This window comes from Camelus ferus, chromosome 5 (assembly GCF_009834535.1).
Source record: "Camelus ferus isolate YT-003-E chromosome 5, BCGSAC_Cfer_1.0, whole genome shotgun sequence".
NCBI classification, from domain to species: Eukaryota; Metazoa; Chordata; class Mammalia; order Artiodactyla; family Camelidae; genus Camelus; species Camelus ferus.
Window position 1 is genome coordinate 20,067,023 of NC_045700.1, and position 144,179 is coordinate 20,211,201.

Genomic DNA, 144,179 nt, shown 5'->3' on the forward strand with positions numbered 1-144,179 from the left:
CACCTTGTTTAACACAGATGCGTGCTTGCTGTATCAGGTGAGCTGAGGTTGTGACTCGTGGAATATGGTTCAAAATCATGGGAGCAGTTCACTTTACCACTTCCTGCCTGGAAAGGAGCATGAGTGTCTCCTTATGCACCACGGAAGCTGTGACTTAACATAGCATAACAATGGTTACTCTTACTCGTAGGTTTAACCACACCAAGACACTGTCCGTTGGCTTCAAGCAACTATGATTCATTTTTTGACAGCCAGGTTCTTATTTATTTAAACATGGCATCCTGAAATACGTGTGGCTTTTGAATGGTGCTCCCTAGCAGGATGGTAAGTAAACAACAGCGTTTTGCCTTTTGAGTCTTTTTGTGAAATGCAACTGGCCGGTTCCACTTGGGGTCCCTCTGGACCTCAGCATTTCTATGCAAGTGCTACTGTCATGTTTTACATCAGTCTGTGTCAAATGGGTGATAGTTTCCTTGTCTTCCAATGGAAATTGTGTTAGGAAACAAGTGGGCTAGTTCTCCTACCCTGATGAAATACAGATTTACATTAAGCGGCTGCTGGGGTTTGGTACAAAAAAATCCCAATTTCTAGGCATTTGGGGCATCTACTTTCCCCCTCTGCTGATCTAAAATGAACTTACCTAATGCTTCTCTGGCAGAGTAATAATCACACCAAGATTCCTCCGCTCCATTTATTGGAATATCTTGAGCGCTATCTACTGGCCAAATGTGGCATTGCAGCTTAAAGCGTGAGCCCCAGGCAAATGGTCACTGGACTCTTAAGGGTAACTTCTGTCTATTGGCTGAGTATATGCGATATGTTTTAGCACATTCTGATACATACTAACTAAGGACCTGCATTCTTAAATGATATCACTGCCAGGGATCACTCATTGCTTTCTAGATCAGAAGAGCCCTTGGTTAAGAGTTGTGCAAATTGTAGTGTAAGTGAAATGTAGCCAGTGGGCAGGTGCCTGCTTGTCCTTCCTTGAAATGGGTAACTAGGAATAGCTTAAATCTGATTCTCACTTTGCTGAGTAATGTGAATGGATAAAAATAAGCCTTTAACTTAAAATGAGCTTTAAAGAGTCATTCAATAATTCTGTATCTTCATGTGTATACAAAGGAAGAATAGAGCAGTTTAAAAAAAATCCTTTCCAGTTAATTTGCACTCAATCCTAGGTAAAAAGCACACGCCAAAACTAATAGTATTGATCAGAATGCCTAAAAGGTAACAAAAAGCCAATATTTAGTGTGAATTAAAATTCATCAAGTTTATGCTAACCAAACTATTTTCTGCCCAGGGTCTTATGTTTTAAGCACCTTGTAAATTACCCAGAGAAGTTTATTATGCTTTCATCAAGATTGCAGAAAAGAGCATATGAGGAAGGCGTGCATAGTGTTGAACAACTGAGAATCAATGCCAGGTGACTTGGGAGTCGTGGTCAAAGAGCCAAGGGATCTTATTATTGTAGCAAAATGAATGATTGTCCCACTTAGGGCAAATAACTATAAAGGGAGGACCAAGGAAGGAGATCACTCTGGATTATCAGGAAATAATGAAGAGAAGGGCCTCATATGTTGACATTAACTTAGGCAAAGATTCAGATTATGAAGCTGTAGTTAACAGGAACTTTATGCAGACATACTGATTCAACAATATACAGGGAAATAGACTGTCCTATCTTAATTTTTGAGTTACTAAAATGCAACTTAAGCTGCCTTTCACTCAATTATTTTAAATTGTTTATTCAGTAATTTGGAATGATTTATGTCAGTTCATACCTATGTATTCTAATTCAAATTATAATTTAAAAAATTGAATATCCTAGGTTTTGAGACTGTGTGATATATGTAACATATTCAGTTATCTGTATGCTATTGAATAATACAGTTATAAACATTTTGATTGATAATGAGAAAAGAGAATGTAAATTAAAAATACATAACTACAACTTAAAACTGTTCTGTTTCAGCAATAGAATATTTTTAAAATGGTATTTGTAGGCACAAGCAGGAATCTCACTAATACTTATTTTCAATAATTCCTAAATTAAGCTTTCTATTTTTAATCCCAGGTGCTGTACATATATTATCACATATAATCATTACAACAACCCTGTAAGGTAGATACTATCTGAAATTTGCAATGGCAAAGCTGAGGAATAGAGGAATTAAGTATTTTGCCCAAGATCACTTAGTTCTCATGGGACAGGACCCAGGATTTGGACCTGGAAGCTCTGGAGCTTTCTCTCCTAATCCTGATACAACATTGTCTCTAGCCATATTGCTCTTTACCTCTTGTCAGTAAAGTCACAGTTCTGCCCAAATTCTTCTTCCTTTTTCTCTCATTGTGACCGACGGAAATGGGGAAAAGGGGCATATCCTGTGATGCTACTAAAGAAGTTGTGTGTATACAGGTGTTTGTGTGTATGTGAACTATTTGGCACAGTGCCTGGCACTGATTGGCAATCCCCCAAAGCTTGTTAAATCACAATCATGTGAACGCTGTTTTCAAACTGAAAGGAGGTATGTCTTGTTTTTTTTTTTCATTTCACGAGGAATTCCTGTAACGGATTGCCTTGTGTAACTCCATCAGGCTGGGAACCACGTTTCCCAGTGTTAGTTCCCCTTGTATAGTTGTGTTAGAGTTGGCCAAAGAGATCTACATCTGCTCGAGAGCTGGGAGGCTGGAAGCTCCTGGCAGCCCTTCCTCCCTGCAAGGTCTTCACCTTCCCGATTGGCTTCTCAGAATGTCGTGACCGACCGTTGGCAGACATCATGTCTAAGTTTTATCCTTGCTGTCTTAATTTGCCCAGCTGAAAATTGACCACAGCAGTCACAACTGGTCAGTGAGCACCAAGGCTCTCAGCTCTCTTAGTGTCTGGCAATTGCCTGATCATTTGCCGCAGAGATGCCTTCCTGGGGCGGGGTAGGGGGACGACTGAGCCCCACTTCTAGTCCATAATGGGCTAAATATCACCACGGAGTTTTTCCTGGCTTTCCCTTCCTCTGCCTACAGAGGATTCTGCCTGCGTCCGCTGATGGGAACTTCCCCTCTTTTCCTCTCTAAGGAAAGTCCTATGTGGCCAGACTTCTTAGACCTCAGCGGTGGCAATTCTAGAGTAAATGAGCTGCTGTGTGCGGTGGGCGGGACTGCGGCGCTTCTGCTGGGAGGGGAGCCGCTGAGTAGGCTCCCTGGTTTTTTAGGAGACGATTTTTTATATTTTTAATTTTTAATGGAAATTTAGTCGATTTACACTGTTGTGTTAAGCAGAACCAAGGACATGTGAGGTAGTGAGGGTTGGAGGATCCCTTTGAGGAGTGGTTGGGAAGGCAGGTGGAGTAGTTTTAGTATATAAATGCAGTGGAAAGGGAAAAGGGATTCTAAAAAATATTTCAAGGACTGTATAGCCCTTTCATTGTATGAAAAACATTAAGAACTTGCATTATTTTTAAATTGGTTTCAGGTGCATGGATTGGGTTCTTTAAATTGTGACCCCTCCCCACTCTTTGGGATTGGACCGTGTGGACTGTGGCTTTGTAAGCGTTATATGTTTATATAAATAGGCTTCATGAATATCACTGTCTCCAAATCAGCAATAAAAACAATTCACCCAAATCTGTCAAATTTCTCAAGACTTTCACACTTTTTCTGAATCTAAAATTAATCTTGTAAGTATTATCCAAAGTGTAAAAGTGTATTCCAACATCTGTGTTTCTCAAAGTGTATTTTACTAAACCACCCCCAAGGGAAGTTACTAGATATTTACATGAAGAAAAAATTCTGTATTCAACCAAGTTTGGGAAAAACTACATGAAACAAAGTTAATTGATTTATTCAAGGATTATTCAAAGCCCTTAGTTTTTTTCTTGGAACTTTTTGAGTACCTCTTTTGAGGCTAGTGTGATGAAAAATATACTTTGGGAGACACAAAGAGAACCATATAGTAGCCATGTCTTCCTTTACACAGGAGAGATCCAGTGGGATCAGAGACAAAGGCAAATGTGTCTGGATCTTTGTCTCTGCATTGATCATGGGAAAGGAAAAAGTGAGAGCAAAGCTTGTGAAGACCAGCTTTTATGATATTCAATTTTATCCCTTAATTATAGTTAGCTTATTTCTGCTTTGAGAACATTAAAGTCAGCATGGGATAGAAGTGGGTGTTTTTTGTTTTGTTTGCATACAGTAAAACTCCCTCTTGGTTGTGTATATTTCCTGTGTTTTGGCAAAAGCACACAGCCTCAATTCCCTCGCAGTTTTCTTATACTGTCCTTTGTAGTCAATCCATCCCCACAATCCCAAGCCCTGGCAACGACCTGATTTGTTTTCCATACCAACACGTTTTCCCTTTCCTGGACGTCAAAAAATATGTAGCCTTTGGGAATCTGGCTCCTTTCACTTAGCAAAATGCCTTTGTTTCATCCAGGCTTTTGCACAAATCAATAGTTAGTTTCTGTATTGTGCTGTACAGAGATTTTGGAATTTGTTTATTCATTCTCCTCTTGAAGGACATCTAGGTTCTTTCTAGTTTCAGGCAATTATGAATAAAGCTGGGTGAACATTCATTTTTCAGCTCACTTGAGTAAATACCTTGTAGTGGGAATGCTGGGTCATACGTTAAGTTCGTGTTTAACTGCAAAAGAAATCAACAAACTATTTTCCAAAGTGTCTGTACCATTTTGAATTCCCACAAGTGGTGTATGAGAGTTACAGTTGCTCTTCATCCTCACGCGCATCGGATGTTGTCAGATTTTAAAAGCTTAAACCGTTTCAACAGGTGTGTGTTGACATCTCGTTGTGTTTTTAATTTGCATTTCCTTAAAGTCTCATGATGTTGAGCACACTTTCATGTGTTTATTTGCCATCCATATGTCTTCTTCAATGAAGTGTTCAAATGTTTTGCCTGATTTCTATTGTGGTGTCTTACTGTTTTTTTTTTAAATACTATTGTGCTTGGGAAGTGTTTATATATTCTTGATACAAGCCTTTTATCAGATATGTGATTTACAAACGTTTTCGTCTATTCTGTGGGTTGTCTTTTCATCCTTTTAACAGTGTCTTTCGCAGAGCAAAAGTTAAACATTTTGAGAATCCAGTTAATCAATATTTTCTTTTATGGATTGTGCGTTTGATGTTATATCTAAAAACTCTTTAATAAACCCAGTGTAATGCAGATTGCTCCCAGAAGAGTTTTTGTACTTATGCATATTACCTTTAGGTCTATGACCATTTTAAAATTAAAATATATATATATAGTGTGAGATATGGAGCAAAGTTGTTGTTGCTCTCCTTTTTTTCCATTTTTTTCTTTTTCTGCATAGGTGTCCAATTGTTCTACCACCGTTTGTTGAAAAAGCTTTCTCCGTTGAATTGCCTTTGTCAAGGAATCACTTGACTATATTTGTGTCATCTATTTCTGGGCTCTTTATTCTGTCTGATTGATCTAGGTGTCTGTCCTTTTTCCAGTACAACACTGTCTCGATGACTATAGCCTTAGGGTAAATCTTGCAATTGAGTAATGTGACTTTGTTCTTTTCTTTTTCAGAATTTCAGAATTGGCTATTCTTGTTCCCTTACCTTTCCGTGTACATTTTAGAATCAGCATGTCAATGTCTACCCCCCAAAAAGCCTTCTGGGAGTTATATTGGGATTGCATTATGAATCTATAGATCAAATTGTGGGGAAGAGATGAGGAATGGAGTTTTGATCGTTGTTTCTTTACTAAGACAACAAACAAACAAAATGTAAACCTTTTCTTCCTATTAGAAACTAAAGCCCAAACACCATAGCCTGACACTCGAAGTTCTCTACCATTCAGCAGTAATCATTTTTCCAAGCCTTCTATTTTATAACTTTTCAGCCTAGATTCTCTTCTCCAGCCAAAAGTAAAGTGCTGCCTCTCCAACATACAAGGGCACCTGCATGCCTGTTAATTCACCCTTTTACCTCCTCCAAAATCCTGCCTCCCCCTTTATTTCAAATTCATTTTGAAGGTTTAACTCAAGTGAAACTTTCCGTGGTTTATCCAACTGATGATTATCTCTTGGTTTCTGGGTTCCCTTCCACAGAGTTATGTGAACACCACTCATTAGACGCTTCCCAAACATTGTGGTGTATCGTGACTGTCATTTTTATCTGAGAATGCCTTATCAGAAGCACCACCTGGTAAACTCCCTGAACGTATAGATTGTATTTATGCTTTTTTCTGCCTCTACAGAACGTGAGGCTATGCAGCATACATGACTGATATCTGTAACTGTTAATTAATTAGAACAAACTAACTTTCAGTGTTTTGATATACCTGATATCCCTAACTGTTAATTAATTAGAACAAACTAACTTTCAATGTTTGATGCACTAATAATAAGGCATTAAGACTTCTGATATGACTTCAAATTTTAAATATTTGGCCTGGGAAGTGCTTGGCTTCAGATAAGGCTGCTTATGTAAACCATCTTAGTAGTTCTAGATTGAATCTTATTTTCTCCTCATACCTCTCCATCCACCCACCCCCCTTGGCATCTGGGTGAGTTACTTGGTATTTGGGGGTTCCCTGTTTTAGATCTTCTATATAGGGCCGTGTTTTCTGGGGCTTTGCTTACTTCAGTCTTCTGATAAAACATTTTCTCTCACCTGTACCATATCCTCAAAGGTCTGTTCCTTTCTAAGTGATATGCTGGAGATCAGAAAGAGAGAGGGGGATTTTGATCTGATGGATTAATCTTTGATGATACACTAACAGAATTCAGGTTGGAAATTCTAGTGAAAAGTGTATGGCCTTTGAAGTCAGAGAGTCCTATATTCAAGTCCAAGCTCTGCCAGTGACCATCTTTGTGACCTTGTGAATTGTGAAGTTCAGATGAAAGCACACACAATATTTCTAGAGCATAAGGAGCGCAATACACATTCATTTCTTTGTCCCTGTTTTTCTATAATCCTTCCCTGAGAATACGGCAATAGCTGTTAGTAATGATGTAACATTTTCTGTATGCCAGGCACTGTGCTAGGTGATTTACACACGTTTTCTCATAATCCATAAAGCAACCTTACTTTTTAGTATTACTATGCCATTTTTCACAAGAACAAGCGAAGACTTAGTTTAAAGAACACTTTGTAAGGTCATAAAATTGGGAACTAGTGAGACTGGCGTTTGAACCTCTGTCTGATGACTTTGGAGACCTGGGTTCTTAGTTACTATACCACATCTCACTCATTAGATGCACTGTGTCTCCTTAGGAATTTCATGGGTGAGGTTAAGAATGGAGAACATTCAACATCTAGCAAACTTATGGGAAATATATTTTTAGTTGTCTGGATTTTTCATCCGTCCTTTGGACCATACTACAAATGTAACGCTCATTGGTAGTTTATAAAATATGTTTCAGTTGGGCTAAATATATTTACATATTCATAGCACTCTTCTGGACTCTTTCTACCCTGATTCCTTATAGTCGGTTAATCAGGAAGTCTTTCATAACGTTGTCGCTGGTGTTTTTTTGCACTGATGCTTTAAATATGATCCAGCTCCATGAGCAAGAAGCCCTCCTCTCTTATGGTTATGGTGGAGGTGGCGGGGGTAGGAAGGCGCCTGGCTGATTCACGATCAGAGCTGCGTCTGCACTTCTGCAGCTGTCCTTCTCTGGGTTCTGTTCCTTCCGTCGACACCAGGGGCTTCCCAGGCCCCCTGTGAGCTGCTGAGCCACCAGCCGTCCCAGAAGGGTCAGCCTCTAGGACCTGGGTCCTTCTCTTGCCAGCAGGGAAGCGATATTTGCTCCTACTGACCAACTTTTACCCGAGATTTTTAGAGATGTGCAGTGGAGGGTTCTTATGGCATGGTTCTCTCCTCCTCGTCTTTCTTCATCTCCTCCTTTTACTTCTTTTTAAATTTACTTTTATTTTTCTCAAGGAGGCACATACTTCAAAAAGCTTACTTGTTATTTAAGGCTTGTCACGAAAAACAGGTGTCTCCTACTTACCTGTCACATACCCAGATCCTCACAACCACTTCAGCCTATTTTATCTGATTCATTTGGTATTTATTTCTATTTTCTACTTTACCATTTTCTCTATTTCTGTTTTTTTCTCATCTTATTTTTCTTACATAAAATGATTGTACTGCCGGTCTTTAATTTTTCTGTGGTAGGCAATTTCTGTTGACTTCCAACTGTGGGAGATAAAAGTTCTGTAGCTCTCAGTTGCTGTATTGCATCCGCTTAGCCCTTTAATATGGCTACATCAAAGCACCATGTACATATGCTGTTTTTACACTATTCTGATGATTCCAGTTGATTTTCATGGGTAAGCTATGTGGAAGGCCGTGATTACTTTTCCTATCCTGCACATGTTGTTTTTCCTAGAATTAATAATAATCTCATATTTTTGTTTAAATTTCTTTGTATTTAAATGGCAGCCCAACCACAGAAATTTCCTCAATGGCTTAATCTCCTCTCTGTACAAAGACCATTCATTACTGGTAATTCAGTTTCATTTCCTTGAGGATGTCTCTCCAGGAGACTTCGGAGCTGTTCCGGTCTGCTGCCACTCCCCCCTCCTCTCCTGTGGCACAGAGTGCACCCTGGGCTCTCCCTTCCCGTCAGACTGGGACCCCGTCACCTCTTCTTTATGGGAGTCCCCGGTTGCTTGTATGCCGTGCCTTCCTCTTTCTTGGTTTACTCTCCTTGGAGCCTGTCTTCCAGTGACTTCCTGAGAAAATGTGTCTGGAAGGGGAAATATTGGTGTGTTGAAAATCTGAAACTCCTCTTTTTTCTTTTTTTAATCATCACGATGCATCGATAGTGTATCAGAGTGTAGACATCTAAGGCGAAGTCAATCCCCGTCAGCATTTTGAAGGCACTGGCCTGCTGCCTTCTAGCTGTCTGTGTTGTGGCTGACAATTCTCAAGTCACTTTGAGTTTTAATTTTTACTTGTGACTTCTGATTTTGATTGCATTCTCTGGATGCTTAAAGTTTTTCTCTTTGTCTCCAGCATTTCATGATGGTGTGCCTTTAATGTGGACTTACATTTGCCTGCTATACTGAGCACACACTAGGCTCTCTCACGCTGGAAACACACCTTTTAGGGCTGGAAATTTTTCTTGAATTATTTATTTTATTATGCTCTCCTCGTTTTTTTAAAAAAAAGAGTTTCATTTTTCCTCTTTGTCTGAAAGGCTTATTATTCAGATGTTGGTCCTCTTAGGCTCTTATTTTCTCATCTTTTCAATTCTATATTTCATCTCCTTGTCTTTTTTCCTTTAGTCTTTCAAAGAGTTTCTTAATTTTGTCTTCCAAACCTTATACTGAATTTTCAGTTTATGTTACTCTGCTGTATTAAAAGGGCTCTCATCTTGTTCTAGTTTATGGATGAAATACCTTCTACCTCTCTGAGAAAATGGTTTTATTTTTGAAATTTTCCTCTGCTTGCAGCATCTCTGATTTTTCTCAGATTGCTTTCATCTCAGCCTGCCGTGCTAAGGGCTTCCCCAGTGGCAGGGTGGTCCTTGGCTATTTGCTCACATTGAGGAACAAGTCACTGAAAGGCTAATTGGAACCACTGTACGTACGAGTGTGTCAACTCTCAGCTTCACTGAAAATTAATTTGCCTTGACCATGCCCTTGGAGAACCCAAAAGTCAATACCATTAGCTGTTATCATTTTACTCTTGGCCTGATCAGAGTGCTCAGGAAGACCCTTCCCTTCTTCTTCTTGGAGACTCCAGGTCTTGCTTCCATTGTTCTAGCAGCTGAGTGGTGATACGAGCCTGCAGGGAGTGGGGTCAAAATTTAGTAGGAGAACTTTCACTTAATTTCTGTGTGTTGATTATGCATCTCCAACCTTCCAGGGTGTCTGAGAGGCTCTGGTCCAGAGACTCTCTGTCTTATGGTTTTCAGAGATGAGGAAGGGGAGTAGGGAGTTGGGGAGAGGGTTTGGATAATATCTGTTTCTCAAACATACTTTCAACCAACCTTCCTGTTTTTGGCTACATTTCCCAGGCATGTTTGAAGTCATCGATTCCTGAGCCTTTATTTTTTTGAGAACAGAATTTTTTTTTTTAAACTCAGCTTTAACAGTTCAGTTTTCTCAAATCTGGGAGAATAGTTATTAAGTCCTGCTTTTCCCAATTTGTGCTTTTAAGTTTCTCTCCCACCCCCTTTTTTTTTGACCCTTGAAATTAACCTTTGAAATTTTGAAAAAATTATTAAAGTTTCCACTTGTGGTTATTTTAACAGGGTTTTGGGAGGGAGAATTAAACGTATGTGTTCCGTTTGCCATTTTTTAAGTAGAATTCACTTTCATTCTTTCCTGCCTCATACCCTTTTCTCCGCTGAACCTGAACATCCTGTTCCCTTCAAATCCCAGACCAGCTGCTCTGTCTGGCTCAAGCTGCCAGGCCCCTTCATCATCTGACTGTCTATGGGGCCCTGTTGCTTCTCCTGCAGGTGCCGTTTCTTCTAACTCTGTCTGTGTCCCAACACCAGTGAAGCACTGGGTTCTTTCCCCCTCCTCAAGGTCCCTGGGTCCACGCTGATCTGTTTTGAGATCTCTCAGCACTCTATGATCTGCTGAGTGTTCTCAGTTCCACGTCTGGAGTCTCCCAGAACAGTGAGTGAAGTCTGCCAGGGCACACGGAAGACAAACCAGCCCCAAAGGATCACCTCTCCTCCCAGGCACATGTTGTTAGTTAAGTGATTTTCGTGTGTGGTGTCTTCATGATGGCTAGGGTCACCACTTGCAGTTCTAGAAATGCGTTTTCCATTTGGCCACATTTCTTTCTTTATATTTTTTTGTCCTGTTTTTTGGGGGGAGAAAAAAGTTTCTAATGCTCCCCTTATATTTCTGGTCAACATTTCATTTGTCAAATGATCATACCTTTTGTAATTCCAGCATCTTACTGCATTTATATGTTCTTTTAGTGACAGATAACCAACTCTTTACATAAAGCACAATTTTTACTGTAAAATTCTAATACTGTTTTTCTGATTATGGACCTAAGGTATATTCGTTGTGAAACGCGAAGTTCAGTGAGGTTAAGTAATTTGCTTAAAGTCATCCATCTAACTGGTGTCATCATTCACATCCAAACTGTTGGCTGCTCTGCTATACTACGTGTCATTAACCTAAGCTGAGTTTTGCAACAGAAGAGCCATATAAATGGTCATTATGTATAAATGATTATAAAATTCCATCGAAATTATATTCTTTTGGTCTTATTGATAGTCACATTCAAAGTTTATAATAGTATCAGCGAGCATTTTCTCAGAAGTACTTAATCTATTAATGAATCATTTCAGCATTCAACAAATATTACATAAGCACCTGTCATGTTCTGAACTGTGCTAGGGGTTGGGCAGTCATTGGTAAACAAATAAGAATTTTAGGGTGAGAAATTTTTTATTTTCTCATTTTGGATTTGGATGTAGGGTTGTCTCTACCTTGTCTGCTCAAGAGAGAGATTCTTTTTTTTTAAAATTGAAGTATAGTCAGTTTACAGTGTGTTGATTTCTGGTGTACAACATAATGTTTCAGTCATACATGTACATACATATATTCGTTTTCCTATTCTTTTTCATTATAGGTTACTGCAAGGTATTGAATATAGTTCCCCGTGCTACGCAGTGGGACCTTGTTTATCTATTTTACACGTAGCAATTAGTATCTGCAAATCTCAACTCCAGATTTATCCCTCCCCCCCTGCCTTCCCTCCTGGTAACCACAAGTTTGTTTTTTATGTCTGTAAGTCTGTTTCTGTTTTGTAAATAAGTTCATTTGTGTCTTTTTTAGATTCCACATATAAGTGATTTCATATGGTATTTTTCTTAAGAGAGAGATTCTTAAATGCCTGGAGTTTCTCTAGCTGTGCCATTGGGAGGCAACTCGTTTTTCAGTCTCCCCAGTCCTGCAAGCTCATGATAGGCATTCTACCAGCAGGCATGGCTATAAATGACCTGTAAATTATTATAGGTCTGGCTTAGGAAATCAAACAGATATCTTAAATCAACAAGTTTTTGGCTGATTTCCAGCTCTAATAGGACTCGTTCCAAATCATCCTCTGTAGTCACTAGTGAAAAAATCAATGAGCAGCTCACTGGGATATGTAATGAGGGAAAAGACATGAGTTGAAAGGAAAACAAACAGTAAAAAAATTCAATATTTAGTATGAAAGAAAATCAACCACTTGCAGTGTTATCAGCTATTTATATTCCTAAAGTTATGCACCATCTTGGTGTTTAAATTATTGCCTTCCCCTGAAAACCTAAAATGGCAAGGTACTTCTGAGTCCAGTGAACTTTGGCCTGCAGACCTAAGGAAGTATGCTTAGCTCGTGTTGTGGTCTTTATTGTTTTGCCTCCATGGGGTGTGGGCTTCTCCAGTGGTAAACACGTTCTTTCTTTCTTCCATTATTTGCGAAGAAGTAACACAGAAATGGCTAACTGATCATTATATATTTTTTTACCGAACAACTGTGTGTCAGTTACATTTTGCTCAGACATCAACCTTTGGGGAACTTGGACTTGAAGCAATAATTTGTAACCAGCCATACCTCACAATCATCTGTAGAGGGTTTAAGAACTTCAGGTGCCTGGGCACTGTCCCTGGCTGTTCTGAAAAGCCCCACGTGTAAATGACTCTGCTGGGCCATCAGGAGCGGGAGGCCCTGGGCAGCAGCATGAGTCCAACTAGAGGGAGCTATGTTGGGGACCCCTGGGGGCCCTGAGAGTTGGGTGAAGACTGAATTAGGCACATCCAGATTAAGAGGACAAAAATAGAGAGCTCAGTTCATGGTGGGAATGGAGAGAAAGGATACAAATGCCTTTAGTAAATGACTCAAGCAAAGTGCTGATTTAGTACGTCTTCAAGGAAGGGTCTAGGCCGGTGCTGTGCAACAGAAGCATAATGTGAGGCACCCATGCATTTCAACATTTTCTAGTTGGTGCATTAAAGAAAGCAGGAAGACATAGGCCAAATTAATTTTCATAATATATTTTATATGAGTCAATATATCACAGATATTATCACTTTAACAGCTAACAATATGAAACCTTATTCATGAGATATTTTAATCCTTCTTTCATGCTGAGTCTTTGAAATCCAGTGTGTATTTTATACTGACAGCCCATCTCAGTTTGGACTCCTCCCATTTCGAGTGCTCAGTACGAGGGTCACTTGTGGCTTCCATATTAGACATTGTGGATCTAGGTGGGTGATTGATCTGAATCCAGTGGCAGGCAGTGTCAGCTCCCGCAGAGAAGATAATCTGAGCTAGGAATTAGACTTTTCTGTGGGAAGTTTTCAGTGATCTAGGCCTTAGGGAAGAAGTTTTGGAGGATTATGGTTTCGGTAGCAAATGGAATTGTTGAGAAAACTGGTGGATGGAAGGGGAAGCTGGTCATTCTGCAACCAAGCAGTAGAGAAGAAACAATTGAGGGGATAAAATAACCAATAGTTGCTTGAACGTTAACCATGTGCCAGACACTGTTCTCTACACTAAACATATTTTCTTATTTAATTCATTGCAGGAACTCTGTGAAGTAGATTGGAGCCACAGCGTATGGCCAGTCCTGATGAGAATGGTGAGTACCCTCTGGAGTTTTGCAGTGTGGAGGTTGGTACTATTATCAGCACCCCCATCTTACAGATGAGGAAAACGAGGCTTTCCCTCTCCTCTCCTTCATTTCCATATACCTGCTCTTCTCTTTGTCTGGTCTCTGTTCTGCAGTGACCTGCCTTTGCCATCATTTCTCTCTGATTTAAATTATTGTTTTTCCACTTAGAGAAAAAGGGAGAAAAATACTGTAGTGTCCATCCTCAGACTCTGCTTCCTGCCTCTCAAAGTGCTCACACTTCCTCCTTTGACTTACAGCTGGCGAGGTTCCATCTGGCTGCACTGCCTGAGGGTAGGGCTTATGAATAAAACCAGCTAGTTATCGATAACTCCTCAGGCCTGAAAACCCCAAACACACAAACGGCAAGAAAATACCCAAACAAGTAAAAATTAGTATCTCGACTTTACATTGTAAAGAGAATTGGTGTTTTTTTTCTTCTGTAGCAGTTATGCCTGAAGCCCAGCGGTCTTCAGGAATCTCCTTTTCAGCATTGTAGGTGGTTAAGACCAGCTCAAACTCCAGCTTAAAGGGAAGGACAGACACCAGGCTTCAAAGTAGGATTTCTGCTAATTCCTAACTAATCTTTAAATTCTAACTTAAAGATGAAAGAATAGGTTCTTTTACACAACCTCGCACTATCAGATGACACGCTGTGCGTGTTTTGAAGGGCATGTCACTACTGTCTCCGCTACACACGGTCTCTTGGATCCAAGGGCTCTCTCGGGATACATTGTATGTTCCTCAGTTACTGCAATCAGTGACTTCAGACCAGCTGGGAAAAATACATGGAGAAGGAATAAAAGTGTATATTTGCATGTTAAAGAATGGAGAACTTAGTGCAATGAAGAGAAAGTTAAGCTTCTAAAAACATTGGGGGAAAAAAGAAACAAGAATTTATTCTGAATGTTGTTTGCTGTTGTAGTTACTTTGAAAGATTTTCAACCAATATGTATTTTTTAATGCTAATTATTTTTTGAATTTATTTATTTATTTATTTATTTATTTCTTGTCAGTGGGGGTACTGGTGATTGAACCCAGGACCTTGAGCATGCTAAGTACATGCTCTACCACTGAGCTATATACCCTACACCCCTCTAAACCAATGTGCATTTTTGAATTTCCATTGGTGTGACAGTATTATGAGTTGCAGGAATGTTACAACACCTGGTTTTTCAACCAATCTCAATTGTTTATTCAATAAATTCCCAAGTGGTGCATGTTCTGAGCTGGCACCATGGGCCAGTTGTTGGTTCTCCTGGGCCTTGGATCTCTCACGTACCAAGTAGGTAAATAATGCCAGAATTAAGGGTTGCATGAGGGTTAGAAATAACATGTACAAGGGGCCTGCCGTAGTCTCTGGAAGGCAGCAGCGGTAAATGGGAGTTTCTTTTTTCTTTTAAAGAAAGATTTTACATCGAGTTGGTGAAGTAGATTTATGTACAAACAATAAAAATACAAAATGCATGGAGTATATGAAATAAGAGGTAAAGTTAAGACATCAGAGGGGAGGGGAGGCTACGGCTTGATCCAGTTGGTGTGTTTCTCCCAGGCTGGTCTGTGAGCCCATGAGGGTGGAGTCCTGCCCTGCTTTGTTCATCCTTGCCTCTCCAGCACCGGGTGCAGAAACTGGTTTGTGGTAGATATTCAGACAATACATCTGGACAATAATACAAACTGGGAATTCATAAAAGCACCAGTTATGTGTTATCTGCTTTCAGTCAGTGCCTTGGGCATGCAGGCAGGGCACACAGGCTCAGGAAACCCAGGGGGACTTCATGCAGGAGGCAACATGAAGATCAGGTAGAATTTAAAGACCCAGAGTGGGTGGCCAAAGGGCATTTCCTGCATGAACAAGGGTGCAGAAGCTAGAATAGTACCAATTATTGAGGTGGTATTAAAAACCAATTTGACCGGAAGAGGTTTATGTTAATATTTATGAAGCAGTAAGACTGGTGGATATTTCAGGTAAGATTCAGAGAGCCTTGAGCACCAGGGCTGTTTTCCCAGCTAAGTGCAGTGGGTAACAAAAATTACCCTTTGAAACTGCCCTAATCAACAACCTCGTCAAATTCTCAAAGCCCCTGAACAGATAGGAGAAGCCTCCCCCTAGGAGTTCCCCTGCCCTCATTTACACTGTAACACAATTGCTGAAGGTCTGTGAGCTGAGATGTGGAGATGCTGCCTGTTTTGCATGGCCTGGTGCCAGGAAATCTTCCAGCCCAGCTGGGAGCCCTAGTCTGAACAGATCGCCTTTAAATGCACAATCAAAGCCAGGTCAAATGTGTTCCAGAACAGACTGAAAAACGTGAAGCCAAATATGATAAATTGTGGCGAGCAAGTTGGCTGTGAAAGATTTTGGCTCTCTGTGCTATTTTCCACACATCGTTCAGGGAGCGGTTTGCTTGCTGATTGTTGGGTGCATTTTAAAAGCAGAACCCTGTGCCTTCCGACAGTGATGGCCAATAACTCTTCCCCGTATGCTGCGTTATTACCTGGCTGCAATGAGGGGCCAAGTAACATGAGCATTTGGTATGGTCTGGATTGGTCACAATTAGGCACAATCCAATTTCTGTGATATTAGCTGGAAATAACTCAATTATCTTCTCACCTCCTTTAATCCACTTTTCCAGTTTCCCTTTTTTTATTTCTTTGCTGTGATTTGATGTCCTGAGTCTTCTTCTAGGTACCACGTGCTTCCAGATTCTCTCCATCCTATACCCTTTCTTTTTTCTGTTTTTATTTTTAAATCGTAACTTTATTTGTGTGTGTTAAGAGCTTGGAGTGGCTCTTTATGTGAGAGTTGCAGAAAATGACGATTACGTAGAACATTCTGACTTCCTATTGTATCTAGACCTTGGTGGGTTGTCTCGTAAAACTCAATATAAGGGACATAATAAGTTTAAAATACAGGATGCTCAGCCCCAGTGACACATTTCAGAGTGTCCTGAAGGATATTTTATTTTATTGAAAAAAATTATTTTACTTTAAGAATAAGTTGATCTGGGAAAGGTGAATTCATAAACCTGGCATCTACCTTTCTTAACAGCTGGAAAACTCTGGCAGGCCTACTTTTGGATCATTAGAAGTATTTAAACACACAGTGATGCCAGATCCTGGCTGTGCTTCTCAGCCCCCGTGCTAATAAACTGATATTTTGGACAGCTGCTACTCTTTTGATAGTGAGATTAAAAAATTTACACAACATTGTAAATGCAGAGAGAGAGAATCATCTATAATTTAAGAAAAAAGGGAAAAAGACTGAAGAAACCAATGTCACAGAAAAAGAAGGGAATAAACCTCAAAACGTTATTTAGAATATTTAGTTATTTTTAACAAGTGTGATATTTTTGTAGTTTTTTAAATATTCTTCCATCGTTCTCAGCAGTGACTTTTACTTTTCTTCTATGCGTATTCGTAGATTTTTTCACATTCTCTATAATAATGCTATGTATTATAATCAGAAAAATGCAATATTAAGTGAATCATTAGCTTCGTAAAACTTCTGTTAGGGTTGGCGAGCGACATTGGCCCTGTTCCTTACCCATGATGTTTCTCTGCATCTTCGTCAGTTTCTTTTATCAGTGTTTTATAGTTTTTAGCCTATAGGTCTTTCACTTCCTTGGTTAAGTTTATTCATAGGTTTGTTTTTTTTTTTTTTGGTGCAATTTAAATGTGTAGTGTTTCTTGTCTGATTGCTGTGGCTGGGACTTTCAATAGTATGTTAAATAGAAGTGGTGAGAGTGGGCATCCTTGTCTTGTTCCCGAATTTAATGGGAAGGCTTTCAGCGTTACACCACTGAGCGTTATGTAGCCTGTGGGTTTGTCATAAATGGCTTCTATTATGTTGAGATATGTTCCCTCTATACCCACTTTGATGAGAGTTTTTACCATGGATGGAGGTTGAATTTTATCAAATGCTTTTTCTGCGTCTATTGAGATGATCGTGTGGTTTTTGTCCTTTCTCTTGTTGATGTGGTGTACCATGTTGATTGATTTGTGTATGCTGAACCATCTTTGAGACTCTGGAATGAATCCAACTTGATCATGATGTGTGATCCTTTTTATGTATTGTTGGATTCAGTTTGCTAATATTTCATTGAGGAACTTTTGCATCTTTGTTCATCAACGATAGTGGCCTGTCATTTTCTTTTTTGGTGGTGTCTTTGTCTGGTTTTGGTATCAGAGTAGTGATGGCTTCATAGAATGTGTTTTGGAGTATTCCCTCCTCTTCAGTTTTGGGGAATACTTTGATCAGGATAATAATGCATCTATTTAATTTTATACATAGCGAGACAAATGCTCAATGCATATATGTATCACGTTATGTAATTTTCTGCTATGACCACTTTTAAAATGTGACTCTGTAGTGCTGCGGATCATGTTGAATAAGATGTTTCCTAAAGGAGTCTTGAATTACTCTTCATCCCTCTTGACTCTCTATAAATGATTACTCCCCACCCCCAATCCTCTTATCCTCCCAGGCCTAAACCCGGGGTGTTCTCCATGGTCCTGTCTTGCGACAGATGGAACTTCTGATTCTGGAGCCTGAATCCAGCCTAAGCATGATCCAGTCTCAGGCTAACCCTGCAGACTAGTCCGTCTCCAGGTTCTCTGTGTTCCCAGGAAATGGAACCAGTTGCCATTGGTGTGCAGGTGCTGCAGTCTGGTCTGCCCTCCTCTTACCATGCCCCCTTCTGCTAGAATATTCTCATCCCTTCTTCATTAACCAGGATTCTACTAGTTCTCACCTGTGTAAATTTGCAAACATTACCTACCCTGGCTGGTAGCCTTGTGAAGGGAAAGAATGAGGAAACAGTGTGGGACCCATCCAGCACAGTCCCTGATAGGTATGGTGTTCCCAAGTGTACCTTCCGTTCCCCCAGGATGAGGCTTTTCCCCTGGAAGGATTAATCCTTCACTGTCTTAGCATTTTATCTGGACTTCTCAGCCTTTAGGCTGCATGTTAAATAGACTTAATGTACAACTAGTGTCTCACTTAAAGTGGCAGGGATGACTGGTTTTGTATTCCATCATTTATCCCCACTCCTTCTTAGTAATAGAACCCTGCCTGACTGAAAACCTCTCTTTGCTGTAACTGGTCATTTGACTAAATTCTGTCCAGAGACACGTATGCAGACACATTGTATGCGACATCTGGAAATCTACATAAAATCCAGGAGGCAAGTCATTCTTTGTCCCTTCTTCATTTGTGCTGCTTGAAATGTAGATGGCTGAAATGCACCAGCCATTTTGGGCCAGGAAATGACTTTGAGACCTCTTTTGGTCAAAACACAATTATTGTTGTTATTATTATTTTCATATTCAAATAAACTTTAATTGATAGGTCCATTAGACGACTGCAGGACAATTCTTGGTCTAATTTACCTTTGTGTATGTGATAGCAGTGTTTCTCTAATTGTCTGTGGTGAGGCACAGCTCCCCTGCCCAAACCATTAGGGGTGGGCACTCTAGCAAAACAAACAAACAAAAAAACAGAAACAACTAAAAATAAATGATTCAGAATAATGAAATAAAAAAAACATATAATATGCAAGTCCCAATTCTTTATTATTAGATTTAACACACAAAAATTATAGTTTAATAAGTATAATCAGAAGATGCAACATAGGAAGAAAGAGAGAAAATTGAAGAACTATACACATTGTTCTTTAGTAGTGTGAATAGAAGGTGATTTATACAGAGCATCACTATATACTCCTATCTTTCGGTCATTCTGCAGTGTAATTAAACAAAAGGTTATGAGTAAAATACTGACTTCATATATTATGAACTCCAGTTTGTTCATTTTGAATGGATACCATATATATCAATACTTTAGGTTTTATATAATGAATAATCTTGTTAATTTATTAAATCTAGATTGGATTGGTAACAGTGCTATTTTCAAGGGATGACATACAGGTTATTGATGGGAATGGAAGAAGGGGTTTTAGAGCACACATTTGACTTCAGTTCTCACTGTTTGTAAGGGCAGCTTTGCTGTTGCGGTCTCCTTGGTGTAAGGCCATGGGTTCTGAAATCAGTCTCTCTGGGTCATACCTTTATATGCTTTTGCTAAGTATCACGCATTGGGTTTGTTGGGGTGGAAGAAATTCTCCTCTTCCCTTCTAGGTTCTTCTGGCTGGTCTTGGAATTAAAATGGCATAAGACAGATTAACAGGAGAAAAAGCAAATAGCAGTTTAATAATATGGGCATATGAAAGGGACCCAGGAAAACCGAGTAACTCACCAAAATGGCCCGGAAACCCTCCCCTTAAAGACAACCTTCACCTAAGACGAAAGAGGATGCTGGGGATAGTGCTTTGGAATTTCAAAGGGGAGAAAGGCAATTCATGTGGAGATGGAGAAGCAGATGTTGGATAAACAAATATTTGGCCCCTACACAGACAATAGGACACAGAGTGGACTCTGATTTCTGGGCTTTGCCTGAGTTTCCTCCACCACACCAGCCCATACTCTGCGGATATCTGTGGTGGTAGCTGTGTTCTGGGAACCTTCCTTCCTCCATCTTCTCCGTGCACTTGTTGACCATGGGAGGACCTTGCTGAGGTCAGATGTCCTTCAGTAAAGGACAGTGGGGGACCTAGGTGTGTCAGCAGACCCTGGCCAAGGTGGTTCCCAGCATTGTCCTGGGAACCATCTCCAGATGCCTTTCCAGCTCCCATCTACACTCACTGAGAAGCCTTCTGGTTTTCCTTTGGTTTGCCTGGGACATCTTAAAATATGATGTGCTCTTGTCTGAGGCTTAACCACTGTGATCCATTTTATCAGGACTTTACATCTTCTGTTTAGCTCATCACTGAGTTCTCGGCCAGCTGGTGCTGAGAGACTGAGCGCTGACAAGTGCTGATGAATTTCTCTTCTAACCTTGGTGATCGCTCCCCCTGTTTGCCAGGTGTCTGTGTCCTTCTTGTCTCCTGGGCTCCTCACTGGAGCGTTCACTCCACCAGTCTAATCTGAGCCTAAACTTTCCACCATGGTCTCATCTCCCCACTCTCTTAACGATGTGCATGGTATTTCCTCAGGACATCAGAAGCATCCAGCTAAATAGAAAGTCCTTTCACATTTACCATGTCTGCATGAGAACAAGCCCATTTCCTCCTGGGACTACTTGGATTTTGGAAACTGGAAGACTTACGGGGTTGGTTCTTGTGGGAAGGGTGGATGCTCCAAACCTGTATCCTTAGACTGCTCAGGTGGCCCATGGATTACCCAGGGCTTGACACTCGAGAAGTTGTGGTAACTGTTCTGTAGAGTTGTCTCTGATACAGGTGGTGAGGTGGTGGCTGAATTGGAGATCCTTCCACTCAGGGAGCATCTGCAGCTCCTCGCGGCCTGAGCGGTCCAGCCTGGGCCAGTGTGCCAGGCCCCATTGCTTTTGGCGTTGCCTCTGGCCTCTGTTAGATGTTTGACATGATTGACATGTTTAACATGATTATATTCTGATTACCTCCCGCTGTATTTATAGACCCTGGGTACACCCCTCTGATTAATTCAGTCCCCAAGGCCTGGCCACTTCTGTGAAAACACCTGTCAGCTGAATTCATCTAGTTCCTCCAGGTTTCCTCTCAGTAAAAATGCCTCTCACTTACATGGGTCCTTTCAGTTTAGAAGTATATAATATATATTTGGATCAAATGTGGTTGAAATCCTCCTTTATATTTTGGAGATGAGGGAGCTGAGACTTTGAAAGGCTGTATGATTGACCCATACAGATGGTTAATGGCAAGGTCGAGGCAACATTTGTGTTTCTTAATAAGAATAGCCAAAATGTATTGAGCCGGGAAGACAGGCTAAATATATTCTAGACCCAAGAGTGAGTTCTTACCATTAGATCTGTGTGACAGTGGAGATCGTTGAGTAATTTGTTTGCAGTTGAACGGTTAATGGTGCAGAGGAGAGTTCAAGACTTCATGGTGACTGCAGAGCCCAGCAGCACTGTGTTACCAGATTCTGCTGCCTCAGTTTGCCTCCCGACACCTGGAACTGTGCTCTTTGCATCCTCCAGTCTCCCCAGGGCAGCTCTGTAAAGGAAGCAGAAAAGAACCCATTACTGCTGTTTTACGAGTGAGAAGATTGAGGGTCAAAAAACATGGCCATCGGGGAAGAATTTGTACATCAGCCCAGGTCTCCTGGCAGCCAGACTCCAGAGCTCTTGTTACTTCCAGGGAGAGGGGTGAGAGTCAGCCCTCGAGCACGAGAAAGGGATCAGTCTCTGTATCCTGTGCTGGCTGGCCAGGCAGCTTTCTGATGGCTGGGGGCCTTGTGTCCTACCAGCGTTTAACAGTCCTGGTAACAAACTAATCAGCATGAAGCACTTAGGCTTCTAGTTTCTTCCCCCTAACTGACCAATAAAGAATGGTCAAATTCATAAATGTCCTTTTTTAATGCTTTCTAAATGATGCTGGTGTACTCGCCAGTGGGTGAGAAGGATATTTGTTTTTTTTTTTAATTTTCTATTTGCAATATCATTTTTCACTCTGAACGTTCACTGGCTGATGCATAAGACATTTGGAAATATTATATTTGCCAGTTGGGTTGGACTTGGCTTACACACCCAGCTCAGATTCTGTATCAGGGACTCACTACAGTTTATCAGTGTTGACTGTTCAGCAGAAGAGAAGGTACTTCTCTGCGAGAATGGTAGCTCTATGCTGCCATCTACTGGAATTCTAGAGAAATGCTTTCCTTGAGTGTTTATTGGATAAATGCTGAAAAACTCAGTTAATTTAACAGAGAACTAGAAAAATAGAAAGAAAGAAAAAAAAAAAACAGATGTTTATAGGCTGGAGAAGGAAGCCTCAGAAGATTATTTCAAAACCAAAATGACTGTAAATAAAAGTAATGAAGTTATGCTATACTTTCATTTTCTTTTCAACATTTGCTGCTCTTGCTGTTAGAAGTTTTGGATTGAAATCAAATACCTGCTGTAGCACCGAATCAGACTGAGGTTGAGCATTACCTCCTGCAGATGTGCAATTTTCTTCTTGGCTAAAATCGATTTAGAAATAAGAAAGGCAATAGGAAAAAAAAAATCTCCCAAGATTCAGCAGACAAAGATCACAGTAAAAGGGAATTTCTGAGATAAAATGGTGTTTGCAATCATTAAGAATGGCTCAGAAAACATTGTACTTGCTATAAGTAATAGTTTTACTAGAAGTTTCATCTCTTGATTCTCTGTAGACACTGCAGAACAGGGGACTTAAATCTTTTTCAAGTCCAAGGTGCTAAGAATATCAAGCACTTTGGGAGCCCTGTGTTTTGAGGCTTAAACCTCAGATAACTGAAAGCCAAGCTAATTGGAACTTAAATTTTTTAGTATTTCTTTTTTAAAGAATCATTGTAAATGCTATTTTTTCCACTTGGGTATAGGTTAAGCATCAGTTCCCCAGGTAAGTGTCCCCAACTGCCAGCAGAGGAGGGGACCCTGTTGTCCTCCATCCATTGCTCACTGCTTGTATAGCATTGAACATAGCTGTCTGTAATTAAATATTTATTTGTATAACAGTTTGTCAATTCCTCCCCCCTGCCTTTAGGCGTATTTGTTCCTCATGCCTGGCAGAGAACAGCTATCCAGTAATTACTTGTTTAATGAGTTAATGGCCTTTTGGTATATGTCCTGGGGTCAGTTTTACTCAGCTCCAGTCCCTCTTAAGTTTCTCATCTGTATCGATTGACAGTTCAAGTGTCTGTACCCAATCTCCATCCGCTAGTTGTGTTTTGGTTGGTGTCCTCCTGAAATCTGTGCTAAGATGGGAAGTTGATTCTTCCAAGTTCAAAGAATTCCAATAAAGGTTGAAATATCAAAGGCTTTCAGATAATCAAATGTCCAGTAAACCAAAGCATCCTGTTACCTGGATAATTTGGTTTTCAGGGTCGTTCAGCAGATCCTCTCCCCCATGCTCAGTAAAACGGTGTCTCAGCCTCAGTTGCTACGTCAGTGTCAGGTTGTTGTCAGCTTCCAGCAAGAATGACTGGTTCCTTCGCTTGTGTGTGGTGCCATTCTCCCCCGGATCCATCATCTGTCATGGAGAATCTTCACCATTTGAGGACGAGCTGCTGTGTGAAGCAGTATTCAGAGGCTTTCTGAGAATCCATCCACAGCGCACCAAAAAGACACAATTTCAGGTTAAAACCTGTGCTGTTAGCCATCTTTATCAGACTCAGGTTGACCCACTGCCAAAAGCTTTATCCTTCTTCTAGAAGACTTGTGTCTTGCTAGTCAGGGCAGCAGGGCTCTGCCTGGGGACCTCCCCAGGTCTTAGTTTCAAGGATGCTGATCAGGATCAGTCTGCGTGCCTTCTCATTCTGCTTCTGAGTGTACCGCCATCCCAGAACTGGAAGTACGTTGATTCTTGCAGAGCAATGTTTACTTCTGCTTCTGAATAGCGTGATGTGGACATTTGAAACCTTGTGTACGGCAAGGCCCGGAAAGCCTGCGGCTTTTTTCAAAATCCCGCCCTGATACTTGTCTGGTTTTCCATTAGATTATAGGTACTTATTGAAGTGAGCTGGCTGGGTGGTCGTCTGACTCTCTGGCAGGAAAAGTAAAATGGAGTTACTCTCTAAATAAACTTGCCACTTGAACAGCCATCACATTTTAACCCTTGAAATCCCCTGCAGGTAACACACTTGATCTTAGTGACGTGGTGTTAGTCTCTGGGTATCCAGAGCTTCAGGGACACCAGATAGCTTGACTGCTTCGAAGTTCAAAGTCAAGAGTGGGTTAGGCTATGATTTTTATGAATTTGTGCTGAAGACGTTGCCTAAGAGAACAAGAAAAACAAAAATGGTGCAGGAGGAGTAGAATAGTGTTTCAGAGCATTTTTTGTTTGTTCACTCATTTTGATTTTTTTTTTTTAAGGAAGAAAATAATGCCATTTACCCTAAATGTTACAAGATGGCTGTCTATGAAGTCCCAGTTCACTGGGTACTCGATTCCCCAATGCAGTTTAAGCGATCGGGGTTTGGTCTCTTCCAACGGCTTAGCCAACGCTAACGGTTCCCTCATCAAGACCTCTACTTTTAGCTTTTGTCCCTGAGCTCTCTCCAGTCCTGTCAGCTTGGCGGGGCCGTTATTCTGGGTGTCTGTGAGGGTGTGTCTGGAGGAGGTTAACGTTTGAACTTGTAGACTGGCTAAAGGTGATTGCCTTCCCCCAGGAGGGGGAGCCTCATCCAGTCCTTTGGAGGCCTGGATAGAGCAAAAGGCCAAGTTAGGGAGAACTCTCTCCCTGCCAGTTTTTGAGTTGAAACACTCGTCTTCTGCACTCAGACTGGAACTTAAGCCATCGGCAATCCTGGTTCTCAGGCCTTTGGGCTTGGACGGGATGTGCACATCCATTCTCCTGGGTCTTCAGTGGAAAGCAGATCATGGGACTTGTCAGCCTCCTTTGTTCACGGGCCACTTCTGTATAATAAATCCCAGTCTCTCTCTCCCTCTCACCACACACACACAGAGGCATACAGAATGTGCAGAAATGCAGGCGTGACAGTGTGAGCTGGATCTGCCATCTTGTACTATTACCTGGAAGGAACACGTAGGGGAAGGTGTAGTGCTTTTACATAAAAAATGTACGTGTAGCAACAAAGGAGAAGGGGCCCGCCTCCCTGATGGCCATGGGACTGACTTATCAGCCCTGGGCCACCTCCCTGGAATTTACATGACTGAGAAGTAAAATAACTTTGAAGACCCACCATAATTTTGAGTCTCTCTGCTTTCTGTTATGGTTTATCTTCACACTCGTACATGTGGAGAATATTTTTATCAGGGTATCTTATCTACTGGAAATAGATCCTAGGGTCTAGGAAGGTAGAATTGTATAAAGGTCAGTGGTGGAAGGAAGACTTACATTCAATTCTGGTTCCATCACTTGCTTGATCTGTGCACTTGAGCAAGACACTGAATCTCTCTGTGCCTCAGTTTATCTCATCTGTGAAATGGAGGTAATGGTGGTACCTAGTTCACAGGGTTTATATTGGATCAAATGAGACTATATGAGAAAACTGCTCTACACCTAAGTAAACACCCAATTGACATTTGCTCTTATTACTATTTTTCATCTCCTTTTGTACTGGCCATCACACAGGCCTTGATATATAATTTGGTCTCTTAAGTATAGTGGTGCCGTCTCTATATAGCCAATTTCCATTTTAAATTAAAATAATCGTTTTTTAATATTTAAATAAATCACTTGTTCGTTTGGATAGTATCAAACAATTAAGCTTTAGTATCTCCTGCAAAGCTGAGGCTCAGGCCCTGAGCGAGGTGATTTTTCTGGGGAATCAATAGTATCGTGGTTAACAATGATACCACAAAGACGATAATAATAAAAGTAACGGTGATACGTAAAGTTGATTGAGGACCTTTACATGCCAGACTCTGTACTGCCCTCTTAAATGTGTTAATCTCTTGCAACCGCATAACAGTGACATTATTATACTCATTTTAAGGATGAGAGAAACTGAGGTCAGGTTAGTCATGTTCGTTGCTTGGTGTCACCACCATTAGGGATTAGGTGAGGCATCTAAATTCAGTTATTATTATTATTTAAAAAAATTCCAAAGCCTATTTATTTTCCATTATTTCACCCTGAACTCCTCGAGTTCCTGCATGAGGAAGCATTCAGCCTGTATACGGGGTTTCCATTTAACTTATTTGGATAAATATACCAGTTTCCCACTTTTAGGCTCATTAGCGGTCTAGAGATTGAGTGTAGGCTCATTATTTTGCCTTATTTATTAAATATACCCAGGTTTTTTGTCTTTTTTTCACAAGAATGGAAGTATCTTAACTTGGAATTCTGGTCAGATGAAGATTCTCCTTTTGCTTTAAAGCTAGTAGATAACAGGTTGATTGTTTCTTAGGTTGTTGTAACATATACTTAATAAGACAGGTGGCATTCTAATAGGAAACAGAAACATAAGGAAAGTGTCAAGCTACTTCTAAATTCTTGGCCTCAGGTTCCCCATCTGAAGAAGTTAGTTTTGTTGAACTGGATTATCACCAGCTATTCTAATGCTGTGATTTAAATGGAACCTCTCTCCTCCTCAAATTTCGACCTTCCCGCCTTCCTTCTTTCCCTAAATTAGTCATATTAAAATACTTTACTTAGCTTTAATCACCCTGAATGGGCCATCTGCTTCTGTATTTCATCGAAAAGTAGAATTTGATCACGGCGGTTTATAGAAGAATATTTGCATTATTTATGTTATAAGCAAGTGAATCTGACATTTATACCACTGTGGCCTAAATTCTCCTAAAGCTTGTCTTATATGTGAAATGTGTGTGATATGTGGAGTCTTAGAAATCTCTTAAGAAGGTTTCCACAGTTGAACACATTTCTTTGATCTTCTCAGGACTTGAAAGCTTCAAGTGTAGAATACATGAATATTTTTGAAGTTCTCAAAATTACAGGTAATTCAGATTTAGTCTCAGGATTTTAATGTGATCAATGAGTGATGTGTGTATCAAGGGGTTGTCATTTAACTGGTAATGCAGTACACTGAATCTCCTAAATTAATCCTGTGAATATTTAGTTATTAGACAGGATTAGAAAAAGGCTCTCCTTGTGGAGCCAACTTTAGAAGATACGATAAATGTATATCTATGTTTAGACAATTCAGTGTCATTTGAAAAATGATTGTTTCTTTTTAATGCAATCTTTGAAATACATTCACACAACTTCATATGATAAGTTTAATTCTGCTTGGCTTATTTAATACCATTCACTTAAAGAATAATAATTTACTGAGAACCAGCCCTGAGCAGAATCGTTTGCAATATTCTACATATATTTGTTAAATGGACTGTGAAGCAGGTGGAAAAGGGAAGAGATTGACAAAAAGTTTATCGACTCTTTCCTTCAAGTACTTGTAAGAGATGGAGAGGAAATCCAGAAGGCAAGTGAAATGGCAGAGAAACATTAGAAAGGAATATATAGATAAGTGCAAAATAAACATAAGTGTCTTACACATGTGAATAAATTGACATTTATGTGTGATTTAAATTTTCAAAAGATGACAGAAAAAAGAGCGGAGAGGGAGGACGGAAGGAAGTGAGACAGGCAGGAAGGAAAGATCCTTCAAAGTCTGTGTTCTGTGGTCAGTGACGCTCTCCAGGGACACATTTCCGAAAGAGCTCCTTGCCTAAATGTTACCCAACGCCTGAGCTCGGGAAGTGGACAGTGCCTACCTTTTGATATATTTTCTTTTTTTCCTTTCCTCCTCTTCTCTCGTTTCTTCATCCTTACAGTAGATTTTATATTCATGCTGAAATTCGTAACTCCATACATTTTAAACATCCTGGGACATTGCATAACCAAGGGCTAAAAGCATTCTTGAGGTGCTGAAAAATATTTGGACACGAGGCCAGTAAAGAATCTAACAGATCCTTGAAAATATGTTAAATAAATGAATATATTGGTGATTCATTTGGGGGTTAATTTCCTGTAGGAAACATTCAGTGGCTTCTGAATGTACTTCTGCAGGTTGCTGCTTTTGGTCTTTAGGTTAGTGAGGGAATAAGGGCAAAAACATCGCCTGGTGTGTGTGTGTGTGTGTGTGTGTGTGTGTGTGTGTGTGTGTGTGTGTGTGTGTGTGTGTGTGTGTGTGTGTGTGTGTGGTGCGTATACATGCGTGGAGGATCAGTAATGTCAACAGGCCCGCAACATTGCTCAAAGGGGAGAGGGCAGGGCAATCTTGAATTGGTACCCAAATCGGAGCAAGGGGCTCATTTTTGAAAGCCTGGTCATACTACCACCATATATACTTTCTCCTTATTTGCAGCCAGTGTTGTAGATCCTTCTTGGTCTCCAATTTTTTCTATTTTTGTGACCCTTAACCACTCCAACAACAGCATTTTTCATATGCTAGCAAATTAGGGCTAGGGAGTGAAAGCTGATTGGAAAAGAATATTTGAACCATAATTTTCTAGATTAAACATACTTCTGCAAAAAGCAAGAGGAGAGCTAGCATTTTAAAGTTATTTTTTCATGTTTGCTACTTCTTCCAATTTATTGGATGTAAAATTTTATCTCCCAGACAGTGGGAACCCCAACAGTGGTCCTTACATCCTGTCCTAGCAAACATTTCCACCGACCTTCTTCCCAGTGTCTGTGCCTTGATGTACAATCTGAGCCCTAGGCTGGGAATCAGAAGAAATAGCTGCAAACTGTGCTCAGGGTTTTTTGGTTTTATTTTGTTTTAAATTTCAAGTAAGGTTTGGTTGCATCACTCTGAACTGCTGATGCTGCTTTGAAAGCATAAAAAAGTCCTAAGGGGTCACACTTGGTATGTAAGTTGCGGGCGAGGGTGGGCAAGGTGATAGGGACCTTTGCTTTCCTCTTTGTAGTGCCTGAATTCCTGAGAGGCATGAGAATCATATGGCTGAGCTCATGTTAGTCCACCAGGCTGTCCAGTCCTTCTGTATATTTATTCCCAGCATTTATGATATAAGACTATCTTTGAAAGCACTCAGGCATTTGATTTTTTTAAAATAAAAATTAAACATCTATTTACTGCTTATATCATGCCCTTTTATTTTTTGGTTGCTTTGCATCATTTTGTGTATGGAGAAGCTCTGAAGAGGTGTTTCCACAACTGAATAAAGAGAAAGAAATTACAGTTAAATTAAGTGAATGTTTAAATAATGCTTATGGTAATCAACTCACATCCAAAAATTTAAATTATTTTCATGATAGACTGATTTTTTCCTCTCTTTATGATGTTTAGTTTTTGTATACAGCCCTCATTGGCTCCAACAGCAAGATGCCAGTGCATTCTTAGTTATAGGTGTTGTGGACAGGCCGCCTGGAAGAAGGGAAATGGCATGGGAGAGAAGGTAGAAACATCTTGAGGGCTCAGTTTTGACATGTATGTTTCAGTGGAGTTTATTATTACTGACTATTGAGGTAAAATTTACATAAAGTCCAGTTCACTCTATTAAAGTGTATAGTTTAATGAGTTCTGATACAGGTTTATACCCATATAAACACCACTGTGATCAAAATAACAGACTTTTTTGATTACCACGATTCTTTTGCCCCATCCCAGGCAACTCCCTTCACATTGTGGCTCCTAAGCAACTATTGACCTGCCTTCCATCACAAATTAGATTTGTCTCTTCTAGAGTTTGAAGTAAATATAACAGTAAATGCTCTTTTGAGCCTGGTTTCTTTCACTCTACATGGGGATTTTGAGATTTAGTCCTGTTGCAGGTATTTGTGGTCCTTCTTGTTGCTGAATATTACACCATTGAATGTGCATATGACACCTTTTATTTATCCACTCACTTGCTGATAGACATTTGGGTTGCATTCAGTTTGGGGGTGTTGTGAATAAAGCTGCTAGAAACATTTTTGTGCAAGTCTCTGTGGGACACATACTTTCATTTCTCTTGGGTGAATACTAAAAGTAGAATGGCTAGATCATATGGGAGATATATGTGTCACTGTTAAAGAAACTGCCAAGCTGTTTCTCATACTGGTTGGACCATTTCACATCCCTACCAGCAAAGCTTAAGAGTTCCAGCTGCTTCATATCTTTGTCAACATTTGGTATGGTCAGTCTTTCTAATTTCAGCTGTTCTTATAAAGTGAGAGCTTATTATAGTTAAGTTTTGCATTTTCCTGATGAATGATGAGCGTCTTTTCAGGTCCTTATTGGCTACTCAGATTTCTTTCTTTGTGAAACACCAGTTGGAGTCTTTTTGTGTGTTTATGTAAGTTGTCTGCTAATAGAGATGGCAGATTTTTTCATGTATGTTAGACACAAGTTCTTTCTCAGATATGTGCTATGAAAATTTTCTTACTGTCTATGATTTGGCTTTTTTTAATGGTATCTTTACAAGAGTAAATGTTTCTGATTTTGATCAAATCCAATATGTAATTTTTCTAATATACTTTGTTATTTGTATCTACCCCAAGATTATGACATTTCCATCTAGAAATTTTATAATCTTAATTGTTGTATGTAGATCTGTCATAAATTATCAAGTGGAATTAATTTTGTGTAGAGTGAGGTAAAAATTGAGGTTATTTTTTTCTAGTTGTTCCAACATCATTTATCGAAGACATTCCTTTTTCCATTGGTGGTTTGTGAAAAATAAAAGGGTAGATCTGTTTCTGGATTCTAGATTCTTTTCTGTATGTCTACTCTTACATCAGTACAACACTGTCTTGATTACTGTAGCATTAAAGTAGGACTTGAAATTAGAAGTGTAAGTCCTTCAACTTTGTACTTCCTTTTAAAAAATTGTTTTGACTATTCCAGGTCCTTTGCATTTTCAATTAATTTTGGAATTGGCTTATCAATGTGTGCAGAAATATCTGATAAGCTTTTGATTGGGACTAAATTGATATTTTAGCAATACAGACTCTTACAATCCATGAAAACAGTATATCTCTCTGTTTATTTAGATCTTTAAACTTTTTAAACCTATGTCATTTCAGTAGTTTTCACATACTTGTTAAATTTATCCCTAAAATGTTCATGTCTTTGGACGCCACTATAAATTGAATTATTGATTTAATTTTAAGTTCAAGGGTTTCATATATTGTAGTATATACGAATTGCACTTTGTATATACCTTGTATATGTATATCTTTGCTTTTTGACCTTTTCGCCTGCAACCTTGTTAAAGGTTATTAGGTCTAGTAGCTTTTGAAGATTTCTTAGAATATTTTTCATGCATTATCATGTCTGAGAGTAAAGGTAGTTTTACTTTTTCCTTTCCAATCTTATATCTTTTCCTTCTTTTAACTCTTTTATTCTGCTGACCAGACCCTCTAGTGCAATGCTGAATAAAAGTAAGAACAAGCATTGTTTTTATTCCTGATACTAGAGGGGAAAGCATTTAGCATTTCTCCATTAAATATGTTAGGCAAAGTTTTTTCTCAGAAAACTTTCTATTTGTCTTCTATTTCTAGTTAGAAAGGATAATTTTTATATTTCATTTTGTGTGCTCATGAATTAATTGCAGTATTATTTTAAACGAAAACACACATGTAAAAAGCTACTTCATACAATAGATGTTATGTTTTTTAAATGCTTTAAGAGATAAACATGGAAAATAAAGGAGAAAAATATTTTTTCTTTTTCCTTTTTTGCATACATATGAGATGATGGAAGTTAACTAAACTTATTGTGGTAATCATTTCCTAATGTTTGTAAGTCAAATCACTATGCTGTACACCTTAACCTTAGATAGTGCTGTATGTCAATTCTATCTCTATGAACAGGAAAAGAATGTGAAGTGAGATATGGTTCCAGTTTAACAGTTGATTAACAGTTCTGCATGTTTAAAAATGTAAAACCAAAACAAACAAACAAAATGCCTGTAAAATTGAACTCAGAGAGATCCCCTTGGGGAGGGGGGAGGACTCATGAACCACCTCATCACATTCTTTTCTCCCGAGATGGTTTCCTTTATTTTAAATAAAACCATCACCACCATTAGCACCACTGCTGTCCACACAACCACCTTCACCACAGATTTTTGGATCCCAGGACACATTGACCCTTCTTTGACACAAGGTAAAACGTTTGTCCCTTTATCTTGCCTTTGAAAGTTGAGTGTGGCTGAAACTTTTTAGCAAGTCTCATGAAATACCACTGAAAAACTATAATGACCTGAACACAGGGTCTCTAAAGAGGGACAGGACACTTTCCGGGATACCTTTCCTTGGTTTATGCTTTCTCACCTTCAGAATACTGCTTCATGAAGATTGCCATCTTAACATCCTGCAGCTGAGATCTGCCTCTAAGACGTCTTCCCTCTTTACGTACAGGTCCAGAAGGAGAGGTTCCTTTTCTGTGGTTTCTCCCCCTAAGGCCAAGTTCAGGCTGAAGGATGAGTCTCCTCTCAGGAAGGTGAGGAAATAGCGAATGACCTTCCCCTGCACTGAGATGTTGTCAACAGTTTTTCATAGCTGGACTTGACCCTGGCGGGCCCAGAATCTTTGTTGCTACCAATAGCAATAGTTTTCAAATAGTAATTCGTACACATCACAAATAGCAGAGAGGCAGCTCATGTTCAGCGTGCCATGAGCAACTCTAGAACGGAATCTTTTTTTCAAATCTTTTCTCTTCTACGTGGCAAAACTTGAACTTATTCATATGCTGGCGAACAGAAGACATGACCTAGAAAAGAACGATAAATTATTAGGTTAATTTTTTTCCACTCAGTGAAGAATGAAGATAGGGAACAGAAGAGTGTCTTGGAAATCCAACAAAGCAGAAAAAGCAAATACAAGTGTTACCTCCCACCGGAGCTTGGTTCTGGCAGGGGGAGGCCTTTTGAAAACTGTGGTAACTCAGTTCTCTCAGGTGGTACGAATCAAGCCCACTCTATTGTCTTTTATTTGCATTATCACACAGGTATGTAGTGTTTCATTTTCAAATAGGCACCACAAGTTTAAACTGGAGAAAAATAAGTGTTTAGTAACAACTGAAATATTAATACAAGTTATCACAACAGGAAAGATTTCTATAGTTGTAAAAAGCTCAATAAAGAAAGTATGAAGCAATGACTCAGACCAGCTTTGAAAAATCAATTTATACAACATATCCAGCTGAAACTGGCTCCTGTTTGGTCAGGAGTTTATTTATCTGACTTATTTGAAGTTGAAGCCAGCAGTACTCTGGATTTGCATGACCCCTACTGAAGCAAAGCCTGCAGCTGTGCGCATGTGGACCAGGTTCTGTAGAGCAGCCATCACAAAATAGTTCACAAGGGTTTTGTTTTGTTTTGTTTTGTTTGCATGGAATGCTAGGCAGATCTTTGTTTTCATTTCACAGTCACTACATGCAGGGTTCCTACCTCTAGCTTATTGTCTGTCCAAAGCTTTGCTCAAAGACTATTGATTTACATGAACACTCTGGGGATAATAATAATTCTAATAATGAATATCCTTTATTGAGCATTTCTAAGTCCTAAGCGCTTCAAATGAGTTGCTTTGTCTCGTCCTTACAGCAATCCTGTGAAGCATGTATTTTATTATTCCTTCCTCTGAAAACAGGAAACTGAGGCTTAGCGAAGCTAAGTAACTTATCTGTAGAGATCCAGTAAGTGGCAGACTCAGGATTCAAACCCAGTGGTCCAACACCAGAGCCTGTGCTCCTAACTGCGACACCACACTGTGTGTGCTGAACAGATTGGTCCCAGAGTTCCCAGGGCATCCAGAATCAGGATGATCATTAAATATACATATATAACCCCATAGAACTAGTTATGAAATAATACTACTGTAGTAGCCCCCTGCCTCTGTCACTTCCCTGGGCTTTACAGGCCATGCCTTTGCATGGACCAGTGTCTGTATCTTGACTTCTGTTCTTTCCATGTCAGTTGGTTCACTTCTGTACACATTTTGGGTTCAGAGTCCTTCATAAAGTTTGGTATAGGTAAGATAAAGAAAGACTGTTTTCCTCTCTCTAATATATAAAAGATTTAAAATTAGGGATTTTTGAGGTTTGGGCGTGAACCGCAAGGTCTCTGTGTCAGGCTTATTAAAGGACAAGCCCCCGCCCCCCACCGTCCGCACCCCCCACCACTTCCTGTTTCTTACAGATGTAGCCAGTAATGAGGGTGGGGCACCAACCATCCCACCTGAGCAAAATTTCTGAAAATAGTGGGTTCTTTTGTTTTGTTTTTTAAGGACCATAAGTCACATAGAGAAGCTAGACAAAGGACAGTCTATTTGTAAAACTGCTTTCCTCCTCCAGTGGTAAAGCTTGGCAATGTTTCTGGGTGTTTTTACAAAAAATTTTGTGAAAATCTTACAGAGTCGATCTTGACAGGAGACTGGATCCCCTTGAAGTAGACGTTATGTGTTTAATGAACTCATCAATTTGTACATAGCAGTAGGTGCAAAATAGATATTATGACAGGACTTAGGGGTCATACCTTGCAGGAAGTAGAGAAATTAGGTATAAAAGTTATTTTAAAATATTACATGTGACTGCTCTTTTGGGTGCATGGTAGGGCCAGTTTCATCCTGGTTGCTCATAAGGCATCTCCTCATCCTCTGTAAACATCCTTTCTCTATTAGGGTTCTCCAGAGGAACAGAACCAATAGGACGTGTATATATAGACAGATGTACTGTAAGAAATTTGCTCACTCCTGTATTCAGTTATGGAAGCTGGCAAGTCTGGAATCTGCAGGGCAGGCTGGCAGGCTAGAGACCCAGGAAAACTGATGTTGCGGTGTGAGCCTGGAGGCAGTCTGCAGTGGAGCCCATGATATGGGTGAGGTCTAAAGGCCACCTACTGGAGAATTCTCTCTTGCTGCAGGGAGGCTGGTCTTTTTGTTCTGTTCAAGCCTTCAACTGATAGGATGAGACCCACCCACAGTATGGCAGGCAATCGCCTTTCCTCAGAGCCCACTGATTTAAATGTTAATCTCCTCCAAAAATGCCCTCAGAGAAATGCCCAGAATAACTTTGGCCCAAACATCTGGGCACCCAGTGGCTCAGCCAGGTTGACACATAAAGTTAACCATCACAGAGGCAGAGGAGTACACTTGTCATCTGATCGTACCTAGAACGCTGGCCAGACACGTAACAACCACAGAACGGTGTGTTTGTACTTTTTCCCAAAAGGAAACCTTTCAGCCAACACTACCTGCTTTCTTCCGTCTGGGCTTCTATGGTGTCCACCCGCCTTCCCTGCCGCCTTGCAGGATGATACACCAGCTCATGATGGGTTGCTCTGTTCTGGGCCCTGCCCCTAATGCCCTTTAATGACACCAATCCTCTCTTCCACTTTGTTGTTCTAAAGGGCTCTGAGCCTTGGAGCCAGAGCTTCATTCCAGTCCCCCTGACCGGGGCAGGGATATAGAACGGGGAGAGAGCTGTCAGTGCAGAGGGATTTATTTGATAAGGGATGACTTATCAAACAGCTCCCCAGGACCCAAATTTCTTCTCATGAGGAGATAAGCTGAAGGAGGTTTGTATATAGCTTCCCGAGACCTCTGCCCTTCTCACCATTTCCTCTCCTGCCCTTACTCAGCCAGTGCTACACAGGCAGTTGGCTGGAGGATGGTTACACAATCGAGGTGCAGCTGAAAGTAGAAACGGTTTTTCTCTCAAGTTCCTGTTTCCAAATTCTGTACAGTCATGGATGGCTGCTCCATCCTGCTTCCTAACGCCTCCCACTCTGGCAGTCCGTGGCTTTCTAGGCTCCCACACTGTGGTACCCTAACAGGCCATGAGGTCCACAGGCTTCAGACATAGCCCTTACTCTGCCCCCATTAGTGCATCTCTGTGCTGTGTGTCATTCCTCCAGGGTTCTGTCCCCAGCTGGGCCACAGACATATTGATTCAAAACGAGGTGTTAATGGCAGGGAGCAGCTCTGACACCCTTCCTAGACACATATAAGGACTGTCTCCAGCCTGGCTTTGCCTGTTTGCATCTCTCTATATTTCTAATATTAGAAAGTATATTACTTTTGGTTTTGGATGAAATCTCTACTAGTTTCCCTTTCGTTCAGTATAATTTAACGTAAGTCTTTTGAGCGCTGAAAGCATATTAGCCATCCTCATACTGAGGGCTGTTTGGGCTCAGAAGGCGAGAACACAAACCCACGCCGTCAAGAAGCTTTCACTCGAAAGGGAAAGGCAGACGTGTGTACACAGATCTACAACCCGGGGAAAGGTTTGGTGCCATTTTAGAGTTACAAATTGCCTTGAGAGCCCTGAGGCAGGAGTAATTAATTCCAGCTGGGATGAAAGCTCCCGTTTTACGTGTTCAATTTCCTAGAGCTTAACGTGTGGGAAATATCTGCCCGGTGAAGATCTGCCTGTTGCAGAGCTGCTCCCTCTTCAGACACTTCATATGCAGTCGTGCTGCACGCTGCTGAGAAGACGCAGTCTTCAGCTCCTGGGGACTGGCAGTGGTTCTCCCAGCTTCCTGGAGAATTCCGACTAGGTTATTCAGGTCAAAACTCCTGTTTAAACACTAAAAACAAAAATGTTGAGTTAAAGCCACTACCATCACCAACACAAACAAAACCCCTTTCTCTAGACAACATGGACAAGCTAGGAAGATAGTGGGTAGCTGCCACAGTGGTTTTGGAAAGATAACCTGAATCAAATATGTAAGCCCCAAAGCCGTTTGTCTTGGGGGCATCTGTCCATGCTGCACGTGAAGGTTTTATCTGCAGCCTTGTGGGGCAAGAGGGAGGATAGCCAAGGCCTGAGGATTGCCCAAGGGCAGCTAGGATTGTCAGATAGAATACAGTGCATCCAGTTAAATTTTAATTTTGGCTAAATAGTGCAAAGTTTTTCTTTAGTATAATTATGCTCCATGTAATATTTGAGGTTTACATCTGTGTAAGAAATGATTGATTATTAATGTGAAGTTCAAACTTGACTGTATCTTTTATTTATGAATGCTAAATCTGGGAAGTGTCACCATTACCTGATCCCAAACTTTGAACTTCAAATTAAAATACCCTGCTTTGAGTTGAGCAGAATAAAAACAAAGGAAAAATCACCTCTAGGATTCTGTAGCCGTAGGTTATGTTGCTGGAGTTGGTCAAGGAACTTCTGCCCATGAACGTGGATTGAGAAAGCAACTTCTAGTAGAGATCTTAGGCACCTGGCAGAAGCAGGCACGATATCTTTTGGCCAAAGGACAAAGTAAATGCTGGTCCCAGAAGACCTTCACAAATAATTGTCTAAGAGAAGTAATCAGCAAGCCATCAGATAACCAAGAGTATAAGAAAACAAGGCAATGTGAACAAGAACCAACAGAAACAGGAGTGACATCACCAAGATGGTAAAAGCAAACCCCAGCCTCCAGCCCCGCACGAAGATAAAAAATTAGACAGCTCAGTGAGAGCTCTGGCTTCCACTTCATAAACTTCAGCAGTACAGTAGTACAACAAACCTAAGTATAACCACATAAAGAGGGAAGGAAGAGCAGCTTCATTTTGCCTGCATCGTCCCATACCCCAGACTGGCACCAAGGGGGAACCCTCCAACTAGAAGGAGTTCCGTTTGACTGGAAAGGGAGAGTAGGTGAGTGACCAGCTTCCCCAGCCTTTTAGGGAACCTTATGAAAGACCTGTTTCAGACTGCCCAGAAACCAGCAAAGATGAGACATACAGAGACAGCTGGGGGCAAGAAAGAGGAGTGAGGACTACCAGTATTAGGCACACAGCAGAAGCAACTCTGGTTTTGGGTGACTTGCTCTGCAGAGGACCCTGGCAGCTTTTGCTACTGAAGATACCAATGTCTGGCACAACCACTGTGGACTCCCTGTGGATTTCATCAGTTTTCACCCCACAAGTATTTGCATTCACAGATACCAGCTACCTGATTCTCTCCCCACTCCACTTCTCTACCTCCATCCGCGCTGGGATCTGCATAGGCAGCCAGCTTAGGCCTCTGCAGCTGCATGAGTGCTAGAAGCCAGCTTAGACCCCCGTGGCTGATGTTCACCGCTGTGTGTGGGTTTGGGGCTAAACCTTCCAGCTATGCACCTGTGCGCTGCTGGCCTGATTCCCATCACTGGCCTCTACTGCTGTGTGCCTGCTAGTGTTGAGACTGTGAGGCCATGGAAGTGCATGATGACAGCTGCTTGTGGGTGCAGCCTTGGCCCCATCTCCAGTCATTGGCCTGTACCATTGGGCTACCCTGCAGCTAGTGCCTCCAGTTATGCACCTGCACACCCCTGGCCTGACTCCCTTTACTGTCTCCACAGCCAGGCATTACACCTGTGAGGAGACCCCGAAGATATAGATATAGATATGGATATAGATATAGATATAGATATAGATATAGATAAATGATGTTTTAAGGAAGCCTGGGATAACTGCAAAATAAAAACCTATAGTAGATACAGACAAGATACAGAGAAAGAAATCAAAATATGTCACTATGGAAAATCATCAATTCACAGAGAAGGACAGCAAGAGAGAAAGAGGGAACAAAGGAATTACAAAACAGCCAGAAAACAATTAACAAGATGACAGTGGTAAGTCCATACCTATCAATAACTATTTTAAATGTAAATGAACCAGATTTTCCAATCCAAAGGTATAGAATGGCTGAATAGATGAAAAAGCAAGACTCAATGAGTGTATGCTGCCTACAGGAGACTCACTTCAGCTTCAGAGACTCAAAAAAAAAAAAAAAAAAAGAAAAGGCAGAAAATTAGAATTAGGGCTTTAGGAAAGCATTGCTGTGTCTTGTGTGTATGAAACGAGTTACTGAAATGAAAAATAATGTACTAACAAGAAATATTTCAAGTAAATATCAGGTTAACAACTCCCCAAATATTTCCTGACTTTTTTCTTAGGAGATTCACTTTAATTAAAGACCTCCTAAAACCCTTTGCATTTTTGTTTCCTAAAGTATGTGTAACTGTCTGGTTTGTATCAAGGTTCATTGTGCTTGTGGCTTTCTATCCTATTGAAATAGCACCTCTTCCTCTAGTGAATGAATAAATAATGCAATATATAATACAGCTCCCCACTGTATTCTATCTTCAGGCATTTGCCTTGAAGCTGAAATGTATTGTCAAGGGAAGTGGAAGGCGGATTCCACCCAGAACAAAGCAGTCTCCTCAGTCTTTGAGTTTCAGAGGAGAGTTTTTCAAGTTTTAAAGTCCATAGCTAGATAACAGTCTAAAATTCATGCTTTTGATCTTTAATAGCCAAGTTTTGTTGGGAGCTGGAGTTTATACACTAAAAACCAAGCCAGAGGGAATGGAACTTAGATATTTTCTATACATCATAGTGTAGGCAGAGCAATATTAGGTACAAAAATTTTTTTCTTACTGCTTAAGAAGGACTAAAGCCACTTCTGGGATTGAGGAGGAAAGGAAAACTCATTAGACACCAAGTCTTGGTTCATTTCTTTAGCTAAGTTATGAATATGTGCCATGACATTCTCTCCTCTTCTTTGAATGGGGTATGGATAAGCTAGGGTCTCGATTTCCTCATCCTTTGGTGGGCTGGTCAGAGACTGCGGTGTCAAGACACCCCAGATCTTTTGCCTTTGGCTGTGAACATCTCACTCACTTACCCAGTGTGCTTTATAAATATGATTATTTTCACTGAGTGTTGTGACCCAAGAAAGCTTGGGAAACACTGCCCTGTAGAAAAATAAATGTGAACCAGGAGGGTCATGTGGTTTACTTTTTAAAATGTTACTCTGTCAGTCCAGTGGTGGCACTGACTAACATTTGACTCATGTTGGGAACTTACTAAAAATGACAGATTCTTGGTTCCATTTAGGGATGAAAGGAGTGAGGTGGCCTTTTGCTTTGAAAAATTCTTGTGTGATTGGATGCGCTGTCAAGCTGAGTACACTTGGCTTCAGCTACCTAGAAGTGAATTTCCACCTGATCCCACCCAAGCATGAGATCATTCCCATTTTTAATACAAAAGGAACCACAGAGCTATCCAGAAAGTATTTTCCAGCGCCCTCAAAGAAGCATTTTACCTGGAAAGAGTCATTAAATCAAGTCCCTCTGCTTTGTCTTGTTCAGGAGGGGATTAAAAGATATATATATATATTTTTCAAATAAAAAAATATATATTTTTTCAAATAAAAGCCCTGGCTTGGGTGTCTCAGGCAGGAGTCCTGCAGACTCAACGTGGCGGTGCTGATGCTCACAGCTGCACGTGGGGTATCACAGGCCGCGTGGTCACTGCTCCGCTTCCCCTGCCTAGGTTCATTCCCCTGCAAATGTGTGATTCTCGAGACCATAAAGAGCTCTTCTGAAATGCAGTTTACTGTCACTCTATGAGTGAATTCTTTCATGGCCTGGAAGATTAGACATCTGTGGGTTTCTAATAGCAAGATTAAAAAGTTCTTTACCTTCGCAGACTTCTCAAGATGCAGGGATCCAGGTTAGAGGCATCGCTTACTGTTTTCTGTGGGTAGATACTCTGGTAAAACGATGAAAACGTAATCTGAAATCTGTAAGACGCAGAAGCTAACTCTTCCTCTGTTTTGCCTCACGATTGTGTTGAGGACTCCATTCAAAACCGTTCCTGTCTGTGACATCTCTGGCTTCTTGAGCCCACGGTGATTTCTCCTTATTCCAGGGTGGGCAGATCCCTGTGCAGGCTGTGCACTGCATACCTCTCAGGGTGCTAGTTACACCACATATTTCATACATTTATGTGATATATATTGAACAGCAGTAAGATGGTCTGTGTGAGGGCACAGTTTTTTAATTTGTTCAAAGGCAGAATATAGGCTAGCAGTGCGCTACTTTATTCTGGCCTTTTATAGTACTTAGAGTGTGGCTAACAGGATGCTACAATACACTATTTTAAATCAGAACATTTGTATGTTTCTCTCTCCAATGAAAATGTGAGTGTCTCATATTGGAAGCTTACATTGCACATCTATTCTTTCTTCCAGCACACATAAAAGGTGGGGATGTAGTGTGTCCTCAGTAAGAGAGTGTTAAACTGAGTCACAGGCACATAGACTATTAATGGTAGAAGAGATGTCTGTAATGCCCAAGCATTTGATTAAAGACTTTCTAACTGAGATCAAGCAAAGTGAGAAATTTTGAGGATAACATTTTTGCTTTAGTTGTCTCTGATTAATACTTACAAAACAACATAGGTTTAATTTTTAGACCTTGAATTTTTCCCTGGGAATTTATTAATAAAGGTCATAATTTTCACATTTTGGACATACCATAGCCTGATACGTCAGCTGGGGATTTCTTTTTGCTCTATAGAGAAGAAATCTCATGGCAGAGGCTTAATAAAATAGGGATCTCATATCGTAAGGACAATGAGGGACGGCACTTCGAGGCTGGTCAGATGTTTAATGAACAAGGCTCCTTTTCTGTTCCTGCTCTGTCATCTTTACATGTGGCTTTTGTTCCCCTGGTTACAATACAGCAGTTGCAACCCTAGGTGTCATTATTGGTCTGCAGTCCATAGAGGAAAACTAGAAAGGAAAGAATGAAATGAGTGTGTCGTTTTTGAAAGAGTATTGCCAGAATCTCCTTTCCAAATCTTTCATTTAACTTTCACTGGCCAGGACTATGTCATATGACGAACCCTCTTATGAGAGAGTCTGGAAAGCTGAGGATTTTAAATTATGCACATTGAAATCCTGTTGGGAAGGAAGAAAGAAAAATAGATATTGGGAAGCATGTTCAGTTGTACCTACTTTTGAAGCTTTTAAGTGTACTTTTATGGTGTCCTTTAGGCTTATCTTCCTCACCAAATTTAAACATTGATTGGGCTAGAAAACTGTCCACAGAGAATTTGAATGACTAGAGGGTGACAGCTTGAACAAGGGAGAAAAGTGAGCTAAATCCTAGAATGAGTCTGGGGATGCTGACGAAGATAGTGGGTCCCCTTGGCAGCCCAGTTCAGAGGACTCTCAGGAAGCTTGTGTGTCTATCTGTAACATACCTTCGACTTCACTGACGGGAAGATCCAGATCTGGTGACAGTTTTCCGTGTCCCATTTTTACATGTCACAGAATTCGAAGCTGACGCACAGCTGACCAGTGAAATCCAGACAGTAAGACTGGTTCCACTGTTTATAAGGCATGCGAAACCTGCTGCTGCATGCAAATTTCAGTCACTTTAGTTTTACATATTTTTGTTATTTGATTTTTTATTTTTAACTTTTGACATGGGAAGCTTCAAATAAACAGAAAAGTAAAGAGTTAACATAAGAAACCCCTATGTACTCATCACTCAGTGTCAACAATTGTTAACTCTTGACCAATCTCGTTTCATGTGTAGCAATATGCATTATTTTCCCAAGATTATTTTGAAGCAAATTTATGAAATCTTATCAATTTTGTAAGTATTTTAGTATGTATCTCTAAAATTTAAGGATCTTTAAGCAATCTGTGTTTAGATTTTCCCATTGTCTAAATTTCGCCCAGGTTTTCTGAATGAGGATCCAAATAAGAAATGTACATTGTAATTCATTGCTCTGTTTCATAAATCTCTTTTAATCTACAGGGTCCCCTCCCGCTTTGTTTTTCCTTGCAGTTTATTTGGTGAAAAATTCGGGTTCAACAACATTCCCCATAGTGTGCATTTCGCTCCTGCACCTCGCTAGTATCATTGCATATGTTTCTCTCTGGCTTGTTTATTCTGCCAGGTCATTTGTTATGATCAGATTTAGGTTCACATTTAAGGAATTGCTTTTAAGGAGTTGAAATCATCCTATAAGAATAAATTTAAGTGTGATTTTTCCTACACAAAATGTTCTTTGCAGGTGACACCTTCTTAACTCAATGTTAAAGAAAACTGCTTTGAAGGAAAGGGTAACCATTTCCATCCTCAAGCAGTCTGAAACCTTAAGTCCATATAGTTTAACTTCGTTGCTGTTTTTTTTTTAATTATTATTTTTTATTTATTTATTTTGTAGGGGAAGTAATTGGGTTTATTCATTTCAATGGAGGTACTGGGGATTGAATCCAGGACCTTGTGCATGCTAAGCACGCACTCTACCACTGAGCTATACCCTTCCTCCAATTTTTTTTAATGGAAATGGATGCCAAGATGGTCAGTCAGTCACATTTGTTGATTGAAGACTAATTTGGGGGGAATCTTGGTAATCAGTTAACTCTTTCATCCCTTCCTTCTGAGATCTAAGTGAGGCTGTTTTGGTAACCTCTTGTTGGGTTTAATTTTACTCTCAATCCTACTCAACAGATATTTTCCAAATAAAACAAATATTTTTATGATAAAGTATTCTCTTTCCCATCCCTCAATTTAGGGCTTCTTGACACATTATGGCCACTAGTTTCAGGTAGTTTTGATTTTGCCTGTATGATTATGTTATAGTTAGCTATATATTTTTTCTAGTATCTAATTTAGCTCATACTTGGGTATAACTAATTCAGATTAAATTGAAAGACTACTCTCAGCAATTTAAGAAATTATCCTATATTAGACATATTGAAACATCATTTAATTTATGCAAACCAACTATCGAAAAATGACTCTTTACTAACAATAAATAAGAGCTCATCTCACTTGCTTTAATCAGAATCACTTGAAAGTACTAAACGGAATGCAGAGTTAGGCTGAAATTGGGTTCCTCTCTTAAACCTTCCCTCTTGAGCCCTGTTTTTTTCCTTGCTGACCTATTTTTTCCTCACACGTGGTGAAAAGATCAGTGTGATCATGATTTAGGTCTAAACTACCATGCATTATCAATTTATGAATTCTCAATTCATCCAACTTACTTATTTTCAGGTGTCTTAAAATGACACATACTTGTAATCTTTTCCAGCTATAATCGGGGCCGTTTTATAGTAGTCGTCTGCAAACTTTTTTTTTTTAAACTATAGAAATCTATTTTATTTCACTTAAATATTTTGTAAAACGTTTTTATATATATAAAAAAATTAATACAGGGAGAGCAGGGCTACGTGCAGTAGGGGCTGGGGCCTGGAGCCCTCTCCCGTGGGCACCTCTGGTCCCTCTGCAAGCACCCTGAGTATCTCACACTTCCTAACGCTCACTGGAGCACCACTTGGAAACAACGCCTTAGGGTGTCTCAGGCTCCATATTTCTCCATATTTGTGGAGGGCCTCTGTGTTGGGTATGAGAATGAGTGACTAGTGCAGTTGGAGGTGACAGGGTTGGGGTCAGCCAGTGAGACAGCAAAGTATTTAAGGCTTTTTGTTCTGGGATCACCTGAGGCCTGAACTTCTTTCTAAATGTTTATGTCACAGGAATGAGGCCTCCTAGTGATATCTGCTTTCCAACCTCTGCTCTAGCGTTAATTATGAAATGTAAATTTGAGCTTGCAAATCTTCTGAGATATTTTATGTAAATTCTGAAATTAGTTGTGATTCAGAAATTCTTGTTTACTGACATGTTTTGAGTCCTTTCTAATGAATTCATCCTGTAATGCTCTAGAGAAAATCCCCATAACCTAGTTGTCACTGTGCATTGTGAGTCTAAACACCCGTCAGGAGTCTTTTGGTCAGCAGGCCCAAATTAAATTAAGCAGCCTTTCTAATTAAGACAGAAAGGCAGAGCACTTCATGTAATCAATGAATTGTAACTGAGAGAGGATAATTAAATTTGGAGTTCATCTCTAAAATTGAGCTGGTAAACTTCGATTCCCCACAATCTGAGTGTAACATATTTTGGATTCAGGTCTTTTTTATTTCCAGAGCTACTCAGCTCCCTCCTTATTTTATATTTCTCACTTGTCTCTAAGAGTCTCTTCTCTAATACCAATTGCAAAGAAAATTTACCTTTAGTTAATAGTATTTTTACGTAGGATTCCTTTCAGCTCTGTCTAGGCAGTCATACCACATTTACGCTCCCTTAAGGCTGTATCAGCTGACCCTACATACAGATCTTAGCTTTCCTTATCACAGCCCTACCCTTCCATCTTGGCTGTTATTCTTATTGGTCCAGAAATTATATTCAAAATATTTAACAGTAAGCATGGGATGGGCATTGATTGATGAAAACAGACACTAGTTGTAAGATTAGATCATTTTTGGAGATCCGAAGGTGATGGCGTGCTAGGCAGAAGAGCCATGGCTGATTATATTAGACACAGTAAGAGTATATCAGTATTTTCTGCCTGTCTGTTGAGGTCCTTGTTTGTATTTGCAGCAGAAGACCATTTAAGATTAAACAAAAACAACAAAAAACAGAAAAACAAGAACAGTGGCATGTTTAGATGTGGTTATATATATATGTGTATATATATATCACGTCTATATGATATATATATTATATAGACGTGATATATAATCCGGAACATAATCTTGTAATGAGTAGTGTGAAAAATAGGTGCTGGACCATTTACACAATTCAGTTCTCTTGGAATAAATCATCTTTAAAATAAGGTGGTTCATCATTTTATTATATGGTGACAGTGAAAGTGCTTTCTCTGTTGAGGTCCTTGTTTGTACCTGCAGGAGAAGGCCATTTAAGATTAAAAAACAACAACGGAAAAAAAAAAAACCAAAAACAAACCAGAAAAACAAGAACAGTGGCATGGTTAGATGTGGTTATTCATGGCTATAGACAGGGGGTGCTATTTGCTGTAATCGAACTCTTTATTCCCAAGAATCTTCTCAGTTGACCTTTGGGAGAACTGGCAATTCTGCCATCTTGGTCAACTCACAGTAAGTTTTGTACATTCTGGGATCTTGGGTAAATGCATATATTCCGGGAGACACCTCCATTGGCATTGTCAACTTTATTTTTTCTAATGTGAATAAATGGAATTCAGTCTGGCCAAGTTTTAGAGACAAAAGGTTATACTATCTAAGTAGGGATCTTCTCTAAAAAGTCTGGCCTGTGTGGGATGTCACGACGAAAGACTCTGAGCAATCTCGTAATAGTAGAGAATAGCCGACTTCTGGGAGTCATGGGAAGGTGGGCAAAAGTAGACAGCAGGGAAACAGAAGGCACTTGTTACAAACGTGCCCAGGACCAGCCTAGGGTGTGGTTATAGATGGAGAGTCTTATTAGAGGATTCAGAGAAGGAGAATTATGGGATGCAAGCCTGAAGGATAGTTGTCATCAAGGCCAACTTCATGGGTATGTGGCCTGTGCAGTCACACAGGACCCTGATCCAAATAGGCCTCACCCTGAGAAGGGCTCCATGCTTGGTTCAATGCTTTTCTTGCCATCTTGAAATTCTTATAGCTGTTTAAACAAGGAGCCCCACATTTTTATTTTGTTCTGGCCCCACATATTCTATAGGGTCTTGAGTGTAAGATGTATAGCATCAGCTCTGCTCTGCGAGAAGGAATGAGACTCTGTCACTATGGACAGCGGCCGCTGGAGCCACAGTTAACCCCAGCACACACTCAGACATTGATAGGGGTAGCAATTACATGCCTACTTAAGACCTGGAGCATTGCCTGCCAAGAGCCTGTGTGTTATAACTTAACCCATAATTTTTCATCAGAAAAATGAGATGGCGAATTGCAAAAAGTGTAAATTTACTTCATTTTCAGATGCCTGAGAAGACAAGTAAAGCTTTAATCCTTGTTGTCAAAACATGGGACTCAATTTCTTCTCTTATTTAAGCAGAGAATATCACTTTCTTTTGGGATATGGCCAAATGAATTGCCTTTTACAACTAACGTCACAATGTGTTAAGCTTAGGCTGTTTCTACTCCCCCTTCACAGAGGGAAGAAAACACCTCACTGCCATCTCTTGGTTGCACTGGGTTATGGGGACACGATGCCATCAGGGACACTCCTGTCTCTCTGGCCGACCCCTGCCTGCCTTGGTGGCTTGGGCAGAACTGCACCCACAGGGCGGATTTATAATACATTCTTCACCTCTCTCTAGCATGTCAGGTTTACAAAATGTTTTCATGCTATCTAATAAATGCTTCTCGAATTGAATTGGAGCATGTTCATAAACAGTTTAGAGTCTGAACTTTCAGAAGAAACTCATCTAAGTTCTGCTCAAATTACAGCCAAGGTCTATAAAGCAGCAAAAAATTCAGACTTCACAATCATTTATGATTTGCTATCAGCCTATGAAATAGTGTTTTGATGATTTAAAGCTCATCTGTCTCCTACTCCTCAGGGCCTTTGAACTTTTAACAAATGCCTGGAGTTTCTGAAGTATGAAGAATGACTTCATACTTCAGTATTAAAAGGCCACTTTTCAGTTTAGACCCAATATGGAGGGAGAGACTCTATTTCCCATTGGGTTAAGTGCCCTGATATCTTCATTTGGGTTTTTTTTTTTTCCCTCCTGATGAAATGATTAGAGAAAATGATCTCTTTCCATTTGCCGAAATGATGTCTTCTTGGAGGCTGTGCGATTTTATAATAATCAAGGAGGTAAGGTGAGAAATGCTGCACTCATTCTTTAAAGAATATGAATGCTGTTTGTCATAGAAATTTGGGAAGAAAAGTTAGAAAAAGAAAATGACATACTGATTGTTTGATCAATTAGCTATCTAAATGTTGATCTTTTGGTGATTTTTTTCCCCTAGTCCTTTTATTCCTGGCATAGCTTTTCATATTGCATATTTGTGATTATGCTTTCTCCCTATGATTTTGTATCCTGTTTTTTTTCATTTGTCATTGAAGCAAAAATATTTACATATTATAAATTATTGAGAAATATATTTTTACAAGATCCCATAACATCCAATGGATTGGTGTACCAAGGTTATTATCCATATTTCCACTGCTGGGCATCTAAGTTATTCCAAAATGTTGCCATTATAAATAATTATGCAACAATATACTTTTTTTTTAAACATTTTTTTTTCTTTTCCACATGTGTCAAGTAACTAGCTAAGGACAGACATCCCAAAATGGGAGTTACTGTGACAAAGAATCTCGGCACTTTCATTTGTATTTTTAATACTTACTCTTACACTGCTATATTGCTGATATTATATTGCCAGTTGTAAAATATGAAAATATAGCCTTCTTATCACACTTTTAATTCTGAACATGCTTTTTAATTTTTGCTAAGTCGGTAGGTGAAAACTCAATAAGCAAACAAAAACCAAAAATCTCATCCAAAATTGCGTTATTTAAAAATTTGCAGCAAATGCAGCTTTATATAGCATTATTCAATTCAGGCTTTTGGCTTTGAAAACTTACATTTATTTCTGAAGTAGAGAGAAAGTGAAAGGAAGCACTGAAGAATGGGCAAAAAGTGAACCCTCAGTGGCCTTTTGTACCTTTAGGGTTTGTACAAAGTAAGTTTCTAATTGCTGTTTCCAGAAAATCTCCCAGCACATGGTAGTTACAGTAGCTTGTCTGCAAAACAGTTGTCCTCATTTCCTCCCATCCCTGTATATGTTTACCATCCTCACATCAAGGGGCAGAATCTATTCCTTAATCACTTTAAATATAACTGGCCTGTGACTGCTTTGCCTTTTTTTTTTTTTCATTCATAGCTAAGCAGAACAGAAATGAAAGCAATATAGTAGAATACTTAAAGTCTTCACTTCGAGTAATTTCACGTAGTGTCTCATTTGCTCTGGAATTTGACCATGGAAGATATAAAACTTGCTCTCAGCACTTTGATTGGAAAAGAGGGTTTGTAGGAATAATATCTTAAACTTGTTCCTGTCTTGATGACATTTATATTTTAAAAGAGATAAAAACCTTAAAAAATGCTTAGTTCTAATGATGTGATGATAGGCATTTACCAGGGAAGTGTGAGTGACAGGACTGGGGGTGCGTTTAAGTCCCTTCCTTTAAAGAAATACTCTCCTTCCATTCCATGTGATTTTGGTGGGACTGCTTGTCATGGTAGATTCGTGGGAATGGACATATGACCGTGGACATTTAATCTAAGTTGCCTTCAGAAGCTTGTGTTCATCTGTGTGCGCATGCATGGGTGTATGTTCATGTGTGTATGGTTAGTTGAGTCTTTTAACTTAGTTTTAATTTTCATCCAAGTCATACATGAACATGGTTTATTCTGCAGAACATTTTTTAATGGCAAACTTCCAAAGCATCTTCTATATTTCCCACTCTGTAAACACATAAATTTTTTATCTATATATCTAAATATCTTTCTCTCTAAATATTAATCAGCTTTTTAATTTTCCCGTTGTGGGCATTAGTTGTTGACTTCCCACTACTACAGAAGAGAATGTAACACATTTTCTTATACTCCTGACACAACCACACACACACACACACACACACACACACACCTGTCTTCTATTATTGCCAATAAATTCCCATTGTAATTCTAATCACACTAAAATGTAAGATACATTATTATGACTATAGAAATACAATTACTAGCTGAGCTCTGGGTTCACTATGATGACTTTTCTTGTCTTGATCAACTTTTGTATCTCTGAAGTATTAGTTTTCTTGTGTTATTTTTTGTTTCGTTTTTTATTTATGAAGAGTAATTTACTCCCAAATTCCTTCCCAGATGTATAGGAGCAACTTAGTACATTCAATCACAATAAATATTCGGTCATTTTTATTTTACATATGAAGACCAATCTCATAAAATATGTGTATTTTCTGAAACTGAAGATAGTAGAATAAATGCCTTATATGATCTCAATAGTTACAAAATAGATTTGCACAAGTCAGGGCCAGGACGAATTTACTTTTGGCCAAAATTAGGATTAGAAAAGCTTTAAGGCACAATTTTAACTGTCCTGAAAGATGAGTAGGAAGAAAGGCAAGAAAAGGGCAGGAAAAAGATCACCAAAACCGTTAAAATCCTCGTGTTTTTGATAGACTGTGAACACAACACTTAGAGTAGGAAAGTTAAAAACATGGCTCCTTGATGCTAGATCTAGTTAGTTGTTTTCAAATGCTAGGTTAGAGATGCCACTGAATGTTTTTCAGCAGGAAATCTCATGATAAAATACATATTTTAGGGAGATTCATCTGTTAGTAAAAAGCAGTATAGATGGAACTGTGGAGAGGTGGGTAAACCAACATGCATGCTGTTTCCTCACCCAGAATTAAGTGACAAGGGCCTCGAGCAGAGTGATGACAGCGGGAAAGAGATGTTGTGAATGGGAGAGTTATAACAAAGGAAGAATTGACAGGATTTGGTGAGTGATTTTTTATGGGGTGACATAACCCATCCTGCCTCCTTGCAGAGGGGGGCGTCATTCCAGGGAGCTGCCACCTTGAGTTATTGTGTGCTGGAAGCTGGGTAAATTCCAGCTAGAGGTTAGTTTGTCCTCCACTGGTCTGAGGCAGATTACTGCAAATTAAATTTCATGCTAACCTGCTCTAAGCCAGGGACACGTCATTAAGTTTCAGGGTTATCTAGTTGATCACACTGAAAAATCTATTTCCACTGTTCCCTTGATGACAGTTGTGAAAATATTTTAATCGCAGTGTGAAATCATTTGCAATATTTCACCAAAACAATTATGCACCCTCTGAAATGCAATACTGAAAGAGGCACGCGGGAGGAAGCCTCTTGGTTAGCAAGTGCTCCAATTTCTAGGAATGGCCTTGACAGGGCTGCTAAAAATCCAAGTCTACCTTCTAAGACAGGTCTGCACCAGCTAAGTGAGGTGGAGAATTGAATTACTTTGGTAGGAAATTAATACTCTCCTCCCTCTCCTCTCTCCTATGTCTATCTTGAACTTTCAACTTCTGATAAAATTTACACTCCTCTGCAGGGTCAGTAATATTGGGGTCAATATGAGCTCAAATTGTGACATGAGGGAGACAGAAGAATCGAAGCAAATTGTGTGTATGTGTGTGTGTGTGTGTGTGTGTGTGTGTTTATCTGGAGATAACTGAAAAAATGCAATAGACAAGCAATATTCTTGACATTTAATCAGGGATTTATAAGTCTACCAAGGGTTTGTCTTGATGTGCAGAGCCCAGTGTTGAGACTTTGTCTGAAACCTATCTGAAAGAATGCAATGGGAAAAATGTACGATGTTCTTGTGAAACTGTACCCTGTGAAGAAAAAGGCAAATGATTATCAAATTGAGGATCGAGAATTCTTTTTTTTTCATGCAGCTTGTGTGATTTTTCACTACTCTGCCTTCCAGTTCAGTAATCCATTTCTCTGTATTATCTTTTTATTCTTTCTAGTATATTTTTTATTTCAGTTATTGTTATTCTTCAGTTCTGTTGACTCTTCTTTGTATTTTGTAACTCGATGTTAAAATTCTCACTGTGTTCATCCACTCTTTTCCTAAGTCAGCGAGCATCTTTATGATCATTACCTTGAGCTCTCTATCAGATAGATTGCTTGTCTCCATTTTGCTTAGTTCTACTTCTGTGGTTTTATCCTGTTCCTTCATTTATAATAAATTCCTCTGTTGCCTCATTGTGCCTAATTCTCTGTTTTTTTATTTCTGTGTGTTAGGTACAATGGTTATGTTTCCCAATCTTGGAGAAGTGACCTTATGTCCTTTGGAGCCTAGGAACACACTCTCCTCTGAGCTATGCTCTAGGGTTGCCCCCTAAGTGGGCTGCATGGGCCCCTCTGTTGTGGCAAGGCCGACTCCTGTGGGCCTCCGGTAGGAAGGGCTGGCCCCTGTCCTAGTGGTCTGCCAGGCCTTGTGTTGTGTGGGGGCTTCTGGCCTGCTTGTGGGTGGGGCCATTTCTCAGGGTTGCTAGTTTTGGGGACTTGGGGAACCCAGGGCCAGTGGCAGCCCTCTGTGGGTGGATAAACCCTTGGTTCTAACAGGCTGGAGAGAGGATTCCACAGTGATGCTCTGGTGTCATTGTGGGTGCATGAGCTCCCCAAAATTCCTGCCACCAGTGTCTGTGTTTACAGGAGGATTCCCAGTTGCCTCCTGCCCCTCTGGCGTTTCAAGAGGAGCAAGCGGGTCTGACACAGGCTTCTTTCACATTACTACCTCAGTGCTCGGATTTGGAGCGTGCGAGGTTTTGTGTGCACCCTTTAAGTGTTGACTCTTTGTTTCTAGAGCCCTCTAGCTCTCCTGTACACAAGCCTTACTAACTTCAAAGGACTTGTCTTCCCAGTGCATGACCCACAGGCTGGGGAACCCAGTGTGGGACTTGGACCACTCACTCTTCAGGGAGAACCTCTGCTGTTGTGATTGTGATTATCCCCCTGTTTGTGGGCCATCCACCCAGAGCTGTGGGCCTGGACTGTACCATGCCCCTGCTCTCCTACTCCTCTTGTAGTGGCTCCGTCTTTATGTCTTTAGCTGTGGAATATCTTTTATGTAGGCTTCAGGTCACATTCATTGATAGTTGCTCTGTAAATAGTTGTAATTTTGCTGTGATCATAGGAAGAGGTGAACTCAGGGTCTTCCTACTCCATCGTCTTGGCCACACCTCTCAACAACAGAATTCTTTATTTTCCCCCCCAAACAAGCTCCTTTCCGAAGCTGCAATAAGTGGAATTCTATCCTTCTAGTTGCTCTGCCCCAAAATCTTAAGGTCACTTCTCTTTTATTCTCAGATCCCAAATCCAATAAGAAAAGCCTGTTGGATTTATCCTCAATATAAATGCAGAATATGATCCCTTCTCACCACCTCCCATGCTCTAGTCTGATCCGTCTCACTGGATGATAGCCTCCTGAGGTGGTCACCTTTTAAGTGGTCTTCCGTCCCCTCTTCTTGTCCCTTTCAGTCTAGTCTCCATGTGCCCCATATAAAAAGCAGCCATTGACAATACTTTATCTCACTGTAGACCTCTCCTTGCACTTATCAGACTTGAAATGTATGCGTGTGTGCACGCAGGTGCACGTGTGAGTGTGTACGTAAATATGTATGTGTGTTTTATAGTCACTGTCTCCCCACTCAAATGTAAACTCACAGGAGTGAGACTTCGTTGTGTTGTTCCCTGATATATTTCCAATGCCTTGAACAATGTCTGGCACACTAAAAAATCCACGCTCAGTAAGGATCACCTGAATGAGTAAATGAGCTTGTGCTTGTGTCAGCTCTGCTTTGCCTTACCTCTCCCACTTCTATCTCAGCTGTTGCCTCCTGGAATAAAAGGACCATTAGGAAGCACATCAAATACCTACTGTGTGCCAGAGGCTATGAAGAATAAATGCAAGATGCTGGTCTAGTAAGGGGAAAAGATATAAAGAAATGAAAGTAAAGGTACAAAAATACTTAAATGTCAAGGAGGTGGACAAAAGATTAAATATGTGGTCTTTAAGTGAAGACTGTTCTTATGGGTCAAAGAATACTTCTCAAAAATAGAACCTGGGCTGAAGAAGGAAGTCAGATGGGAGAGAGATATTAAAGTAATAAAGATGCCATGCTTTTATGTCCTGGCCTAGGCTACTAGAACAATGGTTGCTAGTCATAGGTATTTAGAGGGAATTCCTAGGCTCAAGACTGATTTCCCAAGTTGCAAGAGGCAAACACCACAAAGTCTATATTGTTTGTAAAAAAATCTCTGGAAAAATACACTTCAGCTGGCTGGAGTCATATTGTTTTCTGTGAGAGCATGACATTTTATACTCCTGTTGATTTCAAAGTAAACCCAAGGAAAGGAGTATACCTTCCCACAGTCTATAAGGAAAACAAAATCTGGATAAGTGGAAGTAAACTTTTATTGTGGTTAACACAAACTTAAAAAGTTATTTAAGTTTACAGAATACATTCACATATATCTAATATAAAGAAAGAAATCAGTAGACTGAGTTTTGTCAGAAAAAAGTATACACACTGGTTTTGATATGCAAATATTCCTTTTTTTTAAGCTACAAGTTAAAAAATACCTGAATTAGTACAACTGTGCAGAATTAAAGTTTTAAATCAGTTACAATTGATTATAAATGCTTATGTCTATAAATATGTATAATGATTTTCTTTACAAAATTTGAAGATATCGAAGGCATTTATATCATAAAAGAGCTAGTAAAATTTTTCACTAAGAGATTAAATTATATTGAAGGTGGTATTTTGTCCTTTTCATCTTTGAATTTCTGTCTGTTAACACTATTTGGCCTAAGGTAGATTCTCAAGAGATGTGGGTGCAGTTGAAATTGAGTGACAGTAGATGTGCTTCTTCAAGTCCCATATGAAAGAGGCATTTTAGTATTTGACGCATCGTTATGCTGCATACATCACTGAGAGGGTAGTATTACAGTCTCTGATTTGTGGAAGACATAGCAAAATTCATATAGACCACCAATCAACAAATCAACAACAATAATAATGTAATATTTGGGGGGGGGCTTTCCCCCCAGAATATCTAGTAATACCTCCACTTGATTCTATGGGATAATAAACTTAACCCCATTTTCCAGGTCAGAAGAATGAGATCCAAGACAGTAGTCATTGCCTGCGGACAAAATGATAATTAATAGAAGGAGATGAGGAAGTGTAGAAAGTAGCATTGATACTGATATGATCAGTGTCTTCTGATATGAATTTTATTCCTCCTTCTATTGGAGCACATCACGTCTTTTGACAAATTACATTTATCCCACTATTCCATTCTTTCTTTTATACTTCCTAGCTATATGTGTTCTGTGTTCTTGAGGATGTGGGCTCTAGCTAACCAGGGACATATTTACTTTTTTTATTGTTAGCCATAAACTAAGCAAAAGTATTGTAGCTACCTGAGTATTTTCCTAAAGTTAGGAGTCATTTAAAAGTATATGACTTCATGGATTTTTCACAAAGGTGCCATGACCATTCAATGAGGAAAGTCTTTTCAACAAATGGTGTTAGGAAAACTGAATATCCACATGCAAAAGAGTGAAATTATACTCTTACTTTACACTGTATGCAGCCATTAACTCAAAATGTATCAAAGACCTAAATGTCAGAGCTAAAACTATAACACTTGTAGAGGAAAACATACAAATAAGCTTCATGAGTTTACAGTTGGCAGTGATTTCTTGACTATGACATAAAACCACAAGCAACAAAAGAAAAATAGAGAAATTGAATTTCATCAAAATTAAAAACTTCTGTGCATCAAAGGAGATTATCAACAGAGTGAAAGGCATGGGAGAAAATATTTGCAATTGATAAGGGTTAACATTCAGAATGTTTAAAGAACGCTTACAACTCAGCAACAACCGAAAAAACCACAAATAAGTGGATTTAAAAATGGACAAAGTACTTGAATAGACTTGTCTCCAAAGAAGATATACAGGTGGCCAATAAGCACACAGAACGATCTGGAACATCACTAATCATTAGGGAAATGCAAATCAAAACCACGATGAGATAATACTTCACACCTATCAGGATGGCTATTAAAAAAAAACAGAAAAAAGAAAAACAAGTATTGATGAGGATGTGGAGAAATTTGAACCTTTGTGCATTGCTGGTCGGAATGTAAAATGGTACAGCCATTGTGGAAAACAGTATGGTGGTTCCTCAAAAAATTAAACATAGAATTACCATGTGATTTAGAAATTTCACTTCAATGAATTAGGAAGCATTGAAGAATAGAAAGTAGAGACTCAAATAGTTATTTGCACCAATGTTTATAGCATCACTACTCAGCGTAGCCCAAAGTGTCCATTAACTGATGGATGAGTAACCAAATGTGGCTATAATGGGACCACACTTAATGGAAAGTTCTAACGTGTGCCACAACATAGATGCATCTTGAAGACATTATGCTAAGTGAAGAAGCCAGGCACAAGAGGACAATTATTATATGATTCTACTTATAGGAGATACCTACAGTGGTCAAATTGAAAGAGACAGGAAATAGAATGCTGGTTGCCAGGGCTTGGGGAGAGGGAAAATGGGGACTTAATGCTTAATCAGTAGAGTTTCATGTGAGAAGATGAAAAATTTTGGGAGATGGAGGGCTGTGATGATTGCACAAAAAACATGAATACCCTTAATACCGATGAACTATATAATTAAAATGGTTAAAATGGGAAATTTTATATTATGTGTATTTTACTACAATAAAAGGCTGATGCCATTATAAAAAGAGGACCTGTTTGTACACTCAGAACTCTGTACTACAGACACCAAAGGCTAAATCTTCAAATACAGGAAAAGTTTATAGTCAAACATTAAGACTGTATGTACCATGATGGAGACTGAAAATATTATAGAGATTGTGGCCAATGTCATTTAGCTGTTAGTTACAAGGCCTGTTTCCACTCTTCAGTGGCCAGTGGGAGGAATTAAAATAGCCTTTCTTCTGTGCATGCTCCGGAGGAGGACCGCAGGGCAGTTGCAGTGAGTGTGCACATGAGAGCGATGTTTACAGAGTGCGCCCTTCTTAACTGGTTGCTTCTTGTTCTCTTTATTTCTCAATATCAGTTCTAAGTGTCCAGATGCATCCTGCCCCCTTGCTTCCTCCTTCTTACATTGGGCCTGTGACAAATGCCACAGTCATGAAACCCCCAGGCCATCCTTTCTAATGAAGAGCCCAGAAAGGATTCGTACAGGGGTAAAATTAATAGTAACCAGGGGAAAAGAAAAATACTGTTTATCACTCCCATGTGGAATCTAAAAAAAGAAAAAAGGAGACACTAATGAACTCATCTACAAAACAGAAACAGACTCAGACTTATGGTAACTGGGGGGAATGCGGGTGGGAAGGAATAAATTGGGAGTTCGAGATTTGCAAATATTAACTACTATTTATAAAACAGATAAACAGCAGATTTCTTCTGTATAGCACAGGGAACTATATTCAATATCTTGTAGTAACCTATAATGAAAAAAATATGGAAACAAACATATGTATGTATATGTATGACTGGGACATTATGCTGTACACTGGAAATTGACATTATAAACTGACTATACTTCAATTAAAAAATATTAGTAACCCATGGGCTTCAACCAGTCCTGTGTCTGTAATTTTTTATTCAGGCATAACTGAGTGAAAGAGAATGTTCCTTCCACAGTCATTTTGTGACTGGAAGAATAATCAGTTTCTTTGGGTTTTATAAACATGACATAAAGTAAAGCAACACCTTGAAGCCGCCTCTCTTGCAATCTGTTTTCTGTATCTTCCCTCCATGTTCTTCCTAAACTGCATATTGGATTATGTAATCTCTTCCCTTCTACATTCTTTAGCCCAGGCTCTTAAGCCTTTCTTGACTAGGGCCGCCCTACCCAGGCTAATTTCCCACGATTGCCACCGCAGCGTCCCAGTTTGCCAGCGATGCTAAATGCAGCACAGCTCTCTGAATATGCCTTACTTACTATGGCTCCCACTTTGCCTCAGGAAATGCTGTTCCCTCTGTGTTGAGTACTTGACCTCCTCTAACACCACATCACCTCCTCTGTGAAGCCCGCCTGCCTCACACCAGGAAGAATCAAATGCATTGGCCTTAGTGATTTCCCAGAATCTTATTTATCTTTATTACAGCACCATTGACATTGCTGCCATTTGAATGATATGCCTGTGTCTCCTGCTGGAAATTAGAGACTTTTTTTACTTGTCTTACCAGAAGGCTAGCACACTTCAGGAATATTGGTTTTGAATGGATGAATGAAGAAATGAATGTATTTTCCATTACCTGATTCTATGACAACAGCAAAACCAACACTGGAGTTCATGGGCATCTTGTAGCCAAACAGTAAGAATGAAAACTAAAAGATGCTAATCAAAGTTTTGATAATTGTAGCAAAAATTCTAAAGGAATGGCGTCAGTCACCCCATCAGCAGGTATGAACAGAGTGTCTGCTCTTTATTTACTGGTTTGACCAATCACCACTTGTGTGACTGCTGTGCTTCATAACTCTACGCTGAGTGGACAAGGGAGAGAATATAGGCTCTGACTTAAGAATGTACCTAGATTCTTAAGATTATAATAGAAAGGCAGGTGATCATGTCACTAAAATAACTTCCTGATTTCTGAAATAGAAGCTCTGAGTAAAAGTGATTTCCCTTCTCTGTTACGCAGTTTCGGTATTGAATTGGCTACTTGTTCCCCACAACCCCTAGACTATTGCCCAATTATACTAACCAACTCAGCAGGCTGAAATTGAATTCCACTAGCCTGAAACAAATTTCATTACCTTTTCAGACTCTTTGGTGTCATTTCAGCAGTCCTGGGAATATTAGCAACAGGCACTGCCCAGGTTTTGTCTTGGTGTGGTCGAATTTCTTTCAGGGCAAAGACTTTTGGATAATTTTCAAATTCATATGATTTTAGTACTGAGAAGAGTCCTCTGTGGTCATCTTTGCTCAATGTTCTCATTTTACAGATGGGGACCTGGAGTCCAAGGTGAGTCAAGTGATTGCTGCAGGTCCCAAAGCCAGCTGGTAGCAGGCATGCTTTAGAGTTCTGCTTTCCTGTCCGTGAAGCCAATGTTATGTTCGCCACCCTGCGCTGCCTCTCACAAAGGAGTGATGGCTTTATGCATTTAGCCCGGGCCAGTGCAAGTATATGCAGCCATATGTACATTGAAGGCTTTCAGATTATATCGTCAAAATTGAAGTTAGTTTAAGCACAGGCTTTGAATTTATTCACCACTTAGGAAAATAGATGTCTGTGATATTCTCAACTCACTGAACCGTAATCTTTCTACAAAATACTAACGAAATACACAGTGTGATCCAGCTTCTCATTTCTCTCCTCCCCCGTGGACCCCCCTTCCATCTACAGCAGTCTGTGTGAAGGCAGTGCTGTGCATAGAGCCCCTTCAGATAACCTTTATTAGAAAATGGGCAAGACAAAGGCCCCCTTGGCCATGGGAGCACCAACCAAAGGACGGGAGAATGAGAATCCATTTCATAGAAGAGCTGAAACCAGATGGGAAAAAATAATGCATGGCAGTTTAGAAGTCTCCTTCTGGAAAGAGAGCGGAAAGAAAATAAATCCAAGAATATGGATAATTTCAGTTGACTCATAAAATATGAAGCCCAATGTGTCTCCAAAGGAAGAAGATTATAGCTGAGTTTCTGAAAAACCTGTGAAGACCAAGGCTTATTGGATTTTGGAGCCGTCTGAGTTTCATGAGCTGGGGAAGGGAAAACCAGTGGTGGAAGGAGAGAGTGGGATGGCAGGATGGCGTGTTCCATGCTGGAGCTTAGAGCTCCTGTTGCTCCTTGTGCGCTGAACAATCTAAGCCATCCTGATGGCTGGACCACAGGCAGCAGGGAGAGCAGGGAGCCTTGAGTCCAGAGACCTGCGGTTGAGCTAGAACTTTTTCTTTGGTGATAGATACTCACCTGGAAAATACTGGGGCAGGATCAAACAACCTTCTAGCTTTGGCATTCTGATCTTGTGGAGATTTTATCTCCACTGAGTTCATGCATCAAAGGAACATGATAAAAGAAAATAAGCTGGAAGTGCTGCTTTGATTAATTCCTGGTCTTGTTTGCTCTATTTAGGCCTTGGCTTGATGGACAGGAAGTGTCTGGGAATCACAGAGGAGGTGCCTAGGGTAGCTCCTCTCCTCTGTCCTGTCGATGAACTACTATGGTCCTTCCTCAAATATGCTGTGGAGCTTAGTCCAGTTCAGCCTTGTCGGAAGTACTGGTCCTCCACTTGGTAACTGTGGACCTTGGACGAGTCCTTTTTGGATCTTTAGAGGCCACTGATTCATAATTCTAAAGACTTCTGCTTTCATAGGTGACTAATAGTCACCTACCAGTGACCAGTCCAGCATGCTAATAAGGGCTACCAACATTTCCTCTTAATTTAAAACTACAGCACTACTAGCATTTACTGAGGCTCAGAATTCAGGACTTTGCTCAGAGCCTTGCTGCAAAGCTTCTGGGCGCAGATCTGTGTGTGGAAAGCGGGACGGCCTCATAGATATGAGCGGGGCCATGTCAGGATCCTCTTGCCTCAGTGATGGTTTCTAATGGCTGTTTGGCTTTGTGGTGGTAAAGTACCATTATATGTCGCCATTTAGTTCATGTGTAGTTAATCCTTCAACATATAATGTGCATCCATATTTTTCTAAGTCAAGTTACAAGGCGTATTTGCACTGCTGTCCCACCCATATCCAACTTTCTAAAGCAGACATGTTCACAATGCTTCTCTACTTGGCTTCTGTGACAGCATTTTACTGGCAGTTGGCTGACTGTGATACCTTATGGTCAAGGTAAGCCTTGTAAAATCAGTGTCAAGTTCGTAGAGCATTATTATTCATGTAATATCAGAATATACACTACTATACTTGTTTTAAACCAGGGGTAGACACACTTTTTTTTTTTCTGTAAAGGGCTTGATAGTCATTTTTTTTTTTTTTTAACGTGAAAAGCCTCATTTATTAAAGAGCTTGGAGCAAGAGTTCAATGAAGAATTCTGAGTCTGTCTCTCTGTCTCGAATTCCCAGTTGCCCTCAATCTGGTCCATTCTATCCAGTTATGATACAATCATCTTGAAAATCCAGCAGCGATCTTCTCGTCAATAGTAAATAGTTTCGAATTTGCAGGCCACGTGGAGTCTGTCACCACTACTCAACTTTGATGTTGTAGCACAGAAGCCACCCCAGGCAATATGTAAACAAATGGATATGGCAGTGTTACATTAAAACCTTTATTTACAAAAGCAGTTGGTGAGGCAATTTGGCCTACAGATCATAGTTTTCGGACCCCTGTTTTAAAAAGCAAATGATCAGTAATTAGTGCATAGTCCTCTCAAATTTGTTTTCATGCTGTTCTTTTGCTGCTGAAATGTGACAATGAATTCAGAATCAGATCATTTTTGCCCAATTTAAATCTGCTGCACTAGAAAATATTGAGACCCACTAGTATGCAAAAGATGGGCTACAATTATTAGCATTCTACAAAAAGCTACCTTCATTTTTTAACCTGAGTGTTGGAGACTGGCATTTGTAAAGCCCTCCAAACCCCTTTCCTTTGTTTTTCTTAGGAGCTATGAACAGAAGGAATGCGAAGGCAGCCGACTAGGCTAAATAATACTCAGAACTTAAATATCTGTTTATCAGAATACAGCAGAGCACTCAAAAATAATGATAGAATTTCTTAAGGAAACTGCTTATTAAATAAAAATAAAACTACATCAATTCTGTGGGCAAGAGACTGGATTATAAACTAATGTGCATCTTTAAACTAAGAATAAGACAGAAATATTCATTTTATTAATATAACATGATATTCAAGAGAGAGCATTTGTAGTTTATAACCCATGCTTAAGCCTTAAGTATATAAAATTGCAGGTTTTCTACTATACATATGAAAATATAAATCATATGATATTACTAGTCACTTAGTGTTGCTTTAAATAGAAATAAATGCAAGCTGTTACACTGGATAATGTTGGGCTCTGTATTAAACAACGCATAGCATCTGATTCCTGTCAGCATAAAATTGTTTTAACCTTGAGCATCACTTATTTATAATTGATATACTAAATTAGAAAAGGCACTTTTTAAAACTTCCAACCAAGGTTAAAATTAAAAGGATGCTAAGAATCATATTTCTGGTTAAAATGAGAAAAAGAAAGTTAGAATGAATGTATTTGAAAGTGTTTCGTAAGAATAAAAAATTGTTCTACAGATAAGTTTATTAAAACCATGATATATTTGCAGGCACCTTCCATGAGTCCTTACCATCTTCAGCAATCAGGTAGATATCTAGTTAAGGGTAAAATGTAGCCCTTCTGGTGATTTTTCACAATTGCCATCTTTAAAGCAGTATTATAGTTTTGCTTGGTTAGCAGATTACCTTTACAAGCCTTGCACATTATTTACATCCCAGTGGAATTTCCAGACTACCTATCACTGAAGAGAACAGCAGCTTTGCACACAGATCAGTAACAGTTTGGCCCTCCGCAACTTCAGAGACGAGAGACAAACGACCTGGCCTGGGAGCAGCCCTAACAATCCTGTGCTTCCGCCAGCGAGTGAGATGTCATAGAGAAAACACCCACCAAGTTCCGACCAGTGTGATAAATTCTTACAGGAAGACTTTATCTTATTTTCTATGCAACAAAAATATACCAATTGCCCAGCCTTTGCTTATGTCAGGTATTGCAAAGAACTAGAGTTTGTTTGTTTGTTTTAAAGTCAAAATTAGTGATTTGACTAAGATACTACAAATTTTTGATGTCTGCATAATTTCTACAATCTTCTTGAGGTTTTTTTTTTTTTTAATCCTTGATTCTCTGTTTCTTTGAACATCGCTTTATCTTGCATTAATAGGTGTTTTGAAAGGTTCAAGTCTCTCAGTAGAAACAGTCTAAACAAAGAGAATGTTTAACAAGTGTTTGTTTTTGCATTTCTCATAAACAACTCCAAAATAAAGTGCTAAATAGTATGAAGTCAGAATTTAGTAATTTAGCCTTTCTTCTTCATTTAGTCTTCCCTGATGGGGTCCGTGTGTGCAGAGAGTAGTAGATCCCTCATGCTTCCGTTAGAACAAGCTTTTCCTCTGCCCTGCGTTTCCATAGGACTGGGTCTGCAGCAGACACATTCAGCCCTATGTTTTCCCGTTGCTCAGTATTGTCCAATTTTGTTTCATTCATTTTATTTCTCCAGTTTAATAGTGAGCCTCTTAAAGGTAAGGATCGTGCCTGTGACATTTTTAGCATCTCCTAGAGCATCTAGCACGGGGCCAGCCCGGCGGCAAACCTTAAGGACCTTTCTGCTGGCTGACAGTAATCCAAGCCCCGTCAGCAACCGGAGTCCATGACTGCTAAGTGCTACTGGACAAGGATAGCTCATCAACTTAGCAAAGTATCGAAGAGAAACCAGGTCGAGCGACACAACTGGGCTGAAGCTCACATTTTGGATTTGACAGTTTTAAATATCTTTTCTTCTTCTACTCATCATGTTCCTCAGGATACATTTAGATTGAAAAGAGGACCTCTTCCCCCCACCCCTATTTTTCCTTTCATTCCTCATTCAGAATTAAATCTAAGCTTAATGATTGAGGGAAGAACATCCTTTCTCAAACTTTCACTGATAAAAAAACTCTCTCTCCCTCAAAAACACTGTCTAAAAAGAATTGAAGAATTTAGGCTTGTGATAATATCATAAACAATTTGGGTTATAAGAAAGAGGGCTTGACTTTTTATTTTGGCTTACCATTTGCTTATTTCCCAGTTGTAGTGCGCATCTGATTACTGGGTGTGTCCAGTATCCTTAACTCTGCTAACAGGGTCCCCCTGATTATTTGGGGGAAATGTGACTTCTACATTCTCAAGACTGATTTTTCCTTCCCTTTACTCCTGAGTCAGTCTCATAATCTCAGCCCAGTTAATGTGCATCCCAGTGATGTGTTAGGACAAGGACATGGGTTCTTGGCCCAGGGAGAGTCTGGCCTGAGACTTTGGGAAACGGATGATGCCTTGCTGGTAGGGTTGCTGAGGTGGTAGACTATATGCCTGGATATGCTTGTCACTTTCGTTGTATACACATGGAGAGAGAATTTCTGAAGACTAAGTTAACACCAAAACAAGAAGAACAGAGAGATAACAAGAAACAGGTTTTATATGACTTCATCTGAATACTTTTTTATTGTAAGTAATAGACTCCCCTGTTTGATTTGCGTTTTTGTTGTTCGCCACTGAGAGTTCTGCCTAATTCAATGAAGTCAAGAGAAAATCTTACAGTTCTCATAAAAATAACCTAGTTTGTGTGTATGTGTTTTTCCTATCACGTTCAAAGTAACAGATTTATCCTGCCCAGCACTACAGTGGGTAGGACAGGCTCTTTTTGGAAGATCAAGTTTCATCATGTGGTATAGTTTTGTCAAGGCTGCATGTGAGGTTTAATATTTCTAGCACCATGATGCCTGCCTGCCACACCGTGTGTAACAATTGCTTGATGCTCAGTTTTATTTTCAAGATACCATGAATAAATTTCTTACACTGTAAAAGAATATGAAACCAGCAGATTGTTTTTTCACTGAAAGAGGAGACGCTGACTTGAGCATCACCTGTGAGAGCGGCAGGGCTGCCTGGATCTGTTCACCGTTCAGTACGAGTCCTGTGCCAACACCTCTCACTTTGGATGGCTGCGCTCACTTTAGATGGATTAGCATTTCCCACCTTCTCAGCGCTACCAGAGCCTATGAAAGATGTAAATTAGAAGCCGAGCATGTGTTTGAAACAGCCGTGATTATACACTGAGTGCCATCACACTTCTGGCTGTCTCCGTTTTCAGTGTACCATGTACTTTGCATCAAAGCAGTGAGGCTGAATGAAAATTGGTGACACAAGTGACTGGCTGGAGAACTTTCTAGAAGGAGGCTCTGTGGCATGGTGACTAGGTAGAAGGGAACTGAGGGAGTTCCGGGCATTATGAAGAGCAGCCAAATGCAAGGGACTAAAGTTCATGCAGTTCTAAAGAGAGACAAACGTAACAAGGTGGCAACAGTAAAGCAGTATTGTCGGCTAGAAATACAATGTACGCCACGTGTGGCCTTTCAGTTATTCTAGTAGCCACATTTAAAGGAGTAAAAATAAATAAGCAAAATTAATTTTAATAATACGTTTTATTTTATCGAAGATATCTGAAATGTCATTCTTTCAACATGAGATCAATGTAAAAATTATGGTGATATTTTACTTTTTTTTTTTTAACATTTTGGTTATCAACATCTGATGTGTATTTTTCAGTCTCAGCAAATCACCAGCCATGTGATAAGTGCTCGATAGTCATGTGGAGCTAGTAGCTGCTGTATCAGAGAGAGCTGATTAGAGAAAGGGAGAAGACAGAATTCATCCTCCCTGGGGTCTAAACTTCAAATTTCTAGCTCAAAATCAAAATGGAGAGCTAGCAGGGGCACATCCTTACAGCTACCATCTTTCCAACTCTAATCTTAATCATAGCTCTAATCCAGTCTTTACCCTGCTTCCAGCCTCACAGATGAAAAGTAGTCAGTGTATTTTGGTGAATTATTATGCATCAATTCAAGTGGTATTAAATAGCTGGCACTCAAATTGAGTACATTAAGGTGAATAGTAATAAAAGGGCTATAATGCAAAGCTGTGTTAGCAGTAGAGAATCCACAGGGGATAGTGTGGTACCCCAGGAATTTAAAATGAGTGAGCCTTTACCACCTTAAGCCTGAAGGGACCAGGGAAGGAGCAGTCTCCAAAATCCAGAGCAAGACGGTCCTGTGAAGGAGGCTGCATGTTAGGAGCTGTGACCTTCAGATGGAGAAGGTCGGAGGACCCTGAGGGAAGAAGCAGGGAAAGGAGACTTCAGAGCTTACTTTCCCTGCCCCCTCAAATCTCCTGGTGGTTATTCCCATTGGCCAAATGGGATGAAGCCCAGAGGGCAAGATAGCCCGTTGATGCAGACCACAGAGTCAGTTACTGGAGCACAGAGAAGGCGAGGAAGGGCGATTTGAAGGGTAAATCAAATCCATCCAGCACAGTTGCCTCCATGGGGAAATTTAGAAAAAAGCAAAGCAAAATAGGAGATAGAGTGCAAAATTAATGAAGGCTTGAGAAGAGTAAAAAACATTGTGTGTTTTCTCGATTCCTTCTGGCATCTTGGTGTCTTTTACTTTGTTCCTTGTCTTAAAGTGTGTGTCAAAGTCAATGGTTTTGAAACTGAGGTCCCCCAGTAGGTTTTGGAGAGTTCAGGAACCTTATGAAGTGATGGGAAATAGTTTGTGTATGTGTTTTTCTTTTTTCTTTTTCTAGGCAGAATCCATAGCTTTCTATAAACTCTTGTTTATGGTTACTTAAGAAATCCCTGTGGCAGAGGGCAAAAAACAAAAGCTGTCCAAATTGCTGAACATTCCCCCAGGGTCAGCAATTTTCTGAGGTTGAATTCTCCAAAGCAGACCTCGATTCATGAAGGCAGGAAGCCCAGAAGAATCTGGGAGTGCGGGGAAGGAGAGGAAACTGGACAAGAAAGACACAGGAGCCAAACAAGAGCAAGGGTGTGACTTCAGGCACACTCTTGACGAGGGTGGCTGCAGCCTGACTCTGCAGGGGACTCTGGAGGGCTGTTACAGCTGTCATTCATCATTGTCTAAAGATTTCCCTGGAAGGTGTGAATTCCTGGGCAGTGTCTGTTCTCTGACTGAGGGGACAAAGTGGCCTTGAGATGGCCAAGGGCAGTATTCTGAAGACACAGAGTTGCTGGCAGTGGGAAGAAAAAGGTCCTCCAAACTGGAAGGGGCCCATTGAATAGGTAGAGGGTATCTAACAGTGACACAAAATTTAGTGCCAGTGATGGTAGGTAGGTAGAGGTGAATGTCAGGTAATTAATTTGTTAAGACATACGGAACTCAGCTCCTTATGAGTGAGGCAAAATGTGCAGACTGTGGAGTGGGAAAGTGGACAATTGGGCCAGGGTACCACCCTGTAACAGCATCCACCAAACCACATGCTTCTGTCTTTTGGCCCCATGGCAAGGTCCTGGAGCCTTTTCTGGTGTAGCCCCTTGTGCTGGGAGCATCTCAATGGTTCTCTAAGTTACCCAAGTGCAAAATACGCAGTGGGTTAGTGTCCCCTAATCCCAACACAAATTCTAGTCCCAGTCTCAGTCCATTACCTCTTACACCAAATCTAACAGAAAATGTCAAGCCTATCCTAAACCCTGACCCTTTTTTTTCTGATTCCCCTTCGCTGCCTATGGTCTCTTCCTCATCATTAAAATCATGACCATAGTAATGATAACTACAGTGATGATGATGATAGAAGCTTATTGAGCACTTATCCTGTGTGGGCTGTGAGCCGTTTTATGTGAATTACCTAATTTAAATGTCAAACCACCCTATAATTCACATAGGATTATTATCTTCACTTTACAGAGGAGAAAACCGAAGCTGCGAGTTGATACACCATTCGTAATGTCACAGCCCTGGCAGTATGAATCCAGCCTTGCTGATGCCAGGTCTCATGTACGCTGTGTTCTGATTTTTCCCCATAATGCTGTGTTACCACCTTATATCACTCGTACTCCATGTGGCTCCACGTGTGAAGACCCTGTCCTGCCTTGGTCTGTCTCTTCTTCTTCTAGCAGTGGAACCACTCTTCTTCAGGGACTCCTCCTCGCCACGCAGGGCAGGGGAAGCAGTCTCTCCCAAGCCCCTTCCCCTTAGTGGAAGGTGGTCAGGGCATGTGAACTAAGCTGGTCAGTGACAGCTCCTTTCCTGAGATACTTGCTGCAGTCATTTGTAAAGAAGCATTTTCTCCCGGAAAGGCTGAGGGTATTAAGACTCATATAACCTGGAGCTGTGGTGGTGCAATTACTAATATCTTGGGAGTCTGAGAATAAAGGCAAAACAGGAAAGGGATCCAGGACATTGCTAGCATCCCAATGATACTGATTAACCACCTGTATTCGACCATCTGTGGCAGAAACTAGTTGCATCTAGTTCTGTTGCCAATAAATTCTGCTCCTCTTCCAACACAAAGCTTTTTTTTTTTTTTTGGCTTAAGCTAATTTGCTGATTTTATTTCCTTATCTTTTCAGTGCTACAAGACTGAATTTCCTGAGTACAAGGATCCTGTCATTTATTTTTATACTCAAAGTGCTTAGTGTAGACTCTAGCATGCAGCAGTTACTCATATTGTTTGCACAGATTTGGATACTTTGAGATCAAGAATGAAATGATACAGATAAGATGTGGGCAAGACTACCAGCAAAACCAATGAAAACTTACATTAGGTGTCATCGTCTCAGTAGGCTAAGTTTCCTTGACAGACGTACTCAAATGTTTTCTGAGCATCTGGGACATGCCAATTGGATGACACCTTGAACACATGGATTTGTGGTTTGGCTTCCTGATAGGCAAGACCTCCTTCACTGAGTGGTTTGAGGAGCACCTCGCTTTCCTGGTAATGTGAACAAGCAGTGCCAGCCCCGCCCGCAGGTGGCCAGGGGAGTGCAGGGGAACTGAGATGGATGGAGGTGCTGTTCTCCATGGTAACTTGGATTTATGGAATTGGCCGGGTTTCTCTGGAAGGACGGAGATCAATGGCAACCATATGGTAGAGAATATCATCCCACTGTGTCTCCTCAGTGGGACCTGAAGATTGGTAGGCTCAGCACTCCCGGTTTTGTGTGGGAATCTATTGTCAGCATCTCTGTTCCTCAGCAAACCTAGCCTTCCGGCAATTACAGCCGAGCCACGGGTGTGTGCCTCTTCCATCTGCATCTGGGGACCCTTTCCCTCCAAATTTCCACTCAGTCGTTTAAGTCAGAGGCACTTAGTTCCTCTTGAGTGCCGTTCCCATGTCAGATAGAAACAAGCATACTGCTCAAACTCCAGGCAGCACATGGTGAAACCAGGGTCTGGTCCAGGCTCAAAGCAGAGAGGACTAAGCCAGAGAGGGAGGTCCAGAGTGGGAGGTAAAAATGCTCTGACTGACAGTATTTTTCTGGCCTTACTATTCATATTATTGTCATTATGAACTATAGAATTATATTCCGAGTCACACAGTGGCTGTGTTATAGCCTTGGAGTGTTGTTCATTTGTACGTGTCTGTATATTTATAGCTAGTCTGCGTTTTGGGAGAATAAATGACTGTGTGGCATAGCTTATGGTAAAATGCAAAGACAGAGTCAGTGCATCCCAATTTTACAGGAATGCTTCGGGATTAATGCCATTGTTTCCATAAAGACTAGTTAATTGCTAGTCAGTGTGCTTATCAACTAAGAAAAGTGATCATTTCAGTCACTTCCTTCGATCTGGTATAACACCTGCAGTATCATGTTCCATCTTGAGATCCCTGCCTTAAGAGGAATTTGCAAAGGGAGGTGAATCCAGAACACATGAATGCAGGCTATTTCCGATGAAGTCTGGTAGAACAAATACAGCAGAACAGAATAACAAGGACTGAGTACTGTCTGTTCTCATCAGTGCCATAGGGCGGAGCTAGTGATGAGACAGAAACATCATGAGGTCAGATTTTGGTAGACATAGGACAAGTCACCCTGCTATTAAAGCGGTCTGCTTTTGGTTGTGGTGGATTCCCCTGCTAGTGGAGACGATCCGCCAAAAACTGGAGGGCAAATTCATAGAGGTGTGGTATGGCAGACAGCTTGAGGCTTCACCAGGATCCATTCTCTTCTCTCTTACTAACAGGATCTGGGATTACTGTTGCAGATGAAAAGTCACATTTCCCTGCTTCCCTTGGAGGTAAGTGTGGGTGATGAGGTATGAGGAGCCATCATGGGACAGAACTTCTGGCAAAGTCTTTTTGCCTTTCCCCTCTCTCTTCTGGCTTCCTGCCTAGAATGCAGATGTGTTGGCTGCAGCTCAAGCTGTATTTAGGATGAGGACATGACCTTGAGGATGAAAGAGACACATTTGGTATGGTAGAGCAGGAAGATAGAGGCAGCCTTGGCATGGCCTTATCAGCCTGGGTCGCCTACCTTCTTTTGTTTGTAACCTTGAAAGAAAAATAAACTTCCATCTTTTTATAAGACATTCACATTTGTGATGTCTCACATGAACAGATAAATGCAATTCCTATAGGAAACATGGGTAGTCAACCACCCAACCTTAGGGTCTTTTTCAATTCTAAGTATCCATGGATATCAAAATTTATTACTTCATGTCTACTTACTGTCTTTATAACTGACTGCATTTAACAATTAAAAGATTGGAAAGTATAATGCAAGAATAATATTGAGTTATTACACTGATATATTTTTATTCTGAGTTGTCCCCAGTACCTAAATGACATTGACTCAGGGGCAATTTTTATTTAATTGCTTCAAGGAAGCCTAGAACAAAGAGTTATTATTCAATTCTAGTTTCAAATTGGCATTTTATACATCCCAATGAGACAGTGTCTTCAGAGAAAGGCTTTATGGAGAGAGAAGAGGGTTTTCTAAATTTCAAAAGCATTCTTCTTCTAACAAGAACCAAGCCTGGATGACTCAGATAATAGAGGTTTTAGAGAAGTCACAGAATTTGGAGGAGGAAGTAGAAGAGAGTAGGAGGAAATACCAGTGTTCTTTCCTCTACTAATAAAGGGACAGTCATAAGCTTCCTGCGCTGTTAGCAGGATCTGTTGAGATGGGAGAGAAGAGAGTGAACTGTATTCACCCAGGGTCTGTTTTTAACCTGGAAGAAATTGAGATACTTTTGATGGTCAAATCTCAGTGTGTCTCAGTGTAGTGGTCAGCGTTTGGATCAAGCCTTATGAAATTGTGGGAGTAGTCTGAGTAAGGATGTTCCCTTCAAGCTAGCTGTTGGGCCCAAAGTGACTATGCATCCACTGGGCTGGCAGGGGAGAAGTAGATCAGAACATGAAGCTGGGCAGAGCCAGGACAAAGTGCAGTCTTCAAGGACCAGCTAGAACCCATGACGACAAAGTGGAAAGCACATCTGATGATCACCACTCTGATCTCCATGATGTGGGTGATCTGCTAGAGAAGCGGGTCCTTTCACCAGTGGAAGTGCACACACATCCAGCCTAGAGCTTGGGGAAGTCAGGGGGCTACATGGCAGGAGATGGAGGAACTGAGACCTCCCTTGTCCCCCATCAGCAGGTGACCTACAGATCAGCAATGGCACATGCAAGTTCCTGCTGTAGGAGCTGACTTCCCAAGTGTGAAAATTGTGGCTCCTACATCTCTAACCTCCCAACTTTCATCAGTATTTCTCTTGTGACCAACCACATCCCAGAATCTGCAGGCAAACATTTCAACAACACCATGACAAACAGTTACACAGTACCGAGCCACCAAAATTCATACAAAAGTGTTGTTCCAGAATAAGGGTTAGGGTTAGGGTTAGGGTTAGGGTTAGTTAGTTTTTGGAGAAAAAAAATAAGATATTTACAAACCTGAGTTGAAATCTATACATTTCAACAAGATTTTTTTATCAGATTGTTTATTGCAGAGTAAATCTCTTGGAGAGTGGTGCGCTCGTCAGAAAGGTTTCGGTAATTTGGGGAAATGGTTGGAACGTGGTGTGGTCCTGGATAAGTCATGGATGGGAGAACTTTACGCAGGTTCCTAGTGGGAGGTATAAACAGGGAAAACAAGGAGCATGGAGGACAGGGTGATGAAAACAAGTCCCTTCCAGGGTTCTCCAGGACTGGCAGAAAGTCTGCGTGTGAAATCTTGACCCCATTCTACCACTACCCAATAAGAGGGAGAGTTGGGGAGGCAAGGAGAGCAGTCTCTGTTAATTTTCTTTAACAGAGTGCAGAACCAGAAACTTCTCCCCGTCCTTTTCCCTGCCCCTGGGAAGAAGCAGGGGGAATGTACACAGCTTCTTCTTCTTTTTTTTTTTTTAATTGAAGTATAGTCAGTTTACAATGTTGTATCAATTTTTGGTGTACAGCATAATGTTTCAGTTATACATATACATACATAGATTCCTTTTCATATTTTTTCATTATAGGTTGCTACAAGATATTTAATATAGTTCTCATTTACAGAGCTGTAAGGCATTACTTTCTCGGTTCATGGAATGGCGCTTATATTTGGGAGAATTCTCATAAGGACTCTTCATACTGACAGACCCATCTGTTTAATGTTATATCAGCCTTTTGCTTCCTTAAACAGATGGGCAAGCTTTGGGATTGTATATCCTTTAAAGAATAGGAAAAACTCCAAGTAACGAACAAGACACGTTTCTAGGTTGCCTACAGCCCTCTATAATTAAAATGCCCTTTCTTACTTCTGTGGATATGATCTTGTGATTTATAAAGAGAAATGCATATTTGGTCTTCATCCTGCTTCTGGCACAAAGCTCCTAAAACTCTTGAATCTATCTTTTGTGATGTTAATGAGGTGGCTTTTGGAAGGCACCTAAAGATGGGGGCTGGTTGCCAGGGGAACAAACCACTTGATTAGAGGATTGGAATTTTTAGTCCCACCCTCCCTCCTGCCCTCTGGGGAGGGGAGAGGGGCTGGAGGTTGAATCAGTCACCAGTGGCCAGTGATTTAATCAATCATGCCTAGGTAATAAAGCCTCCATACAAACCCAAAGGGAGAGGATTTGGAGAACTTCCAGGTTTGTGAACACATGGAAATTTGGGGAGAGTGATCCTCTCCAAGAGAGTGTGGAAACTGCATACCTTGCCCTGTGCCTCTCTCCCATCCGGCTGTTCCTGAGTTATATTCTTATGTAACGAACTGGTAATCTAGCAGCTAAAGTATTTGTCTAGCAAATTAATAGAACCCAAGGTAGAGATCACTGGAACCTTTCATCTACAGCCAGTCGTTCAGAAGCACAGGTGATAACCTGGACTTGTGACTGGTCTCTGAGATGGGGATTAGGCAGCCATGTAGGACTGGCCCTTCACCTGGGGGATTTAATGCTGTCTCCGGGGAGATGGTGTCAGAATTGAGTTGAATTGTAGGATACCCTGTTGGTGTCTGAGAATTGCTTGGTGGCCTGGAAAAAAAACACCCACACATTGGAATTGGGGACCAGAATTGTAGTGAACTATTGGTAAAGGCTCCTTAAATATTTCTCAGGCTGTGTCATGCCAGAAAAACACAAAGAGCCCTGGTGGACTTGGTTGTTCTGTCATTCACACTCTATCTGGTGGTATTCAGGTTCGGCTAAAATGTAACTTTTTTTTAATGCTTGGATCAGGTGTGTGTGCCTGGGGACATTCGTAATTCTATGGATGTGTGTTGGGTGAGGGTGGGGATAGAGCAGGTGTAGCCTGGGCTTTCAACAGAGAGCTGCATTAGCTGTGACATATCCTTTCAATTGGAGGCATTTCTGCCTAAGATGGGCAGAGGCTTCGGCATACGAGCCGAGCGCCTCGCCCTCTCTCAATATGACTTGGCCTCCTGATGTTCTGCCCTCCCCTCCATCTGTCAGGATGGCCCTGGTTCACTCCCCAGCCACTTGGCTCTTTCTTTCTCGACATAGGTGCTAAGCAGCAGTGAACTTACAGAAACAGCTCACAGAACCCTACCTATCACATCCTTTCTGATTCTCTGCAGCAGGCACTATGGTGGGAGTTCTTCACCTCTTAAATTTTTTTCCTTTGCTGTCATGGGCTCAGACTTTGGTTCATTAACTCAGACAACTTTCTCTGGGTTTCCTCCTCCCTCTTTCTCAGGTTTTTTTTTTTTTTTTTTTTTTTTTTTGTCTGCTTGGCAAATTGCTACTTGCTCACTGAGAATTATTTCTCCAAGTTGTACCTTTCCAACTCTCATCTCCAAGCTCCTGAAAAGGCTAATGAGCACTGGTGCTTGGATTGTAACACTAGACATTTGCCACGCGCTAATGCAAAATGCATGGCATGTGTCCAATCTCAGAAAGCAAAGGGTTGCAGTGTGACAGGAAAAAAGGAAATGCTTTCTTTATTCTGTGTGACATGATTACCTAGAGATTTGCTTTTAAAGACACAGTTAAACCTTAGGAAAAGCCAGCTGTCATTAGGATGAACTTGGAACAGAATTGAGTCATGAGCATGTGGTAGATGTCTTGGAAATCACGTGGAACTTCATCATGATCAAGGGGAAATTTTAAAATTAGGTTTACATATAATAGACATTGTCAGCTTAATTGCTTGGCAGGGAGAAAATCTGTGCTGTTACCCAATTTATAGGTTTTAATTTGTCTTTTGTGAAAGGCACACATTTCAGATCCTAGGGGAGAAGATGGTGACGGGCACGTGAGCTGCCCCACGCCTCTTACTTGGTAACATTTCACAGTGAGCCTGTGTCAGAATATTTCTACATGCCCCTAATCCTCTCACGCTTCTCCATCCTGCTCTCTGATTCTGTCAGGCTGATCTGCATGGGCCGCATCAGTGGATACCTGCCACCCATGTGATTTTCTGTTGGGTTTCTCCAATTGCGAAGCCTCGAGAGGAGGTTGCAGAGGGAAGAGAGGTCATAGTACGTCTTTCCCTGGCTCTTTCCCTCAGGGTCACCTTGAGATGGTTGTGACCCCTGAACTCTCACAGTGGCTCACTTTGTCATTCTTTCTCCCTCCAGAAACTGGCCTCCCCTAGTCCCTACAGATCCAGGGGGTGATAATGACTCCGCTGCTGTGAAGGTACCATGTAGGCATCGTTCTTGCAGTTTCCCTATACCTTCGGTTTTGTAAACAGTCTCTTTGTAAATCTATCCTCTGTAATTATCCTATTCTTAGTGTGCCATCTGTTTCCTGTTAGGGCCCTGACTGACACGTATGTTGCTCAAAAAGATGGCTCTTACAAAGAAAGAAGTTTTATTCACTGGAAATGTTGGTTAGCTTAGTTTTAGAGTGTATGATCTATATGTAACAAACCACGGCATTGGAAGGCAGGCGAATGAAGTGGTTAAGAACACAAACTTGAGATGGCCTGGCTGCTTGTGACTTCCAGAGTGTTGTTGTGAAGGTTCAGTTAGGTAATATATGTAAGTGCCCAGCATCCAAATACAAGCTATTGTTATTATTATGATTACTCTAATTACTGTGTTTCAAAAGATGGAACTTTCCATTTTATTGGGGGTTGCTGCACGTAAATAAAAATGTATCAAGAATAAGCATCAATAGGGAGCATTGATTCAGAATTTACTGTATGCCAGCACAATGTTAGTACGTAGTCTAGATATTCAGCAATAGTCCATACAGCCTTCTGCTCTTACGAAGCTAAGTTGAATTTGATAAATAACAGACAAAATGAAAAGACATGAAAGGAGTTAGAATTTGATGAGGGAAGGGGAAAGCAGAACCACTAGGATTTCTCTCTCTCTCTCTCTCTCTATTTAATCTGTCTGTCTACCTACCTACCTACCTATCCATCTGTCATCTCTGTCTCTTTCACTCCGTCTGTCTATCTACCTATCTTCTATATCTGGCTTTGACCTTGTGGAACCGTAGGGACTGCCTGACAGTCACGGGGAGCAGTTTCTTCTGTGTCAGGATCCTGAAGCCTAAGGGCAGGCAGTCAGGAAGGGACGATGGATGAGAAGTGAGGGAATCAAGATCATCAGCATGAACTATTGGTGGTCATTTTGGAGAAGGAAAAAAAAATGCTGTGAAAAGAGCCTATTAAATGGAAACAAAATATGGAGGTTAAAAACACTTAGATGCCTCTATGTGGGTTGACCTGTGTCTACAACACATGGCATTAAATGACAAAAGTGAGGCACAGAATATGCATTATTCCAGGAAGTACTTACTGTTAGTTGACTTGTTTAATACTCACAACACTCTGTAAAGTGGGCATGATTATTAGGCACATTTTAGAAATGAGGAAACTGGACTCTACCTTGAGTGAGATACCTAAGTAGTAAACGGTAGGACTGGAGTGTTTATCCAGGCAGGCTGGTTCCAGAATTCACGTTTTTCATGCTGTTTGTTACCTTTTTAGGCAAGTATATTTATAGAGATATAGACTATTTCTGAAACTTTATATATGAAAACAGTAACAGATTTTTGCTTCTAGATAGAGAAGGACTAAGGGCTGGGGGCCAAAGGTGGGAGGGGTACTTACTTGTCTCCATAATAGTCTTCTGTATTGCTGATTTATTTTTGTGATTTTCATTATGATGTATATATACCTTTTCCAGTAACAATGTAAAGATAATTAAAAAGAAAGACACATTATAAAAAAAAAGGCTAAGAAGGAAAATTCCACTTTTACTTATGCTGACGTTCTTTCTCACATCTTCCCTTTGCCCACGCCTCTTCAATCTTGACTAAGTGTTTACTGATCTATGACTTCCCTTTATACCTGCAGCCCTGACAGACTCCTTCTTGTCTTCCGCTGGACACTTCAGGTCATAATAGAACCATTTGTTTGCACGTGCCCCCTTGTACATTATCAACTCCTTGAGAATGGGGACCATGTCTTATTCATCTTGGGCTTTTAGTGCTACGTCTGACCCCTATCAGGCACTTGATAAGTTCTTAATGAGAGGACCAAGACAGAAAAAGAACACACGCTGAAAAGAATGCCTGTGGCCTGAGAACAGCCGGCTCTTTCTAGGAGTGTGTTACGAGAGGGGGGCACTGGGCATCTATATTTTCTTCCACAGCTGGAGGTGGGATGATGGGGTGAATCTTAATTCACTGAATGTTAAGCAATAACGTTCGTACAGCACATGCTGCTCAGTTTCCTTAGAAAGGAGGCAGGAATCATTAGTGTTCTGGGCAGAGTGTCGCACATGAAGCTGAGAGTGGAATCGCCTTCTCCCCGTGGTCTCCCTGCCTTGCTCTGTTCCTTGTCCCCCAGTCGGCACAGAATGTGGACAAAACATCCTGGTCAAGGGCTTGGTTGCTTGACCCAGTTAGAAATCCATGGGGTTCTTGCTAGGGTGGTTGTAGTGGCAGAGCTTCCTCATGCTAACTTCCATCAGAGTGAGTCCTCAAGTGTTAAAAAAACAAGATCTAAAGTAGCTTTTTTTAATGATTCCAGTGGAGCCCAGGTAAACAGGGTTAAAAAAGAAATAAAAGAAATGCTTTTTTTTTAGAAATGATGATGGAGCTGTTCACTTTAAGGATAGAATTTTTGTTTTCAGAATTTTTTTTTCCATAATCAATATTATGGAATATCAATTCAGGAGTTCTCCCAGCTTGGCTGCTCATATAATCAGCTGAGAGGCTTTTAAGCCACACTCACGGACCTGGGCCCCACACACAGATGCAAATTCGTCTGGTCAGGGCTGGGGCTGTGGCAAGCTAAGGGGATGCTGATGTGCAGCCACCACAGGGAAAAATGATAAACCCACAGATTTTCAGGTCACACCAGTGGGAACATTCACTTTATATATAATGATGAAGGGCCTATGATGAAGATGGCTCAGTTCAAGGTGCAAGGGGACAAGCAAAACAGGTATTTCTCTTTTTATGGAGTTTGTGTTTCAGAGGCACAAGACGAGGTTAAGGACCAAAAGAAGAGTCAAGCAGGGAAGGAATTCGGAAGACAATGGGTGGTTATGAGGTTTGTCACAGGGAGACTGTCACACTAAGATGACACTTGAACAAAGACCGAAGGCAGTGAGTGATCAGATCTTGTGACCCTCTGGAGAAAGCATTCCATTTGGCAGGAGACGTGCTTGGAATGTTTGAGAAATCCCAAGAGGGCCGTGGTAGGGCAGGATGTGAAATGAGAGCACAATGGCAGATGAGATCCAAAGATCAGCAACTCCAAACTGAGAATAAAGGTCTTCTTTCTGGGTGTGCTTCCCCTAAATCTTAGGATGACAGCTCCCATCTCTCCCCATGATATGTGACTTGTGAAGGTAACATGAGAAGAACTAGTTGGAGCGGGGTTTGTGAATGATGTTGAAATATGTTTTAGGTGTGCATCCTTTTGTGATGGTGACCTCCTGGGAGCCGGGCTTGACCCGCTGCCCCACCTATTCCTGTGATGCCTACGTGCATGGTGAAATCAAGACTCACACCGTTTGGCCTCCATTACATCCCCAGTGTGAACCCGGGTCTCTCCTACATTTGGGCAAAAGGGTGAGGAATGGCACTAGTTACTTATAAAATCATGATTCAATATTCAAGTTGAAATTTCCCCCATTTTTGCAGCCAGCTTTGTTCTCATTCGTCTGATGTCCCCTAGATTTCTGATGTCAGTTTCATGTTTGATGCTATCCTTTGTTTTTACTCAGAAAATAAAGCAGCAACAAAATTAAACATTTTTAGTAAAGTTCTTATTCCCCATGACTTTTCCCACATTCACCAGTCTCAAATAGATCTATCAAAACTTGGTTACATAGAGAATTGAAATGCATCATTTTGTCCATTGGGTAGTATTTCTGTTCTGTCTTTTTAAAATCCTCTACTTGTGTGAGCCATGCCAACATTATGCATTGTTAGGTTATAAATCCTTTCTAACCAGAGAGTAAGACCACGCTTGTCTAAATCTCTCTGTAGCAGCGCTGGTTAGTGATCATAGCTATCAAAAAGTTATCTCTTTGGGTACAGAAAACCACATCATTTTTATCAGCTCAGCAGACCACAGAGCCATACGCAAATCACTCTGAGCCCCAAGGCCAGCCTGACTATTGGTTAATGCAAATAAGCATAGAAAACGTTTCTGCTCTGCCTCAGTGACCACAGGCTCATTTGAATCAGAGTTATGTATTATGGCATTGCCGGGCAGACCCCTTCAAGCAAGGCAGGATCTGCATGCAGTTATCGAATGTTCAAATTGGTTTCTCTTCAAAGAGAGGCAGGTTTGGGTTTGTTGATCAAATCAATTAAAGTGGTTTCCCCCAGCTCACTCTCAGAGTGGGAAATTGCCTCCCCAACGCGCTGGAGGCTTATGAGGAGCCTTGTAAGGTTCTTTCTTATAAGAAAGAACCAAAGAGCTTAGATATGCACATGTGGAAATCAACCTGGGGTCTATTTGTGTGAAGAACAGCTACTTGTATTTCTCCCTCTCAGTTTCTCTCTAATTTTCAATCACTTTGTTGAAGTTTAATTTACACGTTAGAAGATGCACACACTGTAAGAGAACAGTTGGATGACTTCTGACAAATGAATACACCCATGTTACTGACACTCTATGCAAGATACACAGGTTTCCCATCATTCTAAGAGGTCTCTTTTACACTCCTTTGTAGGCAGTTCCCATATTCTCATTGCTCAGAGCTGATCTGATTACTGTTAGCTTAGCTTAGCTGCCTACTCTACATCTTTATAAAATTAAGTCATATGATACGTACTCTCGTGTCAAGCTTTATTTACTCTATATAATGCTTTGGAGATACCCATCCTTGCTCTTGTGTGTATCAGTAGGTTATTCCTTTTTATTTTTTGGTTAGTTTTGTTTTGCCATTCACTGGCTGATAGGCATTTGGATTGTTCCTAATTTGGGGCTATTATGAGTAAAGCTGCTATGAATATTCATGTACAAGCCTTTGTGTGAACATGCATTTTCCTTTCTCTTGAGTAAATTCCTAGGAGTAAGATTGCTGGGTCATGTGACAAATGTATGTTTTAATTTTCTAAGAAAATTTCAAAATTAGTTAAACAAGGAGGTTTAGACTGAGGTGGCTCTAATGCTTTGGTAGCCCATTTGGCAAACCCAAATCTAAGCCTGTAAACGCCTTAAGGGTATAAAATAAAAATGCCAAGGATGATCAGCTACAAACAGGGAGGCTTTAAGCTCTAGCCAGTCTTTGCTTCTGCCTTTTCTCTATGGAAATCTCTCCCTGTCCCTGGAGCATGCCTGACTACTTCTCGTTTGGTGCCACCTGATTTGAATCAATTTTGGCTCAGATAAACTCTTATTTATTTTTACTAATTTTTAATGGGGTACTGGGGATTAAACCCAGGATCTCGCACATACTAAGCATGCCGTCTACCACTGAACTGTACCCACTGTCCCCTACTGTTGGGATTTTTAATATGCCTCACTTAATCTTTTAACTCCAATTTCCAAAGGGATTACCATTTCGCATGCTTACCAGAAACACTTGAGAATTCTAGTTATTCCACATCTGCCCCAGCACTTGGCATCGTCAATCTTTTTAAATTTTATCCGTTTCAGTATGTGTGGAGCTTTGTCCCTTTGTTTTTTGAGTTTGCATTATCTCCAATGACTAATGATTTTGAGCACCTTTTAATAAGTTTATTGGCCATTTGATTATTTTTGGTGCACTATCTGTTCAAGGCTTTTGCTCATTTTTTAATGGGCTGTTTAGTTTTCATTACTGAATTCTAAGAAGTTTTTAAAAATATATTTTAGTTATAAGTTCCTTGTCGTACATATGTATTGAGAATGTTTTATCCCAATATGTGGTTTATCTTTTGAAGAGTAAAAGTTTTACATTTTGATGAAGTTTATCAGTGTGTTTAGTTTTTTTCTGAGAAGTATTGTCCAATACTTTTTCTGCATCAATTGAATAACTGACTTTTTCTACTCTGTTGTTAATGTAGAGAATCCCAACGTTTGATTTTTGAATGTTAAAACAACATTGCATCTTGGGATAAAACCCACTTGATTATTGTGAATTATCCTCTTACTATATTGCTGGATTTGATTACTTTATATTTTGTTTAAGGATTTTTGCATCATAGGTGTTGCTGGTCTATAATTTTTTCTTATAATATGCTTTTCACGTTTTGGTATCAGGGTTAGTCTTATGAAATGAATTGGGAAGTATTCCTTCCCCCTCTTCTTTATTATGGAGTTAGTATATGATTGGCATTATTTATTCTCTAAACATTTGGCACAATTTATCACTGAAGTCATCTGGACCTTGAGGGTCTTTTGTATGTGGGAAGATTTTAGTATGATTTCTTTAACAGAAATCTGAGTTTTTCCTTTTTGTGTCAGTTTCACAAAGTGTGTTTTATGACAAATTTACCCATTGTGTATAAATTTCACATTTATTGGCATAAAGTTTCTTTTCATAGTCTCATTGTTTTTTTTTTTAATACTTGTATAATATATATAGCACTGTATCATCTTTTATTCCTTGTGTAGGTAATTTGTGCTTTCTTTTTTTTATCTTGTTCTGTCTAGCTAGCTTTTGTCAATTTTTAAATTAAAAGTCAAATTTTTGTCTTTTTATTTTCTGTTATTTGTCTTTTTTCTGTTATTATCAATTTCTGCTCTTCCATTTATTTCTTTTTTTCTTCTTTTTCTCAGGTTATTCTTTTGCTGGCTTCTTAAGGTGGACATTTTATACCGTTAATTCTAGCTCTTTCTGTGTTTCTTCATTTAAAGCTATAGCATTTACTCTTAGGACTGTTTTAGCTACATCCCATACATTTTGTCTTTTGTGTTTTCATTAGCTTCAGTTAGGGATAATTCTAAAGTCACTTCTGGTGTCTTCTTTGATCCATGGACTATTTAAAAGATTAGTTATTTTCTATACACTTGTTATTTTTTATATATCTTAATGTTATTGATTTAAATTTAATTTCATTGTAGTAGGAGAGTATCCTTTAGATAATCTCAAACCTTTGGATTTTATAGAGGGTTATGATATATGTGTTTAATATATACATATACAGTATATGATATGTATATATAGTGAATGTTCCATGTAATTTGAAAAAAATGGTTATTTATTTTTGTTTGTGTGTAGTTTTCTATAAATGTAAATTGTGTCAGTTTGATTTAAATATTCTTGCTAATTCATACTAGTTGTGTGTATATGTGTACTTGTTCTGCCAAGTATTGAAAGAGAGAGATGAGAATGTTCCTTTATTGCTGTCAGTTTTCACTTCATGTATTTTGAAGCTTTGCTATTAGATGTATATACATTTAAGGTTGTTTGTCTAGACCTTTTGTCCTTTTGAAGTGACCCACTTCTTGGCTTCAGGTCTAATTTGTCTGGTATTACTATAGCTTCACAGGTATTCTTACAGTTAGAGTCTGTGTAGTATATTTTGTCCATCATTTTATTTGTCTTTCTTTCCCTTCCTTTTCCCTTTCCTCCCCCTACTCCTTTTCCTTTCCTTTCCTTTCCCTCCAGAATTATGTCAATGTCTGTAAGTCATTAGTAAAATTTTTCATGTATCTGAATGTGTCATATGTCTTCATTTTTGAATGATATTTTTCTTGTATTTAGAATTCTGATTTGATAATTTCCTCTTTTGGTTCAAAGATGTTGTTTCATTGATTTCTGATCTCCCTTGTTTATGATGAGAAATGATCTCTCAGTTTTAACATTTATCCTCTGTTTTAATGCATCTTTTATTTGATTTTTTAATGATTTTTTCTTTATTTTGGTTTTAAGCCATTTGAATATGATATTCTTAGGTGTAGCGTTCTTTGTAGTTATTCTATTTGGTCTTTACTAGCCTTCTTGGATCTTTGACTTAATGTTTGTGGTTAATTTTGGAAAGTTTTTAGACATACTTTGCCTAATGTTTTTTCTGGGTCATTTCCCTCTTCTTTCTTCCTGGGATGTCAACAGTGTATATTTGACTACTTAATACTATTATATTACAATAATTTAAAAAAATTTTTTTCTTTCTAACTGTGGTTTAGTTTGAGTGATTTTTAATGTTCTGTCTTCATGTTGATTGATCCTTTCTTCTGTTGTGTTCAATATGCTCTTAAACATAATCTAGTGAATATTTTATTTCGGATACGTATTTCTTAGTTTCAGGATTTCTGTTTTGGTTTTTTTTTTTTAATAGTTTTAAAATATCTCCTGAAATTTCATGTTTCTTTGCTCATTATATTTATAATATTATATAGAGTCTTAGACAAATTTATCAGGAATTTTTATGTTCTTATTTTGTGATTCCAGCATCTGAGCCATCTATTTTTATTAACTGATTTTTCTCTCAATTATAGGTCACCATCACATTTTTCTACCTCTTTATATATCTTGTAATTTTTTTTCTTGAAATCTGGGATTACATACCAAAAAAAGTAGAGGCTGAAGTGGACTGTGATCTTGTGAGACAGGAAGTCCTTTAGACTTTGAAGCTGTGAGGTGGTGAGAGTACAAAAGCATGAGCCCTTCCACACCCTTCCTGCAAATAGATTTCAATTAAAAAAAAATCAGAGTATTGAGGCTTATTTAGACCCAGCAGAATGGCCCCTAAAGTTTCTATTGGAGGGCATAATTTTTCTGTGCACAGTCACCTATAGCATTGTCTGCTGAAGAAGGAACTTGTCTCAAGGGAAGAAAGAGTTTATTTTAAAAGGCATAGATAGTAGTCATCTAATAGGGAACACAGTAACAGAACAGAAAAGGCACTAGAATGGTTTTCTAGGCAAACCCTAGGATGTGAAACCCGAGGGATGGGATGGGGAGTGATTAGATAGGAGTGATTAAAAGTATGTCCAGTATAACGGAATCTTACAATAAAACCAGAGCACAAGGGAGTTGATTCTGTTGTTTATAGAGTGTATTGAAACTGTGAGCCAAGGGCATTTATCCATTCTGCAGAGCAATTATTGCAGCATAATAAAGAAAGATGAGTTATTAAGTATTTTGGGGAACCACAAAAGAAGATATAGTTGATGTTATGTAGCATATAATGTATTTTACTACAGCTGATCAGCATGCATGCGAGACACCTGGTGAGCACCTCCCTCTGAGTTTGATTTTTCAAACAAATTGCCTGTTTGTCCATGTACATAAAATAGAAGAACTGTGTGCTATTGTTACTGTACTTCTGGTGAGAGGTGAACCAGAGATTTTTGGTTTGGAAAATATCACTATGAATTTATTGTATTCCCTGGCTGCTCTGACCTGGGAAAAGAAGGCTTATAAACCCTGGAGAGAAGGAACTAGATTGTCTTCTGACCACACAGACAAAACAGCTCTTTGTAATTTGCTTATTGTTTTTGACTACAAAACTCTTAGAGCAAATAATCAGAACTGTCTAGAGGCATCTCTTATTTGATGCAGGAAAAAAAATTACATTGTGGTTCTTGGAGAGGAGGTCAGGAAAGGAATGGGCAATGGCAGTAGTAGAGAGCCAAAGTAAGGTGTCCAAAGCCAGTGCACAAAATTAACTATCTTGAAGTGAGGAAGCAAATGGAAAATAAACAACTTGGGAATATAAGAAACAGGCCATGAGGGCCTAGGAAACATTGGGCAAAGAAATTCCATCATTTATTTGTTCTTACACTGGCCTTAAACTTTAATTGTAAATTTCTGGGACAGGCTGTTTATCCTTGGGCCACAGAATGTGTCTGATGATGTGTCAATCATTATCCTCTGGGGACGTGGCAAAGTTAAGGGATTGACAACTGCAGATGAGTTACTTCTTTGTCCTGTATCATATAATAAAGGAATCTTCTTCTTTGCCTGCTGGTGGGGTGTTTGAAGCAGAGCTGAGAAGGGTAGCAGGAATTGATTCCCCTTTGATGACATATATTAGCTTTTCTGTCATTTCCTCTGAGGTGAATACAAAAGAATTACAAATAAATTCAAGCAGACGTTTGCCTAAGTCTTTTAGTGATACATCTAATTTGTAATGAGACAGAGGTGACGGAAACCCATGTGTTGTGAGTATATATGTAGTTTTCTTATCCCATTTGCACCGTGCAGGAGCACAAGGCTTCCTGGCTCTGACTACGATTTCCCCCATAGCCATTGCATAGAGTAGAGGAGTAGGGTCCTTATAATCACCTTTTCTCCAACCGTCTTTTTCTAATCCCTGACCTCCAGACCATAGTTGATAGAACAGAGATCTCCTTTTATTAACTTGACACCAAATGGCATGATCAATTGGGTTTCTTCCCCTGATAGGAAAGATAAGTCTGGGAAGGAAGTTCATTCCTTCTGTACCTGCCAGTTTCTTCCCATGGCCTATAATCTCCTTTAGTGCCACCTTATCCTTCACTGTATTTCTCTGGGGCCCTGCCTTACCAAACTCTTGTCAATTGAGTTATATTTGCTTATAATTTAGGCCATTCCTCGAGTAGCTGAGGATGACCTTGCGCAAAAGACACGCTCTTTGAGTTGTTTTTCTGTTACCAGTGAGAACAAATTTGAGCTTATCCTTCCATACTTTCTTGTGTAGGGACCAAGGTGTGTATTTATGGGAAAATTTACCCAAGATTTAGAGAGCAATTTTTGGTTTTGTTAGAATGGGTCTGGGTCCTTTGCAAGATGAATTCATGAACTACCTTTAATAGGGATTTATTCAACCTGCTAGTCTAATACCTTTTGCGCTGAGCTTGGATCCCTTAGACCAGTCTGTCAGGATGCCCCTTGTAGACTCATACAGCCTTTATTTAAAGCAGTATTGAGTATTTAAAAAGCCTTCTGTATTCTGAGTATCTGAGTAAGTGAACGCTTAACCCATTTTAGCAGGAAAGGTTCAAGTTCACGAGTGAAGCTCAATACATTCGAGATGAAGTCAACCACAGAGCCCACGTTGAGGCTGGAAATAGGGCTAGTGTTAAAACGAGAGGTGGAGCTGAAAGAATATTGAGGTTTTTTGTTTTTACTTACAACGTAACAGAAAAGACACAGAGAAATAACCAGTGTGATCATCTGCTGAGAGGATGGACTACTTTATAATTATCTCAGAAAGAAAATCATGTGCCATTTTCTTTGGACTCATTATATGAGAAAACCTGCCACCTCAGCTAGAAATTTCCTAAGGGTCTACAAGTCCCCTTTCATTGCCAATCAAAATCTCTTATAGAAATTTAACATAACATATTCAAGAGGTTAAATCAGCACCACGAAGCCACACTGCCTGGGTTCAAATCCCTGCTCTGTCACTTAGAAGCGGGGTGACCCAGTTTTGTGACTTCTCTATAATTCATTTTCCTCACCTAGAAAATGGGATTCTTGAGGGTTGTTATAAAAACGTAAATTAATGGACACTTATCAATGACTTATAATAGCCCCTGGCATGTATTGGGAGCTTCATCAGTTTATGTTCTTTCCACTTTAATTTTTTCCAGGTGAAAGGACTCAATGTTTCATTCCCAATGTCTTATATAATATCACCTGAAGTAAACACTACCATCTATTAAAAGGTCAAACCTTGAGGAGTCTAGGGGAATGTCTTCCTAATTCTTAGACCCTGCCTGCCTTCCCTTGGTGGTAGTCCTGTTACACTGAGCATATGCCACCTGCCTGACAGACAAGAGCTGACAGCACCTTCTCCAGAGCCCAGCACCAGGGCTTTGTTGGCGGTCACACAAGCAGCTCTTGAATCAAATTAAATAGGGAAAAAGGGAAAGAGTTATAATCTGAAAATAAGCAAGAAGGGTGAGACATTTGTCTCAGAAGGGCAGAGAAAAAGGTCAAATACACACACACACACACACACACACACACACACTCAACACTAGGCTAACAGTCTATAAGCCACATTGTTTTTTCTCTTGAGAATAATTTCCCAAATAAATCGCGCATTTCCAGCGTGTTCTTGTTTTGCAGAGAATGTTTATATACAGAGAAATCTGTACTCTGGCATTTGCTATATTTGCCCAAAGTCTTATTCTGCTAGGTAAATACAGAGGATATTTGTGTGGCATTCCTGTGTTACAAATCCATTCTGGCCAGTGGGTCATAATTTCCTCCCTTCCATTTGCTCCGTGATTCCCTTGTGTCATAGGAAGGCAGTCTTTGAAATGTATCACCTTGATGGTGCACTCCATCACCCTGCAGCAAAACTTTTCACCCACAAGCTAGAAACTTAATTCATATGTTCTTTCCAATCGTTTTAAACTTTCAGAAAAAATCAAATATTGTTTTGCACGGCCCTGGTGATGCTCATGAACTTATTACCTCTCTCAAAGGCCATTTCTCTTGGCAGCTGCTTCACTCTGAATAAAGATGAAGCTTCTTCACTCCATCAGTTGAGACGAACATCAGCGCAGCTGTGTCCTATTGAGGCTGGAGGAAGTGAAAATGAGATTAATTTTTCAGTGAGTTAGATCAATCTATAGAATATGTAGGCACCAATTCAAGCCAGACAACTGTGTTTTGGAAGATTTCACACCTATCGCTTATTAACAAAGCTGCTTAATTCCTTAATTTTAATTTTGACTGACCTTTAAGGTTTAGATGTTTTTGCCTTTTACTAGAATTGGTGGTCTGTGTTTTCCAAGCCAGGGAATTCAGTTGATTTTTACTTGTTGTCAATTATGTTTGGTCTAAAGCCATGCATCTCACATGGCTACATGTTAGAATCACCTGGGGGGTAGGAAGGATGTAAACAAACTCAGGAAACATTGTCAATGTGTTGATTCTTTCATATTTGTATATTTCACTGAAGGTATATTTATGCAGTGATGTATTTGTTTATTGAGAGATTTTTGTTAGATACTGGGCATTAAAGAAAAAAAAATTCTTGACCTTAAGAAGCTTATTGGAAGAGAAATTGATAAAGAGAATTTCTATACACAGTTCTTCTTAAGTTATGTGAGGAAGAGGGGGATACTCTGACTTGGCAGTGCAAGGGTTGGAGTTGGTGACGACGGGGTCTCACTGGGAAGTGGCTAGTAAACTGAATGCTGTAGGATGGGAAAGAGTTCACAGGATGAAGAAAGGTGAAAGGAATTTCATAAAAAAGGGTGGCACAAGCATAAGTAAAAGACCCCATTTGTTGTGTTGGGGAAAACAAAAGCTGTTTGATTTTGCTGGAACATCAAACAGGAGGAGGTGAATACAGGGAGATGAGACTGGAGAGGGAGGCGGGGCCCCAGGTCCTGACGCACCTTACATATCAGGCTTAGGAGGACAGGTAGACCTGATGTGTGATGGGGAGCTGCTGACAGAGTCTAGGTTTTCACTTTAGATGATTTCTGACCAAGGAGGACTTAAATTCCTGGTCTATGTAAAGCAAATTGAGTGATACAAATAAATACATATTAGGTATGACAGACCCTCCTGGGGAAAAAAAAAGCTTGTTATTACTCAACAATGTGAATTAAATGCACAGCTGCAATACAGAGCCTTATAAACTATAGAAATGGCCCAAACAGTCATTCCATCGGGACTGTGGTAAAGGAGACATCATTTCTGGCTGAATGTTCAGAGACAATTAACAAGGTGCAGTGGCCCAGGCTTGGCCTTGAAGAAGGGGAGAAGTTTTCATAGGTAGAATTCTAGAAAGAAGAAAAGAATGATGTCAGCAAACAACAGAAAATGTGAACTCCTTTTTGTTACAGTCGGCCAAAAATGTCAGAAGAGGGGGATTCTTAAAGGAATAGGAACAGAGAAGACTGCAAAGTCAGGCAGGAGCCTGGTCATGCGTGGCAGGTTTTGTGGAGCATGGAACCAAAGTTTTGAGGGTTTACAGAAGATGCGGCCCAGGGAAAGTTTCTTACACAGGGGAGAAGTACTTTCAATATAGGGTGCTATGAAGATAAAGCTGGCAACAGAATTACTGATGGGATTTTTAAAATTGAAAATAAGTGCAAGCAACAGAATCTGAACCAGTATAGTAGCAAGTGGGAACAGGAGAAATCTATAGGAGAAGGGAGACTACATGCCCAGCTCTGATATGTTGATCAAAAAGCATTTTTATTAAGGCTTCCATGTGATTCTGAACCGCATCCAGAATTAGAAGCAATGTCTTTGGCAATATCCTCAAAACCCTTAATTCTAAGGACTAGATTTTTCGTTGGGAGGTGGAGTTCTCTATATTAATGTGGAGAAAGAAGGAATTCAATTATCAAGCCAGTGCTCTGCAATGGGCCTGTTGTTAAAATCTCCTGGAGAACTCGTTAAACAGATTTCCGGATCCAACCAAGGTTACAGAGTTGGAAACTCCAGGGGAGGGTCCAGACAGTGTATTGACGTCCCTAGTGAGTCTTATTATCAGGCAAATTTAGGAAACCCAACAGTAGCATAAATATTACTTCAAAGCAGCAAAATAACTGATGGAATATAAAGGCCTCTGTTGGGATCATTTGTTTAGCAATTACTGCAGTATAATGATACTGTCAGCTTTCTCAGGTCCTGAGAAACTGAAGTTGTAATTGAGCCCCACCTACTTACACTATCATTCTACTTTGATCCACCATCATCTCCTTCCAGGGCTATTGTAACACCATCCTCACCAGTCTTTGCTTCCATTCTTTCTGGGATATAGTCTATTTCCCAAACAGGAGATGGAATAATCTTTTAAAAACAAATATCAGATCATGCCACTCCCCACTGCTCTGCTCCACACCCTCCGATAGTCTCCAATTAGGCACTTAAAAAAAAACCCTGACCCCTGCCCATCGGTCTCATTTCAGCTCCGACCACTTTCCCTCTTTGCTCACCATGGTTCGCTCCTGCTCCTTGGGCATCCCAAGCGTGTCACCCTCTCTGACCTTGACCCTCATTATTCTTGCTTCCTGGAACTGTCTTCATCTAGTTACTCACTGGACTTGCTCCAGTATTGCTGGAGGAGGTTATAGGGTGGTGGGACTGCTGGGTAACCTGGGAGCTGGACCCGGGCAATTGGAGGCTCTTCACTCCCTCCTCTGTCCATGGAAAGTAGGTTCTGCCCGCCATTCTCAGGCTGGAAACTATTTCAAGGACGTAGCCTTGAGAGAGTGCTGTGTCACTGAGACCCTCTGGATGGTATACGTGACTGAACCCTATTAAAGCCTCTGTATGAACTGTTAAAGATTCTGGTAGGGTGAATGTGGAGATCGACTTGTCTTGTGGCCACCCAAGATTTCCCTTCCTTATTAACCTACAAGTCTGGAGTGGTCTGCCTCTTTCTTCTGTCCTCCCTTGCCCTCCATGTATGGGGGACAGTTTTGAATTTCACCTCCTAGAGAACTTTAGAGGTTGTGAACTGACAGTTGTGTAAAATTCTGAAAGGTGTTTCTGAACCCTGTGTAGAAGAGCTCATACTTACCATTGTCACCTGTTCATACTCCGCCTAACTCTTACTCTGATCTGTCTTACCTCAAGAGTCCTTTCTCAGTCTGCTCTCATGTTACATGTCTGTCCACATGTTTTCTTTGTCTCCTTTACTAGAATGTTGGCACTTTAAGACTCTGAATTTTACCTTGCTCATTGTACTCCCTAGTGCTAAGAACAGAGTCTAACTCCTACCTGATGCTCAATAAACATGTAATGGATGAATGGATGAATAAATGATGTGCTCAGAATGCAGTAGGAGCTCTTCACTGTGGGCATGTTTTGAATCAGTGCCTTTTCTGTATTATTGTCCCTATAATCCAGTCCTAAATGGTGTGGACTATGTTCCTTTTGTAATTAAACACACAGTGATCTGATTTCCTTGTGTGATAACACTGCTTATTCATATAATACTTTATTATGTACATTGAGAGAAGTTGCCACTCAGCATTGTTGGGCTAGGAAGAAATTTCCCAGCTGTGTTTATCTCTTTATACTTCTTGCTTCTCAGACTTAACTTCCTCCTGGGTGTTGGAGCATCCTGCTCACGTGTCTGAGGCAGGAGGCCTTCCCTCGCTTTGTCCAGGGCTTTATCAACCGTCACATAGTCCTTTGTTCCTCTGATCTTTCTCCTCTTTCTCTATTAGGAGTAGGCACCTCCTGGACTGACATCACAGACAAGCTCTTAAGAATGGTTGTTGCTTCCAGTGGTGATAAACAAGTCCAGTTTGGACGTTGATAGCATTTAGGGGCTGGGATTCCATTAGCTTCAGAAAAGTCTGAGTAGCCAAAAAGTCCCATAAGATACACTGTGCAGTGCAAACAAATTTACATTCCCGAATTTGTCTTAAAGACATGAAATTTAGGGCAACATGGCACCCAGCAATTGATTTAATCTTCATTGTGTCTATCTCATTGCACGTCAAGTCAGTCACAACTATCTGATCAGTTTTTTCATGGTCCGCTTATTTGAGACTTCAGAATTCCTAAATGGACTTCATGGAAAAAGCTAACCAGTGGGCAGTTCCAAGTGGAGTTTACAAGACAGACTTAGGATCTCTTTTAATCACTGTTATCTCTGACCCATTTCCCCTGCAGAAACTTAGTAAGTTGTTACTGTTACTGTCTGTTTTAAATAATCCGCTAGCGATATGTTTCCATTCTTATACTTGATTTCTGTATTCTCCTTAAAAACAAATTCTCCTGAAATCATGGTCTGTGAACTCAAGATAAGATGATAAGAATCATTAACTGGGTTTCAGATGGATGATCAAGTGTGTGTGTAAATAGGACATTCATAAATACATGCACAGATATATCAGCTGCATTCATTCCTCACAATAAAACATGCACTCTCCTTTATCTTTTCAGAACAAGACAGCTTAGCAGTGTCTTAGAACCTAAGTTAGTAATTTCATTAAAAGAAATGATTTTTCTTCCAGAAACATCAGTACATCGAAAGACAGAATGTTGAAAGTGGCCTAAGGTAGGGCTTCTGTGGTTCTGTGACCAGTGGTCCTGCCTGTCTTACCCTGACCTGCCTTCCTGGACCAGCTGAAGGAGTTTCCTGTCTCAGAGCTTCGGCCCCTGTGGCTTCCAGCTTCTTTTCTAGGCAGGTAAGAACTGTTGCCTGTCTGGTAGGCTTCCTCTTGTCCAGGACCTGCCTCGAGGCAGATCTGTCTAGTTATCTGCCTGCCTTTTGAAGCTACACTGCACACAGCTGCTCCTGCCTGTATCTCAACTCCTACCTGCTGGGAGGGGACTCTGGCTGATAAGTTCTGACCAGGGGGCCTGAAGAATTATGTACCTAGGTTGTGAATCTCTCCACAGGCACCCAGAGAGTCGATTTGCACACCACACTTTTCATCACTTAAGGTGATTTTTCTGGTTTGGATATCTAGAGCTAAAACAGAGAAAAATATTTTCGTAGTTGCAGAAGCATCCTTCTCACAGTTTGACTGGGGTAAGGCTCTGACAGCAGGTAACTGTGCCTGAACACGGCTAGTACATGGTGATAATGGCGTGAAGCTCGGGAAGCAACTACTCCACTTTAAAGTGGCTGTAAAATTGAGTAACGAAGGGAAGTTTGGGGAGGGGAGAATGTGGGCAAAATCTGTGCAGCTTGGAAACAATCAGTCTGAATTAATTTCAGAGACTTCATGTTTCTCTGTTATTTGTAATCACAATCCACCTCTGCTTAGACTGAGATAGGCAGTGACTATCTGACAGCAGGGGGCCCAAGCAGTGCTTAGATGTTGCATTAAGAGGGATTGAAAAAAAGTAGGTCGAACAGAAGGAACGCTAAAAACACTGAAGTGGCATCTTAAATGAGTCACGCAGCTGCGGACTGCTTGGAAACAGCGGGATCATTCCAACAAGACTGGCTTTCAGCCTGGAGGTCAAGGGATAATGTGTTCAACCTCATGTGCACCCATGAATAAGTGTCGCTGGCTGTAATGTGGCCAGGACCCATCCCCGTGGGGCCAGGAGGCCTTTGGGCTTGGCTTGCCTCACAATCACAGGGCTCAAATTTAGGCTTTCGGCATTACTCCCAAAATGAGGTTATACGTAATATCTCAGAGGTTCATAGCAGGCTTGGGGAAAAAATAGGCTGTAAAATCTGAAACACGTGTCTCGTTACCATGCCACCATACTTCTAGGACACCACGAAGTAATGTAATGAATCAATTAGGCCAAATATATTGTGAATCTGATGGTGGTGCATTTATTTGTTTTTTGGCTGCCTGTAATTCTGTGAATATCCAAGCTCTTAGATGTATACTTAAGTCATGGTGACACTTTTAAAGCACAAAGTTGACCATTCACTTCAGCTCCTTCAGTGGCACTCCTGGAAGAACATCCAGTGTCTAGAAACCTAGGCAGTCACGATGCCCTGAACATTCCCTACTCCCCGACCATCTCCCATCCTCCGTTATCAGCCACCCGGCACCTTCTGTCATAACCACCATTACACGTTCCTGGAATTACTTACTCAGCTGTTATGTCCCCCCTGTTAAGACTTGAAGTTCTACGAGGGCACATATTGTTCTGTTTTGTTCAAAACTCTACTGTCACCCTGCACTTTGTTTAGAAAATATTTGTTATGTGAAAAACCCTCTGATCAGAGGTATTTATTTATTTATTTCTCTAGAAAAGTCTGTGATGTGGCTTCTACTTGTGTAAATGTACTTAGTGGTTACCTTTGAATATGAAAGGAATTGATTTCTCTGTATTTTTATATACGTGGCCATGTAGAAGTTGGCTAAGAGGTGAATTAGTTAACTGTGCCCATGTGGACATGCCAATTCTCATTTTAATGCTGTGAGTACTTAATAGTCATAAAAGGGAACTGTGGCACATAAAAAGCCTTAATTCCTCAAAGAAATACACTAGTCAGCTATGTAGATTAGCGTTTGTGAAGGAGCACACGTTTTCATTTAGTCTATTATAGCTTTTGGACATGTTAAAAAGATTTGATTCAGAACACTGTTTAAGCCAGAGGTTACTGACCCCAAGGCCCACGGGGACCAGGCATTAAAGTGAATGCATAGGGCTGGGTGAGGACTGGGGCAAACTGGGATTCTGCCGTAGATTACTGTTTCCAGGTGGAAATGTGAGCTCAGCATTGATAAGTTTTCTGAGTTTTTCAAAAGAAGTAGAAACTCATAGATTTGTGGTGAAGTCATAATTTTTAAAAAATATTGGTAAATAATTTCAGATTTTTAAAATTCCTTTGCTCACCAGGTGAAACATTTCTTCTGGGACAAAACATAGTTCTCAAGCTATGAATTTGAAACTTAATCATTAGGTTGAAAGCATAATTATTGAGACAATCAATCAATTTTCTGATACATGAATAAGTGATGCATGGGAATTTAACCAAATGAACAACAGATGCGTAAGTAATAAATCAAGGAATTTCAGAAAGAGAAGGGACATTAGAATCATCTTGTGAACACCTTCCTCCATATTACAGATAAAAATCTCAGGTCCATGAAAATTAAATTACTGAGGCTTGAACTCAGATGCACAAAATTAAGTTAACGTGGACCAGAATCCAGGCGTTCTGATGCTTGGCTTTTCTCTCAACACCAAGCAACCTGGTGTGTGTGCATGTGCGCGTGTGTGGGTGCTATAAGTGGAATGAAATATGGTGTCCTGTGCCAGTGCTCCTTAAATTTTATTGTGCATGTGAATTAATTGGGGGATCTCATAAAAATGCAAATTTTGATTCAGCAGATGTAGAGAGGGACCCAATTTTCTGTATTTCTAACAGCTCTCAGGTGATGCCACTGGCGGAACCAAACTCTGTGTAGTAAGGACTTCCCGTCCATCACTGCTCTGGATGCTTGGACGCCTTAACACGTCCCCGAATGATATGTGTGCTTTGTTCTTTTCCCTGCCAGTTAGCACTCTGCTAACATTGTCTCTCTTCCATTCTGAATTTTTGGCAAGTAAAATATACTAAATTAAATTCTCAATCCACTCAGCAGGGAAAATAGATAAGTAAATGACGGGAAACAAGGGGTAGTGAGGGAAATAACAAACATTTCACCGTATGAATCAAAAATCTCCCGTGATGCAAAATGCGTGAATTCTCTCATGTCTTACTTTGGAGATAGGTATTAGTTCTGGTTAGTTGCTGGGGAACCGAGTCATCTTGTAACAAATAGTAATGGAAGACGACATTCCAGAAAATACATGAGAAAAGGTGTCTCAGAATATAATAACAAACATTCCACAAGATGGCAGTAAGTTCCTATGCTTTACAGTTTCCTTAACTTTAACCTTTTACCAAGTATACAGTTCATCAGTAGAAATTTATCTCACTGAGAATTACATTATATATGTGTATGTATGTGTGTGTGTGTGTGTGTGTGTGTGTGTTTGTTAATGAAAGAACTAAATTGAAGAGAAGCTACATTTTCTCAGGCCAAGGACTAATGACTATATTTTGTCATATTTTCTTCTTCATTGTTAGTATGACATACTAATGTCATCCTTTTAACTTGTATTTACTCTTTCGGTTTCCCATTTAAGGCTTTCCAAGAGGAATACTATTTCATTGAATAGTAAAGTGTATGAAACAACTGAGCAATGGTTATAGTCAAAGTTTTAAATACATTTTCCGACTCTTAATTGTGGTCACTTATTTATTTCATTTAAGAAATCTCTTTAAGAGTCAACCTCCTGATTAAGACAGAAAGTGAATTCTTCATTGTGTTATCACATTAAGACTAATGGTAATTGTATTTTAATACACATTGCATTGTAAGACTATAAACGTTAAAGAAATCACATTTCTAAGACTTGTTCATAAGCTCTTTCTTCTCTCTAATAGTCTCAGGAGATGAAAGAGGCATCGATTAAGAAAAAGAAAATGTAACAAAGGGGTTTTTTAAAAAGCTTTTTTTTGTTGTGTGAACAAGAGAAAAATGGGTAATTGACTGACCTACAGATGTTCATGTAAGTGTGCATAGATAGTATGTTCAATTCTGCAGCAGTGCTGGCCAAATTGGGCATTATACCATTTATTCCATTTTCATCACCAGACTTGTGTGTGACCTAGGATGACTTATTTAACAGTTTTGGGACTCAGTTTCTTCTGGTATAAAATAAGATATGTAGTTTAGTTGATTTCATTTCCAACTCCATAACAGTTTGTGCTTCTCAGGAGAAAATATACTTAAGTAAGGAGAGCATAAACTTTGAAGAAAGGCCATGGTGACTGGAGGTTATAGACGTGTTTAGAATACCCTGCATTGTATCCTCTTTTCTTTCTGTATTCTAGGTTGCTCATAGAACTCCTGAGCTCTAGAGTTTATTTATCGGAAAATGACTTAGAAAGAGGCTGGCATGGCAGAGTGCTGGGTCAACACTGAGGGGGTGTGTGGCTGTTGTCTGTATTTCTGAAACAACTTCATTATGAATCTCTTTCTTCCCCCATAATTTCCATTTCATTAGGCACTTAAAATAATACAGGGAAGAGTTGACAACTAGAAAAACGATTTGCACTTAGCTGACAGTGCAGGGATATTAGAGGGAACTTGGAACATAAAACAGCTGAGTAAGTTGTGAGAGTGTGAAGCTAATTGGTGACTTTGCCCCCTCCCTCTGCAGTACTGGCCTCTTCCTCTTGCCTACCTTACTCTCCAGCTTGTGCCTCCCACCTTTTCTCTCTTTCTGTCCTCTTTTCTTCCACATCCTCCTGGTCTCCAAGCCCATGTTTTGCAGGCCTATCACATTCCAAACACATCCCCTCAGACCCTCGGCCACGTGCAGATCCGATCACATAGAGCATCAGGTTGTATATTAATTACCCCTTCTGGCCAGGGTGGTGCTTTACTTCACACTTATTACTCCATTTCTTAGCTCAGCTGAGGATGAAATATCTTGCTGTTTTGTCCCTAATCAAGCAGAGGTTCTTTTCTCTCCTCCCACTGAGCTTCTGTTAGACATGGGCTAAAAGCACCATGGCTTTAGATGAAGCCACTTAAAATCATTATGTTTATAAGCACTTGCCACTTGGTGAGTCGCATAAATGCTGTAAGGTTGGGCTTCAATTGAATGCTTGCTGACCCAGCTCCAATGGTAACGTTTCCTTCATGCACCTTCCATACAGACACTCACATTTATGACTCCAGGTTGTTAAAACATAGGAAGGCTAACCTACAGGAAAAACAATCTCAGTTTTCTCTCAGGATCTCAATTTTTAGACAGTCAGGCATTCCCAAATGTGTGCCCAGTGACCTATGATGTGATCCAAACTTGGATTTAGAATCTGAACACTCATATAGAATTGGCTTAAAATCTATGTCTAAATAAGGTTGCAAGGTTAAATTAAGATAGATAATACATGATTTGGCCTCTACCTTCCAATTTAATGCTCAACTAATTGTATGCATACATTGTCTCTCTTTTGAATGGCAAAAATCATATTCAACTCAGTGAGTCAAGCTGATCCTTGGAAAAATGTAAAATGGGAATAGACTGTCTTCTGGATTCCTCAGTTCTCCTGCAGAGGTTCCGCATCTAGTCTGGGTACCCAGTTTCTGGTCTCCCTGTGCTTCTGCCACGGTGGCTTGGTTTCTCCAGGAATCCTGCCAGCAATTCAAACAGGATGATGGACTCTGAATTATTCGTCCTAGCCCTAGAGTGATTTTTCTCTCCTCTGAACTCTTGTCAAGTTTAAGTAATGGGGCCTGGGAGCTGGGCCAAGAGCATGAGATAAGGTAGAGGCATGCTGACCGTGATCAAGTGTGCCATTCTGTCCTCACTGCACATTGGGGGTGCGTCCTGTCCAGTTACTTTGAGGATAATCTCCTAACAATGGATTGGAAACATTTTTAGGTTAGTAACCAACCAGTTTAGGTTGGTGATTTAGGGATAATTAGATGAACTCATCGGTAATCATGCAATTACCTACTTCTCAAACAAGCAAATCTGTGGTTAATTGCTTAAGGAATATCTAAAAAGATGCATATTCTGCCTTTCAGAAGCTGACAGAGTATGGCAGGCGCTGACTCCACCAATGGTACAAGTAGGTTGCAGCCCCAGAACATGCTGGTGTTTAAAATAAGTGATGAGAGGAAGTTCAGGATTGAATGGAGTTTGGGAAGAATAACTATATTTACATTTATACTCAGACAAACCTGAAAGAGAGAGCCATAAAGAAACAATGGTGAGCCTAAGGGATCAATTTTATTACTGTCAGTTTCATTATTAATTATAAAATGATACCCTATGTTATGGAATCTTTCACTTGTCATTTGTCCAGGAATAACTGTATTCATTGATAAGCACATCCTGAGAACTTAGTCTTTATGAGGTCACAATACCTTGATTAGACTAAGGATGAATCAAAACATCTGAAGGATTTAACTGATGGAAAAAATGGAGAAAAGTTAAAATCATGTTTTGGTTTTTCTTTCCTAAATAGAACACGTGTAAAAGATCTCAGGTAATATACAGTGAATTGAGTCCAATTCTTTTATTTTACAAATTCAGGATCTGGGGATTAAATTATTTATCCAAAGACGTCTAGTTACTCAGACTTAATTCTGCAATTAAAACCTGCGTCATCTCTAGTCCCTTTCTGGTGTGCTCTGCGCTATTTCACACTGGTGTTACTTGCATTGAGCCTTCAGCTGAGTTTAAACCTTGGGTTTCAGAATCCCACTCGGGCTCCTTTTATGAGGCCACGTCAAGCTCCAGCCTGTGCTCTCAACTCCTTCCCCCAGAAGGAGCCAGTTTATACATCTCCAGCCTGCCATCACAGCATGAGCACAGACACATAGGTCACGAAACAAACGCATGAGCAAAACCCCACCATTTTCTCTCCTGAGGAAATCAGGAGACTCATGACGTGTAGACCTGTGGTTGGAGTTAGGAGGCTTGAGCTCAAAATTTAGTTCTGTCCCAGGTGACCTTGACCACATCATGGCAACTCCCTCTATGAGGCCAGCAGCCTGCTTTGTTGGCTTTTCACTGATTTCATCTCCTGTCTTCCTGTTAGGAAGCCACAGGCCAACAGATACTCAGGAACTGACCACTGAACTTTTTCTCAGCTCAAACGTTCTCTGAGGGCCTTTGAAGAGAGGGCCTGTTTTCTGCCAATTATTCTGTTTTAATAAGCTCTGCCATCACGTTGGCATAAACCCATGACTCAAACAAGGAGCTTTACTACTTGGCTGATTCCAAATAAATGGCTGATTGTGATTCTTCCTGAAATTCACGGAGTTTTATGTGAGATGGCAACTGTACCTCTATGCATATGCTTGTTATTGATCGTAGCAGAAGGTATTTAACTCTCTGTAACAGTCTCAGAATTACCGCACTTGGTATTTCTCAACAAATTTATCTTTGATGTAAAATGTCATTGTCAAAATTCAGTGTTGTAATAAGATTCTGCACAAAGCACTGGAAATTACAGTTCTCAGAATAACTGGAGAAAGACTTATTTGGTAGCAATGCAAAGCACTAATGGCAATATTTCAAAGAAAACCTTTCTTTCTTTTTTTTCCCCAAAATCTGTAAGTCTATTAATCCTAGACTTACGATTCATTCCAAGGATATTTTAGCACAAGCTCAAAACTATAATATAGTGTTCCGTAATGTAATTAGTAATCCAATAAAATATTTTGCTCTAAATTACTTAATAAATGTACTATGTGTGCAATAATATTCTTAAAATGAATTCCAGGACAATTCTTCAGTTTCTTCTTTCAGAATAATTGCATATAATTCTAAGAAATATAGTGGAGATCAAAAAACTGCAGCCTTTATTTTTTTGAATTAGCACACAGACTAACGATAGTCCAGAATGAAACTGCTCGATGTCGAGGTAGAAAATGACAAAGGACTAAACTAAAAGCTTCCAGAAATCCAACTGAGTCAAAATCCTCAGATTGTGCTTTTTAGCCTCTGTTTTGCCACAACTAATAGAAAAACAGCAGAATCTGATTTGTTTTTCCTTTCATCACTATCAAGCTGTCAGTCTAATTCCTCATTAAAAGATAAACATGTTTTGAAGCTTAAATAGCCAAGTCCCATCAAGAATTGATACTCTATTCAATACCGGGAATCTATGAATGTTTCTGAGTCCCTTTTATTCTTACAGCAATTTATTTGGTCTGTTCATCCTCTGAGCTCAGTATGGGAGAGATGTAAGGTTTGCTATCCGAAGATCCTCCAAGAAGGGCGGGGAAACCCGAACCCTGTGTCATTATGATGAGAGGCAGTCTTCCTACATGATAGTGAGTGTAGGCACATTCATTTTCCTTCACTTCATAGCTCCAGAGAATTATCTGCTTTGTTTCATGAAGCATCACTACTTATGTAGAAAAGGGATGCAATTTGAGGAATTTAGCATAAATACTGGTCAGCTTTTTTCCTGGTGACATTTTAGTGCCTGTCTTTCAGACATTCCTTTTAATGCTGTCAATATTTACAATGGAACATCACAAGCATAATTTCACCACTGAAAATCAATTTCATGTAAATGCCATCCTCCTGTAGTGCTGGTGATGAAAGGCCCTTCTTCACAGTCCCCCTCCTTGCCTATTACGCTGTTCTGCTCTGCAGTTTATTATCTGTGCCCTCAGCCACACAGACACTTGGGAGAACGAGAAGACGAGCTGGTGTGCCAATTAGTCTCAGAAAACCCTTTCTTTAAAATTGCTTCTTAATGTTGGAAATGATCATATTTAAGAGAGTCCTAACATAGGTTGAGTTTTTCGCTGCTCTTCTCATACGATCATGCAAAATGCAGTGTTGTTCAAGCTCATGTGACCTTGCTATTCCTACTTAGTTAAATATTTTCATTTTATTCTGTGTCATACATGTTATTTTCCTCACCGGCCACCTTCCTTACTCTGTGACAGGTAATGCTGACCCCATTTTCTTTCTCCTTTGTTTGCTTTTTCCATTCCTCCCAAGTAAATTTCTCTTCCTTATCAACCAGCTTTGATTAACATTACCTGTCCTCCATTGGCCGCCTCTGGTCTATTCTGTTTGGTGAAACCCTCCCAGATCACTCTTAAAGGGTGACTTATTTTTAACCCTAACACAATGTTGATACACAGGGGGCCTTCAATAAGAGTGAGATAGATCCCAGAGTTCTTCATACTCGTAAGATAGGATCTAACGTTTTTATGCCAGAGTACTGACTATGAATATCAGCTCATGGCCCTCACAGGTCCACTGCTCTCTCTGCTGTCTCTGTGTCATCCCTGGGTGTATGGCCTCCATTCTGTGCTCCTGCACCGTGAAAGGGGAAGAACTCCCGATGAGGCCGTGGAAGGCTCTGTCTGCCCGTGCGTAGCAGGTGGCCATCTGTCTCTCATGTCTTTACCTGGGAGAGTCCTGCCGCCTCCCTGTGTCTTTATCTGAGAAGTGAGATACAGGTCCCTTGCTTTCTGATCCCATAAGCCTTCCTAGCAGTTTGCTATTTTTTGTGCAGAGTGCAGGATCCTTTTCTTTGCAACACATCAATATTCATGCCCTTGTCAGTCCCTTCAGTCTCTCCTTGTCCTAACTCTGAGGGATTCTATTCAAATCAGGATAGATGAGGGTTGGGAGCAGTTCAGGCACATCCTTACTTGTGATATTTTTGTCTGTATATGAATCTTTTGCACACACAGAAAATATCAAAAGACTAGGAAGAAACGTATTTTTTCTACTTAATGCTGTCACATCTTACATGTAAAGCGAAAAGCCATAAACATTTATGCCTAGCTAAATATTTAAATACAAAGGGCAATGTTGGGAGGAGAAGAAAAATGGTGGAAAATAAAGAATGCTCACAACTCTATGAAAATCTCTGACTTAGTGTGCCAAAAATATTGACACATTACTTTTTACTCATAATACCTTGAAGAAGAAGGGCGGCTTAGTGTACTAGATCCCCCGTAATGCCCAAGATCATATGCACATGTATTAGAGATTTCTTAAATTCCTGCTGTGTGATTAATGGTTAGACATTTGTGGTTCAATAAATGCAGCTCATTGCTAAATTATTAGAAGAATGTACACTTTGTAATAAAACTTATCTTCTATTACATTTCTTAACATAACTGAAAGTTATGCAGAACTAAACAGCAAACCAAGTGCGCTGGACTTGTTTGCTGTTTAGGGAAATATGTAAGCTTCTGAAATATGTTTTCTGCTTGCCATGTGCTATGAAATTGAGCCTAAGAAACTTTCCATGTAGAAACCATTTCTTTCTCCAAGAAAACTGAGGAATCTTAAAGGAAACGAAAGATAAAAAACTGAGTAGTCTGGTTGTGATAAAGCAACAGGATGTGCAGGACTTACGTGCAAACCTTGCATAAATGAACTCGCAACACTTTGAATACAGATGTTAACAAACACTTTTTTCCATAGATTTGGGAAACTTCCTTCACGATTATGAAAAGGAATTTGCTGCATGTAATCGTCATGGAGATTCTGTTCCCCTAATGCTGAAATCAGATATATTCACACCTCAGATAATTAGGCAAGATGAAAATAGATTTTTTTTTTAAATGCCATCAGCAATTTTGAACTTCACTTTTTTGGGCAATCATGATGTACTGATTAGGCAGACTTTAATGAGAGGAATGCCTCTGACATTAGCTAAAAATCACCCCTAATGTCTAATTACTTGACAGTGAGCAGGATGATGGCCTCTGCGAGCAGGTATTTAATAAAGATGTTGGATTTTAATATACTAACATACTTTTCATGGGATTCTTTGATTATGGTGGCTGCTTATTTTAGTTATGTCAACTTCACTACTAAGCCAGGACTCATTTGCAGGTTTGATCTCTGCCTTGGCCACTTAGGTAAACTTTGTTCCATAGCCAGAGGGCACGCCATGTAACACCAGCCATCAGCTCACAGAGTCCTGCTATCAGCAATCAGCAGCACAGAGAAGAACACAGATAGCTCCAGGCTGCCCACCTTCCTACTGCTGAAACAATCCTAGATGTAAGTGTAGGGGCAGTGGGCTACTAGGACCTTCAGACAGGAAGGATAATAGACACTTAAAGCAGATAATTGTAAGTCACTGGCACACGCATGCAGCAGCTCAAAGTCCCCAATACAGGACACTCAGGAATCCATTCCATTTGCACCAAACTATGAATTTCCAAAAGTGGATGCTGAGAGGCTTAATGCTGCAGAGGCGGTCCTTTATAACAGGTGTTCATATTTGTGCTGTTCCCCTGCAACATACCTCATTTTGTTCTGCATTTTGTACATTCTGCCGTTTTGCTCCCTATGGCTTCTGCAAATATAGCATTCTCTGTGTTTCTTCTCCACAAGTAGACCCATGATTTAAAAGTGTAATAATGCTACCTAACATATACAAAACTATCAGAGGAAAAATATAAACGCTTTTTCATAAACAGCTATACACTTAAGAATATAAACATAAATAAGCATATGACTTTACAAACATCATTCCATTTAATTCCCAGCCCTGTGCTAGGGATTCAGAGAAGTTTAGGTAGCACAGTATCTTCATATATCTTCAGGAGTTCTGGAAAGAGCTTATGAAGAAGGTGTCTCAAAGAAGGATGTTTGGTGCTACATCTGTGATGACAATACCTACCGTTCGGTCTTGCCCTTTAGATTTAATAAATGGTGCATGTGAAGGGTGGGGCTTGTATTCTACCCTTATTAGGTGCCTCCCAAATGCCAGTGTTTTATTTTCCTTTGCTTTCCCCATTCTTTGGGATAGCCCTCCTATCTCACTAGTTTGCATAACTGCGTTTCCTGCCTTTGTCATTGCTACTTGGATGACCCTCTTTACTTCTTTCCCCCCAAATCATTGTCCTTTTCTTTGGTTTCTGTCAAAGGTGATGGATTTTATAGTCCAAGAGGGTGGAGGTCTAACCTTACAGTTCTGCAGAACAGCCCTCTCATCCTCTTCCTGGAATGACTTGACTTCCAAGTGTTTGTGCTCATTGGGCCACTAAAAACAGCCTAGCTCTTTTACAATTTATCCAATTAGAGGATAGAAACCAAAAATGGTTCTTGGTTCTTTGCTGTGCTGGTAACTATCCCTTTTCTTGATTTTCTTGGTATAAGGAATAGACCCCTTGATTCTCCGTTGACTCAGAGTAGTGGTTCTCAAACTGTTTGCTTTTAAGACCTCTTTTCACTCTTAAAAATTATTGAGGACTACAAGGTATTTTTTAATTTCAACTTTGATTTCATCATTGACCCACTGGTTTTTTAATAGCATGTTGTTTAATCTCCATGCCTTCCTTTTTTTCTCCTTTGTTTCTCTGTAGTTGATTTCTAGTTTCATGGCATTGTGCTCAGTAAAGATGCTTGAGATAATTTCTATCTTCTTGAAATTTTTGAGGTTTCTTTTGTGCCCAAGTACATGATAAATCCTAGAAAATGTTCCATGTGCACTTGAAAAGAATGTATATCCTATTTTGGGGGGCTGTAATGCTCTGAAAATATCCACCAAATCTAATTTTTCTATTGTATCATTTAATTTCTCTGTTGCCTTATTTATTTTCTGTCTGGAAGATCTGTCTAGTGATGTTAATGTGGTATTAAAATCTCCAACAAACGTTGTATTCCCGTTAATATCTCCCTTTATCTCTGTTAGTAATTGTTTTACATACTTAGGTGCTCCTGTATTGGGTGCATATATATTAATGAGTGTAATATCCTCATCTTGTATTATTCCTTTAATCATTACAAAATGTCCTTCTTTATCTTTCTTTATGGCCTTTGTTTTAAAGTCTATTTTGTCTGAAATCAGTACTGCTACACCTGCTTTTTTTGGCTTTTCCATTTGCATGGAATATTTTTTTCCATCCTTTCACTCTCAATCTATATGTGTCCTTCTCCCTAAAGTGGGTCTCTTGTATGCATCATACTGAAGGTAGATACTGACAAACATATGTAGAATAGATAAACAAGATTATACTGTATAGCACAGGGAAATATAGACAAGATCTCGTGGTAGCTCACAGTGAAAAAAAAATGTGACAATGAATATATGTATGTTCATGTCTAACTGAAAAATTGTGCTCTACACTGGAATTTGACACAACATTGTAAAATGACTCTAACTCAATAAAAAATGTTAAGTTAAAAAAATTACTGAGGACTACAAAGAGCTTTTTTGAAAAAAATGTGATTAGACTTACCGACATTTACCATATTAGAAATTAAAACTAAAAATAATTCTAAGACATTTCTTTCTATTTGAAAACAAGAAGAAGCCTATTACACATTAGTATAAATACCATATTTTTATGAAAAATTAACTGTATTTTATAAAACAAAAACAATGAGAAGAATGACATATTTTGCATTTTTAAAATCTGTTTAATGCCTGGCTTAATAGAAGACAACAGGATTCTCATATTCAATCTGTTGCAATCTGTTATTTGGGTAAAGTATATAGAGAAAGTTTGGTCTCATACAGCTGTGTATTTGGAGAGGAGAAATATTTTAATTTCTTTTCAGATAATTGTAAATATTCTTCTTTGATACGGCACTGAAACTCCACAAGTGGTAATTTTTTATAGGTTAATTGAAATGAGGAATCTGAAATGCTAAACATGGACTTTTTCATTCTGTATTATACGATGATTCACTGGTCTCCTTTGAGCTTTGAGTGGATCATGTATCCATGCATGATTTTTATAGTATCACACATGGATCATTTCTTCTAAACATTGACACATTTCATTATGTGATATCCAAAAAACATATTAGTTGATATTAACACTGATCTCATCAGAAAAGTCTTTAAGTATTGGGAAGCTGTGACGCTCACAGTGTGGGTATAAGTTCTCCAAGATTCTAATATTCACTTGAACATTTTTTCACTGGAAGTTGTTTTTCCTGATATCAAAGGCTTCCTTCATTCATTTTCAATACCAGATGCCCAGATCTTAATAACCATGTTGGCCTGTTAGTTGTTCTTTCAAGTAGAAATAGTTTTACATGCAGTAATCAACCAGAACAGTCCACAACTTAATCATCCTAGTGCTTTTACTTGAGGTAAACATTGTGCTTTGATAAGCAGTGTAAATGTTCAATGGGTTCTCCTCATTTTATTACACAAAATAGCATAAAGATATGTTGTCAAGGGTTCAAGGGTCAGAATTTAATGAATTTAATAAAATTAATTATTACTACTTGATTTAGAAAATTCTTAAGTGAAGCTAATATATATATATATATTTCTGCAACTGTCTGATGGGGAAAAGTACCATGATGTCTAGTACAGTTTGGTACCACTTGCCGCTTGATTCTCACTAGGGCTGCAGCAGTTTTACCCACTCTTGCTTTTGTACTATCAATGCATGGTCAACACAATGAAAAAGGCAGATCACATCTTAGTATTATTTTTAGAATAGTTTTAATCTTATGATGCATCCCAGAAAGGTCTTGGGAACTCCCAGGAGTCCATGGACCAGACTTTGATCCCTTGCTTTAGAATATTTTGGTTTCCCAGATTATTTCATTAAATATGGTCGCATTGTTCTGCTGGGTGTCTGTATCCTAGTGTAAAGCCTATATGAGATATCAGACTATTTGACACTAATGCTCTTAAATTTTAGAGAAATGGAAGACAATTACATAAGTCTCAGTCTGACTGAAAAAAGTGTTCTTGCATGAACTTGACCTTTAAAAAATTTCAATATTTGAGTTGTGTCAAGAACTCTGGGCATATTTATTAGTCTAAGTCTTCCCACACTGCGCTGTTTTTCTGTTTATTATTCAAGCTAATTGGAAAATGTGGTAGTAGCAGTAACTTCAGGTAGCATCCTTACGATTATCTCCTTCTGAGTAGGAATTATGCTCCTAGGTGCAGTGGATGTTATGGAAACCACAGTTCAGAGGTGAGGAGGAAAGGCTCTGCCCCCCTTGCTTAATCTGCAGAAGGGGTTCCCCAGCAGGGTCCAGCACTTTCCCATTTTCTCTGTCTTTCTCTCAGCATCAACCCCAGAATCAGTCTCATTAGTCACTCTTTGCTTACGTAAAAGATCTACTTATTTGGAAATATTCTACTTTGTATTTCACATTTTTGTAGGCATAGTTCAAAATATCCCCTTTTTACAGAAGTGTTGCCTCATCTCCTACGGATAATAACACACGATGACAGAAGCTTGGCTCAGTGAGAAACTGCTCTAATGGGCAGACAACGCTCATCTCAGCATGACACCTACCCCTGCAGCTCCCCCTGCTCTCCGGGGCCCCAGCTTAGGTCTCTACATTCTGATGTATAATATGAAAACCCATGCAGGGAGTACAGACTGACATTAACTGCTGTGTTGGTTATAGAAAGCTGAATCAGATACATACCTAAACATTTACTGACACTACCTTTAGGAATCCACATGCCAGAAATATTATCCACAGTGACTTTCCTGTGTTTCAGAAAGAAGGCACACTCAGCTTTTCTCCCTCCAGGCTCAACGATCAATGATCTGGGGGAAACAGCTACCTGGAGCACTGTTTTATTACTGAATGGTGTGGTGACAAGTATGCTCCATCATTTCTGGAGTCCAAATGGACTTTGCAATTCTTGTCCCCATAACCCATCCATCAATACAAACCAAAAAATATCAAACCAGATTTTCTGGATTATGTCATGTACACAAAATAATGAACCTGAGACAAGCCAGTGTCTGATTTAAAGCCTATATTTGAAGCTATGATCAATTGAATCTACAGTCATCCCTTGGTATTCATGGGAGATGGGTTCCAGGAACCCCTGCAGATACCAAAATCCATGGATGTTCAAGTCCTTTATATAAAATTGGGTATTTGCATATAACCTACACACGTCTTCCCATGTACTTTAAATAATGTCTAGATTACTTGTAATACCTAATGCAATGTGAATGCTGTGTTTATAGTTGTAAATACAGTGTAATTCAAGTTGTGCTTTTTGGAGCTTTCTGGAAATTTTTTCCTAAAAATTTTTCATTCGTGGTTAGTTGAATCTGCAGTTATGAACCTGTGGATATGGAAGGCTTGGCTATATTTCTTTCCTGTTCCAGAAAAATCATAATTTTATGAATCAGTCATAATTTAAATGTTAGAATGTTTTTTAGAAGATACGCTCTAAGAGATGATGTCTATTTAGTCCATTAATATAGGATAGCTCAAAAGCTGATTGGGATGTCTGCTATCCATTCTGATAGGCTTGTTTTATCCATGCTCCACTTCAACCAGATTGTATGCTCAGATCTACATGCTTGAAGCTGTAGGTGGGCCTCTGTTCCAGACCGTGGAGATGTGGAGCAGTGAGTGGTGTGAGTGGAAGATGGTCCTTGGCTTCTGTGCTCTCCAGACAGCCTTATCTCCTTGTTGAAAAGTTTTAATGTTCCATAGGAACTTAACCTCATTCCTTCTCTTGTGGCTATGAGAAACATTAATTCCTAGACATTTAAGGGTAAAACAGCCTCAATTTTGCAGATCTGCATGGTCTACAGAGGCCAGAGTCACACCTTTCCAATTTCACTCTAAAAGTGTTACTGTGGGGAGGGTTAAAGACCCTCCTTGGTTCTATGTCTTACCTAAGAAAAAGAATTTAAACAGGAGACTGAAAGCACGATATAAACAGAAAGTTTTAGTAACAGAGTGAAAGTAAAGTATAATACATCTTCAAGAACTGAAGGTGGGCCAACCCAAGGGAGGGGAACTGTGGCGCTCCTTTGTTTCTCCTGTCTTACATCCTGGCTTAGGGGCGTTCTCGTGATTGACTGACGGCTCATGTCCCTTGAGTGCTCAGGCATGCCATCTCTTTTAGTAACATGCTTGTACCCATGATCCACACAGAAAAACCTATGCGAGGGGCCCAGACTGCAACGCTAGTTACATTACAGTGACCACTGGGTTATGTTAAGCTAGATCCTTCTCTCTACTGTGCAGCTGTAGCATTCAATTCTAACTGGCTTCTTTACTGGCCCTCATTTAGAGAAAGTAAAACTCTCAAGGTCCTTATCCTGAGCACAGGCGTACTGTTATCTTCTGGCTTGCTCCCTCCCCTTCCTCTCCCCTTGCCCCGTGTTCATTTCTATCCAACTGCCTAACAAAAGCAAAGCAGGGAACAGTTTGAACAGGAAACAATGACACAGTTCTGGTCCAGGTGAGCGACCACTTCCTCAATGAAGACCCTGACTTTGCTCTCACCCCTTTCAGGGCCAAGCTGATTTGTTACTTTGTAGTTCTTCATACCAGATTGCATTTAAGTTGCTTGAGGGCAGCTGGGCATGACTTCTTTTTCTTGGAATCCCTCAGTATCACCTGGGAAATGATTCTATACGTAATGGATTCCTGTAGGTTTGATATTTCTGGGTCATAATGTCAGTTCTCACTTCAAGTGCCTGCTTTCCTCTCGTTAACCGAGATAGTTTATTAAAAATTCAGACTTTCAGAACCTATTGTAGGGATTCTGGTGGAGATGGTTTAAAAGTGAAACCCAAGAATCTGGATTTTAATCAAACACCTGATAAGATTGATGCAAGTGGTAGGTACATCGACTGCAGTTAGAGGAATGCTGCCTTAATAAATAAAACTATACCCTGCCAGGACAGTTGGGGAATAAAAAGCCACTTCTGCTTGTTACAAGTTTGCAATAAGGAACTCTTGAAATCTGGTCTGCAGAAAGCCAGCTGAGCATTAAGAATGGTCACATGAACTTGATCACCATCAAGGTACACTCCATCTTAGATATTTTTCCTGACTGTGGATCTGTGGTTCAGGTTTTATGCTTCTTCTGTCCTAGAGTCTGATGTTGCTTTTGCCGTTCAGAGGAGATTTATGCCTTTGATGGCTAAACTCAAGCTGTTTCACGTGTTTCCCACAATCCCGGTGCCCGTGGCGGAGCCCTTCTCATCGTAGCGCTCACTAAATGAGTAGAGACAGCAGAAAGAGTGACAGTGATTTGAATTTAGTGAGTTATATTCTTTCGATCAAAAAATCTTGGCAAGTTTCTGGCAGTATCAAAAACTGCCTGGCCCGCCAGGCAGTTAGAGGAATTCAGCTGGAATTTGAGATGAAAACTCAGAGGAAACTGCTCAGAGAAAATCTTGCAATGGACCTCCATCCAAATATATTATAAGGCATCAAAAAGCAACTGTTTTCTCTTGTGATTTTCCTTTCACTGTTAGCTGAACACTCGTAAAATTGATGATGATGTATCTTACCAGTCACCTAGAATGCTCTGTACCGCTGGAGAAAACAAGATCACTTTAGTATTTTTGAAGGCTTCTTTACTTTGTGAGATGTATCTGGGGAGCTTATTAAGTTCATTAGAAAACTGGAAGAAATTTAATAGTACTTCTAAGGGTCTTTTTTATTTCTCTAACTACTTTTGCATTTTTAGATAGAAGCATGAATAGATAAAAGGAGAGCTTAGCCAAACTAAATAAAAGTTAATATGTATTTTTGAGAAGTACATGAGGGGAAATACATCTATTAATTTCCCTAGAGCTGGGTCCGTCCTTCCCTCGTGCCCGTAATCAGTCCCAACTTGGAACAGGAGGTTTAAGGAACAGTCACCTATACTGAGATGTAGCCTCTTTCCCTGTACAGATAGAAGATCCTTATTATTAATGTTTAATTAATTATTATGTCAATGATAATGGTACCTTGTTATGGATAGTAAGGATTGATACCTTTTATTCTGTCATATGCTGGACAAGGAACACAGGCATTTTTGTTCATTGAATTCTTGTAACATCCTTATGAAGTTATCACTGGCAACATCCTGCATTGTTATCGTCGAGAATATTAAGAAAGAATAGCTTCTTAAGCACTCAGGTAGTCAGAGTGGAAGCATTCTAGAAGTGTAAGGAGGGGGTAGTTTTTCTCTCTGCCCTGAATCTGGGCTTGGAGAGTTTGGTAGAGGCAGGGTTAATTCCCTGGGGTTCTTCCTAATGAGTTCTGGAAACTTTTCCCTATTGAACTAGGTTAGAGGTGGGATTGAGGGAGGTTAAAAAAAGGGAAGCTTTGTGTTTTCCTTGTTTCCTATTGTTATATGAGGCTATATTCAGTATCAAAGAAAAGACTGTGTGAAGGCCGTGCCCTGCTGAGCCTTCCATGACTGCATTGTGGCACAGTGTCCATTTCTACATCTCCTGGTTTGTCCTCACGTGGCAGTCTGACACCCATGTTTGACTATTTTCCGGATCACTCCTAATACTAAGAAATGAGACGTTTCCTGGTTGAACACTGAAATATCTTCTTTGGGTGATGAAGTGAAATCACAGACTTGGTTACATGGCTGGACCTCTGGAATCAAATTCCTCTTTAGGTTCCTGGTGGGCTTCGGGTCTGGTTTCAGTTGTAGAACCTGCACCCTGAGGTGGAAAGGCTGGGGAACCCGTGTTCTGCTGGCCAGATGCTGCGATGGTTTCTGGCAACGGAGGATGTAGTTATCAGCAGGGGGATGAGATAAGTATCAGTTACCCTTCAGATGCACCTTACACTTGACCTGGAGGAAATGTGTCTCTCTGCCGAAGTTTAAATGAATGTGCAGGCGTTTTGAAGGGCTTGCTTCCTTGAAGTTGCTTCCGGAGAATCAAAATCTTGTTAGAATTATTCTGGGCACTGATTCAAAGTGTGAAAGGCTAAAATATTGCCAACATGGTAATTTACACAATATAATAGCAGGAGAAAATAAATTATCCACAACTTACAGCAATGCCCTGTGAGCAGAAAGCCTCTTGGAGCACACAAAAATTATATCGACAATATATCAGCAACATTAAGCCCAGGATTATAAGAATCAGATTCAAGTTCTTGAAAAATTAGTGGAAATTCCATTTTGCCATCACTTTAGAAATTGAAAAGTAATAATGAATGGGCACAGCCAGTGGCGGGGTGTGATTGATGGAATTACATATTCCATCCTGTTTATTATTTAACACCTTGTGTCCTCAGAGGGCTTTGCCCTTTGCTGCTTCTAGTCAAGTATGAGAACTTGGTAGCATTCCCACTTTGTCTGCAAGGAAACTGAAGCGCTGGAAGGTGGGTTTCTTTCAAGGTCACTGCATTGATCTGAGACAAAGCCATCATGGACTTGGGGGCTGTCAAATCCCTGTGTCCCAGGGCTGACAGGGGGCTGTGGTTTAAACTAGACTTTCAGAGCCATGGAAGATCAAAGAATGAAAGGCAACTGTATGTGTGGATGATTCAGACCTCTAATGAACTTGTAACTGAGATCACCAGACTTCTTGGGAACCTGTTGTTGTCCGGGTTTTGAATGAAATTTTCCTTCACTGGTCGTTTTGGTCATCACTGTTGGGGACATGATGTTTCCTTGCTGCGACTGACATTATGAGACTGGTAATTCCTAAGATTTTACTTCAGACACAGCTTACAATGATTAAGCAATATGACCCCCAGTTGAATAATGTGTGAAAAGGGCAATTGCATGAGATTTTTTATGTGGGATCTGGAAAAAAGTAAAAGGAGAGAATTAACAGAGAATAAAGGGAATAAAGGAGGAAGAGCAAATTGTATTTTTAGGAACAGAGACAGTGGACAAGGGGAAATATCTTGGTGCAGGGAAGGTGTCACAACTACCAGTAAGAAATGAAATTCATCTTAGATTCTCTCGTTCCATGTTGCCCATGTCCAGCCATCGAATCCAACATCCCCACCTCTTCCTCCCTTGCTGTAACGTCTGCCTCTGTGCTAAATGGAAAATAACGCACACCATCCATGTTTCGAGTCTCCAAGGGGGCTTGGCCAGAGAACAGAATAAGTTTCTTTCCTCTTCCATTTAACTTTGCTGCAGGAGTTTCCTAAGCCCCTCTCTCGGTGGCCTCTCCCCACTCTGGTTCTACCCAAGTTCCACCACTACTGGATTAATCATTTTAACTGACTTGGACCCTGTTACTGCCTGGCTGAGAACCTCTGATCACCCTCCCCAGCCTGCACCCCAGTCTCAAGCCAGCTGATTAAAGCTCACATTCTTCACTGTTTACTACCAGCTTACCAGCTTATCTTTCCTATCTTAAGCTTTTCCTAGCTATTTTTCACAGTTTCTGTTTGGAATTCAATCTAAAGTAAAAAAAAAAAAAAAAAAAATCAGTTGCTATCTGAGCAGATCTCAAAATTTCTCTATGACTTCAGTATTCATTCTTTTTCTTCCATATAGAGTACCATCCACTTCCTCTCTGATCCAGCTCTGCGTCTGATCACCTCCTGCTTGGCCTTCAAGCCTCACCTTTAGTGGCACCTCTTGGCTATATTTCTATTTCTGTACTTATTAAAATTTGCCTTGTATTATGGTTATTTGTCTGCCCCATCCTCCCTGCTTGATTAGAAGGTCATTAAGGCTGGGGACTGTGTCTTCTTTATTTTTGTGTTTCCCTTCCTGTCTTTTCTGCCCAGCACCTGGCGTGATACTATATTCATAGAAACAACTAAACAAGGGGGTAATAAGCTGAGTGAATGAAAAAAGGAATAGCATGTGAGTTCTAGAGAAATAAAGAAACTTAAGATAAGATATCTGTACTTTAAAAAGATAAAATTTAGAAGAGACGTAAAGCTCGTATTTTGTAAAACAGGAAAGGCTATGTTTGTGTAACTTATATATTACATGTTGCATGAGTTTTCTAGAGCAAATATACTACAAAGTCCAGCTGGAAAAGGAGATCACTCTAAACTGACAAGATCAGTGACCTAGAGAAGTTGGGGACTTGAGTCAGATGTATGCATAGAACTAAGGTAACTTTAGAGGAAACTGTTTATTCTAAGGACGTGTGTTACTTTTAGTAATTGATTATGTATATGCATGTTTTTGAGACTGGACTGTTGAATCTGAAGGAAAGGATCATTTTTTTTTCATTGATATGTGCATGTCCTGGTCCCTGCTGTGCACCTGGCATAGAGAAGGTGCTCCATAAATATCTGATACATGAGAACGTTGAGCATCCCAGGAAAGCAACGGGGTGAGCAAAGGACCAGACTGGAAATCACATGGGATGTTAGAAAACTGAGGAGGATGTTTCCATGGGTTCCCAAGATAAAATTGGAAAGAAAGGAGCTACATTATAAAAAAGTGTTTTGCGTTTCTCTAAGAGTTGGTTCTTGAATGGAACAATTGTAGGGATGTGGCTCTAAAGTGTGACACGTTGGAGAAGCACTTCTCTGGCAGCCCTGTACGTGACAGTGTTCAGTTGTGGCATGCATGCAGCTGTGGCATGCCTCCTCAAGGTCACTGCCTGACTACTTCGTTCTGGGGTTAATCAGAAACTTCTGGATTTCAGGGAAGCCAGACCCAACTGCAGATTTAGGACTACGCACATAACCTAGTTGTAAACAAGAAGATGCTAACTGAAAGCTTTCCAAGGGGTTCCTGAGAAACGTTTTCTTCCTTCCCTTACTTACTGCTACATTCATCTTGGAATCATGATTGGGCGTCCAGAATCATTGTAGAAATGCTGACTCAGGCCCTCAACCACCTTAAGGTGCGAAGATGCTAATAATTGCCCACCATTTTGGGAGGAAGAAGGAACAAATATATTTTTATATATTATTAGTCCAGCTTTCTGCTTCTCTTTCTGTCTCTTTGTCTTTCAAAATCCCTCTCTCTCTTTCTTTCTCTTTCTCTCTCTCACACACACACACACACCCACACACACACCCACACACACCCCACACACACACCCACACACACAAATTAATATAGATTTAGTAGTAGTGGAGGATGTATATACTGGAGGAGGGGAGAATAAGAATCGCTGAAAAGTGCCTTAGCAATGATATAGTTTAATAGCCTAATTTCACAGATCAGGACGCTGAAGCCCAGCAAAGAGAAGTGACTTGCCCATAGTAACACAGCAACAGATTTCTAATCAGAACACACTTCCTCACTCCTTGACCAGGGGGCAAGGGCTCTTACCTACATCTTCCTGTGTAGCTAACCACAGGAGCTTAAGGATTTGTAAGGACAGGAGACATTGACCTGGGAAAATTCCTGCTCCATTGTCCACTTGTGAAGAGTTTTAAATTTTGATCCGGATAGTACAAGTTTCAAAATTTAAGCTCAGATAAAAAGCTCGAGTTTGAGGCTATTTTGTGAATGGGGTAAATCACTTACTTTCTCTGTATCTTGATTTCCTGATTGTAAAACAGAAATTACAGTAGGACTTAGCTCATAAATTTCTTATAAAAAATACAAGTGCATGTATGTGAAATGCCGAGCGTAGTGTGGGGCACAGACTGAGCACTCGGGGAGGGTTAGCTCCACTAACATTTATTCCTGCTGGACCTCAGAATATTGGCCCCAACCACTGCAGGTGGCACTTTCTGAGTCCTGTTCTCGTCACCAGAGGCACTGTGGATAAAACATCAGTAACTGAAAGGAATGACACCACTCTCCAAATACATGATGTATTGACTTTGTTATTGGAAATGTGGGGAGATAGAGTCTTCAAAACTCAGTTGACGGAGAGAAAGCAATAAGAAAAATGAATATGAAGGTATTTGAGAGAATAGTATTTTTTCAAACCCATTAGATCAGAATCATAATTTTAGATGCTGAGTGATGGAGGCTTGGATGAAAGCTGTTAGCAGATGAGATGGAAAGAGCAGTTTTGAGAGGCTTGATGTTGAAAACAGAGACTGGACCTGTCAACACCCTTTATGTACTGTGGATGCAGGGGCGAGAGAAAAAAGAACCTGTCAAGTTACAGCTAATCATTTATTTTTCCTGCTTCCATCAGTGATGGTGAACTTTTCACGCTGTGTGAGAGAGATTGTGTATCTGGTAGGTACCCAGAGGCCATGATTCCAGTTGTGGTTATAACTGAACTTAGGGTGAGTGTTACTGTCCTTCTAAACTGAGAAGCGAGGATGGACACTTCACAGCATTTAAAACCAAAGTGAATTAGCCTCACTTTGGAGGACCATTTCTGGAGAGCTCTTTGTCATCAGGTTAAGTTTTCCCAGGGGTCTTCATGATGGAGGTTAAACAACCTGAGTGGACTGTTAACATTTCCATCAAGATTTTAAATGCAGAGCCAATAAACTAGCTTCTGAAGGGTCTGAGGAGGACCTGCATGTCTTTCCCCAGCTCTGGCCTCCTTTCATCTGCAGTTTACAGTGTTGGTGTTGTTCAAATCTGGGGCACTTTGAATGGAGAATTCAGATTGAATTTACTGTGTGAGTTCCCTCAGAGCCACTGCTGAGAGGAACCTGAGCAGAAACTATTGTGATGAGGGCTTCTTTCCGTGGTGCAGAAAATGATCCACTCAAAACCTACTGAGACCTCAAGTGTATGCACACCGATTATTCCTCTGAATTTCCAGCCCCTTTCATTAGAGCTAAAAGATAACCTGGAAGGTCTTAGCAAATAATGAAGTAGAATGTAGAAACTGATTCTCAGCCTAAATTTCAGTCAAATCCTGAATTAGTTTTCTTGGGCTGCCATGACAAAATACCACGTGTTGGTGGCTTGAACAACAGAAATGTGTTTTCTCACAGTCCTGGAGGCTGGAAGACCAAAGTCAAGGTGCCAGCAGGTTTGGTTTCTTCTGAGGCCTCTCTCCTTGGCTTGCAGATGGCTGCCTTCTCTCTGTTTCACACGACCTTTCCTCTGTGTGGGTATTTCTCTGTTTATATGGCCAAATACCGTCATGTTCTAAGGTACTGAGGATTAGGGCTTCAGGATATGAATTTTGGGTGGACACAAATTAGCCCATGACACCCCACCCTCTGGACCTTCAAAATTCATCACTCTCACGTGCAAAATGCATTCATCCCCATGTCAGCAGCTCCAAAGTCTTAACCCATTCCACCCTCAACTCTAAGTCCAAAATGTGATCTGTACATCACCTACATCAGATACAGGTGAGAGTCAAGGTGTGATTCATCCTGAGGCAAAATTCCTCTCCAGCTGTGACTCTTTGAAATCAGACAAGTTATGTACTTCCAAAATACAACTCTGAGGACAGGCCTAGGATAGATATTTCAATTTTAAACGGGAGAAATTGGAAAGAAGAAAGAGGTCATGGATCTCAAACAGGCCCCAAACATAGCACGGCAAATTTCATTTAAGGCTTCAAAATATTCCTCTTTGGCTCAATGCTCTGTTTTCTGGGCCCACTGAAGTGGCAGTGTCACCCCTGCAGTTGTGGAAGGAAGCCTCTCCCCTGAGGCCCTGGATGGTGGTAGACTAGCCTGCTGAAACTGAGGGGGTGCTCCCTTCACACCCCCCAACCTCCCAAACCAAGGAGACAGAGGTGTCCATGGACCTGTGCCCTCTGGGCTCATGGTGGCAGTGGCAGCCCTGCTGATCTCTGAATCACCTTTGGGGTCAGTGTTCCCTTTTCTTGAAGGATAACTCATGTCCACAGCTGACAGCTCTATGTCCTGTCCTGTAGGATCTCAGAATTATGACAGTCCTCCTTCATTTTGTCCTTTCTCTGTCCCCTTCAGAAGGAGCTGGCAGTGTCTCCAGACTGGATCCATCCGTGAGTCACACTTTTACTAATCTCTTTATCAAATGGATGTTCAGCCACACCCTTGGTGTGCTCTCCAGAACCCACTTCCTCATTCTTCTGCAATAGGAATAGGCTGGTAATTTTCTTAATCTTCGAGTTTTGTTTCCTTTTTCCTTAAAAATGTCTTCTTCCATGTATCTTCCTCCTCTCACGTTTTACTGTAAGCCATAAAGAGAAACCAGGCTGCACCTTCAGTATTTTGCTTGGATCTCTGCTAAGCATCTAGGTTCATCACTCACAAGTTCTACCCTCCACCAAACATGAGAACACAGTTCAGCCCAGTTCTTTGCCATGTTACAGCAAAGGTCACCTTCCCTCTAGTTTTCTAGTTTCCAATAACATAGTCCTCATTTATACCTGAGATTTCTCCCAAAGTACCTTTAACATATTTAAACATCTTGCATGTGTGCATTTAAACATGTTAATATATTTCTACCAATAATCTCTTCAAGGGAATTCAGGGGTTTTTTTGTTTGTATTTTTACATTCACCTCAAAACTCTTCTAGCTTCTAATAATTACCAGTTCCAAAGTAACATCCACGTTTTTAGATGTTTGTTATAGGAGCACCCAGTTCATGGTACCAAAATCTGTATTAGTTTGCCAGGATTGTTATAACAAAGTACCACACACCAGGTGAGTGGCCTGAATGACAGATAATGTATTTTCTTGCAGTTTCAGCAACTAGAAGGCTGACATAAAGGTGTCAGCAAAGGTGGTCCTTCTGGTGGCTCTGAGGGAGACTCTGTCCTTGCCTCTCCCCAGCGTCTCATGTTGACTACCTGTCCCTGGCCGTCCTTGGCTGGCAGATGCATCACTCCAGTCCCTGCCACTGTCGTCACACGGTCTTCTTCCTGTGTGTGTCTGTTTCCCTGTGTCTTCTAATTGACCTTCTTATAAGGACAAGAGTCATTGGACTTTGGGCCCACTCTAATGCAGTCTGAGCTCATCTTAATTTTATTACATGTTTAATATCCTATTTCCAGTGAAGGTCACCATCACAGGTACTGGGGATTAGAACTCCAACATGTCTGTTTACACCCACAGCACAAAGCAGTGCTTTCTCTGTCCTTTCTCTTCCATGGTTTCCTTCAGGTTACGAGAGGTGATTGTTGGACTCAAATTTTTACTCTTCTGTCAAGCTTTTCCATTCTTTGTGCAAGAGACGCTGTCTTGAATTGACAGGACATGGAGGCTGCTTTGAAAAAGGTGAAGATTAAAAAATGAAGAGTCAGATGATTTCAGGTTATGGTGACCACCCTGAAAGTCCTGTCAGTCCCTGAGATAAGCTTGAAGAAGTGGTTGGTTATATGCAGAGTACATAGGTGAGACACTCTCTCCAACAATTCAAGCAAGGCATTGTCCCAGGGCTATGTGGCTTCCGAGGTAAAATCCCACTTACTGTGGTCTGCAGATCCCTCAGTGAGTTACTCATTCCCACCGTACTTAACTCCTACCTCTTCTGGGACAAAATTGCATGTCATAGAAACTATACGTAAAAAGTTTTTAGCTTCCTGCTGGGAAGACTTCTCAGCCTCCTTTTTAGTTAAATTTTCCATCTGACTTTTTTTTCTGGTCAGTGAGATGCATATGAAAGTGTTGGGTTGGCTTCCAGGAAGCACCCTTAGAAAAAGAGGGTTCTTTTTCATCCCACATCTGCCCGTAGCTGGAGTTCAGTTGTGAGGGCTGGAAGTCATGTGGTCATTTTAGAACACAGGGAGGATGGTGCCACAATATAGAAAGAACCTGGGCCCCTGATGGCTTTGTGAAGCTGCCTTTCTCATTCTAGATTAATGATCTCTGTATAAGCTACAGTTATGTGAGAATTTTTATTATCCGAAGCTGAATCAAATCCTAACCGATGCATCCTCACACTGACTGTGCCTCAGTCATAGTGTGCTCATTTGTTTTTGAAAACACCTAGTTCGAACTTAGGAATTTGTATTTGTTGTTACCTCTGCCAGAAGCATCTTTCCCTGACTTTTATGGTTGTGTGCCTGCCTTCTGGTCCCCTTTCTGGCCTTGGCTTATATATCACCTCTTGATAGAGTCCTTTGCTTGTATTACTGATCCCACCTTCACTGTGACACCAATTTTTCTCCATCCTGTTACCTCTTGTTTGCTTCGGAGCATTCCTCTGTCACTCTCTGAAGTTACCTAATTTGTTTACTTGCTTATCCTCATTCTCTCCATAGAACATAATCTCCAGCAACTTGTTTATCTCTTCATCATTGTATCCCCAGTGCCTAGAAAAATTGTGAGAGTAAGCACTCAGTAAATATGTATGGAATCAAAGAAGGATGTCTTCTTTTGTATTCTCTCCTAGCCTTCGAAGGGTACAAGATTGTATTACCTTTTGCAAAAAATCAAGAAACAGAAACTTCAGTTAAATAGAGTCTAGAGACCAGAAGGGAGAGCTCTCATGCCCTGGGATGATAGCCGAGCCCAACAGGAAGAAGAAAGTCTCTTTTCCCGGCAAGGACTCAGCTAATGAACATCCATGAACTCTTCGTTTGCTACAGCCCTTCCAGATTCCTTTTCCTCTCTATAAAAGCTTTCTTCTTCCCTTGCTTTCTGAGGACTTGCACATGACTAGCCATGATTGCAGACCGCAAATTGCAATCCTCTGCTGATTCTGAATAAATTCATCTCTGCTTGGAAAATAGCTGGCAGTCAATTTTATTTAGGTCAACACTTCTCTTCTGTTTTTGTTTCTTTCATTTCTGCAACCAATAGCTGTAAAGGAGAAGATCTTGAAATTACAGTTGAGATTTTGGCTTTGTGCTTGTCCTTCTTGAACCCTCTTTGTATGAGCCAGTGACTCACAAAATTGCTTTACCATTTAAACAGGAACAATGCATAATTTGGCCTAATAAATAACACATTTGCTCAACAGAATGGTCTGGCTTTAGAGCAGAACTAGCTATGTATATTTTTTAATAATTATCTCTTAGATTTAAAATATTGGAAGACGTTTGTGCATCAGTACACAGACCCTGAGTCTGTTTAGTTAGGCTGCCAATTAGAAAATTTAAAATTTCTATCCATAAAGCTGTACTGAGTGTGAATATACTCAGCATGATCAAGTATAAAAAAGCATGGACTTTTGGTCAAACATTTGAATTCAGTTACTGGGTTTGCTGTTGCAGGTTATGTGGCCCTGGGCAAGTTCCTGGACCTCCCTGAGCTGCTTTCCCTATCTCTCCACTGGGGAAGATGGTAACTTCCTTCATGAGTTATTATTATTAAAATTGGAAGAGATTATGTATACGAAGGACTCAGTAAGAACCCAGTAATTGTCAACCCCTCTTCTTCTGTTTAGGGAAAATTGCTTAAAAAACAAACAAACAAAAAAAGATTTCCTTTTCAACCCTTTTTTATTGTGAAATGTGAAGCACGTATAGAAAAGTGAATATGACATTACCATATAGCTTAATGGATTATATATTGACCAACAAGTCAATACATTGAATACTAAGTCCAGAAATTAAACATCACTGGTGCCCCTCAAACTAGCAGACAGTCTCCCAAAATGGTAGCCACTATTTTGACTTCCATAGTTATCTGACCCTTCTTCTTCTGAGATTTAAACCTAAGAATGCCAGTCTCAACACTATACAGTTGATCCTTGAACAACAAGGAATTTAGGGTCATCGACCCTCCAAGCAGTTAAAAATCAAAGTATAACTTACGGTTGGCCCTCCACATTTAAGATTCCTCCGTATCCATGGTTCGGTATCCTGGAATTCAAGCAACCAACCACAGATTGTGTAGTAAGTAGTATTTACTATTGAAAAAAATCCATGAACAAGTGGACCCCTACAGTTGGAAACTGTGTTGTTGAAGGGTCAACTGTAGTTTACTTTTGCATGTTTTTGAACACTCTGTAAATGGGATCAGATGGTGTATATTCCTTAGTGTTCAATTTCTCTTACTCAAAATTGTGTATTTTGAAGTTTATCCACATTGTTGCCCATGTCTGTGGTACTCCTTTTAGGTTCAGTCTAGCATTCCAAATCATGAACGTAATTACGATTTATCTATTCTATTCTTGATGGACATTTTTTCCCCCAGTGTGGGGCTACTATAAATAAGGCGACATCCGTATTCTTATTTTTGTGTCTTGGAGTACATGTATATCCAATTTCTTGGGGTATATCCCTAGGAGTGGATATGTGTATCATAACTTTTACTAGATGCTCCGAAGATGTTTCCAAAATGGATTTAATACTTTCATGCTTGGTTCCCCCACCAGCAGGATAGGAGAATTCCTCCTGTTCCATGTCCTTGCCGTGATTTTCTTTTTCACAATAAAGTTTGTGAACAGCAAATTGACTTTCTTCATAGTGAAAGCAAAACAAAACAAAAAAAGGAGAAGACTAGGGAAACAATAGTCACTTAAGGAAAACCAAAACAGTGTCATTTCATTGAAATGAATGTAAGAAATGAGACAAAAGAGCTGTTAGTATTATAGAAAGATAATCACGCTTGCCTGTTTTCTCCTCCCTGAGGTGACAGGAGATCCAAGTATCTGATTATCTTCAACACCCCAGGGTGGTAATTATGTCCTGTAACAGCAATGAGGCACCCAGAGTGTTGTTATCAGATTCCTTTTAGCACTATAGCTAAACACTGAATGAGGACTTTGTCAACTATGAGGTCCTTGGGGATTAATCTGCCCTTTCTCAGTACATAACTGACAGTCGGAATGTTTTTGGAATCTATTTTACATTTTTTTCTCAAGGGTCCAGGAGAAATTTCTTATTACAGGAGGACCAAAAATAGAGAATAGAGGATTTCATTAGCTGACAAATGAAACTGAAATCCATAAACATGTCTCCAAAAGGATGAATAGAGAAGGTTAAAAAAAAAAAAAGATAATAAGAATTCCTATTATGGTTACACTTACAGAATTTAAATGCTTCCCAAAATAAATGCAAAGACCTTTATTAATGTTTTTCTCTCAACAGTGTTGGTTGAGGGATGACTCAAAGGCAGAGAGTTTAATATATATTCAAATATTTCTGTTTATGTCTTTCTTACAATTACAATGTGGGATCTTATATTTACTTTGTACTTTCCAATTAACAAGTTATTTTTTCTGCCTTCTAATTTTTCTCCTATGAGAAAATTTTCATTTATACAGAGTATGGTTTTTCCTTTATTATATGTATGACTTTGTGATCATGAAAATATTAATAATAGTTATCATTTGTTGAGTCTTAAGTAGTCATTGATATTTTGCAAAATGTTTCACATCAGTTTTGGGAGACAGGCATCATTATTTTTCACTGTGCAAATGAAGAGACAAAGCTCAGGATGGTTAAAGTAACTTGGTGTAGATCACACAGATGGGTGTGTTACCGGAAAGTAGGTTCTCATCTCCTTGCAAAAAGAATTCGGAGACAAGCCACGGAAGTCAAGAATTCCCTGCTCCACCTTCCTGAGGGGAGGAGGGATTTTTGTCCTTATTTAGTCTGGATTAGAAGGGTCATGGTGTTGGTGCATGATGGGTACTTCTAATATGCAAGGCTAATTTTATTGTAATGAGGGCATAATGAACAAAAGGTTACATTCAAATGCCGGAGATTCCTGTCTTTTCCCACCTTTCTTTTTCTGCCACCAGGACACTTGTCACCCCCAAATTTGTGGTTTCTTATCAGTCCTGAAGGTTCCTGCTTTTCTTTGTCCAATGATCCCCATTGGAGAAGATTTATGGTTTCCTGCCATTTGGCCTGTGCCCCCCTTTCTCTGCTCATATGTAGCTACCTGTCTGCTCTAACAGGTGTACTGTTATGCTTGTCTGAATCCTAAAACAGTGCTTGTTCCACAACACTCCCTGAAATGCTTGCATTCTTGGTGTTTCTCTTGGGGAGCACAGTTGGCATTTGGGGTGTATGATCCTTGTTTGTTCGGAAGTGTCCCATGTATTGCAAACTGTTTAGCACCAGGACTCCCACCACATTTCTGACTCTTGCAGGGGGTGGCAATGATGGTGAGCCTCTTATCCACCATGGTTTGTAGTGGACCAGTAGGACCAAGGACCCATCTCTGGACCTATGTGTTTCCCCCACAGGCCCTCAGGAAACACATAGGTCCAGAGATGGGTCCTTGGTCCTACTGGTCCACTACTGGTTCACCGACTGAGCCCTTCAGAGGCAATGGATATGTATTATTCATTTTGTCCTGCTAGCCAGTTATTACCAGCACTAGCTCATACTGCTTGTAGGTATGTTTCTCCCTGTTTTATTTATTGTGCTGCCTTTGACTAGGATTTCTCGTCATTTGGTTGGTATCAGTCTGATCATATTCCAAGCCTGCTCTGGGTCTTGAGTCCGCTTGCCTTCTGATCTAATGTAACTATCAATTAGCAGCCATTTCCAAAGTAATTACACCTGCCATCTAAGTCCCTAAATTATTCACAACCTAAGCAAGGGTTCACCTGGCTGTCTGTGCTACACCTGTATCTCACTGGCCCCAGACCTGTCTGAATGCTCCCCTGTCAACATGACTCAACTAAAAGTAGTCACAGATGGAGTGTTCAGAAATTATCAAGTGGGTATCTATTACCCATTTACACAGTTATGTCGAGTAACAATCACAAGCTACCAGTAGCATGCAACATTAAATAGATCATTTGGCTCCTGAGTCTGTGGGGTTCATCTGATCTGGTCTGCTCATTGGGAGCTGATCTGTGCTTGCTCATGCATCTGCAGCCTGCTATGCCTCTGCAGGTAAGGTTGGTTGGACCTGTTCACATGTCAGCTGGCTGTGGGCTGAAGGAAGATGGTTTCATCTGGGTAAAGTGAAATGTATCTTTCATCCTGCAGGCTGGCCTGGGCATGTTCTTGTGGCACCAGCAGAGGGCAAGATTGAGCAGAAATGCCTGGGAATTTTTTCAAGCCTGGATCCCAGTCATATCTATGAATAAATATCCCATTGGCTGAAGGAAGTTTCTGATGTCAATCCAGATTTAAGAAGTGGGGAAACAGACTGCTGTTTAATAAGAGGGTCTCTGAAGTAATCACAAAGAGATGGAGGATGAGGTGAAAAATTTATACTATCCGTGCAATCAGATTACCACAGACAGCATAACTTTCCAAACTCATGTAATTTAGAAAATTAAAAAAAAAAAAATCACCTAAGACAGACAGACATTATTGAGAGTGACCCTGAGGCAGGTGGCAGGAATAGAAAATGGGCTAGAAGAAGGCGAGGGTGGCCAAAGTGAGATTACGGGTGGGAGTGTGTGTGCATGGGAGATGAGGCTGCAGGGGTAAGAAGGGGCCGGACAGTACAGGTCTTTCTGGTCTTTAAAAAAACAATCGCTTAGAGAGTCCTTCTCATTTTACTAAACTGATGGTTTTGTTACTCATCATCATTGGGTGTTACTTTCTCCACTCTATGATGAGAGATCGCATTAAATCAAAACTTAAGTTTGGGACTAATCTAGTTAGCAAATGTGGATTTTCTGGGGACCAGAAGAGCATGAATTAATTTATGTAATGCTTTATGAGAATTCTGTTCTTCAAGTTTCTACAGGCTTGTTATTCTTTTCTTTTTAACTTACTACTTCACACATTCATGTTTTTACCTAGCTCTTAGGGCATTTGAGTTTGAAAGTGTCGGCAGCCTTAAGTGAGTAGGCCGTGGGGCCCAGGCCAAAGTTCATAGTAGTTTGCACCTGGTAAGAGGTAAACATACGCATGCGCTAGTAGCGTGAATCGGCATTATGAACAATACGCATGCGCCAGCTGCATGAGTCAGCATTATGAACACTACGCATGCGCCACTAACATTATAAAAAGGACCGGCGTGTCCACCTGAGCACCACCTGCCCCACCCGCTTGTCTTACGGTAAAGTGCTGTTTTGCTCTATGTCGGCTCCTCGCGCTCTCTTCCAGTTGGGCAGCTCATCTCCTGGAATCCCTCTTCAGCTTCCCTGGGCTGACAGGAAGTCTTCAGTTAGGTAATTTTTAAGTTCTCTTTCAGGTCTGTATTTCATTATCAGAGAAGCGTGGGTGTACATTTGAGGTTACACTAATTAGATGAAACAAAAAGCAAGTGAAAAAAAGTTTTATATAACCCCTTTGGAAATATCAGTGGATCAAGAACAATCTCAGGCTGACGATGGAACAACTGAAATAACTTGCTTAATTAAGGAAACGAACATTACTGGGGCCAAGATGACAAAGGATCCTTATCTATTTACTTGTCCTGGGAGAAAATTATTCATGAGAATGTAGGCGAATAAGCTGCGTAGTGGAAGAGGGTATAGCTCAAGTGGTAGACTGCGTGTTTAGCATGCACAAGGTCCCAGGTTCAACCCCTGTACCTTCGTTAAATAAATGAACCTAATTACGTAGCCTCCAAAAAACCAAAAACAAAAAAACTGAAAGCGTTAGAGGCCCAGGGTCAGGGAGTGTTTCTGAATATCTTTCTTTTAATTTAAATTTAACTCTAAATTTCTTAAAAGTTTTGTATTGTAATCACTTTGAAATAAATGCCATCAGGTCTTTGAAAAAAAAGTTGTTTGCAGAGAGGAGGCAAAGAATCCTTGCCATCTCAAATTACTCTCTCCATAAGGGAGGACGTATGCTTTAGGTGTAACAGATTTCAGAGAATTACCTTAGGCACAGCACCCTAGAGACGCATGGATTGAAATTCACAAAAGATGCAGACTTGCATGTCTATATGTTGTCTGCTAGACAAGGAAATTTCTCGCCAACCTTTGGTTTCACAGCGCAGTCTCCTGCAAGGGAGTATCCGCATCTGTTGTATGGATCCAACAGAAAGATCAGGAAAATGTTTTATCTAGAGGATTTCGGCTTATAGTGCAGCCAGAATCATATTATTTAAAGTGCAGCCTAGAGAACATGTTTATACTTGCTTATTTTTGGAAGATGTTAGGTCTACTGACTTTCTCTTGGCAAAACGGAAGCAGCTGAGGCAGATTTTGGATGAGGGAGAACGGTATGAGTATCATGTTCAGAGAATCGGGGAGAAGCACTGAGAAAGCCGATCCTTTCTTCACACATGAATGATCACTTTCTTTTAATTAAAAAAGAGAGAAGTAAATAGAAAAAAAAATTGAATTCAACTGATAATTCCAAATGGGGAGCTAGAGCAAGTAAGCAGTACCTATAACTGGTCTATCGAAGGTAGGACTTTTAAAAGTTAGGACCGAGACTCCAGGCTGGGGCAGGTGGAAGGAATTTACCAGCTTGCTGCATGTTAGAGCTGCATTGTATGCGTGAAGTAGCTTACATCCTGGAGAGCTACTTTTTTTAAAATTGACTTTAATTGATCTATTTACCCATTTAACATTGCCAAAGAAATTATTAGCTTAATATTTGTTTGATTGGTACATAATAGACAATATTTTTGAATGAATGGGTAAAAAATATTAATCAGAAAACAGAGAAACCAAAAGAAAAAAGCAAAAAATAACCCTTCATGTTAGTAGTTTGGTTTAAAACTGAATCATATTATGTGTAATGTTTGTGAAAATTTTTTCCCATGAACCTGTTTCCATACCACTAAGTGTGCTGCAAAAACTTTTTACCCACTGAATAGCATTTTCATATTGTTTCCAGAAAAATATTTATAGATTGCTTATAAGTCTGTAAGCCATTCATCTATTTTATACTCTATATATTTTGAAAACAAATTAAAATATATTTTAATTTGTTCTGATTATACAAAGGTTATATGCTTATTGAAAATAATTTAGATGTGTATAATAAAAATATAGCATTTTCTCAATTATAAGATAATATCAATTGAAGTTCACACTAATATTTAATAACATTTCTCAGGAAAAAATATTTCATTACATCTACCTGTCAATTGTAAGATACAGTCTGATTTTAGAATGAGTGGAAAAATACGTCTCAGAATTGAGGATACACAATGTTAGTAATAACCACAGTGAGCATCTGTGTTAGGTGGTAGATATACCAAATTGTGCCAGTCACCACCACAGGGCTTACTTATCAGGAAGGTGTGGTGCTGTGTGATGATTCATATTTTAAAGGAAGGAAATTTATACTTTGAGGTATTAAATAACTTGTTACATAGGAGATGGTAGAAATTAAATCCAAACCCAGACCAATCTGAAGCAAGAAATTATTTCATTTAAATATGGTAAAAATGTATATACTATACATATTTTATATATAGTATATTATTATACATAATATATTTAACAAATGTTATATATAACGTGTTATATCTATTTGGTAAATATAATTCATAAAGTATTTAAAATAAAATATATTATACAAAACATAATACATAACAAACACATGTATGTCAAATAATATATATATAAATATATGTAACAAAGTTTGCCATTGTAACCATTTTTAAGTGTACAATTGAATGGTGTTAATTATAGTTACAGTGTTGTACAAACATCACCACCATGTATTTCTGAAACTTTTTCATCACCTCAAACAGAAACTGTAAATGTTAAGCAATAGCTCCCCATTTTTCTCACCACTCAGCCCTTAGCAATCACTAATCCATTTTCTGTTTCTATGAATTTGCCTATTGTAGATATTTCATATAAGTATAATCATCCAATATTTGTTCTTTTGTGTTTGTCTTATTTCACTTAGCATTATGTTTTTAAAAAATTTTTTACTTAAGATTTTTTTGGGAGAGGTAATTTAGATTTATTTATTTACTTATTAATTAGTATTTATTTTTGATAGCAGTACTGGGGACTGAACCCAGGACCTTGTGCTTGCTAAGCATGCACTTTACCACTGAGTTATACCCTCCCCCACCACTTAGCATTATGTTTTAAAGATTCATCCACATTGTAGTATGTAACAGAACCTCATCTCCTTTTTTATGGCTGAATAATATTCCTGTGTGTGTGTGTTTGCATGTGTAGTGTTTTATTTGGTGGTTCATCTCTAAACAGATACTTGGGGTGTATCCATATTTTATCTATTATGAATAATACTGCTGTGAACATAAATACAAATATTTGTTTGTGCACTTGCTTTTAATTCTTCTCGGGTATACACCAGTAGTGGCATTGCTGGGTCATGTTATAATTGTGTGTTTAATTTTTTTTGAGAAAACACTCAAATGTTTCATCAGAGGCTGCATCATTTTATTTTCTCACCAGAAATGTAGAGGATTCTAGTTTCTCTTCATCCTTGTCAACATTTGTTTTCTATTTTTTGTGTTGTAGCCATCCTAGTAGTTGTGAAATGGTATCTTATTGTGGTTTTTGATTTGTGTTTTCCCAGTGACTAATGATGTTGAGCATGTTTTATGTGCTTATTGGCCATTGACGTATTTTCTTGGAGAAATGTCTATTCAAGTCCTTTGCACATTTTTTTAATCGAGCTTATTGTATTCTTGTTAAATGCAGGAGTGCTTTGTAGATTCTGGATAGTAAACAGTTATTATTAGATAGATGATTTGAAAATATTTTATTCCACTCCAGAAAATGTCATTGGGATTTAGATAGTCATTTCAGTGAATTTTCAGATCGCTTTGGGTAGTATTGATGCCTTAACAATATTAAGTCATCCAATTCATAAACATGGGATGTCTTTCCATTTATTCAGTCTTTTAATTACTTTCAGCAATGTGTTGTAGTTAGTTTTCAGTGTACAAGTCTTGCCCCCTTGGTTCACTTGTTTCTAGGTACTTTATTATTTTAGATGATAGTACATATGGAATTACTTCCTTGATTTTCTTTTTGAATTGTTGCTGGTACACAGAAACAACTGATTTTTGTGTGTTGATGTTGTACCCTACAACTTGCTGAATTCAATTATTAACTCTAAGATCTTTCTTGTATTCTTTGGGATTTTCTAATGTAGAATTTTATCATCATGGCTAGAGATAATTTATTTCTTCATTTTCAATTTCAGAGCTTTTGTGTTTTTAATGAATTTAATACTATTACTTTTCAGTGAAGTAAAATTCAGCCCTAATCTTATTACTCAGTGGAGATAATTGCTCATAATTTGACAGCTGTCTTTCTAGATGCTCTTTCTTTCCATTTATCCATGTATCATTCACTCCTTTATTCATATTTATTTAAAATTATACATTTAATAAATATATATGTCATACATATGTATATATTTTCTTAGAAAATTATTCATTTCACTTAGGATTGCAATTATTTAGACCTGAAAGAATTTTATTTTATGAACACTTTCAATGAACTGATTCTTTATTTTTTTCTAATACATTAATATAATTATTTTATTATTTTCTTCTTCCTACTAACATCTAATTATTTTTCCAGATTTGTGTTTCAAATTTTTAGATTTATTTATCCTTTCTTTAAAAATAAATTAATTTTGTTTTTACTTGTTGGTTTGCAATTTTAATGATTTTTCATATGTAGTTTCTAGTTGTGGACACATTTTCTTAACTTGTAACTGCAGTTTTACATTCTACTTTGACGCTTGAATTTTTTGGTGTGTTTATTTATCCTTGGTAAATCTTGAATTTATAATTGGAGACAGAATCTCGGGTATAGTATGTAGTAGTTTGTAGATTTGTCTTTACTCTCTTTCAGTGTAACTTAGTTAAATGCCATGTTTGAAGATGTTTCTTGTTCACTCAACCACTCAAATGTCCTCCTGGTGTATCTCTGGTTGATTGAGGTGGCATTTCCTTCCTACCCCCAATTTATACTTAAAATTTCCAAGTTTCATCATGTTCCCCCCCCCATTTTTTTCTGACTCTCCTTCCACTTAGAGGTGTAGGTCTTGACTATTTTACACAGTGCATTTTGCTACCACCAATTAGCTTCCACTTCCTGCCTCATAATTTTTATGACAGTTGAAGCCTTTTCAACAATGAAGCTAATAGAACTACTAGAGGCAGGAGAGGGCAGGGAACATACACATCCAGTTTCCCATTGCATCCCTCAAGACTCGTAGAGATGACTGCAGGTCTTGTTAGTACAACACTGAGTGTGGGAATTACAAAACATATGGTGATGGTAGGAAATAGGACATGCTCCTTTTTGAGACATTCTCCATCTTGTGAAAGGAAACTAAGGTATGCCATGGCCTGAAGAGAGTGTTATCCCATTGCATTTTTATCGAGTAAGCTATTGTTACTGTATTTTTTATAGGAGTCTTCTGTAATATCTAAATGTGACTGCCATATTCTCTGAATCTGTGACTCTGTTTCTTTGTTGGTTGGTTTTTTTCCTTTTAGATTCCATGTGTAAGTGAAATCGTACAGTATTTGTTTTTCTCTGACTTATTTAACTAAGCATAGTACCCTCTGGGCCCATCCATGTTGTTGCAAATGGCAAGATTACTTTTTTATGGTTCAGTAACATTCCATACAAATACTGTGTTCTAAGAAAGACAGTAAAGGGAGAATGGCATAGATGTAATATTTGAAGAAATAATGGATGAAAAGTGAAAGTGATGGAAGAGATCAAGCATAGATGTTAACAGCTTCTATAGATCCAAGTAAAATACATATAAAGGAAATCACATCTTGTCACATCAGTGTAAAACTGTCTAAAAGAGAACCTATTAAAAGAGGCCAGAAGAAAAGATCTATTTTAAAACTAACAATGATAAGACTTACAGCTCGCTTTTTATAGAATCAGTTGAAGATGGAAGACTATGTAATAATGATTTTTAAATGCTGAAAAAACTAATTGCAAATATAGAATTACTTGCTTAGAAAAATTTTGCAAAACAGGAAAAATAAAGACACTTTTAAACAAACAAGCAAACAAACAAAAACTCAGAAAATTCATTATTGGCTGATCTTATACTAAAGGGAATTTTTAAAGTAGGCAAAAAAAAAAAAAAAAAAATTCCAGATAGAAGCTGAAACATAGGTGAATGAATAAATAGATAAAAGGCTACTTAAATGGGTAATATAAAAACATTTGGCTGTACAAAAGAATTATATATATTATGAAGTTTAAAACCTATGGAATTAAATATGTAAAAAATTAGCACAGAAGTTAAAGCTTTCTAACTTCTTTATATTGACTGCAAGATCATAAACATAATTCTTATTACATTTAAAAAGTAAAGCATTACTACATACACTATCAGAGAAATTCTTAAAAATATGACCTAACAAATGGGGAAAGTTGAATAAAAATATTAACTAATAAAAAAGAAGGCAAGAAATTGACTATAAATTGTACTAATTGTGTAGTATGATTGTTAGTATCATTGTACTAAGTAAGCACCTCCATTGTCAGACAGTGGTTATCAGTTTAAATAACTAAAAATACCTAGTTAAAGATATATATAAAAATAAAAAAGAAATAAAAAGGTGAAAGTTAAAGCATGAAAAATGTTGCAAGTACTAAACAAAAGAATGTAGCTTTTTTAATATACCAAGTAGACTTAAGAGCAAATCAACATTACTAGAGATAGGAAGGCTATTTCGTAGTTACAAAAGATTCAGTTCATCTAGAAGATACAAACATTGTACCTTTGTATGCAGTTAATATTCAAAATACTGAGAGCAAAACTGGACTGAACTATGAAGTGCAACAGAAAAACCCACAATCATTGTGGAAGGTTTTAGATATCTGTTTCAGTCCCTGATAGTGCAAGCAGAGAAAAGAGAAAATAATAAATAGAGAGAAATGTGAATAAAACAATGAATAAACCTGACTAAATTAACATCTATCGAATGCTACACCTGAGAGCTGTAGAATATGGATTTTTTCCCAAGTGCACGTGGGCATTAACTACATTTAACTGAGTCCTGGATCAGTGACTGTAATTTAAAACCTTTCTACAAGGAAGCTGTAGTTCCACGTGGTTTCATTGGTGAATTTTTCCAACAACTTAAGGTAGAAAGAATGCAAAGTTACACAAACTCTTTTAGAGAATAAATAAGAAAAAATTTCCAGCTTGTTTTATAATGCCAGGATAACATTTGTTCAAAACTTGACAAGGATTTGACAAGAAAGGAAACTGTTATTTCTCTCTCTCCTATAATCGGATGTAAAAATTCTACGTAAAATATTAACCAATAGAATCCATGATGGATAATATGTCCTAAATTGTTTTTATTCTAGAAATGGGAGATTAATATAACATTTGAAAGTTAGTGAATATAATTAACAACATTAATACAACAAATGTGAAAATTTTATCAAAATCTCAATAGATTAAAAAAGACTTGAGAAAATTCATAATCCAATTGTGGAGGAAAAAGGAAACTAGAAAGAAAAAGAAGCTCTTAATTTATGTTCAGCATTTTGGTAAGTTCTGGCTGTAATGGCTGTCATCTGGTGCAATGGGTTAAAATGTGTTCCAGTAAAATTCCTGTGTTGGAGTCCTAACCTCCAGTAGCTCAGAATATGACCTTATTTGAAAATAAGATTGTTGTGGATGTAATTAGTTAAGATGAGGTCATATTGGTATAGGGTGGACCTCTAATCCAGTATATCTGATGTTCTTATAAAAAGAATGCCCTGTGGAGAGAAAGCCATGCATTCAGGGAGAAGACCATGTGGAGATTAGTTATGCTGTCATAAGTGAAGGAACTACCAGAAGCTAGGAGAGAGACCTGAATACATTGTTCCTTAGAGTCCTCAGATGGAGCATGGCCCTCCTGACACCTTGGTGTCAATAAACTGCTGTTGTCTAAGCCACTCAGTTTGTGATACTTTGTATTAGTGTAGCAGTTCTAGCCACACTAACACAAAGGACTTGTGGATCTCACTCTGTTAGATTTACATTGACCTGAGATGTATGACCCATGGATGTCACTTATACAAGAAAATGATCCTTCTGAGCCCTTATCAGTAGGGCATGCACTTTGAATTGATTTTTGGGAAATAGACATGGGTGTGCACTCTGGTGTCCATGCATTTGTTCATTCAACAACTAGTCTTTTCTGGCAGAACTCTCAATGTACACTGTATCCTAAAGGAAGAGGGAAGATAAAAAGACATGAGTTGAAGATACAGAGGAACAAGCAGGTGGTTGTCAGAGGAGAAGGGGGTTGAGGGAAGAAATAAATAGGTGAGGGAAGTTAAGAGGTACAAACTTCCAGTTGTAAAATAAATGAGTTATGGGTATGAAATGTACAGTGTGGGGGAATATAGTCAATAACTGTAATAAATATCTGTGTATGGTGACAGGTGGTATCTAGACTTCTGGTGATCATTTTGAAATGTATAGAGATCTTGAATCACTATGTTGCATAACATAGTGTAGGTCAGTTATGCTTCAAAAACAAACAAATAGCAAACGAAATTATAGAAAGGGAGATCAGATTTGTGGTAATCAGTGGTGGGGAGTCAGGGGAGGGGGAACTGGATGAAGGCCATCAAAAGGTACAAACTTGCAGCTATACGAAATAAGTACTAGGGATGTAATTTACAACATGCTATGACTAATACTACTCTGTTATATATGAAATTTAAGAGTAAATCCTAAGAGTTCTCATCACAAGGAAAAGTATATATTTTTTCTATTTTAATTTCATTTCTGTATGAAATGATGGGGTTTGCTAACCTTATTGTGATAATCATTTCATGATGTATGTTAAGTCGAATCATTATGCTGTACCCCTTAAACTTATACAGTGCTGTATGTCAATTATACCTTAATAGAACTGGAAGGAAATAGAGATTAGTTGAAAGAAAAATTAAACTGAACCCATATTTACTACAGAAGAAGTTTTATGCTTGCCTTGACAGTCCGTAATGGCTAAGTATCATTGGATTGGATGACAGTTAGAGCTCATCCATCCTTGAGAGACTTTGAAAGCCCTGGAAGTAACAGAGTGCACCTTGCAGCATCTGGGGCTGCAGAAAGCAGCACTAGAAAGAGGTGGGGGCAAATCTGAGCAAATGTTCTCCCCACCTAGTTCTGAGCATGGCCCTGCTTTCATGCGCTTGCTAACAGTCAGCCGACGTGGGAATATGAATTACTTTGTTATACTTAAGTGAAAATAACTGGGAAGATAACATTGTTTAAAACCAAACAAGAAATCATCCAACAAGGCCCCAGCATGTAATACACGCCAGAGCCAAAAAGAGATGTTTAGGGGATTATCCCCCACAGCGCGGTTTCTCTCCAATAAAGCAGGTAATTGAGAGCTAACCATATTGGCTTTGGATCCAGCTCTAGACAGCCTCACTAATTAATGCACTTAATTTGATATTTCATACTTGGTCTTAGGGGCTTATCAACACGTTATGCAGATATATGGAAAATTGGACACAAATGAATATTTGGAGCCCTGATGATTTTTAACAGAGGTCTGTCATATTTTACTCCTTAGATTGATTTGAGGACTTTTTTCCTTTGCAGATCAGAGCTTTTCCAAGTGCCTTATGGTTTTGCCTGCCTTTATCCCCTTTCTTTTGTGGAAATTGAATCAGTTTTGTTCTATTCCTGCCACACTTCTCTCTAGCATTAAACTTCCCTCGTTGGCCTAATTCTCTCTTATGTTCATGACTTGGGATGAGTCATTGTTTGAAGTTTTGAGAAGGAAAGACATCCATTAAAAAAAAAAAAAAGAGTGGAATTGATTAATGATCAGGGGAAAAAAAAAACTCTTCATTCCATCGGGGTACTGCAAGGCTGCAAGTGACATTAGATTTTAAAAAGAAATAAATGTTAAGTATTTCAAGTTTGGTTATTTTAACAATGTCTCCTTGACAATTTTAAATGGTAGTAAGGTTAAAAATGTCTCTGAAATATTGTAAGTTGAGAATGTGGAGACAAGGGGAAAGAATCTAAATTGAGTGGAGGAGCTGAATTCTGTGTGTAGGTCAAACATATGTTCTTGCTTTGAGGGACAGGAGTAATTGTCAGGCCAGTTGAGGGTGAAGGAGGCTTGAGACATCAGCTAGCTTTGACATAAAAGTATACTGCCTCTCTTTTAACCTGTCTGCCATATGTATCTGTCTTTCCTGTTCCTTTTTCCCCTGAGCATCCTGAGCTTCGGTTGGCCTGATAACTCTTCTGACTCTTGTAAGTCTGATAACCCCACTTTCCAGATGAATGATGGGTCTCCAACAGAGACAAATGGACATTCAGATTAGCATTCAACAGGGGCACCTTTCTCAGGATTTTGAAATTCATTCTTGCCTTGACTATTCCTTTTGCTAAGCCAGGAAAGCAGGGTCAGGAAGAGGCTACAGAATGGGAAGTTTTTCTTTTTCCGTTTTCCCCTCCTCATTTGTCAGTCAGTGACGGTGCACTTTTGGCTTTCAATTCTGCTTTCATTTATTTCCATTATCCATCTTTTCTATGCCATTTTTCTTCCTCTGGTTGTTCCCTCACCCTCACTTTTTACTTGATCTATACCTAGTTATACTCAAGGGTATACAAGGTGCAGGCAACGGCAGATAGAGGAGAGGAAAGAGACTGATCTAACAGAAGTTTACAAGTTTTCTTGATGAGTTTCATTTTCCTACCAGAACCCAGTGTGAAGCTCAAGCCAGTGATAGTAAATACAGGCTTAGAGAAAGGAGCTGTCACTGCCAAACCACAACCTTCAAGGAAGGAGTCGGGGGTAAATACCTTGACCTCCCTCTCAACACACCTTCTGGTCTCTTCCAGGGCCTTCCAATGGCTGAACTCAACCAGAAGCCACAAGGCATGAGAGCCTGGTTTATATTGTCCATTGAGGTCAGTCTTCTCTGCTGCAGATTAGGGTGAAGAAGGATAGAGAGTGAATGAAGAGGAGAAAACAGACAATATGCAGCACAGGGGATGAGACGAGGAAGAGACAGTTAAGGGCATTCGGCATTTCTGCTGGAACCCGAATAACCTCATGCAGGCAGATCTGTCATTGTTTCCTTTCTTTGGGATTCTTCTAAGGTGATGCTCCATTAATTTTTTGCCCGCCACGAATAGTGTTTCAGTTAAGCATGGATTTGTGCCAGATTAGTCTTTCTTTCCCTAGTTTTTCTACAAGTTCTCCTCCCTTCTCCCTTTGTCCCTTTTACACATTCTTCAGACTCAATGCAGAGCCAGTCTCTTCCACTGCTCAGCCTCATTTTGGCTTGTTTCCTCTAGTATTCATTTACTTCACTGTTCTTGGACACATTACTATATTTTTCTGGCACTGAAAGACATGAATTTATTTGTCCTTTTTGTCCAGCTGTAGACTGTATCTTTGTGTCCCCTGTGCCCTTAACATTTACAGATTTTAATAAATGCAGATTAGCATTTCTGATGATACTCCGTTAACATGGGAAATGTAAACCAAGAAAAATCAACAGCAACCACATACTCAAAAATAAGACTGAGAAAATTTCCTAGAAATTAAAACATTACTGTTAGTTTAATATACTTTTGTTATCAGATTCTTGAGCACCAGAGCTTTTAAATCTTACCTGGGGCTTCCAGGCAGAATCTTGGTCCTGCTCCTTGGTAGCTGTGTGACCTGGACAACCAATTCCAAGTTACTTCAATTAAAATTAGAATAATAATATTGGCCGCATAAAAGCTGCTGTGGAATTGAATGTGATGCACTGAGTAAAGCATACTCATCAGTGATTACTTTCACACACGCTCAATGCCTTTGACCAGGCTAAGTGAAAGCAGAGTCCTGCCTTTGTGAGAATCATAGTCAAAACAGAATTCAAACTGTATGCCTGAAACCATGAAGGATAATGTTCTTCTTTACTGTATTTTTAAATGGAGTAGTCTAAAGTTATATTTCTCTGTCTTCATTTTTACAGTGTGCCATGCTGAAAGTCTCAAGGATTTTTACAGTAAAGACAACTCTGAAAAATCTCTGTCCGTATCCGTTTGCTCCACACGTCCTTTGGATCTCTCATTAACATACTCGCCTCCCTGGTTACCGCCTCCCTCTCTTCTCCCCCTCCTTTCTTGGGCAACATAACATCACTCTTTCTCCTGTCTAGAAGTCGGGTTGTTCCACGTGAACTTCACTCCTATGAAAGGGGTCAAAGGTACAATTCGGTCAAGGGCAGTGTTAGGAAAACCATTATTTCCAGTATCTGAGATAGCACCTGAGACCACAGGGCTCTCTTGCTATTTCTCCAGCCTAGAAGTTTCAGTCCTGTGCTTCGTAAAGGGCATTTAGTGCAAGAGAAGTATCACAAAATATGATCTTTAAAAACAGAAAACAGGCTTCAAAAGTTGAATTTAGTTGAGAATTTTCTGTGTTAGAGATGTACCATGTATATTAGCATAGTAAAGACTCCAAAAAGTGTATATATATAAAAAAAAAAAGATTATCTTTAAACACATTTTTGGACTCAGTATTTCCCCAACTGAATTAACTATAGAATAAGTTTGCTCCTTTATCTAGGGATACATAGATCTACAAGACAGATTTTGAGGAACTCTAATCTAGGTCATATTGTGTAAAATACGGGGAAAATATTTCTTTAACAGTTGATATAACCAATTTTTTTTTCCTTAGGAAATGGCCATTTAGTTAAAACTTCTTCATAATAAAGGATGGATAAAGAAGGGTAGTGGGGTGGAAAGACCTGATAACAGGATGAAAGAAAGGTCAATTAAAAAAAAAAAGATGAAGACTGAGGTTTTCAATGAAATTAGGACTTTGGGGAAGACAAAACATCTAATAATTACTTTGCTACGTGGTGTGCATTGTAATAACCTCCTTTTCTTCCCCTCACCCCAGTTTTTCATGTGAATCTGTAATGTTCAATAATGCTTTGTGAAATGTACTTAATTTGGGGAAGTGGGAGAATACGCTGAGTCCTCCTCCGTGTCCCACTCCAGTACACAGTGAAAACAGAGTCAGCAGAGTAACAGACATATAAACTTCTATGGAACAAGAAGAGGGTCTTATTAGTGGAAGTCTTAATACTGTGTAAAATGGGAGCATTTGGATTTGCCAATAGAGAATGAGGGAAGGAGCATTCCTTCCTATGGGGAGCACTGCAGTGTTGACTGGGAGGAATTTTGAAGGCAACAGTCAATATGGGGCTAAACTTTCTACATGGGCTTGAATTTTCAGATTGTATCTTGAGTATGACTTTGGTTCCCATGGACTCATGGTTAACACATATCCATAGCATGACGCATCCGCAGACGGAGATTAGAAAGTAATCTCCTAAAATCGAAACTAAAGAAACAAACAAAAATCTCATCTGTTAGCATGAAAGCAAACTGAGTTTTATTGACTCATTGCAGCAAGAGTGAAACTCACACAGACAGTTCGGAAATGGCATCTTGTTATGTGAAGTGAATGTACTGTTTATGTAGTTTATAGGTTGGTCTCAGAAGTTCTTAGAGTTGGGGGATATTATGACCAGAGAGAGTCTTTGGGTTGTTCGGTTTCTTAAAGTGAGGGCTGGTCAAGGAAAAGTTCTCAGCAAAAAGAAATGTTACCCATTTCTTTTTCTAAAATCTTATCCAGAATATTTCTCCCTTGTATTTGCCTTATAAAGTGATTATTCTGGTTCTTGTGTTTAAAAACCAGTAGTACCAAAACATCTATTTCAAGGACTTTTGTTCCTCTAGTACTTAATTTCAGACTGTTCCATGCCCCCTCCCCAAGTAAATATCTGTCTAGGTAAAGGAAATTTCTATTCAGTGGTGTGATGGTAAAAGTTGAACAGACTCTGAGGAAACAAACAAACAAAATGTTCTGATTTTTATTATTTCCCATTTTGGGAGTATAAATTCACCCTTAAACTGTGGTCAGTTTCAAACTACTAATGTTAGGAAGAATTGCATGATAGCATACCAATATATATTATGTATAGCATATAGACACAATAGATATAAATAACCTTAAGAGTATGGGTAATGGAGTGGGTGGGTATAGCTCAGTGGTAGAGCACAGGCTTAGCATGTGTGAGGTCTTAGGTTCAATCCCCAGTCCCTCCATTAAAAAAAGGGGGATAGGAAATGGTAAAGTATTTAGGAATTCTGAATTTTATGTATTAACTTTGTTTTTTGTTTGTATTAATTTATTTAACTTTTTTTATTGAGTTATTAACAGTTTATAACGTTGTGTCAATTTCCAGTGTAGGGCACAATTTTTCAGTTATACATAAACATACATATATTCATTGTTACATTCCTTTTTGTTGTGAGCTACCACAAGATCTTGTATATATTTCCCTGTGCTATACAGTATAATCTTGTTTATCTATTCTACATATGCCTGTCAGTATCTACAAATTTCAAACTCCCAATCTGTTCCTTCCCACCCTTCTCCCCACTGGCAACCACAAGTTTGTATTTTATGTTTGTGAGTCTGTTTCTGTTTTGTATTTATGTTCTGTTTTTTTTTTTTTTATTCCACATATGAGCGATCTCATATGGTATTTTTCTTTCTCTTTATGGCTCACTTCACTTAGAATGACATTCTCCAGGGACATCCATGTTGCTGCAAATGGCGTTATGTTGTTGTTTTTTATGGCTGAATAGTATTCCATTGTATAAATATACCGCATCTTCTTTATCCAGTCATCTTTTGATGGACATTTAGGCTGTTTTCATGTCTTGGCTATTGTAAGTAGTGCTTCTATGAACATTGGGGTGCAGGTGTCTTTTTGAAGTAGGGTTCCTTCTGGATATATGCCCAGGAGTGGGATTCCTAGATCATATGGTAAGTCTATTCCTAGTCTTTTGAAGAATCTCCATACTGTTTTCCACAGTGGCTGCACCAATATTAACTTTGTCCTTTAAAATTGTATAATTGAATATATGTCATTTGCTGTTACTTACTTTTAATCATTGCTGTGTTAAGAACAGGTTTACAACATTCCTAAAAATTTACGGGTTGGCTCCCAAACTTGGTGTGAGCTATCACTACTTATATTTATAAAAGATGATTTGAGAATGACTAACATGAAAAAGGATTTGGGGTTTTTCTGCTTCAAATTATCTCCCAAGTTATCTCTTTAGCTAGAATTAATAATGTTTTTAGTTCTTGGCCTTAAAGCCTTGGATGTCTATGATGAGACATAAGTGTGTTGACCTGGTGAAGTAACTGACAGCTACTGAATATGCTTCCAAGTGAATGGAACACACAGGTGGTTGATGGGCTGGAGAAGGCGAGAGAATGTTTGTGGCACATGTGCTGATGCTTATGGAAGGTGGACACTGACAGAGAAGCAGAATTAGGGAGATCTGGGCTGTGGGATGGAGAGAAGACATCCTCAAAACTCTGACCTCTAAAATGGTTTGCTGTAAACACTGGGGACCCTTTTTATTCTTGAACTTTTGAACTAATCATGCTTAGACTACAACAAATGGACAAAACTCTTCTTCACCTACTTCCAATAAAGCAAATCGACATTAATTCTACATAGTAACTTTGGTCACAAATCATGTGACAAAACCAGATTATAGCTATAAAAATTAACATAGAAATCCATTATCTCAATAGAAACCAATGCCTTTGGAGAGGCTAAACAGGAGAGTGTCCAGACCCTAAGTTCCCAGATATTTTTTTCCCCTGTTTCCCTTCCTTCAAAATTGCTGAAGTCAGAAGCCAAAGTGTATACAGAACAAAAACTGTTCTACTCTGCAGTTAGAGTTTCCTTAAGTATACCACAGTGTATTAAAAAGGGAGCTTAAAAGTTCTGATTTTTGCCACAGGATCTTTAAGTGTAAAAGCCAGACATAACAATAGTAACTAACTCTTTCAAGTGCAAGTACAGCGAATGAAAGCAGGGTTGGTATCGACCTCACCTGGTTATCAGTCTCTCTCCTCATGGATCTTAAGCTCTGTGAGAGCAGAAACTGTCTTGTTTAAGGTGTCTCCCCAGTGTTGGTGCAGTGACACTGAGGGTTCTGTGCAGAACACAGAAGCTGTTCTAGTCCCAGTAATATTTGTTGGATGAATGAATATGTGTATGTTTCCTAGGACATACTTCAGTGGGGTCAACTTTCTCTGGATTAGGTGTCTACTTTTAATACCCGTGTGACTATTGGCATGATATGTAACATCTCTGTGTCTAAGTTAACTCACCTATAAAATGAGAATAATAGTGCCTCCTCATATGGTTGTTTTGAGGTTTAAGTGAGGTAAAGACCTCAGTATAGTGTCTGACTTATGACAAGGTCTTAATTGGCTATAATTGTTCTTCCTTTTGATGAGGAGAATTTGATTATATTCCTTGTCACCTATGGATAATATCATGATAAATATAATCATATCCAAGACACTTTATTGTGTTAATACACACCTCTATCAGGCAGTAAGCCTCAAGATCCCAACATTAACAAAATGTTAGGAAAAATCATCAAGTTTTCTCAAATTTTACCAGCACGAACTCAGAGAAGTACTGACACTATTATGTTAAAAATTGTCTTTCTTATCTTGTAAAAGCTTAGCAGACAGTAACATTTTGTATTAACCATTTATGAGAAATAAACTCATGGGTTAGTTCCTAGGAAAGGTTAAGCTTGCCTTGTTAACTCAAAAGTGGTACTGTTGCAGTGAGGGGCAAAATTGGATTCTTTGCATGATCATTTCACTAGTTCCTGTTTAAATATGCTTTTAAAATTCAGACCATCACCACCTTAGGGTTTGACATAATACATTTGGTTGGCTTTTATCTATAGCAATAATGATGGCTGAAAATGTCACTACCATTATATAACAAACCATGTGTTCTTATGATACGCCCTTCAGCAGCCTGTATGCTAAATGGGACAGCAAATTGCTGGACTTTGGTAATCTTCTTTCCATAGCCTGGTATTTGTGTTTTTAATTGTCAAAGCAATTATAGCGCCTTCTGCTCGAGCAGCCTGTGTTGAGTAGTGGGCAAATACAAGATGGTCATTGTTTCTATTTAAGTTTTGGAATCCATTTGTCTTGTTGGGAGACAAACTCTTTGCTGTGTAGCTGAGGTCCAAGTTTAGAACCAAAACATTTTCCAAAATTTTCACGCAGACTTCAGAGCCTTGCCTTGGTTTAAAAGAATTTTGTCTTTCAGAATGCTGAGCTGAATATTATTTTGTTGCAGTTCTGCATGGGACTGAATTGTAAAGTGAGGAAGGAATTGTGGAGAGTGGAGAAGCCACGATTAATTTAGCAGCGTGGAGAGAGCCACGTCTCTGGGTTGTTGCAGAGGAGGTCGGTGTGAATTCAGTGTATGTCAGTGCAATCTGTCACATCCTCCAAGGTTTCATGTATACACTTTCTGATCTCTCACAGTTCACGCCTTTTAACAGGTCTTGAAAGCAGCAGGGTTGTGAATTTGGTACATTATAGCATGGGTGACTATCACTGTATATAGATACTTTTCTATTTATATGTTCTCTTCCACTTTTTCAGCTTTAAGTCATAGGAAATCTCATCTTGTAATTCTTATTGAACTATAGGCACAGTGTGCTTTGCTTTTCTTAAGTCCACTCTAATGGGATGCTTCTCTGCCAATGTTCCCTGCAGGTCAGGCATCAGGGCATCATTTTAGCACTGTCTTCATGAAAAGGCAATAAATATGAAACAGTGTCTGAAATCATAAGCAGAGTCTTGCAAAATGATGATCAAGGCTCTAATTGATGTTACCCTTGACACAATATTCCATACTCTCTGAAAAAATATTAGCCAGCACTCTAAGTGAATGATGGTCAGAAGAAGCGTAGACACTACTATTAAATGGACCAAAACTTGTCTCAGTGGCAAAGTATCTGGTGCATTCAGTCTAATGTGCATGAGAGCAACAACCCGTCAGTATTGTCAATTCAGTTCAACTTTGGGTCACAGGAGCGTCTGGGCTTCCTTTCTAATGGTGGAAGGCCTCATTCCCAAGTGCTAACTCTTTGATAAAGAAGAGTTGGTCAGTACCTCGTTTTCCTCCGTCATATCTAGGTTTTAGTAAAAGAGTCGGAGCTTTCAGAACATATCAGAGTTCAAACATGCTTGGATACTTCTCTTACCCCACCTGGGCTTTGTTTACATATTGAATTTATGCTTATTTCATAAGTACAGTTGTATTTATGAGATGTGGTGTGAACAGGACCTGGACAAGTGGCACATGGCACCCTGCTCACGGTCAAGGTCACACCTCCAGCATCCAGCTGTGGTGCTCCTGTTCTATACATGTTGGAAACGTCTTCTGAAAGCCTGAACCACCCACTCATCTATTTCTAGCTGTTGTCACTTGGCTTAGTTTCCTTTTCTACTATGAGTTCCAGATAAATGGCATTGCTTTCTTTACTTTGCTGTATGTAGAGAAATACACAGAGAAAATAAGTTGTTTGTAAGAAATAACCAGTTTACTCAAGCCAAACAGTTGATCAGTTAGCATACGTATGGGCAGAGATTTTCCTTTTAACTGATGTATTTTGTGTGCCTTCGGGAAAATACTTAACATTCTGAGCTTTGGTTTCCTTGTATATTAAAGTCAGTGCATAAGATAATCTCCAGGAAACCTTCCAGCTTGGAAAATATGATTCTGTAAACAGAAGAAAAATGCATCTGAGTTACACCATTTGAAATTAGCAACGTATCCCTAAATATCAATATAATACAGGTTTTACTAAAGTATATGAGTCAAATACAGGCTCCCAAATGAATTAATATGGTAACTGAGGATCCGAGTTTAGTGACTTGCCAAAGACATTTACTAGAGAAAATGATTCTACCAGAATATACAAAGCTAGTCAATGAGTGAAATAAGTTGTATCAGTTAAGTCCCTTTATGTTGCAAATAAGAGGAAAAAAATTCAATGTGGCTTAAATAACAAAAGAAATTCAGCACCTCACATCACTGAAAAGTTCACAGGTTGGTTTGAAGGCAAAGCTTTAAGGCAAACGCTGGTTTAAGGCAAAACTTGATCTTACAGCCCAAAAGATTTCAGAAATGATCTGGTTTCTCTTCATCTGTTTCCTTGGCCTTTGAGTGCCCCTGGCAGCTCCAGATATCCTGTTTGATGTTAACACAATGACTTTTGAATTTTAAATTTCATATTTCACTCCAAAAGAGTCAGGGAGGAACATAGCGTCACGGAAGTGAATTATCCCAGAAATCCTTGACAAATATCTCTTCACATTTTATTTGATTTATTTCTCTACCTGTTCTATGAGTCAATCATGGCAATCTGGGAAGTGAGATGCTTGATAGGCTAATCCAATCAGGGCCCATCCCTGGGGCCTTGGGTGTGGGGTCGAGCTACACTGAGAATCCTGGAGAGATGATTGTCTAAAGGAAATTTAGAAAAGCTTTTCAATAAAGAGAGAGAAATAGATACAGGAGAGCCCAAAACAGATAAACTCTTAAGAAAGTCAGTTTTTTCATTATTTTTTCTCATGGGAACATTTTAGGAGTATTTATCATGTAACAAGCACTGTTAGCAAGGAGGAACCCAGGCTGCAGAGGAGGCAGCCAACATAACCGAGATGGCATGCTGTGTAACTCATGGGCCTCTGGTCTGCTGGGCGCTGACCAGGAGCTGGGCGAATTCTCTTGTATCTTTCTTTTCTTTCTTTTCTTTCTCTTTTGGTGGGGAGAGGTAATTAGGTTTACTTATATATTTATTTTTTAATGGCGATACTGAGGATTGAGTGCAGAGCCTTGTACATGCTAAGCACATAACTTGAGTCTTGAAGGAGATACTCGTGGAGAAGGGGTAAGAACAGTCCAGGGGTAAGGAAGAGCAGTTAAGCCTGGAGACGTGGGAGATCAAGCTATGGTCGGGAGCCTTCAAATCATTTCATGTGGTTAGAGTTTTGGGTGCTTGTCAGGGGAACTGATAGGTATTTACTTAGCAAAGTGAAGCAATTGCCTGATTCTAAAGGGCCTTTTGTGTAACAGCAAGGAGTTTAGATTTCATCCATCAAATAAAGTGAGCCTTTGAAAGATTCTGGTGTAGGAAGTTACATGTTTCAATTTACATAATTGGTATTATGAAGATAATTACTTAGGAAAGAGACAGAAACAAGAGATAGGTAGAAAATAAAGTTGTGTCAATGGATAAACAAGTGGATGTGAGGAAAATGGAGAACTGTTAGTAATGCTCATATTTCTTCCTTGAGAGAGTAAGTGGTGGTACTGTCCCACCCTCCTCCACCCACAAACGGAACAGGGAGGGAAAGGAAGATGGGGTCTGAATAGGAAAGGAGGTTTTGACTACATCCCTCAGGTGTCTTCAAGTGATGATACCTGTATCTAGTTAGAAGTTGAGATACGAATTAGAGAAAACTTCATGGAGTTAACAGCCTATGAAACTATAGGTGTAAC

The 144,179-nt window shown here is 39.6% G+C and overlaps 1 long non-coding RNA gene across 1 annotated transcript; it reads left to right on the forward strand.

Moving 5' to 3' along the window:
* The first annotated feature begins 229 nt into the window (after positions 1-229).
* On the forward strand, positions 230-90,619 carry LOC116663600. Its single transcript, XR_004319820.1, has 3 exons — positions 230-324; positions 13,521-13,574; positions 90,483-90,619. It is a non-coding gene; the product is annotated as an uncharacterized LOC116663600 (long non-coding RNA).
* Positions 90,620-144,179: the final 53,560 nt, after the last annotated feature.